This window comes from Crocodylus siamensis, chromosome 10 (genome assembly GCF_052110815.1).
Source record: "Crocodylus siamensis isolate JL-2025a chromosome 10, ASM5211081v1, whole genome shotgun sequence".
Classification (NCBI taxonomy): domain Eukaryota; kingdom Metazoa; phylum Chordata; order Crocodylia; family Crocodylidae; genus Crocodylus; species Crocodylus siamensis.
In genome coordinates, this window is record NC_143404.1 from 20,371,003 (window position 1) to 20,492,898 (window position 121,896).

The following is a 121,896-nucleotide window of genomic DNA, read 5'->3' on the forward strand; positions in this document are numbered from 1 at the left end:
TCATGAACATACAGTCAATATGGCTTTTTATTATTTGGGATGGCCAGGGCAGGGGGATGGGTTAATGCTGCCTTAAGCAGATCAAAGGCATGCTGTATTTCTTTATTCCATTTCCATTTAGTGAGACTCTCCTTAGTCAGTGAGTCATACAGTGGTCTAGCCTTTCCACCATAATCTGGTATTCATAGTCGACAGAATCCAGTTAGCCCTAGGAATGCCCACAGCTCCTTGGGTGACTTAGGTGAGGTTAGACCTTGGATTGCCTGTATGCGATCTGCACTCAGGGCTCTGACTCCTTTTGAGAGCTTATATCCCAAAAATGTATCTTGAGGCTGACATATTTGGGCTTTCTCTCTAGAGACTTTATATCCTTTTTCCCCTAGAGTGTTTAGCAGTGATCTGGTGGCTTCCTCGCAGAGTTGCAAGTTTGGGCTTGCAACTAGCAGGTCATCCACATACTGGAGGAGAGTCACTGCGGGGTGTGATCCCTTCCACTCCTCCAAGTCCTTCTGAAGGGCAAGTCCGAAAATATGGGGGGCTGATATGAATCCTTGTGGAAGAACTGTCCACATGAGTTGGGCTTTATGGAAAGTATCTGGATCCTCCCATTCAAAAGCAAACAATTTTTCACTCTCTCGGTGAAGGGGAATGGAGAAGAAAGCATCTTTCAAATCTAGCTCTGAAAATATTTCAGCTTCCCCTGGTACTTGTGTCAAAATCGTGTGTGGGTTCGGGACTACAGGATGGTCTCAAAGGACCTTCTTATTTACTGCTCGCAGGTCTTGGACCAGTCTGTATGAGACCCCATCTGCCTTCGGCACTCCAAGAATGGGGGTATTATATGGTGAGGACCACTAGCCATCCGCACCTCTTGTATTTCTCTATTAACGGCTTGAGTCCAGCTCTGGCCGCTCGGCTGAGTGGATACTGCTTTACCCGAATGGGCCCCTCCCCATCCTTGAGTATGATCCTTACCGGGGAGACCGACTTAGCTCATGCAGGGGTTCCATCAGCCCATACCGAAGGGTCTACTCCAGTCATGTGATCTTCAGAACTTACTACAGGGCATCAGTCCTCCAGGAGAGCCATCTGATAGTTCGAGCTCTGCTTGACAGGTAGCTGGACCACCATCTGGTCGTCTCTGAAAAATATCTCAGCTTGCAATTTTGTGAGTAGATCCCGCCCAAGTGGTGCAACCGGGCAACTTGGAGAATATACAAAGGAGTGCTCAAGCAAATGGTCCCCCACTTTGGTGAGAAGTGGCTTACAAACAGGGAGTCGGGATTGCGTTCCCTCAATCCCTTCCACAAGTACATGCTGTTCACTAGTTCCTGCACAGGGGGGCGTTTCTGGAATCATTGAAAATGTAGCCCCAGTATCCACCAAGTCTTCAAAGTTTTTGCCACCAACCCTAATGGTTACCATGGGATCTTCTCGGGCTCCAACCCGAAAGGTAGTGGTCTTAGATCCCCATCCCCTTCATTCTGTGTCCTCGCCCTTTTCCTCTGCCCGCATGACCTCTTGGTTCACCCTCTCTCTTCTCCTTTAACTTTGGGCGTTCCCTCTTCCAGTGTCCTTTCTCCCTGCAGTAAGCACAAACGTCTGCTCCCACTCTTTCTCCTTTCCCTTTCTGCATCCCAGCCTTTCCAGGGTTACCTCCAGTTATAGCAGCTGCCAGCGCTGCCATCTGTCGCTGAGCCTTTTTATCCTCCTTGCGCTCCTGCGTATGCTCACGATTCCCATATACCTTATATGCAATTTCCACCAGCTCTGAAATCGGTTTCCCAGCACCTCCCTCAGTTTTCTGTAACTTCTTACAAATAGCAGCAGCGGATTGACCAATAAACATAAGATTTACCATGCGTTGATTATCTGGGGCTTCTGGATCTAGGTCCGAAAACCTGTGGAACGCCTCATACAGCCTCCCGAGGAAAGCTGAGGGATCCTCTTCTCTTCCCTGTCTCACTTCATACAATTTAGACAGATTAGTAACCCGAGGCACTGCCTTCCCCATTGCTTCCACTATAATTCCCAGATACTGTGCACTCAGCTCTCTTCCTTCTGCAGTATGATTATCCCATCTCGGTTCCTCAACAGGGCAGGTATCACGCAAGGTACGACCAGCAGCTCCCTCCGCTTCTACCCTGTCTGCTGCAATGCGCTCTGCCGTCCCCAACACTAATCTCCTCTCCTCCGGGGTCAGGAGGGTATGGAGCATCATCTGGACATCAGCCCAAGTGGGTCGATGGGTTTGCCCAATAGATCGAAACAGGTCCCTCATCTTTTCAGGGTCTTCACGAAAAGAGGGGCTCTGATTCTTCCAGTTAAATAAATCTGAAGTACTAAATGGGGTGTAGACAAAAGTTGCATTGCCCCCCTCTCCGATAACCTCTCACATCGGGCAATTCAGCACCGGCTGTGATTCTACAGTCTTGCGCAAATAATAGCCCTTATTCCCTAATTCAGATAGGGCACTTGGCTGAGGCTCACGCTCTGAATCATTAGGTATGCTTTGATACGCCGGTGGTGGTTTCCCTGAGGGAGGGAGCGGTGGTGCAGAGGGACTGGATCCCGAGGAGGTGTCTGATTCATCCTCGCTACCTGACAGGGTGACCGGAGAGCGGGTCCGATACTCAGCGAATTCAGAATTCCCCCCCTCATTAGACTCAGGGAGTACAGGCGGTCCTCCTCGAGTCTTTCCTTTAACAACCATCACATGAGACTTTACTAAGCATTTCTTAATCCAAGGTGGCTGATTTTGAACCACCAACAATCGATATAAGGAAATTGATTCCAATATCCGTTCTGCATAACTATTTCATGGATAGCTATCACTTCTTTTACTACAAAGGATCCTTTCGGGGTCCAGTGGACCCCAAATGTTGGCCACTCAAGTTGACAAAACTTAATTAAATCACCCTTTTTCATCTTCACTCCATAATCTGCCTGCTTTGCAAATTTACTGAAGTTTTGTAATATATAACTTAAAGGCGTATCCGAGTTTTCTACACTGGAGCGACCCGCACCCATATGCCCATAAAAGTGTGCCCAACGCACACCAAATACCAAAAGATCCTAGTTACAGACGGTTCGCAACAAAAACCAGGCAGAAAATCCCCCGGTAAATCAAACACGTTTTTGTTCCCGGATCCAGACCAAATTGGGCAAGGGAATTCGTATACCCTCTCAGATACCCCAGAGTTCTCAATCAGAATGCCGGAATGTGTGTCTGGCATCCTCAGAAACCAAAAATTTTGCACAGGAGCCTTTAATCTCTTGAGTACCCCGACTCACGTCTCAAACCCCCTGGCCGAGCCCAAAAAGGCGGCTTGGTGCGCACTCCCCGTGGTGGCAGAGATGATCTTGTCACTGGGCCCCGAGGTGACCCAGAGACGTCCCATCTGGGGTGCCAGATTGATGCATAAAGCGGTTCGTTTCTCTGGAGGCCACGAAAGTCACAGACACACACTCATTAGATGGCACAAAAGGTGTATTTGCAAATAGGGTCAGAGCAGAGTCAAGAACTCAGATTACTCCGAACCCACAAAGGAATTTTGCAGGCTGTATTTATCTTCTCCCTCCTGGGCATGTGTGCAGAAACAGGAACTCTTACAGCTCACTTCCGTTTCATACAAGCATACATGTGGTTACATCACTACATATATCGCATGTATAATATAATTAACTACTTAAGTATGCAGGGCGGAGAGGTAAATATGCATCAGCTAATTAAGCATGCTCAGAAACTACTATAGGTCACCAAGAGTTCAACCCCCCCCGCTTTCAAGGACACAGTCAGTTGAATTCCAGCTTCTGTAATCTGTATGAGAAAGGCTAGGGAGAAGCTGGGGGCGAGTCTGCAATTTAGCATAAGAAAAGCTGTGGCAAGGCTGGGAAAGGAAAAAAGTCCTTGGCAGTGTTTCTTTCTTATCGGGTGCAAGATGCAAGCTGTGCATTTCTAACAATACTCCATTTCTAACAATATTCCATTTCTAACACTCATATACAGGCCCCAACTTACCATGTGCTGAGCATATGAGCAAAACAACAGGGGCCCTCTTGCCCACATAAAAACACACAAAACACAATACACAACCCAAGTATACGTGTGCATGTTACACTAGCTAAGATAAAATCACAAAAGTTTCTCAAGACTGATCTTTTAGCTGTCCCAGGAACACATCCTTGCTTCAGTTTAGCTGTAGCACGTTGAGGTTGAGTGAAGGATTGATACTTTCCTTTAAATAATCTTACATTGACTACTGTAAACAACAGGGTACCAACCAGACTAGACCGGTCTTTGCTCTTTCTAGAGAGACAATACTATTTTCCTATTTTCTCACGAAAACAAAATGTTCACCAAACCTGTAATGCTCACCAAAACAAAAACATGCATTTGTTAATAACTTGATTAAAGAAAACTTTTTACTAGTCTCATTTTGTTTGCTTAAACTGCTATTCCCTGTAATGGCTTAAGCCTTTTAGCCATTCATTATAAATTCAGCCTCATTGCATCTGTAATGATCCCACTAATTAACTTACAGTTAGATTTCTTGGAAATTGGTGTTTTCTCTTGGCAATCTTCAACTTGAATAATGCAGGAATTTGTAGAATATGCATGTACCTCTGGAAATCAATCTCACTCTCACTCCCAAATCCACAGGGATGGCTTGGTTTATAAAAGCACCTAAACAGATTTGAAGAGGCTGCAGGCAAGATTATCTGATTTTATCATAAAAAAGAGTTGAAAAGTGAAAAGGAGATGGGAAAGAGACAGGACTGAAATGGACTCACTTGGCTTAATCAATGTACCAGCGATTAGCTATGTTGTAGTAGTACTGTCGCTGTGACGGTCCAGGGATTATGTCAGAAGCAAGATATTTTAGGTAATATCTTCTACTGGACTGCAGAGTTGGGAGAGGTGCTAGAGAAGCTTTCAGGTACAAAATGCCATTCCTATGGTTCAGGTTGTTCTTACTTTGGAAATCATACCAGCAATCCATCCATCTTGTCTGTCAATCTTCCCCAGAAACTGTCATGTACAAGTCACAGCTGCTTAACTCACATACACAGACTGTCTCTGTACACAGGGCTCTCATTGCAGATGGAGATAAACAAGCTTTGCTTTAACGTCCGGGGCTGAGGTTGTGATTACTTTGTTGCCGAAAATCAGAAAACACAAGAATCATAAGATTATCTCAGTAGTTAGGGAAGAGCAAGCGTGGGCCCCAAGCTCTTTGCCAGTGTCTTGTGAAACAGAAGGGAATCCCCATATATTACACAGGCCTTCTTTCTGACCTTTTGATTTTAAATCATGGTAAATGTGGATTGTGGTGACTTTGATTTCCTTTGTATTTCTTCCAAAAATCCACATTTCAAGAAGCGAATAAAACAACACAACTCTGCAATTGTTTCCTGCTATATTTTTAAATTTATTTCTGAGCTGAGCTCCAGTTGCATTAGGTCATGTCACAGTGTACTGTGGTTTATGAAATTAACCACATGGCCAAATTTTCACGTGTCAAAAATGGTAAACCAGTATAAGTACTAATCATCCTTCACATACATGTTGAACATTTGACCCTCAGCTTTAATTTTCTGAAGTAAAATATCCCACAACTCTATAAATTTACTCTAATTTACTATAAAACATTTTTAACACATTATCATTATTCTTTGTCCGAACATACAGTCAGAAAAATATATTTTAAAACAACTCCATTAGAGGTCAGGAAAACAGCTCTTACGATGACAGGCTGAGAGCCATGGGACTCTTTAGCCTGGAAAAGCATAGGCTCAGGGGTGATCTGATGGCCACCTATAAGTTTATCAGAGGTGACCACCAGGATCTGGGGGAACGTTTGTTCACCAGAGCGCCCCGAGGGATGACGAGGTCGAACGGTCACAAACTCCTGCAAGACCGTTTCAGGCTGGACATAAGGAAGAATTTCTTTACTGTCCGAGCCCCCAAGGTCTGGAACAGTCTGCCAGCGGAGGTGGTTCAAGCACCAATATTGAACACCTTCAAGAGTAAATTGGATGCTTATCTTGCTGGGATCCTATGACCCCAGCTGACTTCTGCCCTTTGGGCAGGGGGCTGGACTCGATGACCTCCCGAGGTCCCTTCCAGCCCTTGTGTCTATGAAATCTATGAAAATCCCTCTATTGAACATAACAACACAGTCGTAACAGCAACACACCTTTTGCTCTGATAATACCAATTTTGAAATGGGCAGGACACTGGCAGGGAATCTGGTGTGCTGCCTCAGAGTATGGGGAGAGAGGACCTTTAGACTTGTCCTGTGACAACTGTCTCCACCTGGAAGTGCTTAGGAATTAAGGCTGTGCAAAACCGTACCATTTCATTTCAATTTCCGCTTCACTGTTTCAAAGGGACAGTGTTCTGTTTCATCATTTCATTTGGTTTTGAAGCGCCATTCTGTTTCATTTCATTGAAACTGTTTCGCTATTTCGATGTGTATCAACATTTCTCCCATAGGCTATAATGGGGAATCATGAAAATGCCTATAACTTTGTCATTTCTTGCCTGATTCTGAGGAAAATTGCAGGGATGGTAGCCCCTTCTGAGGGCATGACACCTGCCAAGTTTCAAGGAGATAAGTGCAGGGGGTTTTGTCAAACCTCACCTCAAAAAGTTGAAAGCAAAACTCCTATCACTTGCCGGCAGCAGCAGTCTGCTGTCATTCCCCATGCGGATCCAGGGGCCTGCACTCCCGGGTGGAGTCCGGCACAGCCCCAGAGCCAGGAAGACTGCTGTTTCCGCTGGCCACAGGCAGCAGCAGCAGCTTGCTGTTGTCCTGTGCACAGATCTGGGGATCCACACCCCCAGGAGGGCTGTGGGACTATGCCAGACCCCTCTCAGGTGTGCGGGCCCCCAGATCTGCATGTGGGATGACATGAAGCTGCCACTGCTGCCTGGAGCCAGGCTGGTTGCAGGCTGTGCCCAGCACGGGTGCCAGGTGGCAGCAGCATCCTTCTGTCATCCCACATGCAGATCTGGGGGCCCGCACCCCCAGGAGGAGTCTGGCACAGCCCCACAGCCCTCTCAGAGGCACGGGCCCCCAGATCTGCATGTGGGATGACAGGAGGATGCTGCTGCTGCCTGGGGCCAATGGCAGCAGCAGTCTTCCTGGTGTTGGGCACAGGCTGCACCCAGCACCAGTCCCAAGCAGCAGCAGCTGCAGCAGCCTCCTGTCATCCTACACAGAGATCTTGGCCTGCACCCCCAGGAGGGCTGTGGAACTGGACTGCACTCCTCCCGGTGGCGTGGGCCCCCAGATCTGTGTGTGGGATGATAGGAGGCTGCTGCTGCCACCTGCCTGGAGCCACTGGGCTGCACTGCACCAGGGGGTTCAGGGCAAGTTGCAGTCCAGTGACTGCAGGCTGGCAGCATCTGCTGTTCCCATGGCTGGAGCAGGTTCAGCACCGGGCTCTTCCAGGTGCTCAGTGGCAGTGGTGGGAGGGCAAGTTGAGCTCCATGGGGATGGTGGAGCCACTCAGCGTACAGTCCTGGCTCTCCTAGCCTCCTGCCACCAGGCTGCACTCTGAGTGGCTCCGCCAGCCCCATGGAGCTGAGCCTGGCAGCAGGACATGGGGGAGAGCCACTGGCTAGGTCTGTGCTTGAAGCCAGGGCTCTGCTCAGAGCAGATCCACCGCTGGCTCTCCCATTGCCTCCCACTGCCAGGATGAGCTCTGTGAGGCTGGCAGAGCACAGCCCTGGTTCTCCCACCTCCTGCCACCAGGATGCTTTGAAACTCAAAACGTTTCAAAACTTCTGAAACATTTCAAGTGCCATCATTTCTTTTCAAAGCCTTTTTTTTCATTTTGATTTCACTGTTTCAAGCTCGAAACATGTCAAAACAGCTTTGAAATTAAATACCCATCAAAATTTCGCACAGCCCTATTAAGAATCCCTGACAGTAATAGGAGTGAAGCTTTCATAGATTCATAGATTCATAGATGTAGGGTCAGAAGGGACCTTGCAGATCTTCTAGTCCAACCCCCTGCCCTGGGCAGGAGAGAACACTGGGCTTAGATAACCCCAGGTAGGTAAACATCCAGCCTCCTCTTAAAGACCCCCAAGGTAGGAGCCAGCACCGCTTCCCTTGGAAGTTGGTTCCAGATCCTAGCCGCCCTGACTCTGAAGTAGTGCCTTCTAATGTCTAGTCTGAACCTACTGTCTAACAACTTATGGCCGTTACTCCGGGAGGTGCTCAGGGAAACAAGGTCTCTCCCAAACCCTGCCGGTCCCCCCTAGTGAATTTATAGATGGCCTTTAGGTCCCCTTCTAGCCTTCTCTTGTGAAGGATGAACAGGTTCAGGTCCTGTAACCTCTCCTCATAGGGCCTGCCCTGCCACCAGGCTGCAGATCATGTGAGTGGCTCTCCTCTGGACCCTCTCAATGCTGTCCACATCCCTCCTGAAGTGTGGTGCCCAGAATTGGACACAGTACTCCAACTGCAGCCTGACCAGTGTTGCGTAGAGGGGGAGGATCACCTCCTTGGCCCTGCTTGTGATGCATCTGTGGATGCATGACAAGGTACGGTTAGCCCTACTGACCATGTCCTTGCATTGGTGGCCCGTGTTCATCTTGGAGTCAAGATCTCTTTCTGCCACTGTGCTTTTGAAAAGAAAGTTCCCCAGCCTATAGGTATGTTGCTGGTTCTTACTGCCCAAGTGGAGCACCCTGCACTTGTCAGTATTGAATCCCTTTCCCTTCCTTTCCTTTCCTTTTTTAATTTGCTATGTTCCTTTTGGTCCAGAATTTGGACTCGACTCAGGCACTTTCTGAAAGAGAAGTAACCTTTTTTTAAAAAAATTATATATCTATCAAAAAATATACTCATCAGAACTCTGACAGGCTGACAGCTACACACAGATACTTGACAAGTTTCTGTCTTGATTGATTTGAGAGGCTGATTCCAATTTTCTACAGAAACAATTCTGTACAGAGTGCATTAAAAGAGAAATCTTAATCCATGTAACAGTTCGTGTTTTCTTTTGAAATCTGTGTGTGTGTAGGTATTGATGTACACATAGATTCATAGAATCATAGGACTGGAAGGGACATGCAAGATCATCAAGTTGGTCCCCTGCCACGGGCAGGAATTTACTGGGCTCAGACAAGCTCAATAAAGTGCTTGTCCAGTCTCATTCTGACCGCATCCAAGGAGGGTGACTGTACCACCTCTGTTGGGAGTGTGCTCCAAATTCTGGTGACCCTTTCAGAGAAAAAGTTTTTTTCTTATGTCAAGCCTGAATTTACCTTCTATTAACTTATGCCCATTGCTCCTCATCCTCCCTTGAGGTGCCTTCCTGATGAGTTGCTCCCCTAGATCTTGATGCTCACCCCTGACATACTTGTAGGTAGCTATCAAGTCACCTCTCAATTTTCTCCTACTCAGGCTAAACAGGCCCAGTTCCCAGAGTCTTTCCTTATAGGGCCTATCCTCCATGCCTCTAATCATATGGGTGGCCCTTTGTACCCTCTCCAGGTTATCCACATCCTTATTGAAGTGCGGTGCCCAGAGCTGAACACAGTACTCCAGTTGTGGCCTCACCAAAGCCGGAGAGAGAGGAAGGAGCACCTCCCTGGATTACTGGCCACACAGCAGCAGATGCACGCTGAAGTTCTATTTGCCCTTCTGGCAACATCATCACACCAACATGTTGGTTCATGCTCATCTTCTGGTCTATCGTGACCCACAGATCCCATTCAGATGCTGTGCCGGTCAGCAGACCCCACCCATTTTGTAGTTATGGTGAAGGGTCTTCCTACCCAGATGAAGGACCCTGCACTTCTCTCTGTTAAATCTCATCTGATTCCATTCAGCCCATAAATCAAGTCTGTCAAAGTTGTCCTGGATCTTTGCCCTATCCTCTGGACTGCCCATGTTTCCCCACAGCTTGGTATCATCCACAAACTTCATCAGTGAGCTTTCCATTCCCTCATCCAAGTCATTAATAAATATGTTAAAGAGCATGGGTCCAAGCACCAATCCCTGGGGGACACCACTGGAGTTGGCCCTCGAGGATGAGGCCATCCCTTCAATTACAACTCTCTGGGATCGGCTTCTAAGCCAGTTGTCCACCCACCTCACTGTAGACTGGTCCAACCCAGTACACCGCAATTTGGTTGACAGAATCCCATGGGAAGCAAAATCAAAGTCTTCACTAAAGTCTAGGTAAATGATATCAACCTTGTATCCTTCATCCAGATGTTTAGTTAGCTGGTTGTAGAAGGACACCAGGTTTGTCTTGGGTGATCTACCCTCGACGAAGCCATGCTGGTTGCTTCTTAACACCCCATTTGGTTAGCACTACAGAAGAAAAAGACTTGGGGGTCATCATTGACCACAAGATGAACATGAGCCTCCAATGTGATGCTGCGGCTAGTAAAGCAACCAAAATGCTGGCGTGCATCCATAGATGCTTCTCGAGCAAATCCCGGGACGTCATTCTCCCCTTGTACTCAGCTTTGGTGAGGCCGCAGCTGGAGTACTGCGTCCAGTTTTGGGCTCCACAATTCAAAAAGGATGTGGAGAAGCTTGAGAGAGTCCAGAGGAGAGCCACGCGCATGATCAGAGGTCAGGAAAACAGATCTTACGATGACAGGCTGAGAGCCATGGGACTCTTTAGCCTGGAAAAGCGCAGGCTCAGGGGTGATCTGATGGCCACCTACAAGTTTATCAGGGGTGACCACCAGGATCTGGGGGAACATCTGTTCACCAGAGCGCCCCATGGGATGACAAGGTCGAACGGTCACAAACTCCTGCAAGACCGTTTCAGGCTGGACATAAGGAAGAATTTCTTTACTGTCCGAGCCCCCAAGGTCTGGAACAGTCTGCCAGCGGAGGTGGTTCAAGCGCCTACATTGAACACCTTCAAGAGTAAATTGGATGCTTATCTTGCTGGGATCCTATGACCCCAGCTGACTTCCTGCCCTTTGGGCAGGGGGCTAGACTCGATGATCTCCCGAGGTCCCTTCCAGCCCTAATGTCTATGAAATCTATGAAAATCAGTTACCAGCTTGTAATTCATGGCCCCCTTAACAATTTTTTCAAAACATTTACCCAGGACTGAAGTCAGACTGGCTGGTCTGTAGTTTGCAGGGTTATCCCTCTTCCCTTTCTTGAAGATGGGCACCACATTGGTCCTCCTCCAGTCGTCAGGGACCTCTCCTAAGTTCCACGACTCTTCAAACCACTTTGGCAGTAGAGCTGCTATAAACTCAGACAGTTCTTTCAGGACTCTCGGATGCAGGTCATCTGGCCCAGCAGATGTGAAAACATCCAAGTGTTGTAGGAGATCCCTTACCTGTTTGGAACTGATTTCTTGTATTCTGTTGTCTTCCCCATATTCCCTGGGCCTCTGGTCAGGTGAACAGCCCCCATTTGATTTCAGGAATACTGATGTGAAGTAGGTAGTTAGGAGTACATGTACATATATTTGTACATACGGTGAATTCTACCTTATTATCATATTCTTGATTTAATAAAGCTGCTGGATGAAGTTAGACATGACTGATAATAGCATCTTATTTGCCTACCAGTTTTCACAGAACTTTCAAAAATAATGCAAATAGACATGCAGTCTCATTCTTGTTTGTGAAGAACTAGGCAATGCTTTTTCCCTTTATTTTTAAAGAACCACTGCCACATTCAGGCAAACTTCCAAACACAGATTTTACTAAAACCTCATTGTAGAGTCCCATATCTTGGGCTAACAAAGAACACCATTAAAGTCACCTACATGCAGACAGTGCCTATATCAGTGCCCTCTGCTGATTGTGGGATCTAGACACAACAACAAGGGAGGGGAAAATGTTAAAATGAAACAAAACAAAACAAAACAGGAAAAGTGAGTGCAAATCTTAAGTTGGGAGAAGATCTAAAAACTTATGATTATGCTGAATAACTTAATTTTTTTTAATTGACAAGACTACTTTGACCATATCCCTTTAACTGCTGTGCCCCAGAAATATCTGGGATGGCATAATCACTGGATCCTGGCATTACGGAAGAAAGCAAACCATTCATAAGAGCAAACAATTTTGCAAATTACTGAGGGGGTGGCAAGCTGGGAAAATAGTGTTTTAATTATAACAGTTCATAAAACCTTTTATTCATGCTGAGAGAAAATTTGAGAGAGCACAGGTGCTAACACACCACCATTCTGAATCAGCCTTTGCTCAAAAAAAGACTAAATGTTACCCAGTTTAAATGTTATTTTCTCCACTCATCTTGAAAATAGATCTTTTCCTGAGATCTCTTGAGAGATTTTTCCAATTCAGTGTGAAATATGAAAAAAAATCAAATGCTAGGAGTTTTCAGTTTAATTGTAGAGTTTTTTGCACAACTCTAGCTAGGTCCAGAAGATTTTCCTCTGCACAATGACTTGTTAAACTGGTAATGATGAGAATGAAAGAAATGAATTTTAATGACAGAAGTCTGCAGTATATAACAAAGTTTTGCCAGCACAGTCACATTAGTTAAAGGTCATACCCAATATAATTATACTAGTAAAACCCCTAGTGTGAATGTAACTATGCTAACAGAAGAGGGATTTTGTCAGCTTAGCTTCCATTGTTTGGGAAGGGGGTGTAGGTAAGCCAACAGAAAAAGCCCTTCTGCCAATATACACTGAGGTGCGACTGGACGCTACAGCACCATGGGTGACAGCTGTGCACAGGAAGTACAGTGGCTGCGCTGTTGTGAGCAGTGATGACTGAGTCACCAAAGCAGCTTGCTGCTAATTTTGTGTCTCCTTGTTAGGGTCAGCATCCCAGTCTGCTGCTCCAGTCACCCTATACCACCTTCATTATGTTACTGTTTACGCTGTCTTTGCTGTGGTCTGCTGAAATAGCTATGCCAAACAGTTATAGAAGAAGAGTTTCCATAATCTAGGCAAGCTCATACTGTTGCTGCATTTTAAGTGTTTGATTAAACATTGGGGTGGGGGATGGGGTTCATGGAAAGTAAGATGACCTCATAAATACTGTATTTTAAGCACCACCTGCAATTAATAAAGCAAGAAATAAAAACACCGTCTTTAATGACAGCTTTGATGACAAATGTTGTATAGTCATTTTCTACATAAATTATGTTTTCAATTTAAAGTACACAGGGAAAAAGTTACAGACTTTCTCGTTAAGGAAACCCTTTTTACACAGCAAAATCAAATATACAAGAAACACCAGTATCTTCTCTAATTCTTACTTATCCACATACCTGATACATCTTATGAAAACAGGAACGTTATCCCAGCTACAGTGTTGGTCCAATAAAAGATATTACCCTAAGAAGCCCTTGTTTCTCACATAATTCCTGAACAATCATGGCTACAGAATCACTCTTATACTACTGAAAGCAGGAATGTCATTCTACCTCTCAGACAGATTTAATGGCAAAACTAAGGCTGCAGAGAAGTCTGATGTGACAAGGACTTCCTGTGGATCCATCTGCTGTCTTTTGCTTCATACCCAGATTGCAGGGCCTGTCTTTTGTTCTGTGTCCATAACAATCACCTTTATCAGATCTACGACATACATGAATAAATCCAATATTATTGATGATGTAGTATCCATGATTTTTTTCAGGCAGATTTGTTTCCTTACTATTGTCAGCCTGTTTTACTAGCGCTGTTTTATACTAGCACTGAAATGCTATCAATATAAGAAATTCTGCAAAAAACTATGCACATGCTTAGCTTCATACATTTTTCAAAATCCCCTTGAACTCCATGTGTACTTGAAGTTAAACATATGCATATTTATTGAATCAGTCTTAGACTTGTGACTATGGACTATGGTGTATTACTTCTGTGCATTAAAAAACAACACTTTCTTTTAGTGGGCTCACTTAAAATCTTTCATTTGTACCAAGTGATCAAAATAATGCTATCTACTTCTTTAAAATGTGATATTTTTTAAAAGGATCATAATTTTCCTATGCTGTATCTTGATGATGTGAATATTTTGCATCAGTTTGCAGACGTAGTCTTTTTTTTTAAGTTCAGCACATTTTAAATTTCAAACTTGAGTGAATAACAATCTACTCTTTGGTTCTATAAATATATGAGCTCTCTTCACTCTGCTGTTGCTTTATCAATTTGACCTCAGCAGACTTACTTTGAAAGGCTAAAATGAACAGAAATTGGTCTTACAGTAAAATGTTATTGAAACAGCATTCACTGGAACCTGAAAAACCCTAAAAACTCTTTTCTCCCAGTTGTATCTGTTAAAAAAGCAAACAGCATACTGGGCTGTATTAAAAAGAGTAGCACTTGCAGATCGAAAGAATTGATTCGTCCACTTTATTCAGCACTGGTGAGGCCTCACCTAGATTACTGTCTCCAGTTTTGGACCCCACACTTCAAGAAGGATGTGGACAGCTTGAAAAAAGTCCAGCTCGGAGAAATAGAAATGATTAGGGGCCGACAAGACATGACTTATGAAAAAAGGCTGAAAGAGCTCAGGTGATTTAATCTGGACAAGAGAAGACTGAGGGAGGATTTGATAACAGTCTTCAAACACCAGAAAAGCAACTACAGAGAGGAAGGAGATGGGCTTTTCTCTGTGCCTGTAAGGGACAGGACTAGGAGCAATGGCCTCAGTAGGGGAAATTTAGGTTGATTAAAAGAAACTTTCTTGAGGGTGGTCAAACACTGGAACCAGTTACCTAGAGAAACTGTGCAATCTCCATCCTTGGAAGTTTTCAAGAGCAGTTTGGACAGACCCTTGCCTGGGGTGGTTTAAAAAGGGATGATCCTGCCTTGATCAGGGGACTGGACTAGATGACCTGGTGAGGTCCCTTCCAGCTCTTTTTTCCATGACTTTTGATGTAAATTACTGAGTAAAAACAACCCTGCAACAGACAAGCTCTATATTTCTTGCAGCACATGCCCTTAGGTGAAGTAACTCAGAATACTGCCATACATGCAGTGGAAAGATAAGCTAACTCTATTCTCCTTACCCTCAAATGGATAGTAATCCACATCTGCACACTCTCCACTAATGCTTTATTAAGCAACTGTTATTGGGGATCTCTAAACAAGTTGCAAACATTAATAAGCTAAGTGTCCTCACTGCAAAGTCAGTGTTATTACACAGATGAGAAAATTGAGACTTGGAACCACTGCAGACTACACACAGCAAGTTCGTGGCAAAACAGAGTAAAATAGTTTTCTACTGTGCTCATTCCCTCAACAGGATTTTTATTTGACCTCTGCTTATTTTACACCACTGTTTACCATTTACATGCCAACAGTGAACCTGAGAAAGTTTAATTAATCCTACTTCTGAATAAGAAATCAAGACTGGTGCCTCATCCTGCTAGGTGCTGTTATACTCATAGGCTATATCTACCCTGCAATCAGAGTGATTGCTTAATGTGGAGACCAAACCAAGCTCAGTCTATTTAGCTTGAGCACCATAGCAATAAATACACGTTGCCATGGGCTTCCCTGTGGGTTGTGCCAGTCTGCTGGAGACCCTGGGCACTGAAGCAGGCAAGTCAATAGGTTTCCTGAGCTTAGCAGCCCATTAGGTTAGCAGGATAAAGACATGCTCATTTCTGTAGCCAATGGCACAGAAGGGAATGATGTGGCTACTGGCTAGCATCACATCCAGCCAGCTTTGATTTCACCATCCCTAATGACCAGGTATCCAGTTTTCAATTTACTAAGGGTAGGATTTGGCACAAGTTCAGCATGAGGCTCAGCTCACCCCTCTGGATCATAGCAAAATATCTTAACCACTCTGCTACCACACCACAGTCAGACAGTCCGTGCCAAATTTTGTACCTTCATATCTTCTCCACTACCCAAACTAGCTAAATTAAAGCTACCTCAGGGGTGCCTATATATACTGATGTCACATCTCCTGATCGCTATTTAGACTTTCCCATAAGAAGAGACTGTCCCTGCCCTACAGAAATTACTATCTAAATAGACAAGACAGACAGGACAAAAGGTGGGAAACAGAAACCACAGAACTGAGAGAAATTATCCAGGATCCCAATGAAGCAGGGTAAATGTGAGAAATAAATGTTCAGCAGCCAAGGCAAAAAAAATCCAGCTTTTAAAGCATTTGTGACTTCCTGTGTCAGTGAAGGGGCAAGGTGACTGAGGCTAAGTGATTTCAATCTAATCAGGGAAAGGAAGTTCATAAAATAATTGAGTGGGCTTTTTCTCACTCCAGTAATCTCTTGACATGTTTTCACTGCATTATTGTAAGTGCTTTAAAGAAAATCTTTTCGCCACCAGCACTTCCTTATTGTCAATTGCTGTTATTAAGTGGCATGCAAACATCTGTCATGCACTTTCTGAAATAAAGTTAACCAGAGCTTTTGTTTACAAAATGTGTCCTTCAAAACAGGGTCCCAGCAGTAATTTGTATTCACTGCAGTCTTATTAAAAATAACCCTTTTATTTTAAACACAGTACATTTTGTAACAGCAAAGCCAATATACCGTAACCCCCAGTACTGCAGACAACAGCTGTAGGATATAATTTAATGGTGAAAAGCAGAGAATGGTGTTTGGGCAGTTTCATGCCTAGGTAATCTTTCATTTTTCATTTTTAATCATAGTAGTCTGTAAAGCTTCAGGACCTTCCTGTACCTGCTAACCCAAAACTACACAAAACAGGAGAGCATAATTTTCTGTGTTAAAGGTGATTTGTGCTTTACTGATACAACAGCAAAGTGCAAATCACTTGTTATTCAAACTGTTTATAGGGTACCATCAAAATATATATCAACAATATGCAAGCAAACAACAAGACCTTGCAGGGAAGACCCCCACAGGCTAAGACATGGATAAAGTAAAACAGCATTTCTGCATCTTGACTGCCTTTTAAGGAGTACTGAGAATGCCTTCAGTCCCCATTAACTTCTGCTGGAGTTGAGGACACTCAGTACATATCAAGACTATGAAGCCATTGATATGGCTAGTGCAATACAATATAGAGCACGCTTATAGAACTTACCACAGGGTTTGATTTTATCATTTGATACTTCCCCCACCCCAGATTTACAGGAGAAAACTTGGCACCAGACGAGAACTAGCTCATGCACAATGCTATTTCATGTTTTAATACTACGTCTGTCTATCAACAGGGAATTTTCGAATGTCACATATTCAACCCTACAAAGCAGGAGATCATTAGTTCTGTAAAATAGCATGTGATTCATTTTGATTACAAAATAAACTACAAGACATTTATTTAGTGAATGGAAGTCCTAGGGTGCTAGATCATTTTGTACTGCAATTGCTTTTTCTCCACATCCCACTGAGTCTATTTTTCTCAGATAATGAAAGTGTTTTCTTCAAAGGTTTCCAATCCAGATTTCTATGTGGCAAATGCTTTAATTAAGATTGATATATTCCATTTGTTTAGCTTTGAAGCTTGAATTTGGAAGTTTTAACTTAAACTGCATTGCCCTCTAGTGCTGCTATGTGTCAGGGCTCCTGTGATGTCATTAGAACAGCCAGTGTAAGCAAAGACAGCCACTCCATGCAGAGCTGCCTAAATGCTTGCAAACCTTCTTGGAGACGCATGTCATAGCAGCTAGGCTGGGGCATCTTTCCAACAGAGCCACAAATGCACAAAGGAGGATAGTAACCTGGCTTTTGTTGCAGAGATCTCATGATCAAAACGGCTGCTCTGAGGCTCAGTCCAAGAGTCTGCTAAGTTCTGTTAAAATGAATTGATATGGAAAATTAACCAAATTTGTACAGCCTATTATTTCTGCCGGGCTTCAGAGGATTTCACGCTGTGTAAGCTCTGCATGCTGGTGACTTATAGTTTACTATGGAGATGAGTTCTCAAACTGAAACTGGACTTTGCCTTGCAGCAAGTTCTTGGGTGGAGAGATAACTTTCACCTAAGCTTAAGCACTTCTGCGTACTGAGCCAGGAATCCAATTACAACTGGCTATGGAGGAAGATTTTTAAGATGAATCCCTACCTTGATGACAAATACAATTCATCAATACCTGGATATTTGGAAGAGTCTGTGCTAAATAATGGGAGTCTCTCTTCAAACAACACAAACCAGACAGCAAGCAATCTGAATTTACCTGCTTTGGATATCACTAGGGCTATAACTGTGGGGCTTGTCCTAGGTGCCTTCATACTCTTTGCTATAGTAGGTAATATCTTGGTAATTCTCTCTGTAGCTTGCAATAGGCATTTAAGAATCCCTACAAATTATTTTATAGTTAATCTTGCAATAGCAGACTTGTTGCTGAGCTTTACTGTCCTCCCATTTTCTGCTACACTAGACATCCTTGGCTATTGGGCTTTCGGGAGGATATTTTGTGACATATGGGCAGCAGTTGATGTACTGTGCTGTACCGCTTCTATCTTAAGCCTATGCGCAATTTCTATTGATAGATATATAGGGGTGCGTTATTCCCTTCAATATCCAACTTTGGTAACTAGAAGAAAAGCAATTCTGGCCCTCCTAAGTGTCTGGGTCCTCTCCATGATAATCTCTATTGGACCCCTTCTGGGTTGGAAGGAACCAGCACCCAAGGATGATAAAGTGTGCTGCATCACTGAAGAACCTTTCTATGCCTTGTTTTCTTCCTTGGGATCCTTTTACATCCCTTTGATTGTCATCCTGGTGATGTACTGTAGAGTCTACATAGTAGCCAAAAGAACAACTAAAAACTTGGAAGCTGGAGTCATGAAAGAAATGTCTGATTCCAAGGAGCTGACTTTAAGGATTCACTACAAGAACATTCATGAGGACACACTAAATAGCACCAAGTCCAAGAGTCACAATCCCAGGAACTCCATAGCTTTCAAACTCTTTAAATTCTCTAGAGAAAAGAAGGCAGCCAAGACCTTGGGAATTGTAGTCGGCATGTTTATCTTGTGCTGGTTACCTTTCTTCATAGCTCTCCCACTAGGTAAGTTGGGGTTTGGGGGGGTGTCTTTTTTATTATAACAGCATCAGGCAAAAATCAGTTGAATACTAACTAAATATTAAGGGATGTGTTAGCTAGACAGACAGATAATCATAATTTCTCCCTGACTTTGTTCTTGCTGAACAATCATATAAAAACTTTCCAAATTGTGCAGCCTGCAAGAAATGGCTTAGATATATTCTGTGATGCCTCATGTATAAAACCTGCATCTAATTTTTCTTAAGAATTTTAAGTTCCATGTATATGTGTTCTTATTAAATAAGCTTTAGAGAGAGTTTTGTGTTGTGCTCTACAACAAAAGTTATATATTAAACCTGCAAGGAATTTTCATATTCAAATGTTATATGATGCTTTTTCTTACTGTCAGCTGTTAAGAACATGGTACAGAGTATTTTGTAACATTTTAATTAAAACTTTTGTATAGAAATGAAGCTGATACAGAAACTCTGGATCAGAACACCTCATAACTTTAAGGTGTTTAAAATTTATATCAGAAGCCACATGCTGTGACATAATTGCATTCCTGCCTTAGGGGGTCTGATCCAAAGCCCACTGAAGTTGTCAGAAATTGCCCCGTTGATTTCAATGGTGTTTGGATCAGGCGCTTTAAGAGATTGCACTGGGATCCTTTAGCATCTACTCCTTTCATTTTAAATAATTAAGACAATGCTTTCCCAAGCATCCTACCTAATCTTTATGCAAGGGTAATTTCTCTCTCTTTCTTAGACTGCTTTCTGTGCATCCTTTCACAGAACCTCATGAAGTGAACTTTGGTTCACAAAAAGCTTGTACTCTATATATGCTTTGTTTAGTTACTCGATAAAGGTGTGTATCAACCCTGCCTTTTGTCCCAAAAATCCACGTGAAGTTTTTCTCCTTTTCTCCTTAATGTTATGCAACATCTTGCATCATTGTCATAATACAGACTTGCTAAAACTTATTCTTTAGAGTGTCTGTTAAAAGTTAGCCAGTATGGGAGGTAATTGATTTGGTAAGCTAAATATGAACAGGGGTGCAAAACAGCTGGTTGCTGAATTTCATGTTTACTTAGTGTAGAAAAGTATTTCTAACCCAGAGATAAGCTAAAGAATTTGTTAAGAACTGTCAAAGAATTTTCACCCACAGTCCTCGGCTGCAAATCCTGTTTCTAAATTGCCTCAAAAATGCACAGACACATCATAATTTTACTGGAGTGAAATAAAAAGTTGCATTACTATCTGGGCTAGATTCTGTGCTGGCATAAATTTGGTAAGTCTGGGATCTAGCTCGTTGTCTCAAAAAATGAATTGTATGCATTAAAAAACATTCCTTGTATAATAATAATGTTAAGGATGAGACAAGCCCACAAGGGAAGGCAAATTCTGAGTTAAGTTTTCTTTGGCAATAGGAACTCAGTCCCTTTTGCCAAACATACTCCTTTATCAAAGAAAGTTCACAACACTAGACAAAATGACATGTCATCTGGGAAATACGTATTTTGCCAGTAGAAGTCTTTGGATAAATATAAAGGTACTTAGTATAGTGTAATGAATGATCCAGCTTAAGGTAGGGTTAATATCAGGAAGTAGTGTTCAGTGGTTCAAGACCCTCTGATCTGGTAAACTGGTTTGGCCCCACTGGGCTTAGAAAGCTAGAGACAATAATAGTGCAAAACCTACTGTCATACCCTGACAGACTTAAACCCAGCAGAGCTACATCCCTGCAGAAATCTATGTGGTCTTTGAAACCAATGCCTTCCCCAGCCAGTTTTCATCAACTAAAAATAATAGCTACAAAGAGCAGTGTAAATATGGAATCAATAACTTATTGGAAAAGATCCAGTTCTGAGATGTCACCACATTTCTGTCACACACACCTCTGCACACCTCCCAAAATACCAACAGATAGTTAATGAACCATCACATAACATACTTGAGCAAGAAATTTAGCTGCTCACCAAAACTTCAGTTTATTTCATAGATTTCATAGACATTAGGGCTGGAAGGGACCTCAGAAGATCATCGAGTCCAGCCCCCGGCCCAAAGGGCAGGAAGTCAGCTGGGGTCATAGGATCCCAAGCTTAGCTTTTCTCTCTGTCATGAGCCCCAGATGCTGTTAGAGGGGTGACTAAGTAAATTCTCAACAGGGAGCACTGTTGGAAGCAGAATTTGAAGAGGATGGTTTCAGTTTATAATTCTGAAAATTCTTCCACTCGTATCAGTTATGGTTGCTTTTGCCATCAATATTCATTCCTTTTCTTAGAGAGTACATTGGTACATCAGTACATTAGAATACGAATGTAGCCTCCTATGTCTGCAGTCTTCAGAAGAACGACTCCTCTATTTTTTCCAATTGTTTCTGATCATCAGAAACAAAAGCTATATCTGTACCTGATTATCTTACTTCTCTTAATTTGTTCAGTGATTCCACCATCCAGTATCTGTTACAATAAAGATTTGTATGGAGATTCATATTATAGGGTCACCATGGTATCAATGAATGAATTATATGAAAAAAAGGCAGGATGATTATAAAGAAGAACATATATTCCATAAATACTCAAAAGAGAGGAGAGAGAGAAAAAATATCACTTAATATAACTTTGTACAGTTTGCTTGTGGGGGGTATTCAATCATAGCTCTGTCGTGTTGTCTTGACTTGACAATATTAATTTTATCATAATATGTTAATAGTTGATATCTAACTTCCTTTGTAGCATTCTAATAGTTAGTTAACTGCAAGAATATGGATGTTGTAGCCTCCATGAATTACATATTTTTCATAAGACATTCTGTAAATGATAATGGTTATATACTTTGATGTCTCAAAATGCCAAACTTCCATCTTACCCGACTAAAGTTTTCACTGTGGCAGTATTCAATGCAATTTGTATTTTGCTTATTGCCAAATACTTGGAATGGAATGGGAAGCACATTTTCAAAATAATGTCTAGGAGTTCTGGAGTGGAAGTTCCCTAAGTTTTAGTGAAATAACAAGGCTTTGCTTTGAAAATCCATAAAACCCAGAGGTGGAAAGACCATGGCATCCAGGGCATGTCCTCATCAATGCAGAATTAATTACATAACATTTTCTTCTCTTGGTCCAATGTAGCTTTTTAAAGCAGCTCCCTCCACTTCCCTGAGTTTCTCTTGGTGTTCAGTCAGAATTTAGCTTATCATGCCCTGCAAGAGAGGCACTTTACTACTGTCAGGTTTACTACTGACTCTGGGACAGGCCTAAAAATTATTCTCCTTGTATTTAAATAAGAACTCTGCATCTCACAGAAGTTCCTCAGCTCCTGCTGCTTGTTTCCTAGCTGAAGTGCTAATCCTTTGATTGTTGCATTGCAATAAATTCCACCGCTACCTGTTGTGATCTACCAAACAAAGGATTACAGCATCATGTGGGGAATCCACAACAGGAACAAATGAACTCTTGAAAAATATTTTGTTGTAATAAGTATTTCTATAAGTCTTTGTATAAATGAACAAGAAAAGAAAAATAATATTTAGCACCTACCTTGCATATTCTAACCAAGAATCGCAAGGCACACACTCTGCAAACAGGACAATTTAGGCAGAGAGGCTGGGATTTGTTAAGATTGTACATCAGACATTATCAAGAAGAGAACCTTGATCTCGCAAATCCCAGACCTGGTTCTAACCACTGTAGATAATGCTTCCTGCAGCACTAAATATATGATGATGCAGCAAAACTGTTTCTGAACAGAATAATATGCAGTGATTTCTATTCAGCTATCAGCCACTGTTTCATGTAGAGGCATATTATATCCCTATTGCACATGTTTATAAACACTCATTGACTATATAAACAGAGATGCTGCTCTTCAAAATTATTTATGACATGGTATCATGAATTAAATAAAGGCATATATGCTGTTGGGGCAACTGGAGTGTGGTAATTTGATTTTAAAATGTAAACACCTTGGCCAGTTTAAAAGAAGCACCAGAAATATTTTAAACACCCACTGTTGAAAAATGTCAAATAAAAATAGACAACCTTTAGCTAGAGGCTAGAGCCTTGCAAAAAGAAAAAAGTGACCAATTGTAATTTATTCTGTGATTTAGATTATCTAATTTAAAAAAGGTAGAACCAACATTATGCCATTACCTGTATGAAAAAATGCTTCTAGGATGAAACAGCTATATATGGTACACCAGGACTACTAAGTTACAATTCAATATAATTGCTCTCAGTTAAGGTAGCAAGCTGGACAATCCCAGCCACAAAGTGTGTGTGTGCGTGTACATATATATATATAGCATTGAACAAAGAATATATATATATACACGCACACACACACAGAGTCTATAACATACAAGGCAAGGAACACATCACTGCTTGCAACACAAAACTTATTAACCCCTGCAGAACCAATCCAGCAATTCGACTTCAGTGGGTCGACACAGATGCAAGGGTTTCAGCAAATGCAGTTCTCATAGACTTGGCTCCAAGTGTATATAATAGTGATCACCTCTTCTTATTACAGTTTAACATGTCTTTTTATCAGGTTTTTGAAATGACAATAAAATATATAAAAATGTTATGGAATGTAGGTTCAGGTCTCATCTCTTCTAAGGAAATCACGTTTTATCACGAATTTTCAGTTCAGTTCCAGTCTTTTATACACACACACACACACATATATATATGTCCTCATTTCGTCAAAGATTTTAAGCCCTTTTCTTCTTATACCACCAGAACTCAGTTGACCATATGTTCCCTCTTCAAGCTGCCTATTCAAGGCTGATGCCCTCAAATTTCCAATTAAGTATTATTCAGAATTGGGCATATTAAAAAGGTATATATAGTGAGCTGGTAGTTGCAGCCCAGCTCTTTGGTACAATGGTCAATAACACAACTGGCAAGAAGAAATTGTTCTTTCTATTCTTTGTTCAATGCATGTCACGGATAACTGAAGGGAAGTTACTATACCAACCCAGTACTACTTGTCACATATAGAGCTCTCACTGTTCTCAAAATTATTTGTTCCAGTACATATCCTATGCACCACTTAAATAATCCCACATGAACCCTATTCTGAGTCTTCTACACAGGGCTGACTTGTATCCAAAGTGATTAGTTCCTAGCTTGCAGTGATTTACTTCTCAAAGCAAAGCCTTTTTACCAAAACCCCCTAACTGTGCTGACATTAGTGGGCTGCGTGCTTCTTTTATATACTTTTTATTTGGGAAGGCAAATACCAAAACACATAATCACATAGAAGTAAATAGACAAGAGAAGCACTCAGGCCAGGTAGAGACACTGTATTTTTACTGGTATAAGTAATCAGAAACCAGTCTATACTGGTAACAGAAGTTTGGCCTACACAACTGGTCTAAACCCTTAACAGAACTGGATTTTGGCACACACAGACTGGTTTTAAAATGGCAGTACCCTGCCCCCCTCAACTACCACTACCAAAAGGGTGAATGTGCGTTCTGTTTGTAAAAGGTTTGAATAAAGAAAATGGTTTAAAGCAACTATGTACCTAGAGATAAGTGTTGTAACTAATCACTGCATATTCTTAAAAGAGATTAGAAGGCAGAGACACTGGTTTCTGCACATGCAAATTGTACTCAGGAAAAAATGCTAATTGTACCCACATGGGTCAATAATATGGAAATTTTATTTTCTAGGGCAGGGTTTCAACAGAATTCGTATTGCTAGGAAGTCCCACGCTTTACTGAACCAGAAGTTTCAAAGAATATAGGGATTAGGCTACTGGGCAGCGATACAAAGTCTCACAGCTATCCAAAACATAAAAATAAAAAAGAGGAGATAATTGATTTTTCTAGTAGGAACATTTGCTGTCAGCACCCAGCACGGCAAAGGGCACATATTTATTCTGCAAGCACTTACAAACATGTGTGACTTTACTCATATCTCATTACAATCAGTAAGACTACTACTGTTAAGTTAAACACATGCACAGTTTCTAAATAACAAAGGCCAGTATAGATGGTATGGGATAGCTGTTGTTTTTAATGAAACCATTTGTATATATATCCTTTAAATGAAGTCAAGCAGAAGGGTAAAATAGTTTAATAGCTTCTGCCCAAAGAACCTAATCCAATCTACCTGGGACCTCTTATGCATATATTGACAACATTTTATAGAAGCAGACTATGAGCTGTCATGGCTCCCCTGCTTTACCTGTGGCAGGCTAGGGTGCTTGGTCTGTGTTGTATCGGGGTTGGGGGTAGTTTTATTTAGAGTTTAGATTATGGTTGTCTGGGGTAGTTTGGATAGAGATCATCCTGGTTCAGGCAGGGGGTTGGACTATGACTCTGTGACAAATGGCCACTGAAATAATTCCATCTATTTCAAGGGTTTTGTTGAGCCAAAAAAGCCTGTGCTTTGAATATTATGCAGTATTTCATTAAAAAACCATGGTCATCAATTCTTTAATATAAATCTATAATAGAAGCCAAGATAGCCTCTCTATAGCTCTGCTACTAGAGTTATTCTCTACTCAAGGTATCCAAGAAAGAATGTTTAGACCATAAATCAAGAGAAAGAAGTTAACAAAAACATTATTTATAAAGCAATCCCAGTATTTGAAAATGAACAAGTGTAATAAATGAAATGTCAGCAGGCTTAGATTAGCTTTTCTATACTCCCAAATCAGCTAATCCTTTGCAAAACAAGCACAGATTTTGACCATATTCTTTCTAGTTGGTGAGCTGCAAAATTCTGTAATTGTCCTAGCCAAAAAATAAGCTCTCATTCCTGTCCCCATTTAACTCAATGGCAAAACACCTAGGCTAGGGACAGAAATTACACATAAACTGGTGGTATAAGCGATCAGAAACCAGTTCAAATGTGTCACACAACAGAATTTCAGTGCAAATAAACTGCTTTCAAAATGACTGAAACTGTTTTAAGATAAACCTGGATGGATGTAGTATCAGACTTAACTGATATAGGTTAAATTGGTTTATTGACCTTCTGTCCCAGATCCCCTTAGATTCAAGTTAACTCACAATCCTCCATCATACCAAGATTCACTCCACCTCCCTTGCAAACCCCACCTTGCAGGGTGGGCAGGCTAGCTTTGGCCCAAGCTGAGCAGGGAGGTGTTCTCTAGCACCGCCTAGCGCTGGCCTGGGCCTCTGCAGGCATGTGGCTGCATTTCCAGAATCAAAGTGAATGTCTGTTCACTTGCTTATCAGTTCAATCTATGCATCTTAGACTAACCTGAGAAGATTGAATCGATTCAGCCTCAGGTTTTTTTGACTGTCTGTACTTAGCCCTAATGGTTTAATGGCAACAAAACTGATCCCCAAAAGCTTTATATTAAAAAAGAAAAACACCATGACTTTAAGTCTTAATAATGGCAAAGGAAGACATTTTAAATATAATGGGCCAGATTCCCAGCTAAGACAAATCACCACTGGATATGGTGGAGGTATGCTGGTTTGTCTGTTGAGATATGTCTTTGTTTTTAGGAATTTTACCATATGCTTTTCTAAAGAACTGTTTTGGCAGCTTGTAAATAAAAGGGAGAAATGAATTGGAAGAATTCCTGCTATTCAAAAAATGTCCTATGTTTTTGCTGATAATTACAAATCTTCTAGAAGGGCCACAAAGAATTCTAAAGGGATTATTTTTTTTGGAACAGGGGTCATCAACCTTTAGCTTATAAGCCTGATCCAGCCCATAGAACCACTGGAACTGGCCTGGAGCCAGGGGCTTTGGAAGAATTTAGTCGTGCAAGGTCTTTAGCTGTAGGTGCTGCTGCAGAGACAAGTGGCAGCCACGTCCTAGCACACATGCTCCTCTGACCTGGGGTGAGTCATTCCGGCCTGCAGCTGGAAAAGTTTGGCTACCCCTGTTTTAGAATAAAGGTTTCCTGTTTCTTTCTCTCTCCTGCACCAAAAGAGGATGGTCCCATTTATCCTTCCTAATGTCAAGCTTCAGTGCCAGTTTTAAAGCAGGCATCTTACTAGATAACATTCTTAAATTCAGATTTCATACTTAAATGCTATTTTCCATCACAGGATCTTTCATCAGAAGACCTACAGAGTATCAGGCATCAAAGAATGCCGGAATTGTGAGGCAAGGCCTGACTGCTGCTCCCTCTCCAACCAATAACAATCTTGTCATGTCAAGATGGTTACTGTAGAGTTACTGTAGAGACAATCCAAAAACTCAGGAAGTGAGTGACAAGACACAGCCCATCCAAGATATAGATACAGATACTCTCCCTTGCCTTCCTGAAGTAAAAGGCATTGATAGAAACCATTTCTAGCACCACTGAAAAATGAAGACAAGGTTCTACTCTAAGCAGGGTTAGACAATACTAGGGCTGGGTATCTAAACCATCAGTAAAGTTCAGTCAATTGTCCAGTCAAATATCAGTCAAAAATTGTAAAAATTGCCAATAGTTCCAAATAATATATGGAAGAAGCACAAATTTTCCATTAAGAGATATGTCAGAAAACAATAAAAGATTATATTTCTGTTATGAAAGCTCCAAAAAATATAGATTTTTTTGTAAAATGTCTATAATCTTTGACCAATCAAAAATATACAGTTAATTTACAGGCTTACCAACCCTAGACAATATAGTGTTAAAGGGTGGCTGTACATGAGCTAGGAGGCTGCTCTGACGTGCAGTAATTACAGAGCATTGAAGCAGACATATTTAATCAAGTCTGCTGGAGCATGCTAATTAGTGTGCTGCAGCTAGCCTGCAGGGTGGGCTGCCACTGCAGGCTGGGGCTGTGCTGGGCTGTTCCTGGTGTTGGGGGCAGGGCTGCACTCAGGTCAGGCCGAGTCAAGGGACAGTCGGAGCCCAGCAGCTCATCCAAGGGTGTGGGTGGGTGGCCTCTGCTGCTGCACACAATGCAGGGGAGCCAAGAGGGGGCATGTGGCCCCCTGATCTTTGCATAGGGCAAGGGCAGGCTGCAGCTGCAAGCTGGGCTCTGCCTGCTCCCTGCCTCCACACCTTGCTGCTGCTGCTTTGAAAGCAGTGCAATTTGGTGCCACATGCCTTGCTACCCGGCCTGCCCAGCGATGGGACACACATGGCACCACACCACGCTGCTTTCAAAGCAGTGGCAGCGAGGTGCAGAGGCAGGGAGCAGAGCCCAGCTCTCAGGTGCAGCCTGCCTTTGCCCCATGCAAATATCAGAGGGCCACATACCCCCTCCCTTGGCTCACTGGCACCGCTCCTCTGGAGGAGCTGCTGGGCTCTGAATATCCCATGACCTGGCCATGAATGGGGCCCCAACTGGGCCAGGTCATGAGGCAATCCCCACAGTACAGTAGGGAGTGGGGCAGGGGCTGGGGTAAATGATTCCCACCTGCTCCTACCCTACTCCCGCCTGCACTGTGGGGGTCTCAATCTATACCCCCCCCCAGCCCAGGCAGTCATAAAAAAAAAACAGATTTAAAAAAACTTACCTGCCTGCCTCTCCCCCCTTGCAGCAGTGGTCTGTGGCTGGGCTGCCCTGTGGCCGTACCTGCTGCCCTGCGTTTGTGGGGGCTGAGCCCCTTTAGCCCCCTCTTCCACCATCTGTGGTGGCCAACATGCAGCAGCAGTGCTACATGTTATTGACAGCCTCTCTGTGTGGCATGTGACAGATTAGGGACAGGACAGCTACAAATAGGGCGAGGAGCAGAAGGTAGAGCAACAGATTGGGCAGGAGAAGAGGATCAGAGTGACACTTGGGAAGGGCATAGAGCAGGTCTTAAAAACTTCTGGCACAAGATTTTACAACTTCCTTAGCTAAGTTGTTTCATTGTTTAAGCTATCCTTCTAGTTAGAAAGGTTTTCCTAGTAATTAACCTCAATCTTTCCATCAAATTAAGATGATTATTTCCTATCCTACACTCAGTGGTTATAGACAATCATTAATCATGGTACTCTTTGTAACAAGCTTCTACGTATAAGAAGACATCATATCTTCCCTCAATCTCCATTGGTCTATAGAAAACAAATCCAATTCTTTCAACCTGTCTTCATATAACATGTTGTCCAAAACTCTTATAATTCTCTCTACTGTCTTCTTTTTCTCTATTTTTATACAGCTTTCTTAGTCTGCAGTGCCCAAAATTGGACACAGTTCTTTAGATGAGACCTCCCCAGAATTGAATGAAATAAGCATCTCTCTTGTCTTACAACACTGCTTGAGATTTGCCTTTTGGAACAGCATCACATTTACCCATCTTCTGTTCATTGTACACAAGAACTTCCAAGCACTGGTCTGCAGTATTGCTCCTAGAAAGGTAGTCCCCATTTTGTATTTGTGCAACTGATTTTTCCTCCAACAAGCATTGTTTTGCATTTGTCTATTACATTTTACTTTGTTGATTATTAGACCATTTCTCCAGTTTATCAAGACCATTTTTAACTCTAATCTTGTTCTCCAAAGTGCTTGCTACCACTCCCAGCATGGTCATCCACAAATTTTATATTCTATTTCATCCTACAATGTTTGTATAACATTGTTTTTTCCTATTTTAAATAAGGTTAGAGGAATGTAAACAAACAATGACTGTTGGAAGCACAAAATCAGAAGCTTTAGGAATCCAATTAGCTTTAAAACCTTGGCATGCTGACTTGGCTAAGTACATTCTAACAAGGACAGCAGTAAACTAACACAAAAGTCCAATGTGGACTTCCTGCATTCAATAAATTTGGTGCTTACAATAGTTCTGGCATAGCCAGTGTACAGGATTATCACTTCTGTAACAAGAATCTCATTAACCACACACATGCAGCATCTGCACTTTCGCCCCTAAACAGCTGCCATATTGATTTAATTTCTTATTTCTACATTGATTAATACTTTTGCACAGGTAGGAAACTGACTTTCAAACCCCAGAAAGCCAAGTTCTGCTAAAAATGGCATTATGACAACAGTGTTATAAGCTATTAGCTAGCCCCCAGGATGAGAGCAGTATAAGTCAGTAAGTAGACAGTAAGTAGAGAAGATAAATGTAAAAGATACTAGGATTCTAGTCTGATATCAGATCTTATACTGCATCTCCTTGTAGATGTTGGCCTTCTCCTTCTTTAAGAGATGGCTGCCAAGGTATGCAAAGTATTCAACATTGCCCAGCTCCTGTCTGTCGGTGAGGATCTTTGCTGGGGGAGTTGATTGGCCCAGAGTAGGTTGGAGAAGCACCTTTGTTTTTCCAATGTTAAAGGGCAGTCCCAGGCACTGATATGCTTGAGAGAAGCATGGCACTGATGGCATCTAACATTCACACTCAGAACAAGTAGTATGTCAATCCTCAACTAGTCTTAGGTCTGTGACAGGCATATACCCACTTAGTGTTTTAAACTTCTGACACTTCATCATTCATTCAGCCAAAACTAAGCATAGCCTGCAGTTACTAAATATTATTGTTTAATTGTATTTAATTTAAAAAAAAATCAAAGTATGAAAAACTAACCAGTTAGACCTTTTCATATTGTATTTCATCTTACATAGTTCATTATCATCAGAGTGGCAATTGCCATGTGGCAAGCAATGGAAACAAATCCAGATGATCCCCCTCTTTTAGTACAAACAAATGTCCTATTTGTTCCTGGAAATGGAAAAAAATCAGACTCTTCTCTTATTTGATTCCAATGTGTGGAACCAAATGTAGATAAGTTTCTAGTCACTTTCTTTAAATTTAAAAAGGATTGCTCAGGAGAATCTAAAATTCTAAAATTCATCCACTGAAACACTACTATTTGGGCACAGAGCTGTTAAAATGGCAAATGATTGGCCTTGAATGCTGAGTCTCAAATATTTCTTGAGTGGGACACACCAGATACTTCTACTAGAAGAGTAGTTCTCAAACTTATTGGACTCAAGGCACCTCAATCCAAGACCCTTTGGACCTGAAGCACCCCTCCCTAACTTTTATCAGGTCAGTGGTACCCACTTTCAAAAGCTAATTTATGTATTACAGGGCTTACCTTCTTGCAGAGGGGCTGGGCAGCGGAGATGGGGAATTGTTCAGGGAGGGACAAGCATGAGTCTGCAGTTATCTGCTTAGCTTATTTGCTTACCTCCTCACACCTAGGGACATCCTTCAAAGGACCTAGCAGAACCCCAGTGTCCCCTGGCTCCCTGTTTGAGAACAATGGGTAATTAGCTTATGTGTTTAATATAATTTAAATGTGTAATTAAATTGGATGCTTGGTTAATGGAAAATCATAACACTGTGAAGTAGAAAGGATGATTACAAAAGTGAAAACAAGGAAGATGAGACAAATTCTATGAGATGGAGAAAGGAGAGATAAGAAATAAATGCTAAAATGGAAAGAGGAAAAAACAATAGTATAAAGTTGACAAAAATATAAGAAGAAAGAAAAATCATGGGATGGTGAAGAGAGTAATGAAAGGAAAAGACGAAAACTTGGATAATTAGAGATATAACAGTTTACCATTTCCTCTGATTGGTCAGAGGAAAATGAAAAATACATGGGCTTTTCCTGGAAACCTATATTCAGAGATCATCCATAGAGACAGCCCACATGCACATTATATCCAACTGTAACACTATTCAAATGTGTACATCAGCTGCCTGGCTCCCAGTCTCATCACAGTAGAAACAAAATATATTTCTTGCACCAAGGCCAGATGAAAGGAAATGTAACCCCCACAATCAGAGCCCAGTGACAGATCCCAAATGACTGACTGGGAGATGCTGGTCATTTATTCATAGTTATTTATGTCCATCTGTATGAATGGAAATGGAATAAGCTGGCAACTGTCTTAACAAAGCCAACTTAAAAAGCTTTTTCTTAGCATGCATCTTGTCCAGAGCCATGCCTGGAGATGGGGGGGGGGGACAGGGGGAAATCAGGGTGACTGCCCCAGGCCCACACTTTGTGGGGTCCCATGGACAGTGCCATACAGGCCCCGGTGGCTGCTGCAGCAGCACACCACTAGCTCCTTGCTCTGGCCGCTTGCTACCCCCGCCACACAGGCCCCACACAGCTTGATATGGCCTGGGCCCTACACAACCCTAAGTCAGCTCTGATCTTATCTTACATTTCATCTGAGCAATTCAAACTATTGCCATCCACCCAGAACCTAAGCACCTTTCATGTAAAATCTATAATAGTTCCTCATGGGTTTCATGAATTCTCTGGCTCCTCTTCCCCCTGCCCCCTCCCCATTTTTTTGGCGGGGGGTTATTCCTTCTTAAGGTAGGGCTTTTTATTTAGTTTGGCTGGTCTCATATTTTATGCTTAGTTTATTTCTTGCAAAAATGAGAACAAGAACCACAAACATACCAATTAGACCTAAAGGATCACAACTATTACAGATTCTTTGTACTTAGATAAAGCATCTTAGGGTTGCTGTCTTTCTGATGGATCGAAGTAGAAGATATCAAAACCATATAAGCTGCTGTGAATTGATCTAATACCTGGAGCAGACATGTCACTCAAAGACATTCTCCTAATAGAAATGTACTGGTTAAATTTACAACAGACACACAAAAAATTTTAACTGTTTCCCTGGAATGATCACTGACTTTGAAAATACCCCCAAATTATTAATTTAATGTGGCATACATAGCAACAGGAGTAATGTTATACACCTAGCATTTCCTAAAATAGCCCAAGCTATCAATGAGTCTGAACAGCAATGACTGTGCACCAGCAGCTTTAAAGCTGACCAGTATTGTTGTTCTATCTGCAAAGAGATTTGGACATTTTTAAAGTGGGTTGCTTTTATTTTAGATTAAAGGAAAGTAAAAAAGAACAAAATTAAAACAATATGGAAGAGCACAGTATGTGCGCCTCCTTTGTAGAGGTCTGCATGTGATAAACTTCCTCAAGTAAAGATAAGATGAAGTGGCCAATCTAAAGAATCTGTCCACTGTATACTTTGATACTTTAAAGCTAGAACCAGAGCCCACTGACGTCAGTGCAAGGCTTTCTCAAGACATACAAGGACTCCCATATATTCTATAGACTCTGGATTTGGTTTCTGTAGTAGTCTTCAATGCAAAAGTGTTTCAAAGTGCTCAGATTCAGGAGTTTAGAGTGATGCAACTGGCCACAAACTTTGTGCAAACTTTCCAAATTTTGGAGGCTGTTTTTCTCCCAAAGTTTTAGTCTACATCTAAATGCCAAAGAATTTATTGTGTGCCCTGAATTATTTTGTGTGCTTTATAGGGAAAAAACACCTATAAGATAATAAAACAAGGAAAAAAGACAAAGAGGTATATTTTGGATGTCATAGCTAGTCCTGCAGTCCTTACTCAGGCAAAATCCTACTTATACTAATAAAATCATTGATGTGTATTAATGGGAAGACCGGAGCCATTATGAGAAGCTGAGCTTGCTTCTGTAGAAGTTGTTGAGCATAACAAAGAAGTAATTTAGGGCTTGCTCTTATGAGGTTTTCAGTACTTTGCAGCATTCCCAGGATCAGGCCCAGACTAGGTAGTAATTGCTCTAGTACAAGTAAGATGTTAATTTCCATGACCCCATGATACACTTGGCTTATATGCTACAAAATACGTAATGATGAGCTAAAACAGTAAATTGTTTCCCATAATCGTCTCTAATAGCATTGGGGAGACTTATATAGGTTTAATGTACTAAAGATTTCATTAACACTGCTTTAAACACTAATCACACCCTGGATTAAATTATCTTGCACTAGACAAAATACTTTTTAATTCCTTATTATGTTAGTCACGGTCGCTCGATCTAGCTGCAAACCAAATAGGTCTGTCATGTCTGGTATACACAGTTGAGTAGATTCATATTCAAAAGACCATCAAGCCTGATCGGGCTGACTGGATTTCTGGAATATTTCATGCTCTGAACTTCTACTAAAACTGAGATTTGCAAAAACGGTAAAGCAACACAAAGGTGTCAAAACTGCAGAAGAGGTAAACAGCTGGCAATGCTCTATTTAGTGAATAACAACGCAAATCATTGACACACACACACACACACACACAAGAAAAAGCATGCTTTCCCTGCCTGGGAAGTTATTGAGCATGAAGCACCAGGAAACAGATAGTTTAGAGTGAGGGAGTCGTTCTGAGTTCCCCCATCGCAAATAAATCACAGACAAGATAATTACAGTCAACATTTTTCAGCTATTTGGGAAGACAATCTAAATCCACACACAGAAACATTTAATCTGTTTATCAGACTGCAATGGGAAAATAGCTGGAGATTGGAACAGGAAATATTCATTTGATGTTCAGGGACTGTACTTGGTAGGATTCGTTTTATTATTTTATCAAGGTACCAAACTACTCACTATTGCTTTCTTCTGGCAGGTTAATTGTGAGTTAAAGCATTTGCACATAATTGTGGTTAGTTCCAAGAAGAGGGAGAGGAAAAGGGGTGATCTTAAAAATCTACAGGTTAACCAAAATATTTTTCATATCTTTATTGTAGGCTGAGTGGCAACAGAGTGATATACAATAGTGGATAAACTTGTGCCCAGATCATAGCTTTAAGTATGTTGTATGCAGTCAGAACTAACCTTAGGGGTGGGTGGCATAGGCAACTGGCCAGGGTGCCCTGGCCAGGGGACCTCTGGTTGCATAGTGCAGCTCTGCAAGCAGAGGCATTGGCAAGGTGGCAGGTGCACTTCTGGTAGCTAAGGGAGATGATTGTTAACACCTATAAATAAAGAACAATGGGTCATTAATGGGCCATTAACTCCCTTAGATGTCTGAATAGTAATACATACCAGAACTGCACCACAGCAGGGGGTCAGACTTGATGATCTGCTCAGGTCCCTTCTGACCCCACCAACTATGAAACTATGAAACCACCCGGAGGAGGGAGGCAGCTATTTGGGGTCAACAGTGGCCACAGGAGTGGGGCCAATGCAGGGACACTTCATTTTCACCAGCCATGACCCATGCAAGCATGTGCAAGTGTGTGCAAGGGTGTTCAAGCATGTGCAAGCATGTGCCAGGGTATGTACGCAAAGGTGTGCAAGTGAGTGCAAGCATGTGCAAGGGTATGCTAGGACTCTCATTTTAATTTTTAATTTGGAGGGAGACAAAATGTTACAAATACCTAGAAAGAGGATATCTGGGGTGCAGAAAAGAAAACAAAAAGCTCACTTAATTACTGAAGTGAAAAAAGACGCAGACATGATGAAAAAAGACTTGAAAACAGTTAAAGGCAACCCATGCAGTACTAACGAGACAGTCACATCAGATGAAAAATGCATAGATGATCCACAACTCAACTTCAAAAATCATCACAAGAAAAACGAAGAGACCCAAATGAAATGTAAAGTCTTAATTCAGACCAGAATAATGATGATGCCACTAGCGATAGAGATTAAATGATTCCCATTATACATGTTAGCAATGCCATTTCTTGCTTTATGGCCCAATCTAATGCCCAAAATTCAAGATCTGCTAGAGATCAATGGTCTACATAGATTTTTTTTTTCTGGAAGAGCAGAATCACCATTTTTCTATGATGGTTTTATACAGAAATCTGGAAAATGGTAAAGTTCTGAAGCGGCACCAGCTGCTTTCCTCAGAGTTCACTGACAAGGTTTTCTGTTTCTGCTGCAAGCTCTTCAACTTGAATCCAAAATCATCCCTAGCATTTGAGGGGTTGAATGACTGGAAGGACATCTCTCAGATTCTCTTGCAGTGTGAAAAGTCAACTAGTCATTTAAATTCCAGCTGAACATGGGTCAAAGCAAAGTAAAGGGTAAAACAGGATAATTGTGTAACTTTGATGTTGATCTAGTGATTAAACCAGCCCCACGCATTCGTCGTAAAAAACGTCAATTCAGCTTCGAATGTGAAGATGAAATATTTAGCAATCCAAAAGCCAGCTTCAAATTTGAGTTTTTCAACCAGCTTATAGACACAGTGAGAGTATCCATGGAAGAGCAACTTGAGCAAATAAATCAACATGTCAACCTTTGGAACTTTCTATATAACATGACATGACACCCTGACAAAGAATCTTTGAAGAAACACTGTAAGGACCTTCATTGTGTATTGACATATAAAGACAGCTCTGACATTAACATCATCAACCTGTACAAAGAACGTGGCTATCTCCGAAGTCTACTTCCAATGGACTGTAGTGCACCTCAGGAAGTTCTACAATTTATTTACAACAATGAACTCCATAACAGCCTCCCAGACACATGGATAGCGCTCAAAATCCTGTTAATCATGCCTGTGTGGGTGGCGAGAAGCAAGTGGAGCTTCTTGAAGTGCTCATAAAAATATATTTACAATCAAGCCATGGGAGATAACTGGCCATCTTTGGTGGCCACTAGCCATCCTATCTGTCGAGAATGCTGTGGCTCAAAATATAGACCTGTTACAGGCAATATTAGAGTTTGCAGAAACAAACACATGCCGAGTTATCTTCTGAGTCTTGGAATCTTGGTGAACAAAGCTTTTTATTTACCATGATTTATTAGTTTACTGTTTGATTTAAAGGTTGACATTTGCGACAGCTACAATCTTATGTTTATGACATTTATTATTTAGATAAAATTGAATTGTATTTAATTTTGTGGCATTTCCTCTTTTGCATTTTCTTAGTAAATTATAAAAAATATTTGCGATTACAGCTTTATTTCTGAAATTGGGGGAGGGGCGTTGAGGGAAGGGGGGGCCAGGACAAAATTCAAGTTTGCCCAGAGCACCATTTTCCCTAAGGCCAGCTGTGCAGAGTGGTATCTATCAAGCTAATCTTCCTAATAACAAAAAAACAGACTCTACTTTCTCTCTTTGAAGAAAATTGCTTTTATTAGGGATTCTGTATATCAAAGAGGCATAGAAATGTGCAACCTTAGAAACTTTTAAAAAAGCCCTGATTGGAACAAAAGATACACAGAGCGGTGGTTCTCAACTAGGTGCTGGGCACCTTGGGGTGTCACAAAATCCTTTGCAGAGAGCTACTGATGTGTGAAGAAATAACACAGGTGTAAGGATATAAGCAGATAAGCTTAGGCTCAGGCTTGTCCCTGCCTGGCCATTCCCCAACCCCTCTGCAAAGAGGTAAGCACTGTAATAAATAAATTAGGTTTTAGAAATGGACTCAATTCAGAAAAGTTATGGAGGGTGCCTTGAATCTAATGAAGGGTGTTGTGAGTCTAAATAGGTTGAGAACCACTGGCACGGAGAAATAATTGCATAATAGATTCCAGGTTTGTTTCAACAACTAGTCCTCAGCCTAAATAAAGGGTAGGTTAAATGAAAAACAGATTATCAGTGGGCCTGCAATATTGCAACTGTAAAACTTGCTAGGTTGCAATAAATTAAGTCATAAAATATTTCCAGTGAAATAAAATGTCTTGATGATGGAAACCGTGTTAGGCAGTTAGTCAGGGGGCAGAAAGAAGTTTCACCATAAAAGAAAGTCTGACTACGAAGTGATCAGTTTCTGTTAATTTCAGGAAATAACCTCAACTCTGCTTTGTGGAATTCAGACCTATGTCACATACTGTTGTAAGCCTTATGGATTGCATAATGTGATATAAGACACTGGCTTTAGGGCCCACTCCACGTTACGGGTATTGTGCATTCAACTGAAACCAGCTACCCATGAACGCCATGTGCCCCCGGAGGTTTGGGGGGGCATGGCAAACACCTGTAGATGGCAGTGGTGTTGGCGGTGGGGACATGGCGGCTGTGAGTGGGGAGCTCCCACAGGCAGCTGCAGCAGTGTCGGCGGTGGGGGGCGGGCAGAGTGGGGAGCTCTCTCAGGCAGCCGCAGTGGTGTCAGCAGTGGGAAGGGTGTAGCAAGCACTGACGGGTGTTCAGCAACCACCTGCAGACACCGTTGGCAGCACTGGTGCAAGCCAGTGGTGACTGGGGACTGCTCACAGATGCTGCCAGCGGTGTTGGCAGCAAGGGCGGGGGGGTTGCGAGTGACGACCATCCGCAGTTGCCACTGGCAGCATCGACAACGCTTTTCGTAGGGGGTGCACTGCCAAGCTCAGGGGGTGCATGTGCCCCCACATGCAACCCCTACGCATCACCAATGCAGCTACATGTGCAAAGTACCTATCACATAATAAAAAGGTCCAACGAACTATAAAATTAGACCTCAAAAATATGTACTAACTTTATAGCTGGTTGCTATCTAGCTTAATTTAAATATATAGCAGAGTCTCTCCCCTGTAGCTGGGAGCACTGTCAGCTGAGGGGACTCTCAGCCTGGCAGCACCTGGTCGCCGCAGACTCTGTGTCTCAGCAGCATCTCATGTGTGCCAGGACTCAGTGTTACACAGCTGCAGATGCTGCTCCTGGCAGCACCCCACAGTGCTGGGATCCATGGCAACACCCTGCTGCTGCCAGGACCCATCATCTGCAGCTGTGGGACTCTTGGTCCTGGCAGCTGTGATTTCCTAGCTACACGGATGCATGGTATGCCTCTGCAACTGGGAGAGCACAGTAGCTGTGATCTGTGATCTCCCAGTCCTAGGGGTGTCCACAAACCTCCAAGGCTGGGAGAGCACAGCTGAAGTGATGTCCCAGCCCTGGAGGTGCTCCTTGGCTGGGAGTTCTCAGCAGCTGCGTCTCCCAGCTACAGGGATTCATGGGATGCCAGCATGGCTGGGAGCTCCTCAGCTGAGAGAGTTCCTAGACACAGGAGCTTGCTTCTTGCTGATGGAGGGGGAGCCTGGGATTGGGCTCCCCCTGCACCGGCAATAAGGCATGGTGAGGTCTGGTGCACAATCTTACAATCATACCTCCTGCCATGCATGTATGGCGTGGCGGGAGGCAGAATTGTGTGGATCACGCATTAAGTCCCACTGCACCTTTACCTGCGCGTGTCGAGAACCCCTAGGAAACATAACTAGTGTTCTGTTCCTGATTCTGTTGCTGACCTGCTGTGCATCCTTGAACAAGTCACTTCACTTCTCTGTGATTCTCCGCTGGGAAAAAGTGGATGATGATACACTTTGAGATGACCAACAGAGGAAAGAGAGCAAAGAGATTATGCTTCTTCATTAATTCTCCTTCGGTGTAATAACTTCTCTCTTTGCTGATTATCCCAACATCTAATATGTTCTTAAAACTAGGAGGTAATACTGCAGCAAACACAAGTGAAATTCAGTAGCATTTAAAATTCATATATATGAGGCTTGAGTTGCTGAGGGAATAATTCATAATCTTAATAAAAACAAGCACAAAGTTCCATAATTCAGTAACTCAAAGGAGGTTCCCTTGTTGAATGAACCACCACTTCATCCTCAGAAAGCCAGAGAAATATGTATCAGCGTAGCTGCATAAATTATTTTTAAGTCCAAACCCCAGCTTTCCAAATGGATGTTTTGGGATCTTCACTATCAAGCGTCCACTTGTGGGTAGGCTGGTAGTTGTTTTGGAGCTTTTTTAACTAATTGATCAAGACTCGGTGACATTCAAGAATCAGGACTGAACATATGGTAGCTCCTTGAGTCTGGGATGTTGTGAAGTAATGCCATGCTCTTTTGCAAAGTTGCCCTTTTACATAAGAGAAATGGAGTGCTGGAAATTTTCAGCTGTGAACATTTGAAAACTACATCGTTCTAAAAGAAAGAGACAGACATAAACCTATTACCTTTCTTTCTTAATTATATACAATGTACATTTCTGGGGGCTGCTTACAAAGATTACTCATTTTTTTAGGTTTCTATTTGTCAAGTGTATTTGACCTTCATGCAGCAGCATACATTCGTACGCAAGGCAACATCCAAAAACACATCCCATTTACCTTTCCCTTGTACGTTAGCTGTTCATTTCTTCTGTGGAATTTACCATGCTTTATTCATCCATAGGCAGGTCCAGAACAATCTTTCAACAGACTTCCATCCTTAATTCTTTTTTATTATTATTACTGAAAAGGATGCTGTCAAATGCATTATGTCCAAACTGTGCCATGCCCAAAAGCATTAAAATCCAATGGAGAAATATACTCTAGATTCTGGACTTTTACAACATGACAAATAGCTAATCTCTTTGCAGAACTGGAAAAGAATAGCCAATATTTATACAGAGCCTACAAGAAAAATATAGTATGTACTTTTCACCCCTTTCATTGGTATTACAAATTATTGTAGGTTCATCTGTATTATGAATGAATTGTAGAAAACAAAAGGGATTTATGAGTATGAGCTCCAATACAATTCTTCCATTTAATCAGCTTTTCTATTTGCACTTGCTCATTCAAATCACAAGGCATTTTTCTCCAAATCCAAAAGAAAATATTTCTAATTATTACTTTAAAAATTAATCCTTAAAGAGTTTGCAACTGGGCATGTGGGAGGACTTGGAGCATATTGTTCATACTGGCTCATATTATAAGTTTGGATCAACTTCCACTAAAATTTATAAGAAGTTGACACCCTTTTAATAGTTTATTCCCTAGAAGCACATGAATGTTTGTTGAATCTTTCATTAAAAAGTACTTAACTCTAAGCAGGCAGAGTTTAAGTGTTTGCAGTACTTTGATGTGTCTGCTGGAAAACTATCAGACATATTTCACAGCTTTCCCAGTATTAGACTCTGTTGCACTCCTCTCTTTCTGCAGTACCAAATCAGGCCAAGACTCAGGAGCTTTATCAGGTGGAATGAATCTGTGGACACCTGCAGATGACTAGGGGTAGCAAAGTTGTTATAGACTATCAGCGCACCTACACAAGACGCTATGGTGCAGTGGTTACTGCACATTTATTTAGTATTTGTATAAGCAAGCACTAAATAAATGCTCAGTAACCAGAGTTGCTGCACAGTAGCACCAGCGAATATCTTTTAAGTGATGCTACTGCCCAATAGTCTAATACTACTTTGCAGTAGCATATTAGTTCTGTTAGTGCTGTGATGCACTACAGTTCTGTGCAGTAATATTCGGCTACTGTCCAGTCAGCATCTTGTGCAGATGTTCCCTGTTTTGTAAAGCCTATACGATCCCTAGTACTGCCCAGTGGTTGAAATTCAGCTCAGGGCAAAAGGTACAAACAAAATGCTGTGTACATTTTAAACTTTGCTTACATTCACAAGGCTAGATTGTCACTTTACTTCTAGACAACAGAAGTATATAACATGTTACTGCATCTTCCAGTTAGCAGTCTTGGAAAGGAACTATGGCTACCTGCAGACATGCAGGATGCCTGCTCCAACAAGCTGTAATTACAGTGCATCACAGCAGACTTGATTAATAGGAGTGCGCTAATTAGCATGCTCTAGCAGCCTCAGCGTCTCGTGTATTCGGCATCCCTGCACTTCAAAATGAGCACGGGAGTGCTTTAGCTACAGTTCATCAAACAAGCTGTAGTTAAAGTGCTCCTGCCATCATTTCAAAGAGTGAGGATGCTGAATACACAAGATGCTGTGAGCTCCTGAAAGCCACTCTAATTAAAGTGCCCTCTTTCACCCCTGGAGCACATGTAAAGATGCCGTATGATTCCAGAGATGTGCTTTCTTTTCTGGCTTTCCATTGCTCCAAGGAGAGCAAGGAAGTAACTTTCAGTTGGCCAATAATAGCACATTGTTCCCTCTTCTGTACCAGGCTGACCATGCTATCTGGTACACCAAGGAGGACAGGATGAAGCATGAAGTGTTACATATGCTTACCTCCCTTTGTCCTTTGTAATTAGCTTCAGGTCTTCAGTGCTGTTATGGAAAAGCAACAGTTATGTTTATCAACCTGTTAGAGCTCTTTTCCTAACTTTATAACATGGATCTGAGTCCACTCACCAAGGTTTTGTGTGATTGTGTGGCCCAGGCCACAGTCTCTACATTGCTGTGATACATGGGAAATATGCCTAGGCTAGAATCAACTTTTGCCCCAATAAGGCATTCCGATAGCTTTTATTGACTCAGCAGCTTTCATTGCTGAAACCACTTCAGCATGCATGGCCACTGTTCTCAGAGACTTAACACTCAAGTTAATATACTTTCTTCCATTTTTTTAAAATATCCTACAGTTTAATTCTAGTTCCTGAAATGAAGCTCCCACACTGAAGCTCCCTTCTTTGGTTGCCCCAGCTAGAAATGTCAGTTGGGTCCATGTTACTGTAACTAGAGACTTTAGACATTCTTTCAGAATGCTCAGTGTTGCTAAATTAAGCTGCTACATTTCATTTTTTACAGCTAAAAGGACATTACATTTTTTTCTACTATAAATTCCCCGTGTAAGCAGCTGCTGTATTTGTTGCAGAGAAATTATGTGATTATAAATGGAGAGGAAAGTTTTCATGAACTGTTGAGAGCTACTGGTCTGTATGGTTGGTAGTCGATTTTAGGCTTAAGCAGATTTTGTGTGTCTTGCTAATGGTGGCCCTAATAACCTATACAAAATGGACGTTTTCTGGGCAGAATAAGATCTCCATCTTAGAGGCTGCCAGAGAAAGTATGTGGAAATGCCAAATTCTGATGGCACACGAATATCATCCTCTCTCATGAGAAGTGCAAGAGCAACTTTTTAGTATAGAAAGGTCTTTCTCAACTAAAAATGACCTACGAAAGCACTTCCCAATAGGGATAATCTCTTTGTTATATACATATACAGCTCCTAGTTCAGTTGAACTCTGATTGGAGGCCAACAGCACTACACTAAAATTTTAATAACAAAATCGAGTTTGTTCTCTTGTTTCCTTTTAATGGATTTAAAAAAACCCTAGTCTTTTATTCCTTAAAAAAGTTAATTATAGAGCCCTCCTCCCCCCTTAGAAATATTAAGAATACCCACTTTAGACTCTCTTGATTTGCTGGAGGATTTAACTGTAGCAGCAAGCAATATGTATCTTTAGCAAACATATCCTGGAAGGAACCTCCAAGAATGTCATTAATTAATTTTCCTCTATTTTATTAAAACCAGGCAGGAACAGTTATCTCAGATATTGTCTCTTCTTGTTTCTCCCCCCAGGGTCTATGTTTTCTGTACTCAAGCCTCCTGAAACGCTCTTCAAGGTAATATTTTGGCTTGGCTACTTCAACAGCTGCTTGAATCCAATTATTTACCCCTGCTCAAGCAAGGAGTTCAAGAGGGCTTTCATACGAATCCTGAAGTGCCAGTGTCACCAGCGGAAGCGGCTAGGCTGGTGGACCTACAACTACAGGACCTGGAACCGAGGCTCCTTTGAACACTCTCGCAAGGACTCACTGGAAGATGGTGGGAGCTTCCTAAGTGGAAGTCAGAGGACGTTATCCTCAGCCACTCCAAGCCCACACTACCTGAGCAAAGTCACCTGCCCGCACACAGAAATGTGCACATTTCAGGAGTGGAAGAGCTCCAGTGCTTTCCTGAACCCCCTCGAGGAAGGCAGCAGGCAAAAGGACTCATGTCATCTCTTCACCTTCAAGCTCCTAACAGAGCATAATGGACACATCGCTGCTGGCAGCCAGGCCTCCAGCAATGGGGACTGTGAGACCATTTGTGACACACTGAACGGCAAAGCTGACTGCAGAACAAGCGTGACTGTTGGGATGAGCAAATTCTAAAGTTGTCTGGATACAGAAGAGCATGGACTCTGCACTTGTCTTCATTCATTAACTTGTTTAGTGTTTGGTCCGGTTTCAGAAATGAACCTACACTCAATCTAGACATGGTGGAGGCAGTGCTTCCAGACTAGCAAGTTCAGGGAGAAAACCAGTAACAGGCAGCCCAGTGTCAAGCAAAGTGCAGTCACTGTAGGGGCTGTTTGTGTTTTAAGCTCATGGCCAGAGATGCTGTAGAAATATATGCATAAAACAGGGGAGAGACCCCATAAAGGCTGAGGATTAAAATGTTGCAGAGCAGTCAAACGTGTATGTATATAGACAGCATGTGTAAATATAGAGTGTGTGTGTATTAGCAATGTGTTTGGATATATTTGAGTGTCACAAAGAAAGTGGACAACTTTGTTGTGTGGTTATTTGTACTTATCCAGAGTACCAGCTCCCTCTGTTTTTGCCTGTAAAAGTTTTAATTGTTGTGCACTTCGCTGAACATTAGCACTTTAGAAATTGAAAACAATGTCAAACATTAAAGTAATTTCCCCTACCTCTAACATTTTTGCTGATTGATATACAACAGGGGTGGGCAATGTTTTTGGGCAGTGTGCCAAAAACACCCACAACCTCAACTTGAAGATGTTAGCATGCCAGGGGTAGACAGCTGGGGAGCCATGAGGGCCCAATCCTTGTTGTGGCAATGCAGCCCCAGCCCTTTCCCCACTGTCCACCCTGAGGCATGCATGCTAAGCAAAATGCCTTCTCATGCTCTGGCACCGGTGCCAGGGGTTGCCTACCCCGATATACAATCAAAATTCCAGCTTGTCAGTTTTCCCATTTTGATGCATACACTCTTTCTCCTTCCATCTACCCCAACACTGAAACAATGTATGCCACTGGAGGCCCTGATATCCTTTCAGCCAGCTCTGTGGATTGACTCATATAGCCAATCTGCCCCCTGTTCTTTTTTGAAAGCTTGGAAATGGCAGCAGAGTTCATTGTCCTCTGAGTGCACAAGAGACCAAAGGGTCTGATCTGCAAAGTGACACTCATACATTGTTCCAAGTCTCTCATAAACATCATTGTGGACATAGCACAAAAGAGCGCTGACTGCTGGAGCCCAAATATCTAGCCTGGGAACAAAAATGCTGGGTGTTAATAAAATGTGTTTGGTTCTTCTGGCACCATTTGGTGGGGATACTGCACTCTTAGTGACTTTTGCTTTGTTACTGAAATCAGAACCAGGTAAAGATGCATTTATATGCGAGTTCCTCTGTCTTTTGCATTTTTCAGCTCAATAACACATAATTGTAACTTAGGGAAACTCTGTGGACATCTAGTATATTTTAAGCCATGTTTGGCAGTTGTTTTCATCTTTTCCAATTATGTGTGAATCATGAAGCTAATGACTGTGAATTTTTACATAAAGTGGTACAAACCATGACAATTGCTATTTACTCCTTCCTCCAACTGAGGCTTCCCTTATTAGGAATTTTAGCGACATGTTTGTGAAGACTGAAACAGAGACTGAACCATAAACAGATGTGCTGAAAACATTTACAGCTGTTTTAACAATGCTGACTCCCATGAGAAAGTCACTTCCCTTTGTTTCATTTCATGTATATTCTCTCATTAAGATGATTGGCATGGATGTGACCGGTGGTCAGGCCAAATGTCCTCAAAGTTAATGACCAATAACAGGCAAGTTCTGTATCAAGGTCACCATATGCATATATTACAATGATGAGAACCATATAAGTACATTGATAGATTTAATGTATTATATTTTGGGCTTAATTCTAATCCCATAGAAGTTATGGCAAATCTCTAACTTAAATGGCCCAATTCTGCTCCCATGTGGTTGCAATTTCCTCCTGAAAGGACACTGTTCATAAGAAAATATTGAAAGGATTTAAAAAACTAATTTGCTTCCTACTTTTTGTTCTTCTTCACTGTTTACATTTTATTTAGCTTGGACAATTTTCCTTCTAGTTGCAATGAACTAGCATGGTGCTATTTTCCTTTGATTTCCAAGAGTGGAGAAAGCTACATACACACATACATAGGCTTTCATTTTCATTTTTGGAAGGAGTCAGGGAGGGAATATCATCAAACATTTAAGGGGTTTTGTAAGGCCTTTTTAAAAATATATATTTTTGATTGCAGGTCAGAATGTTATATCTACCTACTTGATAGTATCTTTTTACAACTATCTGAATCATAGTTTTCACAGGATCTGCAGAACATAAAACAAAAAAACCCCTCAAATATTGTTAACTATTTTAAGATATGTTCAGAAACGCTAATAAAAGGTTTCAGCATAGCCAGCATTTCTTTGCCCTAGAGTTTAACACTTCAGCTTCAAGAGACTGATATTTCTTTTAATCAATTTCTATTCCTAACAAAAGCTGTCTGATCTCTAATTATTATGTATACTCCTTCTATAATTGTACACTGTTTGAACAAGGTTTCTCTAGTCACTGCTGACAAGACTTGAAATCAGACAGTGCCACCATCTGCAGGACCAACCCACAAGCACTTGGTACAAATTTTCCAGAAAAACTCTTGATGCTTACAATCCACAATTTCTCAGCCATTTTAGCACAGCAAAAACAGCTTTCAGCAAATAACAGAAATTATTATCAGGGAGAGGCGATTCAGACTGACAAGACAAGCTAGAGCTATATTTACCTCTTCAACACCCAGGTAATCCATCCTGCAAGTACATTTGCCACATCCAACACAACTTTTATGTAAGATGGCCAGATACTTTCACCTTGCCAAGCACAATAGGAAACCAGGAGATCCCTGCTACTTGGGGGGGGAAAACAAACAGGAGAAAAAGGTTAGGTTTTACTGCAAGGCAATACAAATTGCAGTCATCCCATAAGTGAACAGTGAATATAAGTAAACACTGCAGTTTCTAAGAACAACACTTCCTCCAGAGCCCACTGTTCCTGAATCACATTCCAAAGTAATTCAAAAGCTTCACCTGTGACTGTCTCGGCATCAAATGTGTTAGGGAGTTAAAGATCACACCATTTAGCAGAGCTTTTTAATCCAGTGAAATTTAAAGCTAGACCTTGAGTACCTTATGGGCGTGTCTACAGGTGCAATTCATGCACCTGAATTTTCTGTGCAGAAAATTCAAAGCTCGTTAAAGCATTCCCCTGTGCACATCTATATGTGCAACCCCACTGAAAGCAAATTGCCCTGCTCTGCTCCCAATCAGCATCTATACATGCAGTATGGGACATTAGTTAATGCACTGTTTTCTAGCACCTATAGATAGAGGTAGATACTGAATCTAAAGGTACTAGAAAATGGCGCATTACACTAATCTACTGCACAGACTAATATACTAATATACCCCATAGGACAGATTAGTCTAATGTGCAGTAAAGTGTCTTGTGTAGACATATGCTGTAAGTCCAAAAAGAGGTGGGGAGGATTCTTCATATCTCTCTCTGAATCCATAAGATCTATAAGAAAATTATATCGTAGTCACTACATACCAGAGGCTGATCTAAATGCATGTTGTGGAAGAAATCAAACTTTGCATTGTGATTGAATCAGAACTGACAGAGCCAGCTTTTCTTTATTTATGGCTATACTGTGATCACAGGGAGGATTTCATACAGCAAGGGGAATCACCCACTTGTCTGTTTCAAAGGAATCCTTCTCCTCTCTAAGTTTTCAAGCATTTTTATAGTTAAGACAGATAAAGAGAGAAAAAAACATACGACCTTGGAGAAACCAAGTTTACTTAATTGGACATCTGTGCACAGGGTAATAAGACATGCAGGATTTCTTATCTCAAAACGTGTAACTGAAATAAGCAGTATCAGCACTTCTGGTCTCTCTCTGTTTTTCTAGTCAAGTAGGCCAGAAGCCTGACTAAATTTACTTCTACAATGTTCTGGAGCTCTGTGTTCTCCTGTTACAGATCCACATCCCAAGGCCAATTGGTTCCTCCACAGGAAATCTACTCTAATCTCTGTTACTAGATGAATCTTTCCAAGTCTGCATCCATCCAAGGTCAGCCCACACTGAGGTCATGGAAATCATCCCTCTTGCCTCCCAGAAGACCTCTCTATTGCAACTTCTTCCTTTGAAGGGAAAACTAGTGCAGATGGAGTATCATCACTACGCTTCATGGAACCAGTCTACTTTGGTCTATTGTTTAAGCTATCCAAAATAATTTACAGTCATGAGATCCACAGCTTATCCAGAACTGGTAAGTGGTGCACTATAGTGGCCTGGAGGAAATAATTATGTTTTATCATGTAATTATTTCTGCATTACTGGCAACCTCTGTAATGATCTAAATAGATGGCCAAATGGAGTTGCCCTCCCCAGAGGAGTTTGGCGATTTAACATAGATGTTCATAAACATTGTATGTTTCTCCAGGAGAAGCTATTGTATAAAGCCTAATCACTAACTAGGAGATTGTATAAAACCATTCAACTGAGAGGCACAGCTGCACTTGCTTATAGAGTATTGTCATAGCCCAGCTGCACAAAAATTAAAATGATTACGTTTCAATCTATTCATCCACTGCAAAAGTGCTTATTTCAGAAATGTGTTATAATAAAATCAATTCAAATGAACAAGATTGAAACTCTAGACCAGGGTGCTCAACCTCTGGCCCATGGGACAAATGCAACCCACAGAGCCAAGCTGTCTGGTCCATGGAGCTCCCCCATAGGTCAGGAAATTTGGCAGCGCGGGACCAGTTGCCATTAATACAGCCACACTCCCCACTGCCAAATTCCCAAACCCCAAGTCCCACACAGCCAGTCCCAGATAGGCTGTGCCTCCCTGCCCTGTGGGGTTGGGGCATGCCACAACCTGCCATGTCTGGATGGGGACCAGGCCAAGCTCCTTCCACCCAGAGGGTTGGCTTAGGGCCAAGCCATAAGCCCTTCCCCCTCATGCGATCAGGCTATGCCTCTTTCCCCCCTTCACAGGGCTAGGCCACTTTTTCTTCCCCAAAATGGCCTGGGTTAGGGTCAAACTACACCTTCTTCCTCCCCAGTGTGGGGCTGGGTCAAACCCCCTTCCCTTGTGGGGCTGGGTTGTGGCCAGGCCAACCCTTACCCGCTTCCACATTGCCAGATGGTGCCCCCTGCACCTACCTTGTGTGCTGGATCAGAACCACTGGCCAGATCTGGCCCACAGATGGACAGTCCACTGCCCATTCATCCCACCAGAGAAAAAGGTTGAGTGCCACTGTCTTAGACCATGATTTACTTTGAGATACAGCCTTCTCTGATCTCTCCAGATGAAATAGGAAGGTATAACAGGGAACCCTTACCTTGTTATGGAAAAGCAGAATGGCCCCTTCAAGGAAAGTGGTTTTGTGAACCAGACAAAGGGAGCCACAAGTCTGAGGTTAATAAACAGCCCTGCAGGCAGCTCAGCTCATGGGCGACATGTAGGGAGGGCACAGGGGGGCATGTGCCCCCCCCCGACAGGTCCACACCAATGCCAGCGGTGGCGCCTGCAGGAGCTCGCCAGCTCCAGCCCCAACGCCAACAGCAGCGCCTGCAGGAGCTTGCCAGCTCTGGCCCTGACACCAATGGCGGTGCCTATAGGAGCTTGCCAGCTCCAGCCCTGCTGCCAATGCTGGCAGCTGATAGGGCACCTGGCCAAAGGTGGGCAGGGATTGAGTGGCATATAAACTAAGCCAAGGAGTCTAGCCCTGCCAACCAGGGGATGAGGAGCTCCCGGCCAGGAAGAATACAGGGGGATGCTGAGCTGACTTCAGAGCTGTTCTAAGGCCTGCCAGTAAAATACTGGTCCCTTATGAAGGAACACAAGCCTGGTTAAGGGAGGCCTTGATACAAGACCATGGGCTGTTGTGCCCATTTGCTATTTCTAGAATAGGTTAAGTTTATGCTACAGCCTGAGTGCTTTTTCCCTTTGAGTTCAACTGGTGGTTTGTGGAAGGGAGTGAGGGATGGTTTGGAGGTCCCGTTAGTGCCTAAAAGGCATATTACCACCTTGAGTGCTGCCAAAGTCCAGGCTCAAGACACAGCCAGAGGCCTGGGAGCAAGGCCAGAGCCTGGGAGTAGAGTGTAAGCTGGAGCCCAGAAGCCAGATCCAGCACAGTGGGCCTGAAATAAATGGCCCAGCAAGAACAAAAAAGGTGGAGGCTGAGAAAATCAAAACTCCTACAAGGAAGACTGATTGGATTAATTGGACAATAAAAATTACAAGGTATGGGTGTAGTGTAAGGGACGGTTGAACCCACGTAAGCCCCTAAGGCAATGGGTGCCTTGAGGCATGTATGGGCTGGGAGGGCCCAACTACAAACAGACTGGGTTTGGGCTAGTGGGTTCCAGGAAAGGATCTGCTGGCAAAGGAAGGATGATTCTAGGTTCTGGTTTTAGGACTAAGAGGAGGCTTCCCTTTCATAATTTAACAATTATATGAAAGGGTGGCAGGTGAGAGCAGAAGGGAGAGTACCTAGAATCAGATTGAAGCAGTGACTATTTGGCCACCAAAGGCCCCCACTGCTGGCCCTGGTTCTGCTACAGAAGGGGTTATATTAATATTGAGAATTGTGGCTCCTTTTCAAAAAATATCCAGCTGAAAACAGAAACCTCTACTAAATGGAAACTTCTGTAGTCATTCACAGTCACTGATCATCCCCTGGCATAAAATTAAAGGGTAGCAAATGTGATGATTTACTCTGAAGTACTAAGAGTATGGTGCACTTAGCAGTGACAAGTCTTCATTCCTGTTTGTGGCTCAGAATCATCCAACCCAGCCATGAGACAGAGGTGGATTATATCAGGAGTCAGCAACCCCCAGCACATGTGCCAAGTATCGCACACAAGGCCATTTTGCTCAGCACACCAGCGTCAGCCTGGCTTCTAGGCAGTTGCTGCCAGCCACAAAGCCCAAGCTGCTCCCAGCAGGCAGCTGGGCAGTTGCAAGCCCTGCTGCAAGCAGAGCAGGCTCCATGGTTGGCAGCAGCTACCCAGAGCCTGGGCTAGTTGCAACCAGAAGGCTGCAAACATCTACTCTGGGCTTTGATGTTAGCTCCATACTGATGGGTGTACACGCACCTCAGAGTGGACAGCAGGGGAGTGGCCTGAGGCAGCACAACCCCAGCTTCTCCCCCACTGCCGGCACAGAGCTGATGGCTGGGCTCTGGAGCCTAGCATAGCTGTTTGTAGCCAGCCTGGGCTATGGGCAGTTGCAGCAAGCAACAGGCAGGCTGCAAACAGCTGTGCTGGACTCCACAGCCCTGGCATCAGCTCCATGCTGGTGGCGACCACATGTGCACCTCAGAGAGGACAGCAGGAGGGCTGTGCTGCCTCAGGCCATATCCCCACCATTCACTCCGAGGTACGCATGCACACACCAGTATGGAGCTGATGCCAGAGCCCAGAGCAGCTGTTTGCAGCCTCCCGGCTGCAGCCAGCCCAGGCTCTGGTAGCTGCTGCCAACCACAGAGCCCAGATTGCTTGATGCAGGGCTTGCAGCTGAGCCCACCTGACTCCCACCCACTCTGAGCCCAGCCCCTGCCCAGCCCCCACCAGGATGAGGCCAGGAGCACCGCACCTTTTGCAGGCTTAGTTGTACGGGGTGGGTGGGTGGTTGGGCTGATGGCCAGGCTCTGGGCTGGGGCTGGGGCTGGGGCCTCAGCCAGCTGCGCTGCAGCCTGAGGACTGGCTCCCCAGGGAAGCACAGGGGCTCTGGCGGGACCAGGGCATTGTTGGGTTGGACTTTGTCCAGTGGCTCAGGAGCCCGGCTCTATGTACCTGCGCTTCTGGTTCTGTGAATCTGTGTGCACACACATATGTCTGGTTCTGGATGTGTGTGTGCAAGTGTCTGTTCTGGGTGTGTTCTGGTTCTCTGTGTTTGTGTACATGATTCTCTGTGTGCATGTGTCTGGTTCCCTCTCTGCTTTCCTTTTTCTTTCTCTTTCACTCTCTCTCTCCTCTTTCTCTTATTTGTCTCTTTTTTCTTTCTCTCTCATTGCAACATGCTCAACAAAAAATGAATACACAACAACAAAGTCAACATTTATGATTATTAAATATACTAATATGCAGTGAGTCCTGCCATGTATCTGCTTGTTTAATATGTTGTTCTGGAAACTAATTTTGCACATCATCTTTTCTACATGGGCTTTACAAATGCATGAGGTCTAGTGTCACTTCCAAATAGATAGGATTTGGGCAGTGGGTGAGACCTATTCCCTTCCAGGTTAGACTGAGCTACTTACTAGTATCTCGGTTCTGAAGAAGGAAAAGACTGACTTGTGTTTTATTTGGGTTGGTGCACAGTTGATTTTTCATGTAGTAATCTGGCAACCCATTGAGTGCTGATGCCAATGTGGCCTTGACCTAGGCAAAGTTCATAGCTTGTGCGTGGTACACAAATTGTCTGCATAAAATAAAACTGCTCATGCCTGGGTAAACTGGTTGATCATTGATGTAGGTGCTAAATAGTATAGGTACAAGTATGATCCATTCTGGTAGGCCATACCTTTGTTTTCGTCATCAGCATTTGACGGAACCACTGATTTTCTAGCAAGGATAGTAGCATTCATAGTAGTTGGTAATCTTTTATCATATCATCTTTTTGCAAGAAGTTTCTGGTGTTTTAGTGTCAAATCTACAAATACAGCACTAGAGACCATTCTTTTTTCTTCATCTAACTGTTAGACTCTGGCTGTATCTTGAAATAGTAGACTCTGTTCATTTGTTCAAAGAATGATAGTGGATCTCCCATGAGGATGGAGATGTTTTCCTGTAAGCCTTGAATGAGATGTCTAAGTCTTAGAAAGAGTTATTTCTCAGCTATGCCTCTGAACTCAGTGATCCCCTCCACACCTTACTGGCTGTGTTGGATGTCTTTCTGAGGTGCCTGATTTGTAAACCAAAGGAGAAAAGATGCTGAACTCTGCCACAAAATCAGTGCTTTCCATCCTTCCCTGTTTATCCAAGCATGTTTTTTAATTTGGTTAAATAACGTATTTTATGCTTGCTTCACAGCAGGAAAATATGTGAATGGACACAAAAGAGCACTCATAAATATGTTAAGACTGGGAGAAAACGCCCAAAGGTTCTCATGAGAAAGCAGTACATTAAGGCTTGATTTGCATCTAGGTATATAGCCCACAGCAGCCATCTCCTCAGATATATCAGATTAGATGGACAGATTTGGTTCTTTTCATGTATATTCTGAAGCCTTGAATCTTTCTCTAGACATTTATTTACTTTCTTAAGTTTACATATAAATGCAACTCTAAAAATAGAGTTGTAGTCTCTAGGGGTATGTCATTACCGGTCCAGCTCTGAAACGGGAAAACAATTTCCCCCTCTAACTGCAGCAATCTGAAAAAGAATAATAATCATGACTTTTATATTGTCCATGAGAATAGAAATCCGCCTTTTTCCTTTTAGCTTTACCAGTTGGGGCATGAATGGTATTAAAAGGCACCTTTCAATGTGATGTCTGGGAGATATTATGTTATTTCATATTTTATGGGACTAGAGAACTATTTCTAAAAAAAAGCAAGGTGTGATTTTGCTAGTTCTGAGCAACTTCTGAGACACATTGTGGACAAGGCTGCTCCCTGCCTCAGTTTCACAGCTGGAAATCTGAGACAGGAAAATTTCTCTTGTATCACTATTGTGAGGAAGAATTCATCATTTTTTGTAAATGTTTTAAAGATTCAGGTACCAATCATGCCAAGATTTACATCATGCTTCACTTTACATACTGCTCAAGTGCACAGCACTTAGTTTTCAGAATCAATGTCTGTAAGGATAGAGAATGAGTTACATAGAGCATCCAACCTCAGTTTTCTGTTTAAATCTTTTTTGAGGGAAGAATTGTTAAGATATTAATTGCCTCTAACTTTTCTCTGTATGAATCAAGTTTTTATTAACCTGACCAGATACTTTGAACAGGTCTGGGAAAAATTTACAATTCCCTGGATTAGGTGCATCATTATACTTCGTTTGTTTGACTGATTTATAGCTGAAATGCTGAGCTCCGAAATAACCACGCTGTCTCTTTGTGGCTAGGAGCAAGGACATTATGCCAATTTATGAGGCCGTGGTGTTTGTAAACGTGCCTGCATTTTTTATGCTCTCTCTCCTTTGCTGTAGGAGCACAAAGTTGGATTCTGTTTACATTCACTTGTAATACACGGTTCAACTTTTACTTGAAAAGCAACCTCAGAATCTGCCTGTTCTATTTGAGTATGCAGTTTTATTAAAATTTTTGCCTAAAAGAAAATGTGACTAAGGATTTTTTCTCACCTTCCCATAATAAATTACTTACTTTTGATCATAACAAAATATTGGTCTCATGTTAGTTACATTTCTACTTTAATCACATAAATTGGTAGCTCTATAGAAATTATTAACATTTCTGAGCCACTTAGCTGTCCCAGTTACTACGCTACAGATGCAGGCCTGAAATCCACATAAAAAGTAAGTAAAATCTCTAGCATGCCTGGGATAGATAAAAGTTTGTCTCGGCAAGATGAAAATGCTATTTGATTAACACAAATTGAATTAATTGAAATGTGTAATATTATTGTGGCCAATTTTAAAAATAGATAATTTTATGACCACTAATAATCTTTGCAGCACAAAACCTAAATAATAGGTATAACCACAGCTCACGCTTACGGGATTAAGCTGTTGCCTGATCAGGACACCAAAACATTTTCCCCCATACATAACATTGCAAGAATCACCTAGACCAGAAATATTGAGGTTTGCCAGGATGTGGAGAACATCTGAATAAAAAGAACGTTTAAATGACTCCCCTTCTAACTGGCGTTGTACAGACCAGGTTCTTTCCCAAGCATGACTATGATCACAGAAACGGATCACATGGAAAATATCCTAGTAAAACACTAATATGTTTTAGCAACCTGTAATGCAGTGAGTATTTTTCCGTTTAGGAGAAAGACTGTCACATTCTGTACTTTTGCTCCCTCCCACATCTGTTCCATTTCTTTCAGTAATAACTCCATGTGACCAGCTAGTTTTCTACAGACCACCTGCAAGGTCTATAGATTTCAGTTCAGGAACTTCAGGATTAAATTCATTAGGCTTCTGTGTTTGCTTGTGGAGGTTGGCTGACTGCTAATGCAAGCTTTTTCACTTGATGGATCAATCCTAAGTGACCCAGTCACTGTAGTCCAGATATTGTCCTGGTATGCATCAGCATATTTCTTTCGAACTCAGCAGAATTAAGTTAATTTATACCAGCTGAGGACTCGCTTCATGCTCACAGCAGAAGACGTTGAAATACAACAAAGGCAAGAAAGAACCTGATTCACTCCAGCTCTGACAGCACTGATTTTTTTTATTTCATACTCTCTAAACTTCATCCAAAACCCAATGAAAACAAGGGGGAACTTCAACAGATATTGGATCAGGACCCTACAGAGTGCAGAAGGATGGCACGGAAGGAGGAGCAGAGGAAATCTGGTTCCATTAATGGAAAATTTGTATGTCAAAACATTAGCCTGAACCATAAAGACCATGTCTCCAGCCTCCTAATTTCCAGACTCTTTTTATGAAACCCTGATGAAAAGTTAGGAAGAAAGAAAAGAAGCGAATGTTAGAAAATAATAAAATAAAATTTAAAAAACCCCATTTATTGCAGCAATCAGAACAGGAATGTGGATACAGTGAAACTTATTTTATTCTGTTAATTAAATGTCTTTAATTTCTTCTTTCAGGATTTGCTTTAAAATATCATTTGGGGAAAAAATAATTTGATTAAACTGAAAGCCATGTGCAAATGCTTTACTTCAGCTAACAAACTAAACTTAATATGACCTCTAGAAAGTGGTAATTATTTTTCTCTTTGCCTGATTTGTTGAGCCTTTGATTCTGCCCTGTGAAAATCAAATAAGGGGAAAAAATGACTGTGCTGAGCTTAGCATAAGACCCAGAGGCTTAGGTAGTCATGCTACAACTCAGTCCTTTTCTTTTAGCTGGCTGAGGGCCTGATCCTGCACTGCTGTAATCAGCCTGTCACTGACTTCAGAGGCTGGATCAGCCCCTATAAAAGAGGACGGGTATTTGAGATCCAATGGTGCCACCTGCTGGAGCTATATTTCATCCGCAATCAGAAAATTATTGCAGATAATAGAATTCTTCTGGGGAATTTTACACAACACATTGAGCCTATATGTAGGTTCTTTATTAGTGAGTCAGGATGAAATTTTAAAGGTGCTTAAGGATTCAAACAACCAAATTCCATTAAAATGAGCTTCTCAGAAATTAGTTTCTAATATCAGGTCTACTGAGAAGTAATGAAAGTGTCTTGTTATCTGCACCTAGCTGACCCACCCATATAAATGGTCGCTGGCCATTTAAGCTGTGAAGTCTAAAGCAGCAGATGCAATGTCAGATGCATCACTCGTGCTTATGCCTGGGGATTTTAAACTCAAAATCTGAAAATGGATCCAAATTTTTCCAATGGCCCCAACAATATGCGGTGGGCTCACCTCTTTTGCCCAGCAAGCCCAACTTGGAGAAGGTCACTTTGGATTGGTGGAACATTTCCACCAATCAGGTAACAGCTGGGAGGGGCTTGCCCTGTTCCTGCTGGAGGGGCGGGCCAAGGAGCCTCTGGACCTGATTGAAGACTGCGCTTTGCAGGTCCGGAAGACTTCAGGGGCAGGGTTTCCAGTATAAATAAAAGCCCAGTGTGCTCAGCATGCTGGGCAGAGGCGGTGAGGGACTTTGGAGAGGGAAGAGCCTCTACCAGGATCCCTTCTTTGCTCCAGCAGTGTGCAAAATCAGCACATGGGGCTCAGGCTCTGGAAGCCGCATTGAGGCAGCTTGAGCCTGCATCCACAGCAGAGGGCTGGATGGAGCAGTATGCAGACTGGCACATGGAGATCCAGCTCTGGGAGCAGCTCGAGGCTGCTCAGGTTAGCTCCAGCATAAGCTGGATAGCAGGAGCCCCGCAGTGTGGCCCAGCCAAAGAACTAAAAGAGCCCTGGAGCCTAGAGCAGGGCCCAAGAAAGAGTAAAATTCAGTCAGCAGTGGCTGATTCCCACTCCTCCCCCGGGAGAACTGGAAGAACCCTTGGTGCCCAAAGCAGGGCACAAGGGCAGAAGGGGAGATTTCATCATGAAGCAGACAGTGCCGGGGCTAACCTGACTGAATGGAAGACCCTGAGGCCCCTGTCGATGGCTCCTCGGAGAGACTGTGAGTTGCTGGCAGAGTTGGGTCCCGCAGGGGAGGCATTCCTGAAATAAGGCTCCCTTCTCCCCCTCCATGCTGAGGGAAGCCCTGGGTGAAAGGTTCCCTCCCAGCTAGACCCATAGGAGGGAAGGCACCCTTGCTAGCTGGAGTCCAGGGGTAGACGCGCCTATTGTGTAAAGCTGTGACTTATATTTTGTAAGACTGTGATCATAATTATGGATATGTTGTACAATATGTGATGGGATTGGTTTAGTTTTGTATAATTGGTTCCTCATCGGTGTGCTGCCTGTTCATACCATTTTCCCCCCTTTCCTTTCTACCTGGTTGTACTCTGTCAATGGTCCCTCTGGGTTCCCTGCAAACTACCCATTGACCCCAACTTACCTGGTTTACCCATCTGGGTATCCGCCCCTCCTCCTCGCACAGGCATCCTGAGGACTCACCACTTGCACCAGACCTCTGTAGGGCACAGGGTTAAGAAAGCCATCCCCAAGGAGGGTTGCTTGCTGGGACAAAGTCCCAGGAGGTGGTTCCTGGCTTGCCACATTGTAAATATTTATCTGTATATACTTGGTGTTGTTGAATGATATTGTTGGAGATACTTATCGAAAGTTTTTCTTTGATACTTATTGAAATATATATATATAGGTTAAGAATAATATGTATATTATAATTTAATAAACTGTAAATAATTAAGAGTATTGGTGAGGAGCTGACTCTATAGAGGAAAGAAGAACCCAAGCTCAAATCACTGGTGTCCGTCTCACAACACTGTCACCTGCCTCATCTTTCCCTTCCACTTGAGGATGGGCACACCCTTGGGTGTTCCTGGGTTACAAATAGACTGAATCAAAGACCTGAAACGCAAGAGCCATGACCTTTGATTCACATTTGAATTTTGCAACTCAAAACTCTTTGTAATATAAATATTTCTTGCAGAGCTACCAATTCAGAAGGCAGAGAATGCCATTAAGCCAAAAAATAAATATGAACCTTGCAGATGATGCAGAGGTTGTGTGTATTGCAGGTTCCTGCAGAATTTCTAAATACTGCTGGGAAAGCACTGCAGGGATGGGACTGGTGGCACTTCTAAGCACTGCATGCCCCAAAAGTTCCCCGTCATACTCCATGTGGGACTTCCTGTAGTTTTCCTACCCAGCTCCTCAAGAAATTTGTTCCAGCTGTAAAATGTTTGGGCTCCTATACACATGCTGGAAATCCAGCATTGCTGCACATCTCCACACTGAAAAAATGACAGCAGTGAGCTTTGAAATAAAACATATTCAATGAGCTATAGTTCAAAGCACCCCACTGCCATTTTTTCACTGTGGGGACACACAGCAACAGTGATACATGCGATGCGTGGGCACTTTTAATTAGCACAGCTTGCTAATTAAAGCACCAGCATCTCCTACAGCATGTGTAAAATGCCATTTCATTTGATTCATTTGATTATTTGATTTTGTTAAGTGCTTACTCATAGATATCCCCTCACTGAATGCTATGAGTAAATACTCACTGATATGAAGGTTTTTTACCCAAACATGTCCACTCACTCGGGATCTTATGTTCCTAATTTCTTTACCAGGTGTTCTGTTAAGTAAACATCACAGATCTGAATAATCCTTTAGCAGTGAAGAAGTTAAGCAAACTCCACTCAGATCCTATTTTTTAATATAAATAAGTTTCAGCTTTTCATACATTTCCACTTAGAGCAATTAAACAAAGAGTTCTGAAAGGTTTATTAAAGCAGAAACATGTGCTACATTTGGAATGGATGAGATTCAAGTGGTGAAGGCTGCCAGGAGTTGTCCTATAATCCCATGGATAAGGATATCCTATTAAGAATCTGGTGTTTGAAAATAATACCTAGTATATATACACATTTTCTCAGTACTGTCCAAATATTCAATGATTGATCTTCACAGCATGCCTATGAGGTGGGTAGGTATTGATGTAAGGTCGAGAAAGTGAGGCGCAGATGTTAAAGCCAACACTTTTGAGACTTAGGGGGCCACTAAACAGGGACAAAAGGAAAGTGCAAGAGTTGGCCAGCTGAGAAGTAGGTCCCCACTTATGACAAGGTGAGTGGTTAAGATCCCATTTTGATTTTGAGGCAGCCATTTCTCACATGATGATTAGTGACCTTTTGTAATGGGTCAAGGTCATATGTCCCTTTGCCAAGAAAGAGGAAGGTAAGGAAAAATTACATAGTGGGTGCATCTACACCTACATTTGATCCAAGACCAATTACTCATGGATAAATGCTCCCGGGCAGTTGTCTACACATGCAGGGACACGAGAGCAGATTTGCTGCTCCAAGCTGCAAACCACTCCCACTTCCTGTAGGCCTGCAAAGGGACCCTGCCACCACCGGGGGAGCTCAAGGGCTGGTCACTGCTGGAACATTGCTCCCTGCTCTCAGGGGGCTGCCTGCTCCACGTCAGGCATCTATATGAGCACTACTGCACAATGACTACTTGTGGATAAATTTGCTACTTGCATTTGCAGGTAGCAAATTTACTCACGATCAGCGAGGTTTATTGCACAGTTAGCATGTGCACGTGTAGACATAAAGCATCTTGTATAGACGCACTCATTGAAAAGGGAGAATGGATCTCTAGGCTCTATTTCATCCATCTACAGCTCAAGTTGCTGGTAGCCCCAGGAAGGAGAGGGACAGGCACTGCTAGACTCGCTTGTAATAGCTTAGCTTTAGCTTCTGTTGTCTTCTTTCTCCTCTTGCTGGAGTTGGCCAGAGAGCATGTGGGAGTGTCCGTCTGGTAGATCCAGCTTGAATTCCTAGTGTCATTCCCATGGGAGAAGCAATGTAGCCATAGCAGTGAACAAGTGGGCAGTAGGTAGTAATAAGGATTACACCACCGCTACCTTCAGAATGAGCTGGGAATGTTAAACAGCAAACTTGGCTTTACCACTCCTGGGGGAAAAAAATTGTTGCCACTTACTGCCAGTGAAAGACTGATTCCTGTCTGCCATTATTTCAGTAACTGTCTGGCCTCAGGACTTGGGGTAGGGCTAGTGAGATAACTTCTAGGACACCACCCAAACTGCTGACTCATTTTACATTCAAATGAATGTGTAGTGCAGCAGTTATTTCAACTCTAGGGATCAGTTTATGTTTTCTAAGCTATCTTCACAAGGGAAAGGGCTAGAAACTTCCTTTCCCTTTAAATGAAAGTCAGAATTCTCCTCCCTAAGGCCCAAAGGTCAGTCCTGCTTACAAGAGGCTCCCTCCAGCTCATCAGTGGGTCCAGCAGAGAGGAGTCGTGGGAATGTGTGTCCTTCTTGCTCAATCTAGGGGAGAGATTAATGAAATAAGCTTTGCTTCCACCTCTGAGAGCAGAAAAAAGGTCTCAGCTGGGCTGTAGTTCTCATCTCCCTCTCCCTCCTGTATTTATGGGAGGCAGAGAATCCTGGCTAAATTCCACATGCAATGTGCTCCAGTGTGCTCCTGGCTCTGGGCAGTTGCTGGCAGCAGTAACTAGCTATGTAAATCCTTTCGTAGCATCTCACCAACATTCATGTCATAAAACAACATTTAGTATTTCTCTCCTGCTGGGAAGTATCAATAAAATGACAATTCCCACCAAAGTCCAGGCACCCCATCCACACTTATGTAGATAAAAATGGTGCCAGGTTTTCCAAAACCTCATTTGAAATGTACTTAGTAAATACAGATTGAATTATTCATCAGATTACTCTGATTGTTGCACCTTCCCCATCAGATTGAATCTTCTTATCTATCAGAGACCGCAGTATTCCTTGTCTACAGTGAGAGTTCTAGCAAGTCCAGTTCAAACTTGTAGAGCTTTGTTTTATACCAGGCTTGCAATTTTGTTTTCTCTTCAAATGATGTGATATTCAAAAGGACAGTGCAAGGGTTTTGAAATACTTTCTGTATGTCAAAATAAATTACATGGTTATAACGGAAGAATGGCAGAGAGACACATTTTTGTGGGCTAAGTCATTGTGGCTGGGATGATGCAGAGCATTGAATCTACTTTTTTATCCAAAGAGGGGGAAAGAATCATCACTGGGAATCCTGTTTGCTTTCACTGTAACTAGCAATGCTCTCACCAGTTTACTTCAGGGTGTTTAGATTCTTGTCAATACCCACATCTAGTTAATCCTAAATATGTTAGGATTTTAGTTGTTTGTTTTGACTTTAAAATCACCAGTCTCATGAAAATCTCAATTTAGAACATGTTGTTTAGAAACCATTGTCAAAGAGGTTGCAAGAAGGACAAAAGTGATTCCTAAATCCTCATTTTACTTATGAAACTGTGGGTCCGAGCACCAGCAGAAGATGCTCATAGAAATGAGTTGTTCCTTCAAGCCTGATTCAAAGTCAGCTAAAGTCAATGAGTTTTCCAGTTTTCCAGGTATTCTGCCTCTCACATAATAAAGTCCAAATGAGAAACTTGGGCCCAGAATTACCTCCATTAATAAGAATGGAAGCTGAGAGCACATACCCCATTCACTGAAATCAGTAGAGTTTTAACTAATTTAATTATGCTTGAGCCTGTTTTAATACTAGAGGCTGGTTTCCTCTGAAAACAAGCAGACAAACCAGACATTCCTCTTCTCAAATGGCATATGCAGTAATAAGTTTACAGTCCAAAGAGAAAAATTCCCCTTAGAAAATACTGCTGATGTTTCTCTCTTACCTTCCCAATAATAACTGGTTCTGTCTAGCCAGTTGCTCTGAACCCACTTGTCTTTTTTAACTAAACCTGTGCAAAATATTTACAGCAAAGCTTGAAATTTGCCTGAATTTGTCTTTCATCAGAATTTGCTGGCAAATTACTTAGAAAAACTTTTAAGTGGCCATGGATCCACTGAGTGTGTTTCTCATCTGATGCATGAGTTTGCATAAAAATGAAACTTTGCACAACTTTGACTTGTCGCCGTGGACGTAGTCTTTTTAGACTTCAGCAAGGCCTTTGACACAGTCTCCCACCCCATCTCGTTAAAAAACTAGGCGACTGTGGCATTGATGCCTACACAGTCAGATGGATTGCAGATTGGCTCAAGGGTCGTACTCAGAGAGTGGTGGTGGACAGGTCATATTCGACCCGGGGGGAAGTGGGCAGCGGAGTCCCCCAGGGCTCGGTCCTTGGGCCTGCGCTGTTCAATTTCTTCATCAGCAATTTGGATGACGGGGTGAAATGCAACCTGTTTAAATTCGCTGATGATACCAAAATTTGGGGTGAGGTGAGCACACTAGTAGGGAGGGAAAGATTGCAGCAAGATCTGGATAGGTTACAGGGGTGGGCTAACATAAACAGGATGCGTTTCAGTAGAAACCAGCAGCACACTAATAGAATGGGAAACTCCCTTCTTGAGAGCACGGAGGCAGAAAGGGATCTTGGAGGCATTATTGACTCCAAGATGAACATGGGCTAACAATGCGAGGTCACGGTTGGCAGGGCTAAGCGGACCTTGTCGTGCATCCACAGATGCATCTCAAGTAGAGCCAGGGAGGTGATCCTCCCCCTCTATGCGACACTGGTCAAGCCGCAGCTGGAATACTGAGTCCAGTTCTGTGCGCCCCACTTCAGGAGGGATGTGGACAACATTGAGAGGGTCCAGAGGAGGGCCACCCACATGATCCGGGGACTACAGGGCAGACCCTACACTGAAAGACTGCAGGACCTAAACCTGTTAAACCTTCACAAGAGAAGGCTGAGGGGGGACTTGGTGACTGTCTATAAACTCACTAGGGGGGATCAAAAGGGTTTAGGGGAGACGCTGTTTCCCCTAGCGCCCCCTGGCATGACAAGGAACAATGGACACAAATTATTAGAGAGTAGATTTAGATTAGACATCCGCAAGAACTACTTCACAGTGAGGGCGGCTAGGAGATAGAACCAACTTCCAAGGGAAGTGGTGCTGGCTCCTACCCTGGGGATCTTTAAGAAGAGGCTTGATGACTACCTGGCTGGACTCATTTGAGTCCAGTTTTTTCTCCCGCCCAGGTGGGGGGTCAGACTTGAAGATCTACAAGGTCTCTTCCAATCCGACTACTATGATTCTATGACTTAAATGATGGGCTGGTTGAGGGAAATCAAAATGTTTATCTTTTCTATCAGATTTTTATTTTGTTCTGACAAAGACAGAGTGGCCTTTCCCTAGTACTGTCACCTGGTTCCTCTCCCTAGGATCTACAAAATGTAGGCTTTAGGAAATTTTGTACTGTATAACTTTAATTCTGAACAATTAACGATGAATCATTGCCAAATTCTGAAATTTTTTTTATCATGTTATAGTTGTTTAATTTATTAAACAAATGAGAAGGAAACCACCTGGCTTGGACATATTTAATGTGAGAGCAAACAGAAAACATAATTCTACTAAGTTATGGGGTGGGCATTGCTCAACAACTCAGGAGAGCATCCAGGAGAAAGCCGAACTCCTGAATGATTACTTCCCCTCAGTCTTTCACTGGACCAAGGGGAAAACCACACCAAGTAGAGTAGAGGATGAGTACGGTGGGAATAATCACCTTCCTACTATTGCTGTAAAATTGGTGTATGACCAGTTAATGAGATGTATAAAAATCAGCGGGAGCAGATGATCTTTATCCAAGGGTGCTGAAGAAGATGGCTGAAGTCATTGTGGAACCCCTGGTGAAACTCTTCTCCAACTTGTGGTGCTCTGGAAAAGTCCCTGAGGACTGGAATAGGGCCAATGTTGTGTCCATCCACAAGACGGGCAGGAGGGAGGACCAGGGTAACTATAGGCCAATCAGCCCAACTTCCATCCTAGGGAAAATCCTAGAAATGTTCATCAAGGAGTCTATCTGCGATAAGCTTGCAGAAGGTAAGATTCTGAATGACAGCCAGCATGGCCTCTTCGCAGACAGGTCTTGCCTTACCAACCTCATCTCCTTCTCTGACCAGGTAATTTGCCACCTGGACACAAGAGAGCAGGTTGACATTGTATACCTTGACTTCCAAAAGGCCTGTGATCTAGTATCCCACAATGTACTCACAAGAAAATTGGAGGATTGTGGGCTTAACTCCAAGACAGTCAGGTGGGTGAGAAACTGGCTGCAGGATAGGACCCAGAGAGTCATAGTGAATGGATCTGTGTCATCCTGGTGCGAAGTGGGCAGTGGTGTCCCGCAGAGGTTGGTGCTCAGTCCAGTACTTTTCAACATCTTTATTAATGATTTGGATGTGGGGGTGAAGAGCTCACTGGCCAAGTTCATGGGCAAAGCCAAGTTATGGGGAAGTGTGGTCATGCTTGAAGATGGTTTACAGCTACAGGTGGATCTAGACAGGCTAGCAAGTTGGGCAGATTGGAATTCGATGAAGTCCAACATCAAGAAATGTAAAGTGCTCCACCTTGGGATGAGCAACCCCCAACATACCTACAGGCTTGGTGGCACCAAACTGACTAGCACCATGAATGAAAGGGACCTGGGAGTAATAATAGACCACAGTATGAATAGGAGCCAGCAGTGCAATGCTGTAGCCAGTACAGCAAACAATACTCTGGCATGCATAAATCGATGCATCTCCAGCAAAACCAAGAAGGTGATTCTTCCTCTCTGCTCAGCACTGGTGAGACCACAGCTGGAGTACTGCATCCAGTTCTGGGCAGCGCACTTTAACAAGGATGTGGACAAGAGAGAGTCCAAAGAAGAGCCACCCGTATGATCAGCCTTAAAAGGAAAGCCATACGAGGAAAGGCTGAGGGATTCGGGACTCTTTAGCCTGAGGAAAAGAAGGTTGAGAGGGGACCTGGTAGCAGCTTACTGCTACACTAGGGGAGTACATCAAGGGCTCGGTGGGCAACTGTTCACCAGGGCACCTGAAGGAAAAACCAGGAGTAATGGCCACAAACTCTTGAAAGATCAATTCAGACTCAACATCAGGAAAAACTTCTTGGAAAAGCTTCTTCACAGCCAGGGTGTCCAGAATGTGGAATAAGCTCTCTCCAGAGATGGTGCAATCACCTACCCTGGAAATCTTCAAGTGGAGACTAGACAGTCCCCTTGCTGGGGTCACCTGACCCCCAGTTGTCTTTCCTGCTTGGTGCAGGGGGCTGGACCCGGTGCTCTCCACAGGTCCCTTCTGGCCTTACAACCTATGAATCTATAAGGCTGCAGAGCCCAGGAGAACTGCGTTATCTCAGGCAATGAACATGCCATAGAAGATTTTGCTCTCATATTAATTGCAAATATTGAGCTTTTCATAAGAATACTATTGTTTTGAGCCTAGCTTATCAACAAACAGTAGACGTTCCAAAATCTCCAAGTGGTAGAAATTAGGGCTGTGTGAAACACTATCATTTTGTTTCAAAGTCTGTTTTGAAGGGACAGTGTTTTGTTTCGTTATTTCACTTTGTTTCAAAGCACTGTCCTGTCTGGTTTGTCACAACTGTTTTGCTGTTTTGACGCATTTCAACATTTTGCCCATAGTCTATAATGGGGAATAATGACAATGCTTAAAACTTTGTCATTTCTTGCCTGATTTGGATGAAAATCACAGGGGTGGTATGAGGCCACGAAGCTTGACAAGTTTCAAAGAGATAGGTGCAGGGGTTTCAGGGAAACTGCACCTCAAACTGTTCAAAACACAACTCAGACACTTGCTAGCAGTGGCAGCCTCCTCTCATGTGACATGCAGATCTGGGGGCTCGCAGGAGTCCATCACAGCCCTGGAGCCCTCCCAGGGGTGTGAGCTTCCGGATCAGCGCCCCAGATGAGAGGAAGCTGCCCTGTTGCCTGGGGCCAGCGCTGGGCGTGGGCTGCGCCTAACGCTGGAGAAAACTGCTCCTGTTGCCTGTCCCAGGCAGCAGCAGCAGCCTCCCCTCATCCGGCACAGATCCAGGGGCTCGCACTCCTGGGAGGGCTGCCGAGCTGTGCCAGACTCCTCCCGGAGGCACAAGCCCCCAGATCTCTGCACCGGACGAAGGGAGGCTGCCGCTGCCTCCAGGGACCAGTGCTGAACCAAGTAAGCCCGGCTTCAAAACTCGAAACATTTCAAAATTTTTAAACTGGTTCGAGTGCCCTCGTTTTGTTTCGAAGCTGTTTTGAAGACTTTTGTTTCATTTTGATTTTGCTGTTTCAAGCTTGAAACATATAAAAACAGCTTCAAAATGAAACACCTGGTGAAATTTCACAGAACCCTAGTAGAAATCCATACACGTGTGGACTCAGATTAACATTAATTTGTGCAGGCTTAGAATAAAGTATTATACAAGTATATGACTTGTTTCTTGGGGAAATATCAGCCCCCTTTCACACTGACAGATAGTCTTCAGATTGTAACTTGGTAAGGCGCTTATGTCACTGGATTATTACGTCCTTGCTGAATCAGAACTATTTCCCAGGTCAAGCAAGCCACCTATATAAAAACCCAAGTTCCTTCTCCTTAAGTCTGCCAGGTGTCCTACAGTTTTCTGGCTTGTGCCCTCAGACTGATATACAACTGTCAGGCTATAAGCTGTAAGTCAAAGCATAAACAGTGCGGCAGTAAAGCGCGGAGCTCCCGCAGACACCACCAGCATTGTCAGCAGCAGGTGGTGTCGACCACTGACCAGGGGTCAGCAACCACCCACAGGCACTGTCGGTAGCTGCGGCAGTGGCCAGCGGTGATCATAGACCGCGAGGTGTCGGCGGCAGGATGGTAAGTGCCAACTGCCTGCAGGCATTGCTGGCAGTGTCAGCGGTGCCTTTTTGCAGGGGGTGGACTGCTATGCTCAGGGGGTCCATGTGCATCAGGGGGTTGCCCTGCATCAAGGTCAAGATTTTCAAATGTAAGTATCTAAAGCTAAGCTCCTAAGGCCTCATTTTAGTGCTTACTAATCTCACCATGTTCGTCTAAGAACATAGGCAGATAAATCCGTTATCTTTTATGAGACCAACTCAAACAGTTCGAAAAATCTTCCTTGCAGGAAGAAAGGTGTTTGTAATCCGAAAACTTGCAAATAAGAATTTTTCCAACTATTTGAGTTGGTCTAATAAAAGGTATCATATCTCTCAGCACTCGTTCCTACCCAGGGCAGGGGGTTGGACTTGATGATCTGTTCAGGTCCCTTCTGACCCTAGAAACTATGAAACCTCCACTGCCTAATAATTGACCTGATCTTCAAAAACTGATGGGGCCCAGCAGCACTTCTGGAAATGTACTTATTAAGTAGTTAACCATGGCGTCAACACGCGACATTTCACGGCCCTGTGCTCCTGGGCTGGGGGCTGCACTGCACACGTTGGAAGTGACGCTCGCACTGGGGCCGGTTCGTGCTCGTCTAGCGACTTTAGCGCTGCAAGTCGCCTAACGTGGGAACCCTAGGTTCGCTTAAAAGAAAAAAAGTAGCGGAAACGACTGGAACACGAATTGCAGAGGCCTCAAGCCGGTATTTTCAGGCCCCCCACTACCAGCACGTGCTGAGCGGGCCGGGGCGGAATGGGCGGGCCGGAGCCGCAGGCAGCAGCGAGGCTGCGCGCTCCCGGCCCCGACCATTGCCGTAACACAAAATGGCCGCCCCTGCGGGCACCCAAGATGGCGCCGCCCAGTGCGGAGGGCGTACGGGACAGAGCAAGGACCGAAGCCATCCCGCCTCCAGGAGCCCCCGGCCCGGCCCCTAACGACACGCCCGCATTCGGGCCTGGCCCGGGCGTCCCAACCCCGCCCGTTCGCCCCACAGACTTGAAGATCCACTCCCAGCCCCGCCTGGTGCCAATGAAAGCAACCCGCTTCTGCCGGAAGTGACGTCTAGCTGGTGACAAGACTACAACTCCCGGTGAGCCCCGCGCCTCGGACTCCCATTGGCCGGGGCAAGCCGGAAGTGATCGTGCTGAGGGAGGTCGGAGGTGACAGGTGGCGGCAGAAGAGGGGCGAAGAAGGTTCTCGGTGAAATTTGGGCTGGGCCGGGCTGGGGTCCCCGGGGCGGCCTCTGAGCACGGCCCCCTCGGGCTGCGGCGCCGCGGGCAGAGTCCGGGCGCTGCCTGAGGGCCCCGGGCCGTTGCGGGGCGTCCGGGGGGATGGGCTTGGGACTGTAGCTGGGGGGAGGCGGGCTCCGGTTCCTTGCCCCGGGAGCCCCGCGCTCCCTGCCCGCCCGGGAGAGCAGGCACAACTCCCCGCCGTCGCCCCCGCTGCTGCGGACGGCGGGGGCGCCTCGCCATGGCGGCGCAGGCTCCCCAGGGCAAGGCAGTGGGCGGGGAGCCCTGAGGCCGTAGCACGCCGCCGCATCTGCACCCGCTTCGTGCACAAATCTGGGGGGGATGTGTCCCTCATGACCCCGGGGTGTATGCACAGCAGCAGGACCCCTCCACGCCCCACCCCGTGCCTGTGAACTGCCCGTGGTGCAATCCTGCTTCACACCCCAGCCCCATGCACCACCCTGGTCCCAGTTCCTGTCCTGCTTCTTTCTTCACCAGGAGGACCGTGATTTGCCCCGTATGCCCCTTCTCCTCTGTAGACTTACCTGCAGGGAGCTGCTCTCCAGCCCGCCTGTCTCTATTCCTGGGCATGTGTATGGGTGCACACATGCATGTGGACCCCCCTGCATCCCACTCCTAGCAGCCCTTGCAGGCTGGATCACTGCCAGCCTGCAAGGAGAAACCAGGCCTTTCCCGTAGATCCCTGCACAACTCTGAGAATCCAGGACAAATGGTGTCCCGGCGTCATGCAGCCTGGAACTAGGGCTGGAGGTTCCCATTCTGGGACAGTCCTGCTTAGTTATGGATGGGTGGTCACCCTGGGGCAGGGGTGGGCAAAGTGGTGGCTCTGGCTAGTGGCCGGAGTCCATTTCCTAGCAGCCCCTGCCCACAGAGCTGGGGCCAGTTTCCATGGAGACCTCAGCAGCAGCCCTGCTGTGATAGCATGAGGCTAGGGTTTCCGTGGAGACCAGCGCTACCAGCACTGGCAGGGTGCGTGGCAGAGTGCAAACCTGTGGGCCTGGCTGGGATCTTGGGGCAACAGTGGTCCAGACCTGAAGCAGAGCTATGACCTGCAGTCTCCATTCTCTGGGTAGGGATTTGCAAGCAGCGGATCACAGCTCTGCCTTGGCTCTGGGCCACACTGTCACAGCTGCAAGATCTCATCCGGGCTCCAGAGCAGCTTTGCACATTCCTGCGCGCCCTGCCAGCCGAGATGGCACTTGAGGGGGCTGTAACCACCTCAAACTTCCCCATAGCTCCCCATAGACACCCCTCCCAGTGGTACTGCTGCCCCTGCCTGCCCCACTTTTGCCTGCCCCATTCCCGCCTACAGCACAGTTCCCCCTCGACCTCCCCACCAGGAAGAGGCTGACACCACTGCTGCCTGCCAATATGCTGGGGCCAGTCTCCACGGAAACCAACCTAAGCCATGCAGATGGGCTGCTGAAAAATGGAGTCCGCTGCCGGCTGCATCTGACCTGTGGGCTGGACTTTTAGCCCAGGGGGAGCGTGGTATGTGGCATCTGGGACTACCATTCCCACATGCACATGTTCATGGGGCCCAGTTGGACAAATCGCTTTAGCAGCCAGATATACATTTCCCCATGGCTCAAAGTAGGTAACACTCTACTGTAGCTGACCAGTGTCACGAGGATAAACTAGTCTCTATGAAGTACTTTGAAATGCTGCAGATGGAAGTTCTGTCTCCTGGGCACCCTGTGAATCATTGTTCCTCTCTCGTTTGCAGTGGCCAGGATTCTGAAAGGATTCAGAAATGGAAGAGTCTGAAGATTCCAGGCCCCCAGAGGAAACGCTCCATCGCTTGAAGCTTTCTGATCACAGCAGCAATACCGTGACAGCTGGCTCCAAAGATGGATGCCTTGCAAGGAGTCAGGAGAGGGGAGATATGCAGTCTGCTACCCAGGAAACCGGAGCAACAGATGAGTGCTTTCATGACTGTCCTGAATCCTTTGAGGGCAAGGTGCCCAGAGTAGATGAAGAAGAGAAGATAATGAACAATGAAGATTCCTCAGAGAAACAGACCGAATTAGATGAAGAATACTTACTAGAACTGGAAAAAGACATGCCTGAGGAGGAAAAACAGGTAACCTATTAAGTCAAAATTGCAAATGAATGCCACATGCTTACATATTTTTAATACTTTATTAAAACATTAAGTGATGTAAAATGCGAGGTACAGATGAAATTTACAGATCTTACATTTAACTCCAATACATAGCTACATAGGTAGCATTTATTTAAAGTGCATTTTTTTAAGTGATAGTAGCACAGAGATGCTATCAACCAAACTATTACTCCTTCATGCGTTTTTCTGGTGTGATCAGAGGTTGGATTGTACAGTGGTTAATGTATCTAACTATGCATCTAAAAAGTATGAATTTGAACGTTTCTCCCTGGATGTATAATAAAGGTACCCCCTAGTCCACCTAGCTAAAACATTTATGTGGGGAAGTAAAAAGTGGCTCAACGTGGTGATACCACACAGTTTCTTTGCATGCCTTCGGCTACAGAAACTTGTACTCCTTAACCATGCTAGACTGATGGGTTACTTAGTTTTCTGACAGAATAGATTAGTGATGCTCAACCTTTTTCAGCAGGCCAGATGGGCAGTGCCTGATTCCTTCCGTGGGCTGGATCTGGCTGGTGGACCCAATCCTTCACCTGGGGCTCCCTCCAGCCATGCAGAAGGCGGTGGGGGCAGCCTGGCCCTGATCCAGCGGGGAGAAGGGGCTTGATCCAGCCCTAGCCTGGCTCTTCACGGGAAAAGGGGCATGACCTGGCTACAGTCCAGTCTCACAGGGAGAGGGGTATGGCCAGGCCCCAACCTGGCTGGGCAGGCATGGGGGGGCATGGCCTAGCCTTATGCAGGCAAGACGGGCATTGCCTGTCCCCAGCCTGGCTGGGAAGTGGGGAGCAGGTTTGGCATGACACAGCAGTGGTAAACCATCTGCACAGGAGGAGGGGGTGTGGGCAGGTACTACCAGAAGGGGCCACAGCCTGCCCCTAACCCGGCTGAGTGGAGGGAAGAGGGTGTGGCTCAGGCCTGATCTGGCTGTGTTAGGGGAGGGTTGGGGCCTGGCTCATACCTTCTAGGGTTGGAAGGGACCTGAACAGATCATCAAGTCCGACCCCCTGCCCTGGGTAGGAACGAGTGCTGGGATTGCAATACCCCAGCCAGATATCTATCCAATCTCCTCTTGAAGACCCCCAGGATAGGGGAGAGCACCCCTTCCCTTGGGAGCCCATTCCAGAGCCCGGCAACCCTAACCGTAAAGTAATGCCTCCTGATATCAAGCCTGAACCTACTCTCAATCAGTTTGTGTCTGTTATTTCTCGAGTTATCCCAGGTGGTGCCCAGGGGAAAAGAGCCTCACCTATTTTCTGCTGATCCCTCCAGTGAGTTTATAGACAGCCACCAGATCCCCTCTCAATCTTCTCTTGTGGAGGATGAATAGATTCAGGCCCTTTAGTCTATCTACATAGGGCCTGCCCTGCTGCCCCCTGACCATGCAATTGGCCCTTCTCTGGACCCTCTCAAGGTTAGCCACATCCCTCTTGAAGTGCAGCACACAGAACTGGACACAGTACTCCAACTGCAGCCTGACCAGTGCTGCATAGAGGGGAAGGATCACCTCCCTGGACCTGCATGTGATGCATATATAGATGCATGACAAGGTGCGGTTAGCCTTACTGACCACTTCCTCGCATTGGTGGCTCGTGTCCATCCTGGAGTCAACAATGACTCTAAGATCCCTTTCAGCCACTGTGTTGTTGAGAAGGGAGTTCCCCAGCCTATAGGTGTGTTGCTGGTTCCTTCTCCCTAGATGCAGCACCTTGCACTTGTCTGCATTGAATTCCATTCTATTCTCGTCTGCCTACCTCTCTAACCTGTCTAGATCTAGTTGGATTCTGTCCCTCCCCTCCAGTGTGCCTACTTCTCCCCACATCTTTGTGTCATCAGCGAATTTGGGCAGCATGCTCTCCGCGCACACTTCCAAGTTGCTGATAAAGATATTGAATAGCACAGGCCCGAGGACTGAGCCCTAGGGAATTCCACTACCCACATCCCTCCAGGTCGAAAATGACCGGTCCAGCACCATTCTCTGGGTGTGACCATCAAGCCAATTTGCCACCCATCTGACTGTGTAGATATCAGTGCCAGTTGCCTAGTTTTTTTTTGTGAGAATGGGGTGAGAAACAGTGTCAGAGGTCTTCTTGAAATCCAGGTAGATGACATCCACCTCAGCTGTTGGGGAAGGCTCCAACCTGCCCCACGGCACTTGGGATTTTGGTAGCAAGGAGGGATGGCAGTATTGCCATCATTGGGAGCCCTGAAGACCAGATTTCATTTGGCCTGTAGGCCTGAGGTTGAGCACCCTCAGGATGGACAAACTGGTATGATTACTGGCCAAGGTAATCTGAACTGCAAGATTATACAGAAAAAACTTATCCTTTCATATATTTTATTTTGTATGCTTTCCTCAGTCCTAAACAGAGTACAGAAAAAACCACTCTAAATCAGATAAACTTACAAAAACTGTCAGGGGGGCTTCAGGACAATTTTGTTACCTGAAATTGACTGCTTTTTTTTAGGAAGTTAACTGGATTTAAAATGGATCCCTTCAGATTATTAATACTAAAGGGAAAATTCGTCCAGCACCCTTTGTGTGCCTGCATTTATGTCATTTTGCTAGGACAATGAGAAGGGAGTAATCCATTTTTATCTAGCTCTCATTCAGTAGCACAGTCCTGTAGTGGTTTAAATGGCAACTTTTTGGAGAGAGTTGACTTTAAAAAATCCAGTGAATGCATATGCATGAGTATTTGAATTTTTAGAGTTATTTAACTCAGATTTAAACTAAGTATGTTCATCATGGGGAAGTGATGAATTTTTGCTAAAAATGCGGCTGCTCAAACAGCTTACATCTACAGAATCCAGTTTTATATTAATTTACTTGCAAATCTTTTAGTATTGCAAAACATAAGGTTAAAATATAAAATCTAACTTCTAAACTTTGTAAAAATAGATCTTTCTTGTTTTAGGATGACCTCATAGGTCTACTGTGAGAAGACCACATGGTTTCAGAATAGTGATTCATGTATTTTAAAATGTGATTAGGCTGTGTAGTGAGGCAGATAATTATAATAGAGCTCTTCAGCAGTGTTTCACTCTTTCTATATGGTAATTTGCTCTTCAGTACTTGGTGAGATTATACAACTTAAAATGGATTATAAAGAGGAGTCTCCAGCAGATTTATTTGTACTATAGGTATGTGTGACCTCTTGCAGATTTAACAAGACACCACTCTTGTTTGAAAGCTCTTTTTCAAACTAACATGCACAAGAAATGTGCTGAGTAATAGATCATAGTGAGGTAGACTGCAGGCAGTGGACATTTACGCTGGGGTTAAAAAGGGTAATGGTAAGACTATGTATTCACTAATAATGGGGTAGCTTTTTCCAAACAGGTGTAGAATTGTACCTGCAAGAATCAGGGCTTATACATGCCTAGTGTAAGTTTCATTTCACTGGTTTAGATTTTATCAGTCTGCATCCATATTGAAATAGATGTTTTGTAAATGCAAGCAGGCTATTTTCCTAGAGGCAAGCCACAGTAATAGCTACCTAATACGTCAGCTGCCTCTAGTTAGCTGCATATTTCTCCATTCCTGAGCCCTGTGTGTTTTAGGCTGTACAAAAGCAGTGCATGTTACACCTGGGAATCTGGGTAAGTAGGCAGGAGCTAAGGGTAGATGGGTGGGAGAGAGCTGGGCAACGTGAAGGAATGATGGATGATGAAGAATAGGACCACAAAGGAGAGCATTATTTTACACAAGTAGGAACCAGTTTAATTTTGTTCTCTGCAAAGAGTAATATAAATACTGAAGTACAGAAATGGAAATAACCACTTCAGGGTAGAGTAGAGAGTAGACAGAATAGAAGCTAAAAGAAAACTGAATGGAGCTTTGAAGGAAGACAGTGAGCTTACAAGAATAGCATAGAAGAACAGGAGGTATAGAATGACAGGGAGCGGGAAAGGGCTATATATCAGTACTCTTGCTACTGTCTACCTGGTGGACCATACAAAATTAAATCTACAGTTACATGTTCTATTTTTTGGTTTGGGCAAGTTGGAACCACATGTTGTAACGTTTCCTGACCAGATCATCATAGTAGAATTAAACTAGGGCGATTCATGTCAGTGTATACAGTTGAAATTCCACTAGGGTCTTGGTATCAGTTATGCTAAGCAGAAAATTACAGATTGAAATATGTACGGTTGTGATAGTGGCCAAACTCAGACGTGGCCAAGCAAATTAACTCTGTTATATGCAGTTCAATATTAACAAGCTTATTTGTGTTCCTCAAGTAGTTTATTTCTACCAATTTGATCAAAATGACAAATGTAAGAAATTTCCTTATTCTTCATTTCTCTCTGGATCAAACGGCATGTAAGAACCTTGGGGCAACTGGGGAGTGTGGCCTTATGAAGGCGTGAGACTGGTGGTGTGGGATCTATTTCTGGCTCCTACATGGTTCTGCAGGGTGAGGGCAGGAAAAACTCTTCACCACTCTGCTTGTTGCTTTTTCCATGTGTAAAATGGGATCCATGGTAGTCGTCTCCTTTGTAAAGGCCTCAGAGAGCCATTGATGAAAAAGCTGATATAAAGGCTGGGTAGTATACTTCTGTCTTGTACAGTACCAAATACAATGGATTCTTGGTTTGTGAACAGGACTCCTCTAAGTTTGACTACAGCAGAAATAACGTAATTAGACTTCTGTCTGAAGTCCCCTTTATAGAATACCTACCTTCCAGGGAAGATCATGTTCATAGCAGAAGTTATGAACTAGGATGCAGCTCAGTCTAGTGGCTATAAAAGGACTGGGAATCAGAATTTCTTAGGCCTTCACCTCGGCTAACTTCTTATGTAAATGTGAACAGATCACTAAACCTGTCTGTTTCGTTTCCATTGCCCCCCCCAACCAATAAAATGAGCAAGTAAATGTAACTGTTTGCAGACTGCTTTGGAATCCTCTAATAGAGGGTGCTTCTAAAGTGCAAAAGCAAAAAAGTTTTTTAAATCAAGAACATTTCATTAGAAAAAGATAAGAGTTGGGGCAGCTTCCTTAAAACATATGGTCACAAAAAAGTTAAAGGATATTACAAGATCTTATGTTGTTGGCCGGTGTATTCACTTTAACAGATGGAGAGCTGTGAACCTTACCACAATGGCAAAACTACTATGTGCTAGCAATATTCACGTTAAGAATTTATTTACAATGTACAGAGAATCAGGCTGAGTTATGTGCAAGACCAGGCTTACAAACTTCCCTCCCATCTATAATCAAATATTGTTCTTGATGTTCATTATAAGCAGGGCTCGAGAAGTCCACCTACCAGCTTTCTTTGTCTGATTGATGAGGCTGAAGTAATCAGCCTCTGTACAGTTTAAACATGCTCTGTTCTGAAGTGAGGGGTTTTTACTCCATCTAGTAGGTAGAGATAACCTACTAGATGGAACAGAAATGACATGATGCCCTCATCTAGGGACTGCAGATGAAAAGCTGCCGTTCCTGTGCTACTACTGATTTTTGTTCTGATGCTGTTAACAAGCCGTTTATTCCTGCTATTCCCATCTCTTGTAAGCATAACTGGAATGGTTAAGAATGGCCTCATTAGTGTGGTGTCTCTGGATGAAGTTTTGTAGCAGATACAGACAACATAGCCATTTTTTTTCAAAGGAACAAATAAATTAAACTTGGGAGGTAGAAAAATGGAGAACCCTTTCTTAGCCACACACAGAAGCAGCCAGCTGGAGGCTCTGGGGTACCAGAGACTATTATTTCTTTTGTAGCTATGAGGGAGGCTCTGGAGTAAGAGGAAAAAAAACCAGGGCCTCTGACTAGTAATCTGCCAGGAATTCCAACAAAGCCCCCGCTTCTCTTCTGCCTTTGTTCCCCAGCGTCCTCTGACTTGGTACTGTTTGGTAAGTTTTAAATTTGATTATAACTATTTACCTAACTGCATTAGACAAAAGTCAGTGTTTTACCTAGTGTTTAGCATAGGCTGTGTCTAGTTCTTAATGTGGAAGGACATCTTGTGCCAAAAAGCTTCTCTAACTTCTCTCCCAACTATATAGTTGGTCCTATAAAAGATGGAACCAAACACATACCTTGCTTCTTGCACATTCTCTGGACTAGCACAGCTACAACAATACCAAGCTCTACTGCAACATTTTAAAATAAACATTTGTTTATAACTGCATTACTAGTTGTTATAGGAGTTTATTCAAAACTCTTCACAAATATTAAGCCCTCCAGTATCCTAAGGGTGATCTCCAAAATGAATGTCAACATAAATATCATTTTCTACATGCTGAAACCGAGGCTGAAGTTAAAAGCCTGATTCTTCAGTTGCTATGTAGAGCAGTACTTGAATTGCCTTATTCTTTGTAATTACTTGCACATAGGTAGGGCAGTGTGGTACCTTATAGACTGACACAGGCATGAGCTTTTATAGTTTATAGCTTACTTTGTTATATGTGATAAATGGACTTGCAGAGAGCATGTCTAAATAGAAAGGAGTAGTGTAATTGAGCAAGTTTCTTGTGTAAATTACAGGATCATAGGAAAGTAGAGCTGGAAGGGACTTCACAGTTCAACACTGTGTCCAGGGTGGGATTGATTGCAGTCCATTTCATTCAGTTGAATGCATACCCGTACCAGTCTCTTTATTTGCAGATGTAAAGAGTACTCCAAGTGCGTAATGGATGCAGAATGTAGCCTTAAATTACGTGCCTGAGGCTGCTGAGGAGCTGTTACATAGAATTACAGCTAAGGATCTCATATTTTTGATCTCAAATTACTGAACCACAACTTTCTCCTTTCCTTTTTAAGATGAACCCATTGTATCTGAACATCTGGTGAATGAGTAATGTAGTATTTGCCAGAGGAGATCCTCAGACAGGTGGGTGCTAGCATGGGTAGATGAGACTTTTGGAGGTGTAGAGATGGGATTTTAGTTCTTGCTTTGTACGAGAGGGTTTTAGCTAGGGAAGTGTCTGCATAGGTTCTTAGCAGAAAAGCCGGACTAAGGATTTGAATTTTTGTACATGCACAAATTGATACACACATCACATTTATCTTATTTTCATATTTTTTACAGATTGATTTCTGTTCAAACAGCTTTCTTGCAGTCACCTTTTCCTCTGATGCCTCTGGTGCAGTCACCTTTTCCCCTTTGCTAGAGTCATCATTCTGAATCTGGGCCACTGGAACCTGAGTCCCCAAGCTGTAACTGGCTTTTGTTAGTGTTAGGATAGGGTACAGGAGTTTGTTGCTGTCATTTACTATATGCATTGTGTTGTTCCTGAGATTGTGCAACAGCTGCACCGTTTCTGGTGATCATTGTGCAAAAACTAGTGTGTGTGATTGCAGCTCTCTGGCTAACACTAGCTGGTCATGTTGCTTCTGGCCCACTCAAGACTCAGTATCACTGACCTAGACAGTAATAGTTGTTTCCAGGTGAACACTACTGATGCCACAAAAACTGCCTGATGTTTATTGCCTGCTGAAGTAAAAGAAGAATCCAAACCTATTAAAACAGTGCTCAACAAATATCCAGAGGGGAACAAGGAGAGGGACAAAAATAAATTACTTAATTGCCCCAGTGAAATTAGGCCTTAGCATTTCTCAAGTGATGACCATGTTTCACTGAAATCCATCTCAATCTTCCAGGTCTAACCTGTAGAAGAGATTAATGGGTTTTGCAGTGTGCTACCATGTACTGTGCTGTGCCTTGCATGCAGTAGTATTGCAGCCTGCAGCCAAAATTCAGTATACTTCATATGTCATGACCTATTATGTGTACTATGTAACTTCCATCATTGACATCTTAAAAACTGGGTAACTAGGGGGTGGGGACAGTTTACTTGCTAATAAAAGTAATAGATATGTGCAGCTTTGTGAGAACCACCTGGGCTGAAGGCTTCCCAAAATGGTCTGTTATGTAGCCTAGAATAAAATGGTTCAAGAGCCATTCAGTGCCTGGCCTTTCTGCTGAGAATGTAAACAGGATCATTTAGTATGTGGCCATTACTGGTGATGGCATTTAACTCAGTCTAATCCATAGCAGTTATTGTAAATCATCAGGCAGCCAATGGATGATATCAGAGAGGAGACTGGTTGGACCCCAGTTAGTTGCAGACAACCAGAGAATCCTGTCCGTTTCTGAGCTATTATATTTTGGATGAGCCTGCTCCTAGCTTGAAGTCTATAGGACCTATTCCAAGGCTCACACCCTTCATTGATGAGTGGGATGTAAGAACTGGATCATAGGCAATCTGGAAGAGTAGATAGATACCTGAGGTAGAGGAGGATCCAAACCAGGGGCTGAGGCTGAGCTAGACAGTCAGAGCCAGAGAGTCCAAGTCAAGTTCGTAGTCAATAAGCAGGATCCAGATATGTAATCCAGGCAGTGCCAGAAATTGGGAACCAGAGAATCTAGGACACTCAAACAGAGTAAACAGGAGCAGGGAACTAGGCAGGAAGCAGACTGGGAAGCACTAAGTAGCCAAGGTCCAGCTCAAGGCTTATATACCAGGCCCAGCCAACTCAACAGCCATTGAGCTTGACCCTTGCAGCTGATGCCACTTGAACACCAGGTGGCCCTTATAAGGGTACATATTGTCTTATAACAATGGGACACTGTGACTGCTCTCATGAAACCAGAGCCTCCGGTCTCCTGAGAACATCAGTCCACTTGCTTAGTCATGCTTTTAATGGTTGAAACTAGGCTGCAGTCTCTCTCGGCTCCCAGGATTGCTGAGAACATAGACTTAGAGGAATTCCTTAAACATGGGCTCATTTGATTCTGATTTTGGAGTACCACTTGAGAGCAAAAGCTATTGTCAGCAGCATAACTCAGGTAGGGCAGCAACCCTGAATACTGACTTAGGGGTGGGGCAGAGGAAGTAAGGGAGCAGAAAAACAACAGCTCTTGCTGCTGATGCCAGCTAACTGCTCTGCTGGCACCGGCACCCAGGAGCCACTACTACCTGGGCACTTGCTTTTCTGAGGAGTGCTGTCTGACACCCTTTTTTTAGGCCCTTTTTCATGGCTCAGACTCAAAATGCTCTCATCTCTTCACCCAACAAAGCCATTGCACAGAGTTTACTGTTCCACAAGGTTAAGCCAGTAGTAAAAAAAAAAATTAAAAATTGATGGTTTGATGGCCTTAGACTATTCAAATAGGTACTGGACACTTTTCCTGGGCCTGCCACTTGTCTGGAATGAATCATAATAGACTGAGTTTTTCAAAGCAGCTTTGTTTTCCAAAAAAAAAATGGAAGCCAGCACACAACATGGGAGGCAGAGTATAAAAGTGCATGTCATTTTTTTCAGTCTGTTATGGTAAGAACTTACTATAGAGCTTAGAGAGCTCAGAACTTAATGCTGAGCTAGTATCTTGGGATGCAAAGCCTTTAGTGGCTGTTTCCAAGCTCCTGACTTACTGAACAGGGGAAATCTCTGGATTTCTACTGGATTTCACTTTGCTTTCCCTCCATTTCACTGGTCATTGAAATTCTCTTTTAAAATATTCTAATTTCTAGTGATTGTATGTTTAGAAAAAATCACTGAGCAATATAGCATATTTGCTATTTTAAATCGTGCATTTCAATTGGTTAAAATATAGAGGTGCATCGATATATTGGTCCGATATCAGATTGGCTTTGATGTAAAGAAAATTGACTATCAGAAATCGGCTTTTTTGCCTGATGTGGCTGATTAAATGCCTGTGGGGGCAGCCACAGCGCAGGACGTAGACGGTGAAGAGCACAGCCCAGCAGCTTGGAGAGGTAAGTCTGTTATGGTGGAAGGGGAAAGTAGAGGGGGGGCAGTGCAGATTGAGGCCCCCATGGTGAGGGAAGGAGTGGGGCCAGGGGCATGGTAGAGTACGAGGCGGAGCTGCAGCTTGCCTGGGCAGTGTGGGGCGGGGGGGCTCCCACCACTGTGCACACCCTGAGCAGGCATGGGGGGGCATTTGCCCCCTAGATCTACTCAAGGCACGGCAGGCTGCTGCTAAAGGCTGCCCCACCCCTCCATGCCGCTTCCGTTCCCCCTCCCCTTCCACTACAACAGACTGAGCAACCGAATACTTCTCTTCAAGCTGTCAGGCTGCGTATTGGAAAATGGATCGGTATCAGCCAATATGACTCCTTAAAAATCAGCTATCAGTATCGCCTCCAAAAAATCTCTATCGGTGCACCCCTATTAAAATGTTATTGCTCCTTGTTAAGCAAGATCACCCAGTTTTGCAGTTTTGATCATGTGTTGATTGATGGTCCATTGCCTTTGTCACATCCCATGCTCATTGATTCTCAGTTGTGCATTATTTCATGTCGTGAATTGCCTCGATTAGGCAAACATACTATATTTAATATCCTGGTGCTTTTTTGGACAATTGATGTTGCTTCAAGGTGTTTTAGTAAACCTCTGCATTAATTTTCTGCAGTTCATATTTGATCAGACTTCAGAAAATGGCATAATTTAAATGTGGTAGTCACATCTCTGATAGTTTTAAAAAACACTCTTAGGAAAATCTGAAGCTCTGCTGCCCTGCAAATGCTTATAAGGAACTTTCCAGAAAGGAAGGGTGGGTGGATGTGAAAGCATTAAGAACAGCTTGCTAGGATGTAAGACCAAATGGAAGTATCCATCAGTATCATAGTGAAAAGGAATCTACGCTAGTATAAAGTGATAGCAAGTAAAAGTAGGGGAAAAAATGACTAACTTGCGTGCCTGGCTATCTTGTTGGAAGTTACTGAGATACTTTTATATAGAAATATGACTTGCAAATTGATGGGTGACCATTTAAACTTGGCTGATTTGTGGAAAGCTATGAAGTTGGGCATTTTACCCATAGAAACTCCTATTAGGAGTTTGAATCAAGTGTGAAATACAATCCCTGGATAACAGCATTGCTAAATATGCTATTACTTTGGTTAAATGGGAGAAAAGATTGATTGTAGGAATCCAGACCTCAAACTGAGGTGCCTGATTTTCTTCATTAGTAAGCATTGTGCTGTTTACTATTTTTTTTTTTTTTTTAGAAAGCTGATTTAATACCTGAGTGCCTGATTACCAAGACAATGGGAGTTAGGCCCCTAACTGTCACTTGTATCTAGGAAAACCTACCCCAAGGTATGACAGGAATTTGGTAAGTGGAAGATGAAGCAGATGACTTTTATAGAGTCAAATACGAGCACCAAATTGTCTCTTCGCTTTCATTTTAGTTTATGTGGCTTTATAGATTTCACGAGGAGATGACATAAATTTATATTAATGTCACTGACATCCCAAGAACAAAACATTAAACCAACTAGTAATGCCTTGCCATTTCAGACAAATTTCCACTTGCTGGGAAAAATTAGTTATGCCAGCATAGTCAAACACAAAACTAAGAAACCTGGCTAGGACTTCTAGACAGTGGCTGTGCAGGGACTACTGTGCCCACTTCTGAAAATCTGCCTTGCATCTCATGGAAGTAGCTACACCAGAGGCCCCTCTAAATGTTCAGGTAAAGGCATGATAGGGTCTGATGCACAATCCACACAAGTTATGCCTCCTACTGTGCCACACATGCATGGCATGAGGTGTGATTGTGGGATCAAGCATCAGATCCAATCATGCTCTATTGCTGGTGCAGGGGGAGTCTATAATTGCCATCCCAGGCTCCTCTTGCACTGGTAAGTAGCAAGCTTCTGCAGCTGATAGGACTCTAAGCCCTGGCAGCATCCTACAGCTGCTGTGGCTGAGTCCCATAGCTGATGGGACTCTTAGCGACAGCAGTGTGTGGTGCACCCCTGTGCCTGGGAGCCCCAGCAACTGACAGGGCTCCCAGACACAGGTGCAAAGCCTCTTTGCTTCAGGGAAAGGACTGGTGCTAGGGAGTGGAAAGTATCTGTGAACAGACAAGAGAATGCAAGCGCCTCCGTACTCTAACTGTGACTCCGTAGTCTAACTGGTATTTTACCACATCCATCTATGCTGGAAGGTAGCTTCTGCCACCAGATCCCTGTTGTGGGTGCTTTACTGCACTTATTTGTAAAGGAATCCTGATTACCACAGTCCTGAAGTGTAGCTCAGGTGCTTGAATTGATGATGTAGCAATGTCTTCGTAGAACTGCAGGGGGAAGCAGACAGCTGCTAAATCAAGATTTACAAATGGGGGGGAATAGCATTTGAGACTGAAAAATGTACATTTTATAACTATAAGTGACCTGTTATACATCCTCCAGTGAGTGAGACTTATTCGGTGTAAGTGACTTGCTATTAAGTGACCTTACCAAAGGGCATGGAGACCCAGGCATTGTCACATTGTATAAATAGCCTTGGAAAGGAAAAAGGAGAACACATGCTCTGCCTATGCCCTTGGGGAAAATGGAGCCACATATAGTTTCCCAGTAAAGCTAAAGCAATCCATCAAATAAAAGCCATGGGGAGTTTGCTTAGGAGGTGTTACCGAAAGGGAGGGATGGTAAACCAGTAGGCCAGGTATCTTAACCCTGACAGCTGAGGGACAAACATAGAGTTTGGTTTGATGCACCTTTTACAGTGTTTTATAGTTAGTAGGGTCGGAAGGGACCTGAGCAGATCATCAAGTCCGACCCCCTGCCATGGCAGGAAAGAGTACTGGAGTCAAATGAGGTGATTGTCTAGCCTTGTCTTAAAGACCCCCAAGGTAGGAGCCAGCACCACTTCGCTTGGAAGTTGGTTCCAGTTCTTAGCTGCCCTGACAGTGAAGTAGCGCCTCCTGATGTCTAATCTGAATTTACCCTCTGCCAGCTTGTGACCATTATTTCTAGTCACTCCTGGTAGCACTCGGGGAAACAGGGACTCCCCCAGTGCCACTAGAAACCCCCAATGCCACTAGAAACAGGCCACTAGATACCCCTTCAGCCTTCTGTTGTGGAGGCTGAACAGGTTCAGTTTCTAGTAGATTGATTATTTCCACTGAGTTCTTATGACTGCAAAACCGATTAAGGGCAAAAATTACATCTGTACAGAGATTGAAAGTCTTCTTGTGAAATGTCTAATAGGGATGCTCTGTTGTACTTATATGTCATCATGATAAAGCTGAGCTCATTCTCTGTTCAGTGTGTTCTGTGTACAGTGAAGGTATTTAGTTATTAGCTAAAAAGGGTCAGGTCTGGTTTAGGGCACAAACCTTTCCAATACTGTTGGATAGAATAGGAAATTATGGTAGGTTTAGCAATATATAGCTAAAAAAAGCTTACACAATGCATGCACTCCTTAAATAATAGGAGCATTGAAGACGGGGATCATTAAGTTAAAAAAACATTTTGGTTAGAAATTGGATTACATATAAAATGATATTTGCTATGTTAACTCTGCTATGTTAGCATAAGGAGAGAAGCAAACAGCAAAAATAGCCCCTTTGCTGTCCATGTTCATTGGTCCCATGAAAATGATGATTGTATTTGGTCACTTCAAGATTAAAGAGTGAAGATGTGCAGGTTACTTTTCTTTTAGAGCAAACTAGCTTACTTTTAAGGTCTTGCTAATTAACCTTGGATGTTTTTGCTAATAGCAGAGTTCCTATGGCTATATTCAATTGCCTTTGTCATAGGCTGTACTGCATTGTCAGGAGGCCAAGCTGTCTTTTCCTATTACCCTGGATTAGTCCTTAATCTTCAGTGCCTCTTGCTGATTGCCTGACAATTTACAGCGAGTTTCTAATTCCTTTAGAAGTTGGACATTTGTAGCTACTCTTCATATCCTGGTTTTGTACTTTTCATAAACCTCTGTAAACCTCTTTTAATCACTGGCTTTCCTTACCCACAGATTTAAACATTTTTTTAAAAAAAAGACTGCATTTAATTTGAGACCTTTGATTCTTTAAATCTTACTCAGTTTGTTCATTCAAACAAACAAAGGCCTGACACTTGTGCATCTTTGTAGTTCATCACTTCCTGGTCATAGACTGACACCAGGAAAAAAATGACCTTACATTTTATTGTATTTTGTGTTACTCAGAGTAAGTTAGAAAGTTTGTACTTGATTCAATGATCATATTCAAAGCCTAGGGAAAGAAAAGGGTCAATATTACCATTTTCTAGATAGAGCATTCTAAGAGTCCAATCTGACCCACTTCTGTCACAAAGAAACAGGCAGTCTGCCCTGCAGCTACTTGCATCTTAGCCTGAAAATAAGGGGGTGGAGTACTTGGATGACATTTTGCAAAATTTGTCCCAAGGACAAGTCACTTACAATTTTTTCCCATATAATGGAAATAAAATTGATAGGTCTCAAAGCTGAGTTGTGGAATGATCCTGGTAGGGCAGTGACCAGTCAGTTTGCAGCTGTTCGTCATCTAAGTTAAAAGTACAGCATAAAAAGTAGGCAGGTTATATTTTTTTAAGAATGTTTTTATATGTCCTTTTTTTCCTTTTAACCTGACTGTCTGGAACAGATTCTGGCAGATACCTTGGTTGCTCTCCTAGTCCTTTCAGGGTAATATAATTTGTTCTGGAGGGACTGACCAATCTAGATCAGGCTCTGCTTTTGCTGCTTTGGTATGATGGCCTCTTTTCTGTTAAAGATAACATCATGGGTGCACAAGCTGATCCAAATGTAACTAGTCTCTGGCACCCTGTGCATTCACCTTCCTTTGTGAGGAAATCTGTGAAATGTTAATTCAGACACCTGAATGTTTCTCATAGCAGTACAGGTTATTGTTTTTAGGGCAGTAATTCTCAACCAGGATGCCACAGTACCCTGGGCTGCTCTGAAATCTTTTAAGGGTGCCATGAAATATGAGCACTGTTAAATTTGCAAAGACCTACACATGATTCACAAGATAAACCTAGACATTTCACATAGGAATCCATAGCATCCAAAACATTCTGACCTGTTGTAGTTTTTCTGAGTTTTCTGCAAGAGAAGAATTGCTCTATAATTTCTTCCACATTCAAAAAGTGAAAGCTAAGACCTTGCATTTTCTGAGGGGTGCTTTGAGTCTAATCAGGTTGAGAACCATTATTTTGGAGGGTGAAGACCATAAAGGTGATAAAGCCCATATAAGATCCGTCCCAAGAGGTTCAGAAATGAACCGGTAACATAATATTCCCTGTATGTACTGCAGATATTACAGAAATGTATGCAGCCTGGCATCAGGGCAGCCATTTGAATCTAATAATGCAGGGCTGTTCTGAAGCATGAGTCTTAGAATTGTCCCAGGATTTCCTGCTTTCACGTTGCTGGTTACCAAGGGCTGAACGCACTGCAATGCCATACGAAGAGTTCTTGAGTACACATGGCCTCTCAAACACATTTGGAGAGCCCCACTTGTAGCCAAATCATCAGAAGAAGCAGTTGTTAAACATAGGAATCTCAGTGATAGTTCTGGTTTCATTTAAGCTCACACATTGGCAATGTTTCTGAGACTGACACTTCTCCTTCTGCCCTTTCAGCTTGTGTAGCTTGCTTTGCAGATGGCAGGAGAATGCATCCAAGAACAGGCTTTTTTTAAAGAAATGATGCAAGTTTTCCACTTCCAAATGAAGCCATCTTTGTGCTCAAAATGTCTCAGGACTTCCTATCAGTACAGTGATAGCCCCAGTTGTTTTGAAGGATCTACCATGGGTACTGGAGGTGCCTTTACCACATTAGCCTAGGAAGAGCACCAAGCTAATATGTGGCTATGCTTCTTCCATTACATGAAGTATGCTGGATATCTCTACATGATGCACTGTTGTGCTGTGTAGACATACTCCATGTGCCCACTATAAATGTGGCTATGTCACCTTGTTCTGTTCCCCATGATGTTGACTCTGACCCCTAGTCCTTTTAGCCTCCTGAGAAAAGATGGACATACAAACCTTAAAATTGCTTGCCTTTAAAGCTCTCCTTCCTGAAACAATCATCCCTCACAGGATTTACTGCTTTTGTTTTAAACAGTATTTAAAAAGCTGAATGGGGCAAGAAAAGGAAGTAAAAAGTAAAGAGAAAATTACAGTTTTCTCATTACCATAACAGTGACTTCTTCAGGAAATGACATTGAAGGTGCTTCTGTTCCATAAGCAATCCCCTGTGGCTGGACACAGCTTTCAAAAATGGCTGTCCTTTTTAGGCAGCTACGTCTTGCATATAGAATACAAGTTTGTACATTTAATGCCACGTTATGCATTTTTAGTGCCCATATATGGTTCTTACCACTTCCATTCATGGTCTGCACTTGGGGTGCTGCATAAAGACTGCATAATTGTCAGTCTGCACTGAAGAAAAGCCAGTTTCTAAAAGCAATGCAGGTGCTTGCTCTTATCCTCTACCTTTTAATGTGTGAGGGTTTTTTGTTTTTGTTTTGGGTTTGTTTTTTTTTTAACATGTTAGTAGAGCAGAACTCTGTAAGGCTTACCAAGCCTCATGCTCCATCTATCAGACATGGTATCTGAGTATGTATTCAGAAGATCAGATAGGATCCTACTATGCAGTGTTATTTGTGATGTGGCAACTAAATGTAGGCCCCTATGTCTAACTTTTACAGTGTGTGGTTTTAGGTTCATTAATGTGGTTGGGAAAATTTACTATTCAAGAGCAATATAGAAAGAGCCCCGTCTTTGCATCAGGTTGGAGTCTGCTTCTTGGCACAGCTGTGAGATGGTGCAGCTCTCTACAAAGAGCACTATATTTAGCTGTTTCCAAGGAGATGTTCTGTGTGATATTGATAATTTCATTAATCCTTGATTTACACAATCTGCAGGGAAGGAAACTGCTCCTTTCCCAGTGTTGGCTTTTTAATCACTCAGTGAGCTGTAATTTATAGACGCCTTGACTTGAGCCCTATGTATGCCCATATGAGAGTGAAAAATCAATGGTCAAAATAATCCTTGACCACAAAAAGAAGGGAAAATGAACACTGCTTTTTGCATCTTAGGTCTCCTGCCTTGCCTTAACCTGTGATGTTTTGGTTTTGTGTCCATAAACTGTCTTTGTAAAGAATTCCTCCGCAATCATTTGAAGAGATGGCTTGGTGACACCTTTTTGTTTTTGCAATGTCAAAGGCTAAAGGCATTCTTGCCAACTTGGCTTGTGCCAGCTGTACTGTTAACATATTCACGGTTGAAAACACAATCCTGTTCAGTGTGCAGTTTTCACCATCTAATAGAACATTCTTCCTGCCTTTGGGTTTTGATGGCTTAGTCATCTGTGAGCAATGCTAAAAGTTACAGCAAGGAGAAGATAGGCTTACTGATGGGAACAAATACACTTTTATTTGTGCTGATGACAGTCTTTCAACCAGTGTCATAAATCTTGACATCCATGTTACATTCACTGGAGAAGAAAAAAGAACATTCACTTAAACAGTTTTAGGACAAAAATGTCACACTTGGACCAGTCTTTTTATTCCTGCTGCATTTAGTAACGCGTTGTTTTGTATCCTGTGAGTATTAAACCCAGTTATTGGCATGCTTCACAGCCAAGTGACCAATAGCTTCAGGGACATGTCTCAAACAAGAAAAACATGCAAGATTTCACCTCTTTGCTATGCCTCATTTAGCTCAGATAGATTGAAATTAAATGGTACAGGAAATATAGTAAGATTTTAGAGAGCAAACACATTAATATATGTCAATTATTTTTTAAATGTTCTTTGTGTGAGTTATAGGTCGCAAGTCAAAGCCCTTTGCGTATCTGCCCCAGTATGCATGCTAAATGAAACGGATTAACATCACTTTGGTACCTGTTGAAATGCTCTGGGATATGTTTCACTTCTGGTTTCCATGCATACCAATGCAGAACTGCAGCTGGCCTTGTTCATTTCACATAAATACTGAGAGACATTTTGCAACTCTTTTACAGAAAAGAAGAAAGGAGAGCACGTCCTTAAAGGAGAAAGGAAATGAGCAGTTTAAGAAACAAGGTGGGTTTAAGATCTTGCAACACACTGCACATGAATTCTCAATTAGTGAGTCCTTAGATTAACACTTAAGTGTAAGGGCAGAAACTTTGCTGTACATCTTGCCCACCACTGTTCCCATCACTATCACTAGTTCTCTTGGAGGGGAAGGTGGTGAGGAAGTGGGGCGGGAAGAAGCACCTAAATTAAACAGCAGTATTCTTGAGAGTCCTAGCCCATAATTCAGAAAAGGACATAGCTGCCTAAATTCCCTCTAAAATCAGTAGTAAGGTTCACCCCCACTACGAAACTGTTTAAGTGCCTGAAAAGCCATCATTGCTTGGTTTTCCTTCGCTAACGTTCGCTAGTCACTTAGAGTTCTGCTGCTTTGCTTACCTAGAACTGCCGCTGTCTTAGCCACTGAGCTACTCAGCCCTCATCTCATGGATAAGCTGTTGAAATCCTCAAGTGAGGTGTTCCTCTGCCTTAGTACCCTGTGTGACCAAGTCCTGTAGATGTCCTCTGGATGTACCTGATACATACCAACAGGATTGGTTCGCTACAAAATATTGCTAACAGCCATTTAAATTAAAAATATGGCTGGTGATTCTCGTGTGTCTCCCTTATGCAAGTGTAATGGTTAGAGTACTCAGTAAGGAAGTGGGAGATCTGAGGAAAATTCAGTGCCTTCAACCTGAGAGTGCCCAGGAGAGTGCCCTAACCACCAGGGCTATCGTACAGTCAAGAATACAAGATTCCAGTAGTCAGAGGGAGTACTAGGGAATATGATCCTTTAGCCCACTGGTAACTGGCAGGGGAGTCCTGGGGTTTAGTCACTATTCAGGACTGTGTACATATTTTTACGTTAACTGTCATGGAATAAAATGTACCTCGGGCAGCTGAGAGGGTTTAAGTTAGGAGGGAGGTGGAATTTTGGATTCATTCCTCCTTTTCAAAATTTTCTGTTGCTGGCTTAAGCATCACCCAGCTCAGCCTGCTGGCTCTTGAGAATCCTATTTTTATGCACTTAATTGTCCTGCACTGTGTAACACAGGTTAGTTTTTGGCCCCTGGGCTCCCATGGTCCACTCCTATGGTTAGGTACCTGCAGGTACGGTCCCATGAGGAGAGATTGAGGGATCTGGATCTCTTCAGCCTCTGCAAGGGAAAGCTGAGAAGCGATCTAGTGGCTGTCCAGAAATTTGCTGGGGGGGGAGGGGGCAGGAAGGAATAGGAGATACCAAGGCACCCCTTGGAGTAACTAGAAACAATGATCACAAACTGGTTACTTCCAAGAGAAGTGGTGACTTCCAAGAGAAATGGTGCTGGCTTCTACCCTGGGGGTCTTTAAGAGGAGGCTGGATGAATACCTTGCCAGGGTCGTCTTACCCCAATACTCTTTCCTGCCACGGCAGGGGGTTAGACTTGATGATCTGCTCAGGTCCCTTCCATCCTTACCTACTATGAAACTGACAGAGAGCAGATTTAGATTAGACATTAGGAGGAACTTCTTCACGGTAAGTGTTACCAGAATCTGGAATGGCTTCCAAGGGAGGACGTGCTCTCCCCTAGCTTGAGGGTCTTTAAGAGGAGACTGGACTTGCACCTGGCTGGAGTTGTCTGACCCCAGCATTCTTTCCTGCCCAGGGCATGGGGTCGGACTCGATGATCTATTGAGGTCCCTTCTGACCCTAAAAATCTATGAAATTTGTGTAGCTCCCACTGACGTTTACTTGAGTTGCAGCAGCAGCCAGTGTCTCCAGTCTCCTCCCCCTCACCTTGGTTTTGCTTCCTGCCCCCACACCAGGGGGTGAGGCAGCATGGCACACCTATGGTGCTAAGATAGCTTGCAGCCTGGGGTGCCTGTGTATCTTGGTGCAACAAGGGGAACCAGAGCCATGTCACTGAGGGTGGGGACCTGTGTGGCATGGAGGCATCCACATGGTTTGCTGCCCAGTGGTCCCATAACTTGCACTGGTATAGCCATGTAACTTGCAGCCTTTGCTACTGCAGCTTGCAAGCCATGCAGCCCCCAGTCGCATACAAGTGGGACAGCCTTGACTTAGAGTAATGATCCCACATAAATGGATACTTGCCAACAATTAATGGTTGTTTTCTTTCTAGGCAGCTCACTAGAGAGTTTTCTAATCTGACTGATACTTTGATGTTATGTATAATGAAAATGGCTCACTCCAAGTGGTTATATGAAGAAACCCTGTTGTGCTGCTGCCTTTGGGATATCTGACATCAAAATAGTAACATGTATCATCTTTCATGAGCACCCCTCTTTGATAATGCATGAATGCTTGAATGCATGATCTAGACAAGAATGGTGCTATTTTTTAAAATAGGTTCTAGCATCTCTATCCATGTCAGGAGTCTTTTCTAGGGCTCTGAAAGGAGATGCCAGTGTCCCATCATATTTCAGCCTAATTTTTCACAGATCGGGACTGGAATGATGTATCTAATTTTTCTTATAGTTCTATACTGAGACTGATTCAGCTGAACTTCAAAAAAAAGTACAATTTTGTAAGTGACCAATAAGAATTAAAAATCTGCAGCAGTAGCATTGATCTAGATGTTGAAGTATTGGGACAAATTCTGGGCACTTGGATCCAACTGGTATCATAGGAGGTGTAGATTTAAAATGAAAGAAGTGCTGTCATTGATGTATGCTAATGCAGCATTGTACTTGCTTTTAGCAGTGTGACTCTTGTCTTCAGTCTAAGTTGGTATTACTCCAGAGAGAAATATGTTTCCAAAGAGTTTTAGTTCATTAACCCTAAACGCAAATGAAAATATGATGTGGATTCTTTTTCCCTTCTTTATCTTTAGAATTTGGAGAAGCAGAAGACTCCTACACAAAGGGTCTACGGGTTTGCCCGGCTTGCTACCTAAAAGACAGATCTGTCTTATTTTCTAACAGAGCTGCTGCGCGAATGAAACAGGTGAATGTACTTTCCTGTTATTGTGAAAATTCAGGAGTCAATATAATGAATCCACAATGCTAAATGCATTCCTCTTATAGCTCTGAATAAGGCTGGAGGAATTAAGTTTTTGTTCCCTGTTTCTGTTGCTCACTGATCCTTTGCTGTTAGAGAGATGGTCAGACATTGACTTAAAAAATATAGTACAGCCCCTGGTTTAGAGTAAACTTGTTAGATACCCCAACCTGTTCATGCTTTAACTAAATTCATAACTAGTCATGAGCCTTGTGACCTCTGAATATGGATAGTGCCTTCATATCACCCGATTAAGACTTGAAGAACACTGATCTGCCATATTTCTACACTGGCTACATCAGGCTGCTGCATGATTGTCTTCAAGTAACCCATTTGGCATATTGTCTTATGCTTCAGTACTTTGCGCATGTTCTCTATCTTCTGTGTAGTCCCTGTGGGACAGCTGCCCACATACTATCAAAAAGCATTTATGTGGAAGTAGACAGTGTTGTAGTTGAGGACATAAGAACATGACTATTGACCAATAAATCTGCTTTCTAGATGCAAACTGAGCTGAGTAACTTGTAACCAGTCAATATAATTTTGTTTCTAATCAGTTAAAAAAAGGGGGTGGGGGAATGCGGGGGAGGGAAGATGAAAAACAAGCTTTAACAAATGAATGGTCTACCAGAACTGCTACATAACTTCAGGGGAGAAATGGGCACAAAGTGAGGGGCCAGTCTGTAGAACCTCTTCGTGCCTGATCCTTCTTCTATTTAGGTCAGTGGGATTTCTGCCAACTGACCTCAATGGGAGCTGGAGCTGGACTTGGCAACAAGCATTCATTAATATTTCCTAGAATCACTGGAGTGCTGTGGGCCTAAACTCGTCTGAGGCAGTTGAGTTCCTTGGTAATCAGAGCTAAAGAGAAGTTCAACAATTTTCAGTACTGTTTCTGTACAGGTCAAAGGTATCTTCTTGCTGGAAGGGAAACAAGAATTAAGGAAATAAATGTTTCTACTCCTGCTGTTGCTTTTAAAAGTATTCTGAACCAGAGCTGTGTCTTTATGCTAGTTATGTTCAATATTAGCAAATTCTGGGATATTCCAATACTCTAAGGAATGTTGTGATAGCAGATATTCATTAATAGCAGCATATTCTGTTGTAAACTGCTAACAAGTAGCAGGGTAAGTATTTGTAATCATGTAGAATCATTCAAACTACACTCGGGCTGCAAGACAGCTTGAGAATTTTGTTTTAATCTGCTTTATAATAGAAGCTGCTAGAGCACCTCAGACATGAAAGCTCTGAACAGCTTCATGTATCCTCAGGCTCCAGATGTTAAAAATCCAAATAGGTGGGGAATTAATCCAGTAATTGCCAATGGCAGCAAGGGGACTAAATGAATTGGATGCAGACCATTAGTGCAGTGTCTCTATAGATTAATGGTGTTGGTTAGGCCAATACTTTGCCCTGCAGGTATCATGTATCCTTGTTTTGAGTGGCTTCCATAATAGCTTGTGGTCAGTCAGGTTTTTTGGTTGTTTTTTTTTAAATAAGCCTCCTATACATTTTAGTCTTTTCTTTTCTTTTTTTTCTTTCTTTTTTTGAAAACTGGGGGGGAGGCTAACTTCTGTCTTTAATATTGTTCTCAGCTCTTGTTCTTTGTTGTTCTGGTACATTTGGATGGAAACAAGGTCTGTATTTCTTAAACTTTTATCTGTCCTTGTTCTGTTACAAACTGATAACTGGCAGCCAGAAGATGAGGGTCAGACAGAGTCCGCGTGAGATAAGAGTATTCTAGGATGACTATGGCAGGACCTTCTTGCATTGTTCCTTACAGAGAACTGTACAAGTACTTGAGGCAGCAATCTGCTGCAATGTGAATTGACTCCTGTAGGCAGGGATTGACTTAGGGAATCTGGGGAAGTTTGGACCTAGGTTTCTGCAGCCCTTTGAGTGACCTCATCAGACCAGAATACATGGGTTCAGCTGAACCATAGGCCTTATGCATGCAGCCTACTGCTAGCTATTGAATGCAGACTAGATCAGTGAACTGCCCTCATATATACCCCCAGTCATCCTACGTAGGAGTCTCATCTCTTTCTGACTTAGGGATGTCTGCCTTACTGACCATGTCATTCAAGGTTTTTAACAAATATTCAATTCTTTTGGAATGTCAGACAAATTTATGGGTTCCCAGTCATAAATACATGTGGTTTTAAGCAATTAACAGATTTGTTTTGTTTTTTTAGGACAAGACAGAAGCTGCCCTAAGTGACTGTAGCAAAGGTATGGTTCTCCCCTCTCTCTTCTGGTATGTGCTGCTACTGTGTAATGTCGCTGGTACACAAATTCTGTCAGTCAGACTACATTTCTCAGCATAGCAATCCTTTAAAGAACTCCTGGGGAGTTACAGGGAAGGGGTTGCTATTTTGGATTGATTTTACAAAGTGGCTGTTGGGTTTTCTTGACTAGAAGTAACCTCTAGTTTCATTTTTACATTCCCTGGTACAAATGAGAATGGTGCCTGTGCTCTGTTAGTAACAAAATCTTTGTTGCAGAAGTTACCATTTCCCTTGCATCTACTTGTGTTAGCTCAGTCCAGTTTTTATTTAATCCTTTAGTTTTAACCCTGAGTTGCAAAAAAATACTGTTACTTTGGAATTAAAGCCATTGCTAAGTCCCCTCATCTAAGCTTTTCGTGTTAATACTGAGCCCAGGTTTTCCAGTTCTATACTGCCTTGTTCTTTCTGCAGCTCTTGGTGAAATATATTCAGCTGTGTACTGTTGCTTCCACCCACTCACCCACACACAAATTCCTAGTCTTGGACATTTGTTAAGCTCCCTATGACAGCTGGGACCAAAGTCAAGCCTTACCAATCAAAGAACTATTGCAGTGGCCAAGTGCCAATACTGCTGAAACCAGGAATATTTTTTACCCAAGTTATACGTGTTCTTGACCTTTTCTGAAGGTAGCAAAATGTAACTGGCCTTTATTAGTCTTTCTTTGTCTTTTCTGTCTTTTTGAACATGCTTCTGCTAATTCTGTATTGGCTGAAAGGAAATCGATCTGCTTTCCAGCATTACACGACTTAAACTTTGCCATCATTTGACAGTCTCTAGGGGCTTGGCTCACAAGCTGCAATGCAACACTTAGAGCATAGCAAAGCAATTCACACTGACCTGTATCTTGCTGACTGCAGCATTGTCTTTGTCCTTCCAAAAGAAACAAGCTAGGTTACTTAGCTAGAATATTTCAGGCAGCATTTCTTTCATTAAAAATTATCTTTTTTGTTAAGATTTGGAAAGCATATTGCTTTTCAGTGCCTCTTTCTGTGATGAAAACTGGGTGGAGAAATGTCTTAAGAGCTTGTCTTTAGCAGGTTACTGTTGCACAGAAGCAAACAGCTTAGCATTCAGTCCCAGCTGCACCAGTAAACAGAGCAGAGAAAAAGGAGATGAAAAGCATAAATTGAATCAGTGGCCTCTCTGGTAGTTTCTAGGGCTAGTCTAACCCTTCATTTATAAATGCTGAGCCAGACTTAACCTGTGATTGGTGTAAATTCAGAAGGAGCTCCATTTGCTTTAATGGAGCTACTCTTGTCTTATACCAGTAGATGAAAACATTTGTTATCTGAGAACATGTCTCTCCTGTTAAAACTAATATCCTCTTATTTTGCAGCTAGTATGTATAATAGATGAGCTTCATGGTTCTCTGCAAATTATATCTTCAGTTCCATGTGTAATTGCTACAAATAACCCTACAAATACGTTCCTTTGTGTTTTGTAAATCAGTCCTATGTAGTGTTAAATCCAGCATTGTAGATGTGAGATGCACACTTTAGATTTTATCTTGCAAGTGCAGGTTCCTCAAAAGATGTCCTATGTTTGAGCATAGGACCAATTTAGTCTTAAAGTATGTTTTAAATGCATGTTTTAAACATAACTTCAAGATTTGTGTATTGTTTAGCTAGTGACTTATGAAGGATGTAGAAATGCTTCAATAAAAATGAACCACTTTGTTTTAATTTTTTTAGCACTTGAATTGGATGCTAACTATATCAGAGCTCTCCTGAGAAGAGCAGAACTGTATGAAAAGACAGAAAAACTAGATGAAGCCCTGGTGGATTATAAAACAGTCTTAGAAAAAGATCCTTCAGTACATCAAGCAAGAGAAGCTTGCATGGTAAGCCTCTTCAAAATACCTTGGACTGACTTTAAAATAAGGCCTTCTCATTTCCCAATAAAAATATGCATTGATACTACTTTATTTATACAAGATGCTTCACTTAACTGAGATTGACTCAGCTGTGCGATAAGTGAGGCAAACAGGCTGTTATCTTGGATCAAACTGTGTTTCTGTTCAGTTTATATCCAGTTGCACTCAGAAATTAAACCATTCTAAACTCTACCCTGCCATATGTCTGTATTAATAGTTAAGATGTCAAAGACACAGGCTACTCCTGTATTTTGTCTTTGTGGCTTGGAAAATTGATTGGGACTTCTCCCTTCCTGCCCTCATCTCCTCAGTGGTATTATATATAAATTGCTACAAGCCTTCATTACCATAAAGTAATCTACCACATAGGGGATTTTGTTACCCTTGTATAAAGGGAGTGAAAGTAAACATGGGTGTTCCTAGCTGCAGGTGCTGGGAGTACAATGACCATTCATAATTATGCTTCACCTGTTGTTAAACAGCCTCCCCACCCAATTTGTCACTGTGTACTGCACTTCTTTGTTCTGCTTGACACTGTTTTTATTTTCCCATAGGATTGGCAATTGTTTAGACATGTTCCGATCAAGGGCTGTAACAATAACACTGGAGGTTATTTTGTTAGAAGCAGTGAATATTTATACTTGCTTCCCAAATCCTTCCCCCTAGAACTTCAGTCAGATATGTGTCTAACAAACCTTGGTTCCAAGTCTGGCTGCTAGTTGCACCTTTGTATACACTAAGAAAGCAAGTGTTCTTGGGTAGGGCATGTGCTGCATGTCATGCTCTCATGTCCCTGGCCCCAGAATGGAAATTGCTCTGCATACCACTCTACGCTTTGGCAGGATTAATCTACAGGGGAATCTGGAATGGGAGAAACACAGGCAAACAGTGCCACTGCTTTTAGTAGTTTTTCTTTGATTGGAATTCAGGGCTTTAGAGTCACTTTTCTGAATGGTGGCTATGTAGCCAAGCAGCTAAAACATGGCTGTGGTTTTGTTTTTTCTTAAGGGAGGTGAGCATAAATAACTAGATTTTAAAATAATTAGTTTGTTTGCATCTTGATCATATCCTTTTATGAAGACAGCCCAAAGGAACTTGGGGATCTTGGTGGCTAAATTGGTAGTGCAATTGAATTATCTTCCAGGTCTGCTTCAAAAACGTGAATGGTTTGTTTTTGAAAAGGTATTGGCAGCTTTGAGTTATTTTGCTAGTAGTAGTTTAAGCTTGCTATTTATGGCTAAGAGTATATCCTCTCCTTGCAATGAAATAGCATCTTGTGGTCATAAACAGAAACATGTCCTGATTCAGCTACTTTCTTCATTACTGAGCAAAATGAGGTTTGTGGCTTAGTGCTGTGTTCCAGTGTCCACTTCAATTAATGTCACAAATATTGTGGGATTAAAGGTCCCTTGAAGGAATATGTCATAACTCTTTAAGAGGAAGAAAAATTTTTTTTGAGCTTTTGGACAGTGAGTTTAGCAGAATAAAGGTAAACCTTTAAAACTTCCTGAAATCCAAATCTAACATGTAAATAATCCCTTCTCAATGGGGATTTAAAGTCACTGCCATGGACTGTTGATTCCAGGTTTTAAGCATCTCTTTGTGTGAAATACCAGCAGGAAGTGCTTTTCTGATAGTATTTAGCACATTTAATTCTTAGTGTGAAAAGTGGTGGTGAATTTGACAAGTTAAAAAAGGTCCTTTCACAAGTCTGGAGTGGCAGGAAGACAGAGCTGTGCTATGTGGAATGCTCTTCCTAGAGGCTGCTTCTTTTTTCTAGAAAAAAGAAAAAGCATAGTGAAAATTAATGCCTCTATCTAGGCTGTATGAAGGGACAGTAGTGCATAGGTGCAAACAGTGTTCTTGAAGAAGTAGACTCCAGAGAAAGTAACTCCCAAAAACAGTATAGAGGTTTATGGGGCTTGAGCTTTTTGTCTTTGAGTTCTGGTTGGTAAATGTGGGCTCTGTGTGGTTTGGAGGTCAGTTTATTTCCCTCAGAGGGAATATTTGGCAGTTTTTCCAGAGTCCCTCTTTTCCTTGCCTGAATACTGTTATAGCATGTGGTGTGGATGCCGGTTCACATGACTGATCTCTAGGTGCTAGCATTTAATTTTTGATTGGTATAATCTTGTATTTTTATAAACAGCATGATTTTTTTATAGATTGAAACTACTTTTGATTACTATTGGTAAAGTCACATTTTTCAGTCTAAAATCTTTCTTAGTATTTTAGTTTGATGGGACAGATTTCAAAATTAATACCTAAGGTTAGGCATGTAACAGTACCAGAATGTTCTGCATTTTTTCCTCCACCCCAGAATATTTTTTAAATCTTAAATTTTTAAGATGGGCTGATCCTCTGAAAGCTCTGATCAATCTCAGAGGAGCTGCAAATAAAATCCAGACACCTGGATAAAAGCAGCTGAATGGATATAACATGGAAAGAATATCATGGTGCATAAAGATGTTTCCACAAGCAGATTGGAGAGAATGAGTGTTGCCCTTTCTCCTATATCGTGGATAACATGATGCATGACAGTTTTTTGTGGTATGGTTGGTTGTGTGCAGTTTTAACACATTCTTTGATGATTTTTGCTTTGTACATTCTATGCATTTTTGTTCACTGAAATTAACCAGTGCTACATGTCTGAGTCTGCGTGGGTTTTTTTAATCTGCCTGAGCCCACAGAAGTAAAAAAAACTTTTATATTAGCAGCAGAGAAGTAAACAAATCAACACTTGTTCCATTTTTAATTTGTTGTTTCTTTTCCTTTTAAAAAAATACATTTTATAAATGTGAAGCTTGATCTCGCTTTTCCACAGAAGGATGAACATGAGCCAAGCTTATTTTGAGATTTTAAATAATGACTGGTCTAAATGAACTGCCCAGATCTAAGCCCCCTGGTACTTATGCCAGATTTGGGGGAAAGTTTTGAATCTAGCGCTGGCTTCAAGTGGAAACTTCTTATTATGGAATTCATGTAACATGAGTCTCTTTGATCTAGTGGATCTCATATTAGACTGAGAGTGGGAAGACTTAGTTTCTGCCACATGATCTCAGCCAAAATGCTTCATATTTCTGCATCTCTGTTTTTCCTCCTACCTTGATGGTTTACCTTGCAAGTTCTATAGGCCAGAGCCTGTCGCTTGCTAGATATGTTAGCAAGGCAGTACATTGTAGCTCTGGACACTACATTTAGACTCCAAGTTTGGATGCTTGGACCATGTATATAGGAATAAGTGTAAATTTTAAGAACTGGTGGCTTATAACTGATTAGCAGGGATCCTGGTTTTCCGTTTCCCACGGAAAAACAGAGAAAACCACGGATTTCCCATTTTTATCAGAGAAAACATGGATTTTCCCTTTTAGAAGAGAAACCCATGGATTTCCCCCTTTTGCAAAGAGCTCTGCAGTCTGGCAGAGTTCCAGCATCTGGGAGCTGTTTGCAAAAGGGTCAGGGAAACCCTCAACCCTGCCGGGAGGGGAAGGGCAGGACCCGACACACACTCTTACTGGAAGCTGCTTCAGGTTCACTCTTCTTGCTGGAGGTAAGTGGGGCTTGGGGGTTATGGGACAGGGCTGTGGGGGAAGCTGACTAGGGGCTGAGGGAGCAGGGAGGTTTGCAGCCAGCCAGGCACTCTGGCCAGCCTCCCCAATCCTGGCCGGAGTGCTCAGCTGACTGAAAACGCTCACCATTCCTGGTCAGTGGCAAATCTCCCTGCTCCCTCAGCCCCGAGCCAGCTTCAGCGCTCCCCCTCCGGGAGGGTGGATTTGCAGTTGGCTGGGAGCAGCGGGGTTTTCCAGCCAGCCAAGCACTCTGGCTGGGAGCAGGCAGGCTGCAAACCCCCTCCCGGCTGGAGCGCCTGGCCAGCTGCAAACTCTGGGTCACAAAAGCTGTGCTCCCCACCCTGCTGCCCTCTCCCAGGCTTTCCAGAGTGCAGTGCGTGTGAGTGGCACGGCAGGGCACAGCGGGGCATGCACAAAAGCTGCCTGCTGCTGCAAGCTCTGTGCTGCCCTGGCCACGTTTCCTCTGCATGCATGGGCTCAGTGCACATCTGCCCTGCCCTCACCCCCCACGCAGATCTGGGGGGTGCAGGTCCCCCCTGCTCCCCAGGAGTGCATGCTGCCATTGGGAACTGGCCCTGTCCAAGCCTGCAGCAGGCAGCAGCTGGGGGGAAAGGTGGCTCGTGGTCCTGCTGTAACAGCTGCTGCCTTCCATTGGGGTCAGGCGCCTGTGGACCTGGGTCCCTGGCCCCATAGCCATGGCAGTTGGGGGGCCCCCTCCAGCAGGGCTGAGGGGCAGGGGCTGTGGATGGGGGGCAAAGGACACAAGCAAGGATGGGGAGGGGGAGCATTTAATTTTAACCACGGATTTGGGGATTTTTATCAGCGAATTTGCAATTTTTTTTATCAGGGAATTCGTCATTTTTTTTTCACAGAAAACCAGGATCCCTGCTGATTTAGATTCAGACTTTGGTGCAACTAGGTGTGAAGTAGGGGTAAACTGATGGAGATTTTTGGGCCCAATACGGATAGCTGATTTTTTTTTTTTTTAAGGAGACATATTGGCTGATACCAATCTAATTTCCAATATGCAGCTCTTCAGCTTGAAGAGCTGCATCTAGCTGGTAAGTCAGGTGCAGTGGAAGGGGAGGGGGGAGAGAAGGGGTGTGTGGGGGAACAGATTGAGGCCCCTTCAGTGAGGGAGAGAGTGAGGCTAGGGCTGGGCCTGGGGCAGGTGCTGCCTAGCCCGCGGGGAGGGGCATGGGACATAGCCACAAGTGGCTCGTCTGGGCGGGGCAGTGCCCCCCATATCTGCGTGGTGTGGGGCAGGCTGCAGCTGTGGGCTGCGTGGCGGGAGCTACCCTCCACCCCACCCCTGCGTGCTGCCTGGACAATTCGCAGCTCTGACCCACACCCACCCCACCCCAGCTGGGCAGCCCCTGCCCCAAGCCCACACCCTCCCTCACCACAGGGGCCATGATCTTCACCCCTACACCCTTCTCCTTCCACTTCTCCAGACTTACCAGCTGCAGGCAGCCCTCCACACTGCCAGCTCTGCTCCTCGCTGCCTACATGCTGCGCTGCAGCTGCATGCACACATGGGCATTTATCAGACAAATCATTGGCCACATCAGGCCGATTTCCAGTACAGAAAATTTTCTTTATATCGGTGCTGATCCGATATCAGACCAATTTATTGGTGCGCCTCTAATATGAAGATGCTTGGAAATTGCATCAGTTGCCCAGTATTTGAATTCTGCATTGTAAAACGTAAACCCCTTTTCAGCTTTTTCTTTCTTAAAACTGTGTGTGCTTACACTAAAGTGGCACACATAGTGTACAACCGCCACCTTGGTGCATCCTGCATGGGATGTAGCTCGCAGAAGCTGATGAGTTGGACAGCTCCATAATAAATAACCAGCCCATCAAAACATACTACTTTATGCACAGAACATGCGGCAGGGATATCATGTTCAGGAACTACATATATGAAGAGTGGCTTTATGTACGGCATCCTCTTAGCTGAAACAATAACTTCCTAATTTAATCATTCAGATAAAGGAACCAATGATAGCTGTAACTTCTGCAGCCTCCAGAATACTTTGTGGTTTAGTACCATAAGGCTAAGTCCACAAAAAGATCTAAGCTTGGCACTTCATTGCACAATTGCTTTTGCTGCCAACTGGAGTATATAGTTCTGGGTTACGGTCCTGGGCTTCCCATACAATGACTGGGGTTTTAAGAATAGGATCCACAAAGCCAGCACTCTTAATTGTTACCTAAATTAGCTAATAACAAGTGTTGACTAGAAGGATAAGCCTTATGTCCTATTCTTCTTAGGAGCCCTCTGGTCAGTATTTTCAGCTGCAACCCCCTCTTGGAGTTCTGGCTAGTATAGGTGTCTTTCCCTGAAAAAAGTGAGATGAAGTTCCTCTCTTATCCACAGTTTAGGTTATCTTGGTACCTTATTGAGATATGGGAGACAGGTTCACGTCCTTACTGGATTCAAATCCTTTTTGTGGACACTGCTTCCATTCATAACTAAGCAGACAGTCTTCCCCTCCACTGAAGTGAGGCTGACTGGTCTGTAGTTCCCTAGATGTTCTTTTCTCACTTCCTTAAATATGGGCACTTGTTTGCCCTTTTCCAATCACCTGGGACCCCTCCTGATTTGCCATGAGTTTTCAAAGGTGATGGCCAGTGGCTCTGCAGTCTCATTAGCCAACTTCTTCAGTACCCTTCGGTGCATCCCGTCCAGGCCCATGGACTTCTGTGTGACCAGTTTTACTAAGTAGTCCCTAACATGTTCTTTTGTCACTGGTGGCTGCTCACATCCTCCCCAAACTGTGCTACTAAGTGCAGTAGTCTGGGAGTTGACCTTGCCTGTGAAGACTGAGGCAAAAAGGCATTGAGTACTTCAGCCTTTTCTGCATCCTCTGTCACTAGATTGCCTCCCCCATTCAGTAAGGGACCCACACTTTCCCTGATTCTCCTCTTGCTACTGACATACTTGTAGAAAACCTTGTTACCCTTCACATCCCTTGCTAGCTGCAACTCCAGTTGAACTTTGGCCTTCCTGACTTCATCCCTGCATGCCTGAGCAATGCTCTTGTCCTATTTATTTGTCCAAATGTCCACTTCTTATAAGCTTCCTTTTTGTAACTTAGTTTACTGAAGAGTTCCCTGCTCAGACAAGCTGGTCTTCCACCATTCTTGCTAGTCTTTCCACACATCAGGATGGTTTGTTCCTGCACTCTTAGTAAGGTTTCTTTGAAGTACAGCCAGCTTTCCTGGACTTGTCTCCCCCTCAGTATGGCTTCCCAGGAATCCTACCCATGAGCTCCCTGAGCCAGTCAAAGTCTGCTTTTCTAAAGTCCAAGGTCCTTACTCTGCTGCTCCCCATCCTTCCTTTCCTCAGGATCCTGAACTCAATCATGTTGTGGTCACTGCTTCCCACGTTGCCATCTACTAGTACAATTCCCCACCAATTCATCCCTGTTTGTGAGCAGCAGGTGAAGAAGAGCATGGGCCCTAGTTGGCCTTCCACTACTTGAACTAACAAGTTGTCCCCAACACTCCAAAAACTTCCTGAATTGCCTGTACACTGCTGTATTGCCCTCCCAGCAGATGTCAGGGTGATTGAAGTTCCCCATGAGAACCAGGGCTTGTGATTGGGAAACCTCTGCTAGCTGTTTGAAGAAAGCCTCATCCACCATTTCCTCTGGGTCTGGTAGTCTATAGCAAACCCCCACCACAACATCACCCTTGTTGCTTTCCCCTCTCACCTTAACCCAGAGACTCTCAACAGCCTATCTCCCATTTCATACTGGACCTGTGAACAATCATACTGCTCTTCTACATAAACTGCAACTCTTCCTCCCAGCCTGTCCTTCCTGAACAGTCTGTACCCATCCATGACAGTGCTGTAGTCATCTGAGCACCCACCAAGTCTCTGTTATTCCAATCATGTCATAGTGCTGTGACTGTGCAAGGACTTCCAAGTTCTCCTGCTTTTTCCCAGGCTCTGCATTTGTGTACAGGCACCTGAGATAACTAGTTGATTGCACTGATTTCTCGGGAAGAATAAGAACCCTTCTCCTTTTGTTCCCTCCTGCTTACTCTTCCTCCAGGTCTCCCACTTCCCTGCTTACCTCAGGGGTTTGGTCTTCCCACAGCAAGCCTAGTTTAAATCCCTCCTCACTAGGTTAGCAAGCCTGCCTATGAAGATTTTCTTCCATCTCTTCCCAGCAATCCTTCTTCTTGGAACAATATCCCATGGTTGAAGAAGCCAAATCTCTGCTGCCAGCAACCCCTGCGGAGCCACATGCAGATTTGCAGGATGCACCTGTTCCTGCCCGGGCCCTTTCCCTTGACTGGAAGGATTGAAGAGAACATGACCTGAGCCCCAGACACCTCTATCCTTCCACCCAGAGTCCTGTAGTCACTTTTGATCTGCTCAGGATCTCCCCTAGCAGTATCATAGGTGCCCACATGGATGAGCAGCATGGACTAGTAGTCAGAGGAAAGGATGAGTCTCAGCAATCCCTCTGTGATATCTTGGATTCAGGCTCCGTGCAAGTAGCAGGCTTCCAGCGACAACAGGTCAGGTCGGAGCAGTCCTGGCTCAACATGCTGCAGAGGAGTTTGCTAGGGCAGGAGGGTGCTTCGGCAGGGGGAGGGGAGGGCTAGCCAATAGGCATCCCCCACGCTGAAGCACCTGTACGCCCCAGCCAACTGGCACAACGTCTACATGTGCACCTCTGTGGAGTAAAAAAAGCTCTGCAGCAAGATAATACTTTATTTCCAAGTACTATCCTACAGCAGAGTATATTAGTTTGCTTCAGCCTAATTGGGGTGCACATGTAGATGTACAGTGTTTACTACACAGCTAATTGGTCTACAGTAAATGTATAGATGCACCCAGTGGGCTGGCAATGCCTGAATGTATGAGGGGCTCAGTACTTTGCAGTTTGGTAAAGGGTACATGGTGTTTCTTCTGGATAGCTTTTAAGAGTGCTTTTTAGTGATGGCTAAATATCCTTTTTGTAAAGAAATCCTAGTAGTTAGGAAGCAACTAACTCTAATGAAAGCTATATTCCCTCCTTTTTCACCCTCTCATTAGGCTAAGACGTGACTGATTTTTGAGATACAGAACACTTCCTGCCAAATGAGGAGTACCCTTAATGACCACTGACTGCAGTGGGAATTCAGGGCATTTGGTACACCTCAGATAGATCCTGATGTGTATCAAGTGTCAGGAGAGAGGCAGTCTTTCAGACAGGAGAGTTTAAAACCAGAGGTTTCTGTGTTTTATAATGGAAGATCTTTGCTCTCCTCCACAAGGGAGATAAAATAAATTTCACATCAAAGATGTAATTCTAGGCACAGTGCTGCTTTTGGGATTATGATAGTTTAACACACCTGTTGTAATAGTGGCTTGGGAGCAATGTTTTTTAAAAACAAAACCCCACAACAAAGCCAAATCTCTGTGGCTCTGTTTTCTTGGTAATAAAACAATGTTGGACTCCATGCAAGGCATTAGTTTCATTTTCTGTTAGAGCCAGTCTTCCTTCTTTCACTTATTTAGAAAATATTTTGGCATACGTCTTCAGTGAATTGAGTAATTTTATTAAACAGCTCATTTAAATATCTTTGGACCACAGTATTTCTTCGCTGTACTCCATACATACCTTTTTTTGAGATATAACATCATTTCATTTTCAGATAACAACAATAGGTTTGGCACAAAAACCCCAAATGAGACACTTTAACTGTTCCTGATATTTATTATGCAGAAAAAAATTATAGTGTTCTGTGGCCAAATAGTTCATATTTATACTCTTCTGTAAGTGTGGTGAAGTTTCTTTTTGGTTTTTGTCTTCTGTTTTTAATTCCATCAGACTTCAGGCTTCAGTTTTAAGAGGAACTTTCCAGAAAGTTACATGCTGATTTTAATCTTACAAGCAGTAGAGATGCACCAATATACCTGTCCATATCATATCTGCACCAGGAGTGGTACTGGGCTCTTGTTGGTGGGGAGGTTGGACCAGGGCTGTGCTCAGGGCTGGCGGCGGTGATGGGAAGGGTACTACAGAGGGGCTACTGAATTCCCTGTAGCCCCGTCCCCTGAAACCTCCCCCTTCCAGTGCTGCCGCCCACCCTGAACACAGCCCTGGCCCAACCCCCTCCTCCTCCCGCCGGGAAAAGCCTGGTGCTGTCCCCAGCCTGTCTTTGCACAGATCTCGGGGGGGGCACGTGCCCCCGTAGTGACACCCTCAGGGTTGCGCACAGTGGCGGGAACTACCTCCTACCTCCCTGTGACCCCCGGACAAGTGGATTGTGGCTCGGTCCTGCGCCCTGCCCGAGCTGGGCAGCCCTACCCCCAGTCCCTCTCTCACCATAAAGACCTCAGTCTAACCCACCCCTTCCCTCCGACAGACTTACCAGCCAGATGCTGCTCTCCAAGCTGCCGGGCTGCATATTGGCAATCAAATCAATATCGGCTGATGTGGCTCAATAATCAGCCATCAGTATTGGCCCAAAAAGTCTTTATTGGGCCCCTAATAAGCATATTTGTGAAGAGCTAGAAGGCCAGATAAACCATTCTACACACCAGAAATAGGCTTTGCTATGAGAAGAAAATCACAGGAGGTAACCAGATGATAGTTGTGCTAGTTATTTACAGTGAGACCTATTTAACCTGAACTGTCCCACCCAGAATAAAAGGATGAGTATGGAGGCTAATTTATTAGTAAGTAGGTACCTGGGTGTCTCTCTCTTTCTCAGTAGAATGAAGTCCACAGTCTTGATCTATAATGCCAGTCTCTTAGCAATGCTGAATGTGTATATGTAAGAGAAATACGCCATGTATGATGAACCATCTGAGTTAAGAAAGCTGCCAACCAAATAGAGGAACCGAATTGAGAGCCTGGGCATATATAGAGATGCTGCATGCAGCATTCTAGACCAGAGTTTCAAGGCTGTCAAGGTTGCAGATATGCTGTGGATCTCTGGGTTTTTGGGTTAAACTGAAGAGTGAAATGTAAACCAGCTGATTAATGATTTTTCAGGGGAAGGGAATCATGAATTAATGTAAAATCTTCCTTTTTGAAGTAAACCATCACTTATGGAGTTGGCATAGGAATGATTACAGTATGACAGAGGAAATTGCTAATAAATGGCTGTGCTACTATGCAGAATGTACAGAGCATGAAGCATAATGTCCGAAAACCTGAGCTCTATTCCACCTCTTCCACCAGTATTCTGCATGGCTCTGGACAAGGCACTTATCCTTTTTGCTTCTCACTGTAAAAATGGAGAAAATGATGCATAATTTCCTTTTTTGTAAAACTTTCACTATGATAATCTCTATAAATGCTATGTGATGACTCATTACTGTTTGTTATCAATAACGTTACCCTGATTACTTTCTTTTTCTTCAGCGTCAAGCTTGCTGTGTGCACACTTGTTTATAAATTGTGTAGAGAATTAAACTCTACTGAGGTTTAATGTAGATATTCAGGCTGCATTCAAGGTTGTATGGAAGGCTCAAAATTTTGATAGTTAATTAAAATATTCTACACTTCTTAAAAGAATATTTTTAACCAAGTCCATGTAATTTATCAATTACCAGAAAAATGCTAAAAAGACCATGGAGGGACCACGGATAATTAATCTTGTTCCCTGTCGTGTCCATAACCCTGTTTGTACATAGCCCTTGCTACTCAATTTTTATCTATAGTTAAAGCACTAATACAGTGAAATACTGTGGAATGTGTATGGGGGGGCATTTAATGCATCCCCCCTCCTAATATTTTGCAGTGTAGATTAATAAAATTAGAGGCAGAAAGGAATTTAAAGGTGTTCTTGCCTTTTCCCATTTTAAACATGTGATGGTAGAAACCAAAAGCACAAGCTTGATCCCACCCATCCATCTACTTTCTAAAGAACAATAATTAAGGTAGTTGAATTTTGCAAGGATGTACTTCTAAGGGGGGAGGGAAGCATAATTGAGCTTTCTAATCAAAGAGATTTCTAAAAGAGCATTATATGTAGTATCAAAACATCAAACCAAAATGCGGTGGTTTGAAGAGATTAAAATTATGGGGTAAAACAGCAAGAACAGATAAAGATACCAAGTTCAATCCTAGTTCTTCATCTACTTTAGAAGCAAATTATTGCAAAGGAATAATAGGTTAGGAGTGAATGCTTCCTGTTATAGTAATCAGCTGTTGTAATTAATACATTTAGAGGGCACCACTGAAGCAGCTCTGTCTCTGCTTCTTCCTAGTAGCTTTGACCCCAGTAAAAAGAGACCATGACATTGGCTGCTGCACAGAGCTGTGATCAGTCCTACCATGAATGTGACAGATGGAGCATTTGAGCAAACAATCTGTTGGTAGATTCAATACAAAACCTCAGAAAAGTTCATTTGAGCATGTGGCAGTGATGTATGCTCTTCATACTTTATTCCTATTTGTCTTAAGAGTTTGTATCCAAGAAATATGGTTCTGTGAAAAATGCATAAGAAACTATAGGCTTATTAAAAATTATATATGAAACCTTAATTCTGTCATGGTGAAGTAGTACTGTATGAATTTACAAAGCAACAGACATGTTATTAAAAATGTAATTTCCATCGTTTTCATCTGACTAGCCTTACTGCAGAATGTGCAGGGTAGAAGTGAATGTGACTTAATTGTGCCTAAACCTGTAAAAATAATCAAGAAAGTCATAGCAGATTTTGAAATTGCTTAAAATGCTGGGCTTAATATTGTTTAACATTGGAGAAGAAGGCTTACCCCTGACACTGGTTCAGGAGAAGAATATGCAACCAGCCCTCCCGATCCTGCACAGTGGGTTCTACATGACTGCTGGGCTTCCCATTCCCTAATATAGCAGCTGCATGATAAAAATCTCAAGCTCAAATTTTTGTGACCTCTTAGATGTGGATGTCTTGTCCTGCATAGCAAGGGTCTGGTTCAAGACGAGATCCAGAGGTTCATGCATAGCAGGCTTAGAGATCTACTCATAAAGCTGTTTCATGAAATCTCAGATCCTCTAAATTTATTTTCATAAAACTGGCAGAGTTCCCTGCAATCTCATTCCAGTACAAAAAGTCAAATTCTCAGCTGTCTTCATTCCTTCCTTGTGTTTGTGTCCATAACTTAACCACTGTGCCTGATTGCAGGTGGCTCTTTATAAACCTTTTTTTGGTTAAGACTATTACCTGCAGCCCTGGAGATGCAACTAAAAAAGTCTTGTGAAAACAATTAACGAAAAAAATTGACAAAAGATTTTCATCAAAAAATGCTAACCAACAGATCTAACCATCTAACCTAGAAGTCAAGTGATACATAAATGAACCCTGTACTTTCTACCGAACTAATAGGGTACACAATAGGCCTTCCAAACAAACTGAAACTTTATATTTATATTCATATTCTCTTTGCATTTTCTGCAGTACATCTTGGGTTTGCGATTGCAAATTCTATTATTATATGAACATGCAGGATTCTCAAAAACCCCTCCTGAATCTGATCTTGTTTCTTGTACTCTTTCAGCGATTACCTAGACAAATTGAAGAACGGAATGAAAAATTAAAGAAAGAAATGTTAGGTAAGTAACTTATGCACATAACTTCCTTCCCTAGTCATATTAACTTTTTATGTTTAAGAAGGGGCTAGTCTCCCAATGCTTGTTATTGTTGTTTGGGTTTGACACTTCTTTAAGTCTTTGTGGATGATCCACCCTCTTCAAATCAATAGAACAACAAGTTGGCAGAAGTTGACTTACTGAAAGTACTCCTGGAGAATTAAATTAGTTATTCAAGCCATTCCAAGAAATGTGAATTTTTGATACTCATGAAAAGTGAAGGACTTTCTTGCTTGGCTACACACACAGCTCTATCCTATAGTTTTTCACCACTTAAAGCTGCCAATGCACCTCCTTCTGACCTTTCTTGAAAAGAACAGTCTCTTTTTTGTAAGGAGCTTTGCTGTATTATACCAAACTCTGAGGCAAAATGTGAACAAGGGATCAAACTTCCTTTCACTTGTGACCAAAATGACACTTTTTACAACCAGTTAGTTACCTGTCTGAAGAACATCTTCAAAATTATCCAAGTTATGTTGATAAAGCTCATCAGAAAATGCCAAGTGCTTCCCTCTTCTTTCACATAAAATGATGTTTCAAATAGTTTTTGAAATCTTTTGTAATTTTGTTCCAGTTATGCTAAAAATTAGATGTTTAAAAGAAACAAGTCTTCCATGAAAAGTATGTGGGGTGGGCAGGGTATGTTTATTAGCTTGTATTTGGGACAGTAAGTCATTTACACTGCTTTTTAAAATGACAAGAGCTATTTGAATTTCTGGTTCCAAAACTAGCAAAATTTTACATGGAGCCAGTTCAAATATTTTGAAGCAAAAATTTGAATCTGCTGTTCTTAAAGGAATGTGTTTTGGCATCTGTGCAGCAGTTTCAACGATAGATCTCAAAGTGTTTTACATGTATAGCAGAGTAAATGACTAATGGCCCAGTTTTAGGGGAACTAAAGTACAAAAGTGAAGTAAGTTAGGCAAAACGTTGCTGCGGCTCCACTGACAGCTGGGATCAGACTCACTCTTAGCCCAGTGCCCTGTCTGTTGGGCTGCACTGATTTTTGGGCAACTCTGTACCAAAGGAAGCTGCTGTCTGAAACTGCTCGGGGAAATTTGACTGTTAAAATTTGAACGGACAGTGATCCTAAAAAGCTGAAGTCTGAATCATTGTGGTGCTTGAGACTTACACAATGCCCTGAAAATTCAGACTGCTGAAAATTAAAATGACAAAATTTGATATGATAATTATTTAAAACAAATTGTCCCAGCATGATTTTTCACCTGTGGTATTTATTAATATAGAGAATTGTCTTGTATGACATGCAGTCCTTTGGGTAAACTAGATAGTCAAAGGAGTTACATGCCATGACGTTTTCAGATGCAGTTTTCAGCATACTGAATATTGCATATTCTCTTGTGTTGAAAGGTTAAAAAAGTGGTTGTTAGTAACTTCAGACACTCAGCCAACACCTAAATTGTCCAGATAGCTTTTTTTGGTGTAGTATTAAAGGGCAGAAAAATAATTTTATTGTTAGAAAAATTCATGCAAACAAGGACAAGTGACTGTACAGGGCACAAAGTGAAAGTCACTATATGAAGAGTGCTGTTGATTGTGGAAAACAGAGAAACAGAAACCTCTAGAAACATTTTCACTCATCATCTGATTAGTCATTCTAGGTGTAACAATAGTAGCTAGAAAGTTCCTATACATGGATAATTTTTAGCTTTTATCTGTTTTTAAGCAGACTGTCATTTAACTAATCTGCTAAGAGCCAGGTTAAATGACTTCCATCTGCCCTGTGCACAGTAAAGCTGTGTAATTCCAGAAAAATTTGGAAAGGGAAGATTGTTTCAAGGGCTTCTGCTGAGGTCAGGGTTTTCTTAGATTGAACTGTTCCCTGCAGTGCAGCGAGGCTGAAAGCTAAGTCCTTGAGCTAGTCCTTTTCTGTGCTTTTTTCCCCCAGATTTAAGTGCAGTTGCAAGTAATAAGGATTTCTAGAACTGCTGCACATGGCCAGTTTCAGTTTTAGCAGCCATATTTGTAAGCTGCTAAGAACCTATCAATAAAGTATGAAGTGTGATACTAGTGGAAGGGAATAACAAATGCAGAGGAATTCCAGAAGGGTTTTATTTGTGTTCAGAAGATGGGGTAAAGCTGTAGGGTGGTAAGCTGAAGTGTGGGGGCTGGGAGACTGGAAAGTCTTAGAAACTTTTTTGGAACTTTTTTGTTTGTCATAATAATTACTGAGTGTACTGATGGCAGAAAGGCTTTGTTCCGAGTGTCTGGAACTGGGTTTTAAAAGATTATACGTAGCAGCAGAAGCTCTCATTACAAATGAAGTCCTGCACTGCTCACTGATGCCAGGACTGGCCAGGTCTGATTTTAGTTTTATGCATGTAAGTTCAGAGGAGCTCTGACTTTGGTATTCAGACTAGTGCAGCAGTAATCTGACTGGTCCTCTGGGAGTCCTGCACAAATAAGAGGCAGAATCCCTAGTCTAAAACAGTGGAGCAGTGACTGAAGGACAGTCTCCAGAGCTGGAATATAGCAACTATAGTACATGGATGCAAACAGCCAAGCAAAAGATTAAAATCACAGCAACATGTGATAGCCAGCCTGAATGACACTAACTGTCTTTTGTGTGTGCAACAGGCATTTGGCTTGATGCAGCTTGCCAGGAGCTTGGGGCTACAGAGGTCATTTTTTCTGGTGCCATTTGTGCCACTTGCCATCAGTAATGCAGCAAACATGCTGGGAGAATCTCTGTCATGTATAGACACAGTAGGAATGTTAAAGATGTAGACTGGAAATATAACTGAGCAGGCTCATTCCTTGGACTTGTCCCATCTCTGCAGAGTTTCTAACTGGGAGTAGGAGTCCTGATACTTTGCTGATATGAAGTTGTACTTAATGCCAGAGTTGAGCAGGAAGTGTGGTTTTCTGTCCCATGAACGTTAGAGACAGGAAATTTTTTCCTAGTCCACACTGGGACCAAACTATACCTTTTGAAGTATTTCACAGAAAAACAGAGACAGACAAATGCCAAAATAGCTGGAATCCTGGTGATTACAACACTCGCTTGGTATGTGGGATATGCAGGTACAAGCCTGAGGTCTGCACCAGGTAGAGTATATGTATAAGCCTTGGCAGTATTAGGATACTGGAGAACAGTTTACAGCACAGGTGGGAAAGTCTGGCATGTGGGCCAGATCCAGACAGCAGTGGACTTCATTTCCTAGTAGTCCCTGCCCACATGGTTGTAGTCAGTCTCCATGAAGACCCCTGCCGCTGTGCTATGATAGCACAAGGCTGGGGTTGCCATGGAGACTGGCCCCAGCCATGCTAGTAGGACGCATTGCAAGGCAGGGCAGGGGGTTGCTCTGGAGCTGCTGGGATCTTGCAACGGGGGCAGCTTGGTTCGGGGCCAGGGCACAGCCATTATCTGTTGCCTGCACGCTCTGAGCAGTGGCGCACAGGCAGCAGATTGCGGCTCTTCCTCAGCTTGGGGCCACACTGTCACCTACATGAGGGTGAAGGAGCTGGGGTGAAGCCGCAATCCACAGCTTGTGTGCCCCTGCCCAGAGCATTCAGGTGGCAGATCATGGCTCTGCCCTGGCCCCAGACCAAGCTGCCCCCATTGCAAGATCCCAGCAGTTCCAGAGCAGCCCCCTGCCCTGCCACCGTGGCTGGAGCCAGTCTCCATGGTGTCAGCAGCCTTGTGCTGTCACAGTGTGGTGTCTGGGGTCTCCATGGAGACTGGCCCCAGCCATGTGGGCAGAAGATGCTGGGAAATGGAGTCCGGCTGCTGGCCAAATCCGTTGTTGTGCCCATCCCTTGTTTACAGCCTCCTTTTACAGGAGTATAACTCCCTATGGCTTTGGCCCTGTAAAGTCCAGCCACCATAGCAAATTCCCATTCTTATTAGATAAACCAACCATTAGCATCACTTTTATAGCTTTTCATTCTTCTTCATGCATTCCCAATGGAGAGACTAAATTCAGCAACCTAGCACCTTGTCATGGAAGCTTCATAGATTTCATAGACACTAGGCCTTGTGAGATCAATGGGTTCAGCCCCCTGCCCAAGGGGCAGGAAGTCAGCTGGGGTCAGATCATCCCAGCATGATAAGCATCCAAGCATTTCTTAAAGGTATCCAGAGTAGGTGCTTGCACCACTTCTGTGGGGAGTGTGTTTCAGACTCTGGAGACTCTGACGATGTAGAAGTTTTTCCTTACATCTAGTCTAAAACAGTCTCCTACCAGTTTGTGACTGTTAGATCTTGTCTTTCCCTTGGGGTGCCCTGGTGAACAGACATTCTTGCAGTTCCTGTTGCACGCCCCTTATATATTTATAGGCTGCCACCAAGTCACTCCTGAACCTTCCCTTCTCCAGGCTGAAGAGACCCAGGCCTCTCAGTCTCTCCTCATAAGGCCTATTCTCTTGATCTCTGATCACATGTGTGGCTCTCCTCTGGACTCTCTCAAGCTTCTCCACATCCTTTCTAAAGTGTGGAACCCAGAACTGGATGCAGTACTCCAGCTGTGGTCTCATCAAGGTCAAGTAAAGCAGGAGGGTGACTTCTTAGGTCTTGCTTGAGATGCATCAGCAGATGCAAGCCAGAGTTTTATTTGCTTTGCTGGCTGCGGCATTGCATTGGTGGCTTATATTCATCTTGTGGTGAATCATGGGCCCCCAAGTCTCTTTCAGTCATGGTGCTAGCGAGCGTAGCACTGCCGAGCCTGTAAGTATGATGTGGGTTTTTTCTCTCAAGGTGAAGCACCTTGCATTTCTCCATGCTGAATGTCATCAGGTTTTGATCTGCCCACCTTGCAAGCCTGGCCAGGTCAGCCTGAATTGCCAGCCTATCCTACAGTGTGACTGCACTTCCCCATAATTTGGTGTCATCTGCAAACTTGGCCCATCTGCTTCTGACACCTGAATCCAGATCATTTATGAATATATTAAAGAGTACTGGAGGACACCACTGGTCAGCATGCAGCATGTTGACTCGGTTCCATTGACTATCACTCCCTGGGTCTGATCACGGAGCCAGTTCCCCAGCCATCAGACTGTAAGTTCGTCAATGCTACAGTTCCCCAATTTTACCATGAGGACAGCATAGGAGACCCAAGTCATGGCTTTTTTAAAATCAAGTATGACATTGATGACTTCTCCTTCGTCCAGATGATGCGTTACCTGGTTATAGAAGGAGATGAGGTTGGTCAGGTGAGACCTACCCGCAGTGAAGCCATGTTGGCTGTCTCTCAGAATGTTGCCTTCCATTAGCCTGTTGATGGTTTCTTTGATTCCTCCCCCCCACCCGCAAGATCTTTCCAGGGATTGAGGTCAAACTGATTGGCCTGTAGTTCCCTGGATCTTCCTTCCTTTCTTTCTTGAAGATAGGCACCATATTGGCCCTCTTCCAATCTTCAGGAACCTCTCCCAAGCCTTGCTATTGGTCATGCTGTGATGTCAGCCAAAAATGAAGCACTTTTAGGGCACATGTCAGCTTCAGTCTGTGCAGTTACTTGCTCTTGCTCTCAGTGTTGTATAAAGTGTATTCTGCTTCTAGTCCTAGAACTTATTACAGCACACGTCAGAAATTGAAAATCACAACATCGTATTTGATTGCATGTAAGCAAGCCAGTGAATGCATTACTGAGGATTCTTGCACGTAAGCACTTGGTGCATGTGGTAATAAAAAGCTGATAAAGTTAAAAATCGGAGGACGAAGATTTCTTTGGAGCCATTCCTCTCTATGTGACACTTCCGTGGAATTACTTTAAAGAGATGTGTTTCAAACTTCCTAAAGTCACAAAACACTTTCGTATCACTTCTGCCACAGAACCCGACCCCTGATGGCAGCCCATATGAGCTGACACAGAGGCAGGCAGCGTGGCCCAGAAATGGTGGCACACTACCTCCTGGTCCACTGCCATTAACCCCCATCTCTTTGTGAAACCTTTGGTGACCTATTGAAGAACCCCAGGGTTCCACAAATGGTTTGAAAACCACTGCTATATAGGCCTGTATTCATATTGCATTATTTCCATGCTTCCAGCCACCCTCTGCAGATGAGTGCTGCCATTTGCCTGTTATACATTCCCAGCACAAACTAATTTTTTATTTCTTCGGTTTGACAAATGCATTGAAAACTTAACTTTGCACATTATATATTTGGATGAATCTTCTTTTTACTTTCTTGACACAAACACTCTCTGCCTAACTGAAACTGTCAGGACATGACTATATCTAGCTATCCTCTATTTTTCTTTTTATGTTGTTCTTTTGATTCTTCTTAACCCATAGCTTTCAACCTACTTCACCAATGTTGTTAGACTAGTTTTGGATGCAATGGAAGCTAATTCACATATCTGTGGTGTTATTTCACTAAGCAAGTCTATCAGCACCATACATATTTCTGTGGTGAAAATTTCTCTCTGCTGCTAAAAGACATGCAAGTTAAATACCCTGTTCTTCTAACATGCATGTTTTTGGAAGCAGAATGAAGCAGGGGGGCTGTTTTGTTTTGTTTTTCCCCAGAGTTATAGCCGACTTTGATGGAGTAAGTCCTTCTGGGAACAATGTCCAGAAAGTGTGGCATCCCAAGAGACGACGGTGGGTGAGCTAGCAGGCAGCAGGATCTTCCTGGTGTGGCTCCGTCTCCTGGGATGCCACACTTTGGGACATTCTGTTTCCAGGAGGACTTAATCTGTGTCACACCAAGGTTAGGCCTCAGACCCTTGTAAGGAAGGTAGCAAAACTTAGCTCCTTGCTGTAAGCAATTCTTTTATATAAGCTCCTGTAAATAAGGTGTTGTTTCTACCTTGCCAGCCATTATCATGGTACTAGTAGCAGGACACTTACCACTTCAGGCACAAGCTACAATGCTCAGACAACAGCTATGGCTGTGAGAGGCTTAATATGTGACTCGGCCATTTTGGCAGCTGCATAGCATGCATAGTGTCTCTAGGATTGCTTCTTTTTCAGTTAAGAAAACAGCTCCTCTGACACACATCCCAGTTTCAGAGGGCTGATTTTGGGGGAAAAGGTGAGTGTTGTGTGCAAGAAAATCCAGTGATGTGTGTGTTTGCAAGGTTACATGTGCATTTCTGAGCCTTAACTGTTTATCTCAACAGTATTTGAGCAGTTAATGGGAAAGCTATAAATAGCCTTGAATTCTTGAGTTGAATAAACTCCTGGTGAAACTCCAGGTAAAGTAAGATAATGTGCAAGTGATGCTTCTGAAAACATCAAGACTGATGTACATCAAAATGGCCTTGTTGGTGAGCAAATGCTGCAACTTCTCTGAAAGGAGAGAACCTGACATTGCTTCAGGTTAAATGAGCATTTGACTGCTCAGGGCTGGGAACTCTGTTGCTGAGTCACAGTTCTGCAAGCTCTTTTTTTTTCCCCCCTACCCTTTAAGCACAGTCTTTCTTTGAGAGCTGCATTTTGTGATTCACATACAAATCCTAATCTAGGGATGGGTGGAGTGTGTAAGGGGAGAAGAGGTAACAGTGCTCTGCTACATTGATGGTTTTATCTGCTGCAAGCAGCAGGGACTGGGTATTAGGTCAGAGTTCCTGAAAAAGCAAGGCTTTCTTTCACCTCACTACAAATCTAAATAAATATGACTGCAGCAATAGAGGGAACCCCTGGATGGGTCAGAATGACTGACTGGCTGAGAAGGTGGACTGTGATCCAACTGCTGCTTGAATAATTGAGCAAAGCTCAGGAGAGATGAAATATCAGATGCTTCATAGAAAGCTTCTGGTTTCCAAAACAAATGGCCTAGCTGCAAGTAGGAATACCAAAGGAGATATTTTGTGTCTACTGGCTCTAATACAACCGGAAAAGGGCCAGCATCCTAACTCTGATTAGAAGAGACCCTTCACTGTTTCCTGAAACAGACAGACTTATCTGCATGCTCCTGAGCATGCTGCAGTGCTTGGATGACTGGTAAACAGTTTACAACTGGCTTCAAGAATGTGCCAGAGGTCCAGACTATGCCAAGTCTCTTCCGCTGGTAAACAAAGACACAGCTCACGCAGAAGATTGAAACTAAGCAATGACCAATTGTTTGTCTTCAAGTTCAGTAACAGCTATTCACCATAATGACACAGACACTATGAGGAACTTCCAAGTTTCATGATCAGAAGGCTTTCAGATGCAGTGTAAATTATAAACTTGGCAGAAAAGGTAATTTTTTCCTAAATACAGTGTTCTTAAAGAAAAGGCCCCAGTACTGGGAAGTTAATCCAAGCTGAGGCATTTGCTGAGTGACCTTGGCCAAAACATTTGACCTTTTGTTTCATTTAACCCAAAGGTAAAATCAAATTAAAAGAAAAGATTGCCTCGACGAGCATCTACAGTGATAAGCTAGGCCTGTTTGGATAAAATAAATGGCAAGCTTGATGATACTGATATGTTTTCTATATAAGTGGTGTCTCCAGCATAGCGATTGCATGTTGAGACCCATATCAACTAGACCAGAAAGCTCAGGACTCAAATAATACTTCTTTTAAGATGAAAGACCTAAAGACTCTGGAATTCATATTCCAAGCAAAGAAGGACTTGTGTGGAAGGAGTCTGGAATTAGCTAGATGAGTAACCATGCCAAGCAAGGTAACAGGAACAAGCAGAGAGCTCATAAGGAATAAAAATTCCTTATTCCTGCCAAAGAAGCCTTTTCAGAGGTCAAGATGAAGTGCTTGGGGAAAGTGAGGAGTAGACACACAAACTCTATATTGGAATATGTTAGGGTATAGCAAATAAATCAAATATGACTAGGTCCCATTATAATTAAATGTCAGAATCCAAAGTATTTTTGTGTTGTTATATTTTGAATACATTCAGACTTCATAACCTTCCATGCGTAATACTGAACTAGATTCTTCAAAAATGAGGAACCATGTAAGTGGTACTGATACAAAGCGTGAAACCAGAGCATTACTCTCCTGGCTAGTATGATCTGTAGGAAGTACAGTCTGGGTGCATCTACGCATGCCCCTGACTGCGCAGTTGGTACTGCACAGTCATTTAGTACTTGATTTATCAGTACTAAATGATTGTGCAGTACCCACCAGTACTGTTCAGTCCCAGCGGCGCACAGATTGTTTTCAACCCTACTACACGGTAGTGGCGGCCTCGTGGTTAGTCCATACCAATGCTACGTCGCCATAGCTCATCGGTACAGCAGTGTAGCTTCTCATGTGCCCTCTGAATATGTATACTTCTTTGCAAGTATTGGAATTAGTAATATTGTTTTTTTAAATGTATGATTATGAATGACTGACAGTGCCTGTCCTTTTTCCAATTCTTTTGTTGCACCCCTGAAAATTGTCCCCGAGCCCTGCTCAAAAAAGAATTTCCATAGTTTGTTCAAGTGGCTGTGATAGTAAAATGTGTCCTAGTGACTTGTCTGCTGCTTCAGATCCAGTACTGATTTTTATATAAAACTTGTGTGCTAAATAGGACAGAGTCTGTATTTCTTATTCAACAGACTGCTCTTCTGTCTCTTTCAGAGTCAGTCAGCTTTATGCATCCATTCCCTGGCCTAATACAGATACTTGATTCTGTAAATGTGAAAGTTACCTCAGTGGCTCAGCAAGGTTTTAGGCCAGTATTGAATTTTTTGTTCCATTCTGTGCCTGTTTTCTTATTGTATCTTACCTATTTTCTGTAAAAAGAATGTCCAGGAAGGATCGAAGCCTGTAGTTTTCATTAACTTCTTGATAAAAGCATATTATTTATTACAATAGCTGATAGCTTTGGGGATCGTTATAGTGAGCTAGCTAGGGAGAGCACTGTTTGCAAAGGTATTTAGTAACGTCTACTAGTATATTCATATTCAAGCTTCTGTAGACAAAATGGCTTATAAAGTACATGCATTTAAATGTAAACTCTAAATTTTGCATGTGAAAATGCATTGGTATGAAGGGATTAAGTGAGTTTATTTTTATACATGGCTATATTCCTTCAGCAATATTTTATGTTTTTATTAAAGTTCACAAATAGGAAGTAAATGAGAGAGGACATCTGTAGCATGCATGTTTCTTTGGGAAATATGAGGGTCCTAATTACTTCTCAGTGGCTTCTCTACCCTTTCCATTGCTGTACAGGCTTGTGATATTTGGCAACTTCCTGTTATGAGAAGACTGGATTGAACTCTTTCAAAGTTTTTTAACACTGCTGCTTAATTGACCAGAGGGGTAATTTAACTACAGTGACACTATGTAACATAATCCAGTCAAGGGAACTATGCTGTTCTACAGCTAATGAGAGAACTGTCAAAATCTTCCTTGAGAAGGGTATATTACTGACTTAAGGGCACTCTGGGGTTAGTTTTTATAGTCAAATGACTGTTTATGTGGCCAGCTTCTAAACTGAAGATGCTTCATTTGTTAGCTGGGTGGGAATTGGGACTTCAGAATCATTAAGAATGGAACAACTCCAAGTGCAGTTATCAGAGAGAAATCTGGATAGAAAAGTAAGAGTGTTCACTGCTTTTCTGTGTTAAGTAATCTACCGTCTTGGGGATTTGGTGTCTCTGGGGACTGGTTGGGAGCCAAAAGAGCCATTTACAGTGACCCCCAAGTCTCCAGTATGTATTTGAGGATTACCACCAGGATGTTTGGGGAACCATATACAAATTGGCTTGGTGTCTGTTTTAGTTTTAAGTGGATTGGCGATTTGCATCACCATAATTGGAGAATTTCCTGGAAAATCCAAGGATTTTATGGGCTGAACAGTATCTATCCAAAAATATAGCCAGGCTACATAGCCATGGATAATTCAGCATTAATTTTTCATCCCACTCCAACTCTAATCTCGCGTGTGTTTCTTTTTTGTTGATTTTGCATTGCAGGCAAACTAAAAGATCTTGGGAACTTGGTTCTCCGTCCCTTTGGCTTATCGACAGAAAATTTCCAGATCAAACAGGATTCCTCAACTGGCTCCTACTCCATCAACTTTGTTCAAAATCCAAACAATAACAGATAACATGTCAGGCCTAGTTCTATTAAAAAGCTGGCTTTCAAGCTTTGTGACAGTGTGCTTGCAACTACCAATAAAAGGATTCAGTAACTGCTTAGTTTCTAAAATCACTTTATCCAAATTTAAAATACACGTGAATCATGTTCATATCACCTTTTGTGAAATAGTTACAATTGTGGGTGTAAACCAAGCCATGATTTCCTCCCCTCCTTGTAGTAGTAACTTTGTCCTAAGTGTGGGTTTTTTTCCTGTGCATTATTTGACTTGCCAAACAGGGAAGTGGGTCATCTTGGCTCATTCACTCAGCAACATAGGCCTAGCAAGCAGTTGGATGCAATGCTCGCACAGCTGTAACCAACGTACAAAACTTAATGGGTGTCTTATGGAGCTAGCAAAATCCGGAAGAGTCAGTGTATTTGAGGAGCAGTCATCCTCTGTGGCATTACTTTTCTTCACTGTAATAAAGGCTTGATGTTTGTTTGACTGACTAACGGATTTTTTCTTGCCTCTGGGAAGTGATCTTTTCAGAGGCATTTTTTTTTTTAAGAGAACACATCTAAACAAAATATACAAATAATGAGAGCAAGTTTGCAAGAGACATTACAGAACTTGTGAGACTTTTCATTTTATACCTTCATACCTGCGTTCCTCTACTTCTACTCTGATGTTCTCAGGAAACCCATTGGAAGCTATATGCAAATCACCTAAACATTTCAGTGTCTTACCATGAAGTTAGTGATATGCCTTTGCTATAGATCCAGTACTTGTAGTTATCACAGTAGATTTCTGATGCTAGCAATGAGATGTAGACATCAGTGGGCGTGTCTACATGAGATGCGACTGCACAGTCATTACTGCACGTTTATTTAGTACTTATATTAACAAGTACTACATAAATGTGTAGTAACTGGAGTTACTGCACGGTAGTGCCAGTGAACATCTTTTAAGTGACACTACTGTGCAGTAACCTAATAATACTGTGCAGTAGTGTATTAGCACTGTACTATGATGTGATACCGTGCAGTATTGTTCAGCTACTGCACAGTCAGTGTCTTGTGTAGACGTGCCGAGTGATATGTAAGTGATTGCAAGCATTAAGCTGTGCTAGAATCTCAAACTAGAAAGGAGTGAAAGTATTTATGTGCATATATTATTCAACTACTGTGCAACATGGGGCAGGGTAATTTTTTTGTAACTTGCAGTTGAGCATTTTGTCTCCTCAGTAGCTTGCAGGACTAAAGCCAAACCTGTTTACATTGGGTTTATTGTGCTGTAATTTGAAAATATGAATAATTTCACTAACAGAGTGGTATCTGTGTGCTCATTTCAGTTCCCACTCAGTTTTCCCCTGAAATTTTCCATTTCCATTCACTGGGAAGCTGGAAATTTGATATTCATGGCTCCAGCCCTAGTTCTTACTGTGGTAAGCCCAAAGGGGACAGGCTCTTCAGATATGTCTTAGCTTTTTCACTCTCAAGTGGAATTCAGTCTTTCCAGTTATTTTAAAAATTCCTGCTGCCATGTTTGGCTCTGTTTTCATGGGTGAGTTTTGATTCCATGGCTACCTGGTGTGTACACAGCCTGTGTTCGAAGTGACCTCCAGCCTGCAGCATGTGTGTGTGAAGTCCACAGAGACAAAAATTTATTATCAAAAGAGAAATTACTCTAATCCACTTAGAGGCCTGCACAGACTAAGTTCTTCAGCATTAAAATATTGTTTAACTAAACAACAGAAAACGGTCTCAAGGATTTCCACGTGCAGAGGCCCTAGCTATGCTTTGCGTGGGGCTTCACTGTTTGCAGACGGCCTGGTCTTCTGCTGCACCCAGTTTCTGCTAGATGAAGGGGAATTCTAAAGTGACTGGTTGCTCCTGGTGTAGCTGAGAAGAGCTGTGCTGCCATGTCCCCAAAAGAGCTCTTTGCCAGCCAGGGCTTGAGGAATGACTTGTTTAGGTATTTGTCTCTCAGGTCTTCTGCCTACTCTGTGAGAGTCTTCAGGTAGTTTTGTATGCAAGGCTTGAACCTGGCTTAAGGCTCAGCTTTGAATGTTGGACTTCATTTAGCTACCCTGGGGGTGGGGACTCCAGACATTTAAAAAAAAAAAAATTAACACGGGAGCATCACAATCCTGTTCATGACACTTTGTAAGTTGTCTTTTGATCTGGACTGATTAATTCACTGCTAACTTTACTGTCCTCCATTGTTTACACATGCCTGTCTGGTGTTGCAAGTGGTGAGTATACAGCTTTAACAACCTCCTGCCTTGCCCAAAACCTACTTAGGAAGGAAATTTCCTCTGCAGGTTTTCCCTGCTTTAAAAATCTGAAGGACTGCAAAACAGCCAATATTTTAAGTGCTTGGGTGAAAGTCAAAGACTTGCCTGAGCCTAACAACCTACTGGGCTTAGGTGGTTAAAGCATGCCAGTTCCTGTAGCCAGTGGTGCCCAAGGGAGAGATGTGGCTGGCCTAATGTTCAACTATTGTTGATTTTTCCCAGCTCATATGACCAAGTGCCCATTTAATTGCCAGGGGGTGGCTGTTAGCACAAGTCTGGAACAAAGCTTACATTTGCAGCTCTGCTTCCATGGCTTGATGTCCTAACTGCTTCTACAATTATGCATGACAGGTGCTGATAGGAAAGGAAAATGGTAATTTTTTTTTTACTTCGAAGAACAAGAATGCACAAGACCAAGTGATTACCTGACATTTCTAGTAGTGTTTAGTGCAATCACATAGTCACCTTAACTTGTAAGCTTGTTGTTCCATGTATACAGTCATTTAAATAACTTTGTTTTACTAAAGATGAAAAGTCCCAGTGAAGGATTGGAAAGCAAGTGAGGTCCCTAATTTTTTAACAGGGCTACAGTCCATTGGTCACATTGCCTTGAATAAATGCCACCCTATGGGTACAACAGAATTCCAAAGTATTTTTAATCTGTGATTATAGATTCCAAATAAGTGCTTCTACAGAGTCTGTTTTCCTCATTTAACTGTCTGAACAACAGCATAAATACTGCTTTTTTTAAAAGGTTTTCCTAACTATTAAGCATAAATATTATATTATTATGCACATACATTGTACATATTAACATCACAGAACTCTGCAAGGTACCTAATTATATCTCCTTTTCAACTGGCAACAGGCATAGAAGTGATAGGAAGGAAGGTAACTTAGGGCTCACAGACAGGGTTCACAAACCTTAATA

The 121,896-nt window shown here is 43.0% G+C and overlaps 2 protein-coding genes across 6 annotated transcripts; both read left to right on the top strand.

The window, feature by feature from the left end:
- Positions 1-17,571: 17,571 nt before the first annotated feature.
- On the top strand, positions 17,572-44,727 carry ADRA1B (adrenoceptor alpha 1B). Its single transcript, XM_090020504.1, has 2 exons — positions 17,572-18,937; positions 42,795-44,727. The coding sequence occupies exons 1-2, from the start codon at positions 17,977-17,979 to the stop codon at positions 43,367-43,369; spliced, it is 1,536 nt and encodes a 511-aa protein (XP_089876630.1). The 5' UTR covers positions 17,572-17,976; the 3' UTR covers positions 43,370-44,727.
- Positions 44,728-67,125: 22,398 nt separating this feature from the next.
- TTC1 (tetratricopeptide repeat domain 1) lies at positions 67,126-119,177 on the top strand. Of its 5 annotated transcripts, none has more exons than XM_090065075.1 (8): positions 67,126-67,345; positions 69,232-69,588; positions 87,390-87,450; positions 90,261-90,373; positions 92,623-92,659; positions 94,408-94,556; positions 107,656-107,710; positions 118,563-119,177. In XM_090065075.1, the coding sequence occupies exons 2-8, from the start codon at positions 69,259-69,261 to the stop codon at positions 118,694-118,696; spliced, it is 879 nt and encodes a 292-aa protein (XP_089921201.1). In that variant the 5' UTR covers positions 67,126-67,345; positions 69,232-69,258; the 3' UTR covers positions 118,697-119,177. The 5 variants fall into 5 exon arrangements, with proteins under 5 accessions (XP_089921201.1, XP_089921199.1, XP_089921197.1 ...); XM_090065073.1 differs by lacking the exon at positions 67,126-67,345 and adding an exon at positions 67,381-67,448; XM_090065071.1 differs by lacking the exon at positions 67,126-67,345 and adding an exon at positions 67,385-67,455.
- Positions 119,178-121,896: the final 2,719 nt, after the last annotated feature.

Coding starts and splice junctions, on each gene's coding strand:
- ADRA1B (XM_090020504.1), top strand. CDS start 17,977: ATGAATCCCTACCTTGATGACAAATACAATTCATCAATACCTGGATAT. Junction 18,938..42,794: donor CTTCATAGCTCTCCCACTAG/GTAAGTTGGGGT, acceptor TTCTCCCCCCAG/GGTCTATGTTTTCTGTACTC.
- TTC1 (XM_090065075.1), top strand. CDS start 69,259: ATGGAAGAGTCTGAAGATTCCAGGCCCCCAGAGGAAACGCTCCATCGC. Junction 69,589..87,389: donor TGCCTGAGGAGGAAAAACAG/GTAACCTATTAA, acceptor ACTCTTTTACAG/AAAAGAAGAAAGGAGAGCAC. Junction 92,660..94,407: donor CCTAAGTGACTGTAGCAAAG/GTATGGTTCTCC, acceptor TAATTTTTTTAG/CACTTGAATTGGATGCTAAC.